The sequence below is a fragment of the Rissa tridactyla genome, chromosome Z (assembly GCF_028500815.1).
Source record: "Rissa tridactyla isolate bRisTri1 chromosome Z, bRisTri1.patW.cur.20221130, whole genome shotgun sequence".
NCBI classification, from domain to species: domain Eukaryota; kingdom Metazoa; phylum Chordata; class Aves; order Charadriiformes; family Laridae; genus Rissa; species Rissa tridactyla.
In genome coordinates this window covers 70828305-70972483 of record NC_071497.1, presented here as the reverse complement: position 1 = coordinate 70972483, position 144179 = coordinate 70828305, and the positions used below count along the sequence as shown (strand labels likewise).

The 144179-nt window shown below is 39.5% G+C and overlaps 4 protein-coding genes and 1 long non-coding RNA gene across 18 annotated transcripts; 2 read left to right on the top strand and 3 right to left on the bottom strand.

Annotated features, from left to right (window-relative positions):
- Positions 1 to 23352: 23352 nt before the first annotated feature.
- Positions 23353 to 41663, bottom strand: TMEM267 (transmembrane protein 267). Of its 6 annotated transcripts, XM_054185844.1 has the most exons (5): positions 41136 to 41381; positions 40641 to 40683; positions 38755 to 38902; positions 36947 to 37334; positions 23353 to 30939 (listed from the first exon to the last, which is right to left on the bottom strand). In XM_054185844.1, the coding sequence occupies exons 4-5, from the start codon at positions 37268 to 37270 to the stop codon at positions 30604 to 30606; spliced, it is 660 nt and encodes a 219-aa protein (XP_054041819.1). In that variant the 5' UTR covers positions 37271 to 37334; positions 38755 to 38902; positions 40641 to 40683; positions 41136 to 41381; the 3' UTR covers positions 23353 to 30603. The 6 variants fall into 6 exon arrangements, with proteins under 6 accessions (XP_054041819.1, XP_054041815.1, XP_054041820.1 ...); XM_054185840.1 differs by lacking the exons at positions 40641 to 40683; positions 41136 to 41381 and adding an exon at positions 41540 to 41663; XM_054185845.1 differs by lacking the exon at positions 40641 to 40683.
- A 36-nt stretch (positions 41664 to 41699) lies between these two features.
- LOC128902580 (uncharacterized) lies at positions 41700 to 52485 on the top strand. Its single transcript, XR_008463836.1, has 3 exons — positions 41700 to 41829; positions 50266 to 50374; positions 51706 to 52485. It is a non-coding gene; the product is annotated as an uncharacterized LOC128902580 (long non-coding RNA).
- Positions 41905 to 57292, bottom strand: CZH5orf34 (chromosome Z C5orf34 homolog). Of its 5 annotated transcripts, none has more exons than XM_054185831.1 (14): positions 56111 to 57292; positions 55784 to 55874; positions 54600 to 54743; positions 53667 to 53756; positions 49842 to 50488; positions 49180 to 49275; positions 47765 to 47888; positions 46849 to 46940; positions 46560 to 46629; positions 46083 to 46253; positions 44982 to 45070; positions 44146 to 44238; positions 43307 to 43347; positions 41905 to 42531 (listed from the first exon to the last, which is right to left on the bottom strand). In XM_054185831.1, the coding sequence occupies exons 2-14, from the start codon at positions 55844 to 55846 to the stop codon at positions 42338 to 42340; spliced, it is 1914 nt and encodes a 637-aa protein (XP_054041806.1). In that variant the 5' UTR covers positions 55847 to 55874; positions 56111 to 57292; the 3' UTR covers positions 41905 to 42337. The 5 variants fall into 5 exon arrangements, 4 of the variants coding, with proteins under 4 accessions (XP_054041806.1, XP_054041807.1, XP_054041805.1 ...); XM_054185832.1 differs by having other exon boundaries at positions 54600 to 54692; XM_054185834.1 differs by lacking the exons at positions 54600 to 54743; positions 55784 to 55874; positions 56111 to 57292 and adding exons at positions 42618 to 42667; positions 54116 to 54488 and having other exon boundaries at positions 42383 to 42515; positions 43290 to 43347.
- Positions 57293 to 57394: 102 nt separating this feature from the next.
- PAIP1 (poly(A) binding protein interacting protein 1) lies at positions 57395 to 85545 on the bottom strand. 5 transcript variants are annotated; one of them, XM_054185839.1, is made up of 13 exons: positions 85085 to 85468; positions 83914 to 84037; positions 81664 to 81715; positions 80318 to 80484; positions 73482 to 73670; positions 69841 to 69953; positions 67043 to 67154; positions 65655 to 65780; positions 63441 to 63547; positions 61871 to 61988; positions 61685 to 61739; positions 60980 to 61073; positions 57395 to 58825 (listed from the first exon to the last, which is right to left on the bottom strand). In XM_054185839.1, exons 4-13 carry the CDS (start codon positions 80411 to 80413, stop codon positions 58732 to 58734), a joined length of 1104 nt encoding a protein of 367 aa, XP_054041814.1. In that variant the 5' UTR covers positions 80414 to 80484; positions 81664 to 81715; positions 83914 to 84037; positions 85085 to 85468; the 3' UTR covers positions 57395 to 58731. The 5 variants fall into 5 exon arrangements, with proteins under 5 accessions (XP_054041814.1, XP_054041813.1, XP_054041812.1 ...); XM_054185838.1 differs by lacking the exons at positions 81664 to 81715; positions 85085 to 85468 and adding an exon at positions 85487 to 85545; XM_054185837.1 differs by lacking the exon at positions 81664 to 81715.
- Positions 85546 to 85598: 53 nt separating this feature from the next.
- Positions 85599 to 131841, top strand: NNT (nicotinamide nucleotide transhydrogenase). The gene is made up of 22 exons (XM_054185829.1): positions 85599 to 85706; positions 86728 to 86925; positions 93215 to 93444; positions 94596 to 94813; positions 96274 to 96361; positions 97076 to 97164; positions 98784 to 98971; positions 99684 to 99817; positions 101412 to 101603; positions 102739 to 102892; positions 103786 to 103947; positions 104747 to 104857; positions 105591 to 105736; positions 106788 to 106983; positions 107611 to 107844; positions 109728 to 109888; positions 110628 to 110807; positions 115136 to 115295; positions 116665 to 116746; positions 126005 to 126123; positions 127074 to 127189; positions 129610 to 131841. The coding sequence occupies exons 2-22, from the start codon at positions 86775 to 86777 to the stop codon at positions 129757 to 129759; spliced, it is 3261 nt and encodes a 1086-aa protein (XP_054041804.1). The 5' UTR covers positions 85599 to 85706; positions 86728 to 86774; the 3' UTR covers positions 129760 to 131841.
- Positions 131842 to 144179: the final 12338 nt, after the last annotated feature.

Sequence of the window (144179 nt, the reverse complement as noted above, 5' to 3'; positions counted from 1 at the left end):
TATTGCTGCCTGGGGTTATTTCTCCCCAGATGCAGTACTTTGCGTTTCCCTTTGTTGAACTTTACGAGATTCCTCTCTGCCCATTTCCACAGCCTATTGTGGTCTATCTGTAAGGCAGCAAAACCATGTAGTGAATCAGCCACTGCTCCCAGTTTTTTATCATCTGCAAACTTGCTGAGGATTCTGTCCTATCGTCCAGGTCATTAATGAAGATGTTGAACAGTATTGTCCCCCATGTTGACCCATGAGGTACACCACTGTTGACTTGCTTCCAATTGGACTTTGTGCCACCAATCACAACCCTCTGGACCTGGTCGTTTGGCCAGTTTTCAGTCCACCTCACTATTCACTCATCTAACCTGTACTTTGTCAGGTTGTCTATGATGATGTTATGGGAGACAGTATCAAAGGCTTTAATGAAGTCAAGGTAAACGACATTCACTGCTCTCCTTTTGACCACCAAACTAGTGGTCTCATTGTAGAAGACTATCAGGTTGGTCAAGCATGATTTCCCCTTCACAAAGCCATGCTGACTGCTCCTGATTACTATCTTGTCCTTCAGATCTTTGTAAACGCTTTTCAGGAAGTTTTTCTCTATCAATCACCTTCACAGGGATTGAGGTGAGGTTGACCAGCCTATAGTTCCCTGGATCTTCCTTCTTGCCCTTCTTGAAGATAGGAGTGATATTTGCTCTCTTCCAGCCTTTGCTTCTCTCCCAATCATGACTGTTCAAAGATAATTGACAGTGGCCTCACAATGACATCAGCCAGTCTCATCAGCACTAGTGGGTGGTGCATCCCATCTGTCTCTGTGTCCTTATGTAGGTTAATTTTTTTCCAAGTGCTCCCTAATCCCTAAAAACTGATAAGTCTTCAGTCCTCCAGACACTCCCTCTAGTATCAGAGACCTGGGATTCTTGAAGGCCACTTTGAATGGGAAAGACTAAGGCAAAGGTGGCGCTGAGCACCTGTGGAATAATTACTAAATTGGCCAAGAATACAAAACTACAGCATTGTTCACACATTAAGGAAAGTCATAAAATCAAGAGGCTTCTGAGGTAGAGAACAGCTGCAGCTAGCACACAAAGAATGCAACATCTGCAATTCCCTGTACAAGGTTGTTTGAGAAACTACATGAGGGATGGAATGGAACGCGATCCTTCCGTAGCCTTCCTTTGTGATAAATAGCAGATATGGCAACGAGATGGTACTACGGAACAGATAAGTGGCCTACACACTACCCGAGCCAACTTTTTGTCAAATGTTGATGAAATGCTGTCCTTTGTGCAAACTTCGCTCATTACAATGTACCAAAACACACCTCCATCCCGGAGGCTACCGGCCCCCAAGGTGCGACCACTCCTCCTTGAGTACACCAATCATAATAAAAGTATTAATGACTAAAGTAACTCAAACTCCACTTTGAAGATAAAAAAATAGTATAAAAATAGCCTGAGAGAGAGGGAATATTGGGGAAGACACCATCGCGAACAAGTCAGGAGAACTCCATCATTGACTTCTGGGACCAGCCGACGGGCTGAGCCCCTCTTCCCCCCCATAGGGACGCCTTTGGGTAAGACTTAGATTATACCAAGTGCTTTCTCGGGAAACTTAGAAATTTCTCTAGAGAATCTCTATCCTACATTTATAGGCAGGCTGTATTGTTTATAACTTTGTTGCGTGTTTTGTATACTTAACAGTACTTTTATTTGCACATGCTTTGCAGACAGCGTATTTATCACCAGCAATCCTAAGAACCTATATATCTGTTGTTTAAATAAACTGTACTTTTTAAGTAGCTAGTCATTTCGGTTTCTCACTGAACGTGACCAAAGACTCAAAAGTGGCCGTGCTGGTTCATGAGCACGACTAGACTGAAGGTGCAGTCCACTGTTAGTGGATCCAAATCGTGATAGTTTAGTACATATTAAACGCGACTGGACTGATAGTGCTGAATTAGGCATCACTCAGAATTTAAACCTAGCCGCACCTGGCCTCCCACCTCGGTGAGGAGTGTTAGAACGCAAGGGGGTTTGGCTCCTTTTCACACAACTGCACCTCGGCTTTATCCATGTCATTTGTCGCCAGGTGTCCTGCCCCGTTCAGCAGCGGGTTCACATACTCCCTCCTCTTTCTTTTTCTATTTAGGTACTTATGGGAAACCTTTCTTGTTGCATGTCACACCCCTGGCCAGATTCAACTCTAGCTCAGCCTTGGCTTTCCTAACCCCATTCCAGCATAAACAGACAGAAACTCTATACTCCACCTGGGTCACCTGCCCCTGCTTGCGCACCTTTGTTCCACACTTTGTTTTTATGTTTGAGTTCAGTTAGGAGCTCGGTGCTCACACATGCAGGCCTCCTGCCACTTTGCTTGGTTTTCTGTTTGTCAGGACAGACCTTTCCAGAGCTTGGAGGAGGTGACCCTTGAATATCACCCATATCTCCTCAACCCCTCTTCTCTCCAAGGTCATATTCCATGCAGTTCTTCCAGCAGGTCTCTGAAGAGGTTGTAAATCTGCTCTCTTGAAATCCAGGGCTGTGATCTTGCTTTTTGCCCTGCTCCCCTCTCCTGAACTCCACCATCTTATGGACTCTGCAGCTAATGCTGCTTCCGACTTTCATGTCTCTGACCAGTTCGTCCTTGTTTGCAAGTATCTGGTCCAGCTAAGCACTGTTCCTTGCTGGTTCCTTGATTACTTGTGCCAGAAGATGTCATCAATGCACTCGAGGAATCTTGTAGATTGCTTGAGCCCTGCTGTATTTTCCTTCCAGCAGATATCAGAGTGGTTAAAGTCCCCCATAAGGACCAGGGCCTGTGAACACGAGGCTTTTTTCAGCTGTTTGAAGAAGGCCTCATCTACTTCTCCTGGTCAGAAGGTCTATAGCAGACACCAACTACAATGTCACCCATGTTGGTCTGCTCACTAATCCTGACCCGTAAATTCTCAGTTGGCTCTTCATCCATCCCCAGGCAGAGATCCGTGCATTCCTGCCACTCTCTTGCATAAAGGGCAACTCCTTCTCCTCGCTTTCCAGCCTGTTCTTCCTAAAAGCCCATACCCTTCCACAGCCACGCGAGCCATACCACCACGTCTCTGGAATCCCAGTGAGGTCCTGTACCTGCAGAAAGACTTCTGATTCCTCCTGTTTGCTCCCCATGCTGCACGCATTAGTGGAAGGGCATTTCAGAGGGGTGTCAAGGGTTAGTTGTCTTTACAGCTTATGGGATGAGATACCTCTCAGCTGAGATCCTCTCAGCTTCTCCCACAAGACGGATGGGTGTTTTTGTTTAAAGAACAGTTTCCTCCACCTCTTCTTGTGCACAAGTACGTAAATAATAATAAAAAAAAAAGATTTAAGTGTTTTATTTGTGGAAGAAGATCACCAACATTAATGACACAGGAAGTATCAGGAGTATAATTTAAAAGCTCTGCCTTGTGAGGTTGAATCAGACCCATTATCTTTTGTCTTTGAAATTATTAATGCTGTTGCTGGGTTTTGTGTTTTCTTTTGCCCCAAGGGCTCCCACAGCTGAACGTGTCTCCACTAGGGAATGATCTCCTGCATATTTTTTCCTGCTTGCTAATACCATCTTGAAAATAAAAAGTCAATGAACCTTAAAAAGCAGATCCTAACTCAAGATATTTTGATGACAAACACTAGCATTTTTGTGCTTGATTTTCTTCTGCTCTAGCACAGAAATAGACCTTCTAAAAGGGATTGCCTCCATCAGCTCTAGAACAAGTGAAGCTATGTGGCTCAGGGATTTGTCTAGGATGGGAGGGTCTCAGGATCAAAGTGAGCACAGCAAGGACCCCTGTGTCCCAACCCATGGACTAATCTGGGAGAAGTGGGGAAAGAGTCTTCTTCCTATTTGTTTTGATTAATTTATTTTTTCCTAGCCTGTAAATCACGCTGTTTCTTAAGTAATCGTTTAGCCTTGGAGTGCATGAGTCAGGAAAAAAAGAAGCAGGAGACTCAATTTCAGTTCCTGTAAGCAGGAGGTGAGAAGTCTGTTGAAATATTTTCCTGTAAGCAAGAAGATTGTGTGCCTTGTTTCTTGCAAGAGTGCTCGCTGAGGGCTGGAGTAACAGATGCCAGCAAAGGTCCAGCCGTGAGCTTGGGCAGCGAGCAGTGCAGCAGGAGCCACCAAAGACCAGTCACGTCATCCACTGCAGCTTGCAGGGACTTCCGTACCGGCAGGGCTGACGACAGAGCCTGGAAATTCCCAGTGGGAAGGGAGGCTGAAAGAAAGCAGCTGGCTGAGCAGTTGCCTCCTCAGCAACCCAGAGACGAGGACTATAAATAATCACATGGTGCAGAAGGATTAATTATGTGTTGAATGCTACCTGTACTATTTCCCTGCTGTCCTTTGCTTTTCTCGCTTCAACAGCATACTGCTTCTGAAGCCAATCAATTGATGTTTGCAAATGGGCATTCAGCTCATAGAGCAACACTAAGTTTATTTTTTCCTGAGGGCTCAAGACAGTGTTGGTGACACTCAAGTATGAACGTTTGTTGTCGCCAGTCAGCTCCCGGCAGAAGGATTATGCAGGATAAAAACTCAAGGAAGGGTAATTATACCCTTATCCCTATCTGAGGTTGCCGTCTGTGCTTTTTGGAGAGGTCTAGTCCTGTGCTTCTTTGGGATCTAGTAAACTAAAATACTTGGCAAGGCCAGCGCTACCAGCCTCCCATGGAATGGCTGGATATTACAGAAGGTCTTACGGTGAGCCAGCTGTCTCCTGAACTCTTTCTCTCCTGGTTTCCCCACTGCCTGGCTACTATCTCTTGCCCTCATCCCACTTTATGTACTCAGAAACGTCACTTGCTTTGCTCTCCAGATCAGAAACCATCTGTATTGCACTTTATAGTGCAATATAGCGCACTATATAGCACTATGTGAGTAATTTGTACACTTTATAACTGAAAAATAAGAAACTAATATTGATGTACTTTTGTAGCTTTATAAGGAAAAATATATACAAACTCATATAAGGAAAATAAAGCAAAATTATTGATGTGTCCAGGTGGGGTTATGAGCATCTCACTGGCCACTCATGACAGACTGCCCTTTTGTAAGGAGCTTAGACAACAGGAATTGCATTTTTTAGAATCTTGTTTATAATTGCATGTTTAGATACCACATCTAACTAGAGTAGTGGTTTTAGAGTGAATTCAGTTACCTGATGCTCAGACAATCCTTGAATTGGAGCATTAAGCCACTGACACCTAATTCGTGCAGCTATACAAAAAGCTGTGCCTCTCAACGTGAGAACGTGCAACAGACTGCATGTGGAACTGGTGAATACACCAACAGAAAGCAGACTGAAATTTTTTATGAAATGTGAATGAGATGGTGCTTATGTTCTTCCTAAAGAGGCAAAAACTTGTCTTATGGAGACTGAGCGCCTGCTAGTAACTTTTTATTTGGGGTGTGTGCCTGGGGAGGCCGTCTTGCTTTCATGGGTTTGTAAGGTGTTTGCTTTGAGGAATACTCATCTGCACTGGGTTTTTTCTTTTTTGGCAAAAAAGAAGCCATCACTTTAAAATAATTTTTTGGTTTTGATTCTGTGCATCAAAATACAGCTACAATATGGAAAATAGAAATTAATTATCTTTGAATCACAGATGAATACATGGCATCACAGTCTTTTCGTCAGACAATATGAAAGTATCATTAGCAACTTTGTGTTCACAGAGGCACTTGTGACAACTGGTACCTTTTTACATGGGAGTCAGTTTTAAAAGTGTTTTTTTTTCCCCCCTGAGTGTGAAGAACAATCAGGGCAGTGAGCCGAGGAATTCCTGTGTTTCCCCAGTGCCTCAGGAGAGGGGATGCTGCTCTCTGGGAGCTTCAAGCCATCCTGCAGCTCCGTTGCCCAGTCCATTATTCACAGAATCACAGAATCACAGAATGGTTCAGGTTGGAAGGGACCTTAAAGATCATCTATTTCCAACCCCCCTGCCCTGGGCAGGGACACCTCCCACTAGACCAGGCTGCCCAAAGCCCCATCCACCCTGGCCTTGAACACCTCCAGGGATGGGGCATCCACAGCCTCCCTGGGCAACCTGTTGCACTGCCTCACCACCCTCACAGGAAAGAATTTCTTCCTGATATCCAATCTAAACCTACCCTCTTTCAATTTGAGGCCATTGCCCTGTGTCCTATCACTGCGCTCCCTGATAACGAGTCCCTTCCCATCTCCCTTGTAGGCCCCCTTTAGGTACTGGAAGGCCGCTATAAGGTCTCCCTGGAGCCTTCTCTTCTCCAGGCTGAACAACCCCAACTCTCTCAGCCTGTCCTCATAGCAGAGGTGCTCCACCCCTCTGATCATCTTCGTGGCCCTCCTCTGGACCCGTTCCAACAGGTCCATGTCCTTCTTGTGGTGAGGACTCCAGAGCTGGATGCAGTACTCCAGGTGGGGTCTCACCAGTTATTACTGTAACTCTGCCCTAATCCCACAAGCGGGAAGCAACCAGTAGGTAATAAGCAAAGGTAATGATTTCAGCCCAACCCCATACCGTATTTTTTTTGTGGTTTCAGCAATTAGATCATGTTTATTAGTAATCATTGGTCTAAACAGTGGTTAAAAGGAAAGAACTGTGGTTTTCCACAAGGATGTTGGCGCGGCCTTTTGTGTGCCATTTATGAGTCAAAGAGATTTTTTCAGTGCTGGCCGTTTCTTTTGTCCCTGTGGCTTAATGGCACAATCAGAAATCCACAGCTGCTTACCCCAAAATTATTTAGACCTGTTGTCTGACACTGAGCCTCTTCAACCAGGAAGCTAAAAGAGCTGCTGAGAGGACTGACAAACTCAGTGATGGGTCTTGAGACAGGTCCACTCAGGGATTGCTGTGTCGTTATTTCAGCAGGCGGTATTATCTGTTTTGGTATTTCTTCCCTGGAAACTCTCACCAGGGAAAGACCTATTGCTTTTTAAAGGTTTTGTTTGGGTGGCATCTAAATGCTTCAATCTTGCAGAAAAGTCCACTGGAGCAAGTTAAGTTAAGCAGGCAAGCAAGATATTAACTGGAAAAATACCTTCACTCACCCCACTTTCTCTCTCAAGGATGCCTAAAAAGGACCTCCTCAGGTGCATAAGCCTTGTGGAATACAATAGTGCTGATCTTTTCATTATACTGGATTTATTTAACATGCTATGTGTAACTTTACCAATTTCAAAAGAGGTGGAGAGATAATAAAGCCTTGCCTTCCTACTGAGAGTAAGCTGTTTAGCACATTTGAAAAAAACCCACTTGATTTTTTTCTTAAAAAAAGAAAAGTAAAAGAAAATCCCTGAAATTCTGAATTATTTTGAAACAGTGCTTGTTGTTCAAGGAATGTAGCACAAGAACTTGATTTAAACTGCCCAGAGTGGTTTGTTTCTTTGGAAGCTTGTCAAATCTTGGTGGCACAGTAGTCAGTCACTTTTCTTAGGGCTGAAAGTATCGAAAGTGGTTGGCAACTAGAGATTACTGTTTTCACCTGCATTCAGCTAGACCTGTTAGAAGATTTTTTTAGTAAAATATCGGTCCTAAATGGAAAAGATCCCCAAAGTCTGTGAGACTCAGTGAGTTTGAATTGATGTGATTGCAGTGCAGTGCCAGAGAATGAAACACAGCGAAAACAACGTCTCTGATGGAACAAGACCTCTGTGAGTACTGTTCATTATACCTGTCTTTACACTTCTGTTGATCAGTATCAAGTCTCTTTGACTGCCAAAAGTTTATTTTTCCATTTCCTGTCTTCTACCTGGCCAAACTCAGTCCACAGAAACTTTTCTCATCCTTTCTGCTTTGCTTATTTCTTCATCGTTCTCAAAATTGAGAGCCACATGTTAAACAGCTGAGGAAGGCCATGTCATGTAGGGTTCAGGCAAGAAATATTAAAAGCAGCTGTTGCTGCCTGCTCAGTTTCTGGGGCAACACAGAACATTTCCATCCTTCTTCAGTTTCGAGCTCATATTCTTAGATTTCCCTACTCATTTAGGGAAACTGCAGTGCCTGAAGAGCCCTCCTATGGCACAGAGTGGGAGTAGCCGGTGGCTGTTCTGCTGCTCTCTGGCTGCAGCTTTTAGGCAGGTAGGGCTGGTTTAATGTCCCAATATGGGTAGGGCACACCACTGGCAAGGAGAAACATAGCAGTCATTGGTTCAGCCAGGCTTTTCTGCAGAAAATTTAACACGGCAGGGAAGGTCTTTGCTTCACGAAGCGGGGCCAGATGGAAAAAAGAGAGGAGGTGAAGCCACATGGCAGTAGATGGTGAGTGATGGGGCCACTGCATTCCCCACCCCTGTCCTTGCTCTTAGCTATCTTGGTATCCTTCTGGCCTCTTTTGACTAACCACAATAGGAAAAGCTGGGGTCTAGGTGAGAACAGTGGGAAAGGCATTTTTGGTCCCTGTCTGCATTTCTCTCTGCTACAGACCCAACACAGCTGCCTTAGGCAGGCCTTCTGCAGCTCTCTTCCTGACAGGCTTCACTCTGGCAGGTAGTGTTTTGACTAGGACTTTGGTGGTCCTTCCTGAGTCCTGCTGACAGTAGAGAGGAGACTGTCGGTCCTGCCGGCAGAGCACTTAGTTGGCCTTCGTGAACTGGATGTGACCCATGGGCTGCTGAGTGAAAGGCCACGCTGTAAACGTTCTGCCGTGGAACCAAAAAACCAGAAAGAGAGTTCTTGCACTTACACAAACTAAAGGAGCCCAGCGAAGATGCATGTAGTTACTAAGCAGAAGGAGATCCCCCAACATACAGTGTGGTCTGAGGGACAGCTTCTCTTGCACAGCGAGATCCATAAACCTGAGGCACTTTCTGTCTCCATGCTGAAATGTGAGACCTGCTGCTAATGTGCCTCAAGTCCACCGTGAGCTGATGCAGCTCTGCACTGAATGCACAACTTTGGCACACCTGGGGCCATCAGCAGGAGGCGTTAGTGTTTCCTAATGGAATTCTTTTGTGGTTACAAAGTAGTCTTTGTATATCTGGGAAAAAAGCCCCTTGCGTTGATTAATCAGATTAATCTTGCTTAGTCAGAACATGACATCTACTGAAGTGTTCTGGTCTCAATACAGCCATTTCCACAGACAACTCTTAATCCAGTGTTGTTGGTTTATGAACACAGAATCCAGGCTCTGTCCTTGGAAGGAAATCTACTATCACATCACCTACACTTTATATTAGCTACTGTAAGGCAGCCCATTTAGTACTCATTTGCTCATGAAGCTGCCAGAAAATGTTCCTCTCATCTAAAACAAACTTGAGGCTATTTTAAGAGTTCAGTACCTCAAAGCAGGTCCTTTCAGATTAACCTAAAGCAAGTCAGTAGCTATTCTATTATGCAGAAGGCTCTGATCCTGGCTGGCAGGTGAAGAAAGCAGGATGCTAGAATCCCTGGCAAATGTAGCATAGCTGCACTCTGTAAAAACAAGGAGGTTGCTCAATAGCTGGAGATGAGAGGGGAACTCAAATGCTGAAAATTGCTCTGGTGCATCCTACTATTTTGACTGCATGGTAATACACACAGTTAAAGCATAATTCTGAGAAAGAGATAAATAAAAGATAGAAGGGATTCTAAACTATACGTGCTGAAGCGGTGGAAAGAACTGTAAACAAAGTAAAAATCTTAATATATAAATTGTACTATATAATTTTGTGGCCAAGAACAACTACAAATGAAGTTATGCCGTGATGCTTTTCCTGTTCTACTACGAGGACTACTGTATATATGGACATTTAGGGGTTCAACTAGATGACCTCTAAAGGTCCATTCCAACTCAAACTATTCTGTGATTCCATGATTTTCAAGGCTGGAAGGCTGACTGGAGATAGACAGATGGGTATGTCATATAGGTCATGATTTTCAAATGGCTCTGGACTACAATGGCTCTGGATTACAGAGCACCAAGGAAGCGCAGGCTAAAAATTGGCAAAAGAGCGTGTAATATTGACGTGGCCAAACAAACGCTAGTATCCAATGCCTTACCAGAAGGTAAAATTTCTGCTACTCCTAACAAAAACAAACCACATAATGTCTTGCAAAAGAAGCTGTCATGTGAACATATATCTGGTTTTTTTATGTAAAGCAATGAAATTTGATAAGAGGGAACCCATCTCCCACAGAGTCACCAAGTCACAGTGTCTCCACAAGTCACCTTCACTCTGACCAGACCAGCATTACTGGAATAACTTGACTAGGATAACTCCAGCTAACTCCTTTGGGAAGATCCAGACAGTCTTATTTAGCAGTTATTCTTACCCTGTAGCATTCAACACTTCTTTGTGTGTTGCTTTTACTGTATAGGAATTACCAAATTTCTCTCTTTATAACTTCAAGATAAAATATATGTAGTAGTTTCTGAAAGAGAACTTCTGCCTTCTCAAATTGAAATTCAAACCAACCACCTTTGAAATAAGTCCAACCTGCTGCATACTCTGTCCTGCTGCGCTGCCCACTTCCCTCCAGGCACTCTGTAAATCCCTGGCACTGACATGAGATGACGGAAGACTAGCAGTAAAATTGCAAAAACTTCTTTTGAAGAAGGGGAGAGAGAGGGGAATCCCTGTTACACTCTACAAAATAATCTTGATCTCATTTTCTGGCACTGCCTGGCAGAGCCCTGTTCCTGCCTGCGGATGGCTGTAATTTTGGCCACCAGATGGCTTTCCTGGCCTCTGTCAACAGCTACCAATTCACATCCACAAGCAAAGGAAACTTTTGCAAGTTTGCTAGCACCAGCCCAAATGTTCCTTGTCTATCTGTACCCTGACCTTGAAATAAATGGATGCATAATGGCCAGCCTAAGAAGCCTAACCCTAATTAGGGTAAACCCTAAATCTATTTTGGCTGAGGGTAGGGTGCGCCTGTACCCAGATAGACACATTCAGTTCTGCCCATTTTCATTGTGGGTTCTGCTGTTTGAATATAGTCTCTAAGCATGGAGCATGTTTGCATGAGGAAAGTTAAGGGGCTGAAGGTATTTCCCCTGTGCCAAATGGTTCAGTAGAAAAGAACATGTTCCAAGAGAACCTTTACTTTGACCTGTGCATGTACGTGCCAGTCCTATTGTGCAAGACCTTGCTGACTGGCCAGATCATAAATCTTATAGAAGAGCATTTGCAGAGCCTTCCCACACCAGCAGGTGCAGTGGCCATTTTAACAGGACAAAATTTTAAAGTATATTTTGTACGCGTGTTGACTAAATCCCCAAGGAACTCCACAATTCCTACTCGTACTGAAGCCAGTGGAACTTGAGAAAGGAACATCTCAAAAGCTGAAGTCCTCCAGAATTTGAGTCATCTTCTCTGTGAACATACTTTATTTTGCAGTAGAAAAGCACAAAGAAAAACTAAGAATTCAAGCACAGCACTAGGTAATCTGTTTTGAATTTTTTTAAATTTTGAAGAAAATGCAACAAGACAAAAGCAAGTGTTCTTAGATCTCCGGAATCCTCAAGACATGCCGCACTGAATGCGGAGCAAAGCTGCATGCTAAACCACCTCTCTGGAGAGTAAACCAGTTACATGAAGTTTGTCATTAAAAGTTTTTTTAAATCTTTGCCATCCAGGGCAATTTAACTTTAAAGGAAAAAGATCAAGTGATTCTCTAAACATATTCTGTCTTGAGAATCTTGGAAAGGAGGAAATTGCAGCCGAACTAGAGAGATCCCTTTAAACAAATATTGAAATTTTATTAGGTGTTTCCTCAGGAAATCACAGCTTTAAAGGTCTTATGCCTTCAGCAGTTAAAATCTCTCAACTACAATGTTCTTGGTAATGTTTGCCATGACAAATAACCCACTCGGCTTTTCCTTGCTTAAGCCATTTTACAGAACCAAGTCCCCGCGTTTGTTGTGGAAACACTGAGGAGGCGCTCAGGTGAAGCCCCGACTCCGCTGAAACAAATGCCAATTGTCCTGTGTAGTTTAAGACAGCCAGGTTTCACTTTTTAAACCTCCCCACGCTACAGCACAGACCTTTAAGCTCTCATCTGCGGTCCCGTGCAAAGGCTCAAGCGGACACAATTCCAGGTGGACACCCTTCGCCTCTTTTTTGCCTTTTAGGAGTTTTAAGTAGAGAAATAAAGTACAGATTTACTTACTCTCAGACGTTTGACTAACCGCGAGGGCTAGAATAGCCAAGACGGTGACTAAGCTCACATCCATCCCGGCGGGAGCAGTGGGAGCACAGCCAGCCGGCGGGCGGAGAGCTGCCGGCCGCGCCGGGCCCTCCCTCCGCTGCGGCCATCAACCGCGATGGAAGCCCCACCCTGAGCAGCGGCTCAACGTCGGCTCCCGCCTGTGTGGCACTATGGACCTCAGCGGGATTCCTCTTCTCACCTGCGGACGCGTGGCTAAGACTTTCGCCAGGTGGGAAAACAGGCTGCTTTTCACACAGTACCCCAAGACCCTGCGGCCTTACGGCCAGATCCCCCCAGCCCTCCTCGCTGATGAGGCTCTTCGACAACGGACATGCCGGGGCTGGAAGTGCTTCGGAAACAAACATTTGCAGGAATACCGCAGAAGAAAGAAATCTATTAGGTATCATCTCCATGCAAGCTAAACATGCAACATCGTGGGCCAAACCTGCTGTGGTGTAAACCAGCACAACCTCAGACTTGTGGAGACCCCACAAGACCCCAGCTTGGACCAGCTTTGCATTTGCCCTCTGTGTTTTCAGCCCGCAAAGACCCCGAGCAAGGGCCGCGTTACTCAGCACATCCTACTCCCTCACTCCCTTTTTGCCCGCTGGCAATGCAGCACCCGTGTCGTTCAGGAAAGACACTCTGCAATCTTTTGGGTGAAAGACAGCTGGAGGGAAACTGCAGCTGCTGCATCTCCCTCCGTTTTTAACCTGATTCTGTTTTCTGCAGACCATTTCAATAACTTCCCGTGATACCGGAGGAACACTCACTCCAAACAAACATGTAGCTTTCATCAGGGAAAAAGAAATAAAAGTTGTGTATTTGGAGACTGAGAATTTCTGTAATGCCTCTGTGAGTCTCACTGGAAAAGTACTTTTCTGATTCATGCAGGTGATGGGGAAAACTGTCTTTGGGGAAAATAACTCCTCAAATTGCCTGCTACACTTCACATACCTCACTGGTACCCACAACATTACTGTGCAGTCTCTGTCTGAATTGAACGCTATGGCTATATGGCTATCGAGCAGTTGCCATGTTTTGCCGGACCCCACCACTGCCACTGCAGTGCCAGCTGTCTGCTTTGACCTTTTCCAGGGGCGAACTAGAAAAATCAGTTTGGGAAGTGCCTAGACTGTTCAACCAAGCTTACCTTTGCTCTCACTTATTATAGCTGTTCTTACCATTCCTAAATTTCCAGAACACAAGATAGGAGAAATTGCTAACCTCAGGGACTTTAATCTACATTTACACTGTCCCAACACCAGTTTTGCAATTCCACCTAATAGTAATAAATTAATATAGTGCAATCGAACGTTCTGGCTATCACAGCTTTACTTCATATCTCTTGGTTTCTGCTTGACACTGTTATCTACCAGGGTAAGAGAACAGGGCAAATGCACAGTAGTACACTTTCAAACAAAAGTCTACTGTTAAGAAGAAAAAAAGTAGTAAATAATCATGTGTGCTGTTTAAAGTGTGATTTCAGGGAAGTAATCTGTGTTGAAACCAACCAGCTTATTTACTCTCACCATTTAATTACAGTGACAAAACAGTGTTATAAAAGCTAAAGCACCATGACCAAAGCTGAGACAGCTCACAACACCTTTATTAACATGAATTTAGATAAGGATAAGCCTATTAGCAGCATTAATGTCCTTCAAAGTATCACGAAGAGGAACGAGCTAGATGAAAAGAAATACAGTGAGAGAGGTGTTACCCAGGTAACACGTTAAAGAAACAGCTTCAGTCGGTATTAGATTTTGCATTCCAGTGTCTGCTCGACACTGTAAAACGGGGTGTTTTGTGTCCTGGCAGATAATTAACTAGTTTGTTCTGACAAACGCTTCGCATGGCATCTCTGGATACAGTTTTAAAGGCCTGATACAGATTATAGAAGTCTCACCACAGTAGGAGTATGGAGCACAGGGAGCTGCAGCAGTGACGGGGATGGGGGAAGAACCAAAGCACTGCACGTGTGGCTCCTGCAGTGACAAGTCCAAAGTGTTCCCGGGTGGTTGCTCAGACACACACTCAAAAACGCAGAGTAAATAGAGATATTTGCAGGTATTCCTTTCTCTGCTGCTGGCAACAAACTACAGCATACTGAATAAAACTTACTTCTTCAGTCACATTACTCAGTTTGAGCTCAAGTTTTACATATTGTGTTCCCTCAGAGTTCCCGGTGTCCTTTATAGATCCAAATAAAGTAAATGTCTACTTACTTCAATGGGAAAGTGCAGCAAGGAAACTATGATTATGTCAGACCCGGAACATGATTTCTGCTTTATGGAGGCTATATAATGTGTCAACAATTTAAAATGCTAAACCTATTAGAACAGGTCAAAATGTAAACTGAGGAAACAACTTTGTTTTATGAGACTAAGAAATTAAAAATAAAAATAAAGCTAGGGAACAATAGCAAATATTGTGCTATGGCTCTACACAAACCTGCAGGCAGCCATCCAGCTTACAATGGAGGAACAGGTTAGCCAGAAACTCTTTTCCCAGAACTGCACTGACATAGTTGACTGTGGCATTAGTTACAAGTTCAGCTAAAGGAAAGTGAAGAGTTTTATTGACGTATTGATTTGGAGTGCATCCAAAGCTCAAATGAAAGTGCTAACCTGCAGGCAGAAGGTGTTGCAAGTAAGAAGGCAGTCATTCTTCTATCCTGAGAAACAAAGCAAATCCTTGTTTTAATCCTTTTTGAAGTTATACCTTTTCTTTGTGAATGTCAGACTGCTGGAAAGGCTAAAACTGACAGCACTTTAAATCTGAACCTTTAATTTTTGAGCAGAGTTTAATGATTGTAACTTCTTCTACGTTAATATGGATTGTAATAGAATACCTTCATTTATATATACCTTTCTCCATTTACTCAAGCAGAGGCAAGAGTAAACTGTCCTTCTTTAACTCACTCCTTGCCTCAGACAATCTTCTTTTGCAACAGAAGTGCTGATTACTGAAGAAGACTAAAACCACTGACATAGTTTGTTAAAGCAGGATAATTCACATTAAAACAGCTTTGGATCATTGCTGTCTCCAGCAAGACTTAATTTGACAGAAGTTTCAACATACTGACAGATGCAATAGGCTCATCTGTTACTTCAGTACTTCCTATTACTCTGTAAATAACCATAATAATCAACTCACAATAATAAATTTATTTTTTTTCCTAGACTGGCTTAAATCATGAATAGACAGAGGACATAATTTACAATTATACTCTGGACTTGTCTCCAGTTGTTTGCATGGGTATCAAAACCCCAGCCTCTTCAGATGTCCCCTGTTCTACGCTGCATCAGCTGGCCCTGTGCCTGCTGCAAACCCCCAGACTTTAATATTCTCTGCATAACTCTCATTCAGCCTTGCCCATACCAGAAATTTATCTGTGGGTAGTTTCCTCGGGGGGGGGGGGGGGGGGGGCGGTGGGAGGGGGCGCAAAGAGTCCAGAAGAAGAATTTGAGCCATGAACATTTTAAATGGTTAATGCACTTGCCAAGCAGCGAGCCAGCCAGACTCAGTCCTCTACCCGAGAGGGGAGGGTACTTCTCAGGAAGGCTCCCCGACAGCCAGCTAGGGCCTCAGCGGGGTATTATTTTACATTCGTCACTACGTCTTATTGATACATCAAACAGAGAAGAAACTTGAGGAGGGACTGGAGCCCCCGTTTCCCTCCTGCTGGACGAATGTCCCCGGAAGCAGAGGATGCTCTCGTGCTCCGGCTGTGCTCGGCCACCCCAGGACTCTCGCGCTCTCTGCTCCGTGGAGCTGCAGCCCTCGCCGGAGGAGCCGAAAGGCTTGTCCCAGCCTGTGCTCTCCCCTGGCACTTTGGGCATGGACTTCCCACTCCCTCACCATTAAATTATCACAGAATAGGATGAAAGTTGAGTTCTTTGGAAGAATATAGGTTTTTGTCCTGAAGAAGAGGTTTTGGGCTTTACACACCAAGAAGACAAAGGCGCCAGCTCTGGCTGTAGTGCCAAAATTGCAGAGAAATGCCATTTCAATAAAATTTTCATTACAGAAACTTTGAATTCCAGATGAAGCAGCTGACTCCACACACACACACACAACCTAAGAGCCAGGCATTTTGCCTGAAGGTGCCTTTACTAGATTTTAGCTCTCACTGTGGTGGTAGCTGTCATCACCAGAGGAAACGGCAGAGAAAGCCCTTACGACTAGTGCACAGCAAAAGGGATCGTTCCTCACAGGGCAGCGCTTTGGAGGCCAAATCGCAAGAGGAGGAGAGGATGCTGCGGTGCAGGTGCTAACAGAGATGAGAAGCTGACTGGCATTCAAAAGAGAAGTGAAAATCTGTCTGAAATAAGAACTAAGAGGGAGGAAAATGGAGGCTGATGAAGTTCTGTGACTCCATTCCTCTTTGAAAGCACGAAACAGAGACTGGAGGGAAAATGGGCATGAAAATACTGCAGGCTAGAAAAGGAGAGGCTTATCCATAAATCCAGAGACTGAAGAAGTAAGGAATACCATTTGACAGAAAGCTTTGTTAGCCTCGTGTTGCAGATGTTGAACTGTTCTGGGAAGTCGCCCCCAGGATTCACCTCAAGACCTTTCTTCAAGACTGCCAAGGCGTACCTCATTGCTGGTGAAATGGAAAGCTTGCCTTCCAATGGCGTGTTCCCATCATTTGAGGTAGCCAAATTATAACCCTTTCTGTATCTCCAATATGACAATTAAAAGCTGACATACTGTTATGCAAGTTTAGAAAAAGGACCTAATTCATTGAGAAAGTGAGCCAAAGAAGAAACTGAAGACCCTTCCCTTCTCAATCTCTATTTTAAAAAAAATCAATCATAATTTAGAGGAGGACCGTAAGAGGTGTGCTGAGAGGATCTGCAGGTGCTGAAGAGAAAGAATGGCAGAAGTTTCCCATGGTTGGCTGGCTCAGGAGAAAACCTGATGCTGAGATACACAAGCAGGAAATAAGTACATTGGGATTTGTGTTTCTTAATAGAACAAAGACAGGTAATTCTGTACCCTTCCTTATTATTTATAAAGTAAAAATATTTTCTTGACCACATAGCTTAGTCATTCTCACAAACCAAGTGAAAAATGTGATGGTTACATTAGTTGTCCACGCAGACTCTTCCCAACTGCCTCCCAAAAGACTTCTCACGACAAAGCTGAGTGCTAATGACCAGGTTCCCCTAAGTTTTGGATGCTTTTTTTTGTCCTAAGGCTTTACTGACATTTTGAATGAGGAAGTGAGTCTGTTATTTTGATTCTAAAAGGCAAAAAGCAAAATGGGGGATGGACAGAAGGTCTACTCACAAACACACGATCAGGGAAAGCTCATTCCCTACAGAGGCAAGTGTACAGAGACTACACGGATCAGCGGCCTGGTTCAGCACGATGCTTTGTTTCTAACCTGCTTCTCCTGAGTTCTGAAATGCCTGAAGTTGGCTTTCAGGAGAACATGTATTCTGAGCATCTCTTCTATATCCCTTACTTTTAAAAAACAACATCAGGGGATAACAAAAAGTGACCAGTGCTCCATGGAAGCTCCTTAAATCAAGTTTAAAAAAAGTTTGATTCTGTTTTCTACCAACCTATGTTTCTTCTAACACAAATAAATACACAAATGTTCTGGTCTTACACTTTGGCTGAAATCATGTTTATGGTCACAAGAGACTTACGCAGGGAGAAGCGCAAACATAACCGCTGCACGAGGTCATACTAACACAAGGCTGTGTGGAGCACATGCAGCACATTACATCAATGCATGAGGATCAACAGCCTTGTGCCAATTTTACAGGGAACAAATGTGATTCTCCCTCGTTCCTGACCCAAATCCATTGACCGTTACAGTGGTTTGTGAAGTCATTATTAACCCTGAACTATGATCTCTTGCAGCCCTTGTTTATACCAGGAAATTAAATTTTGTCTTATAAAACATCATACCCACATGTTACATTTTTGTTATTTAGCTGGCACAGAGATTTTTATACAACTTCACGTGATCTCACGTCTGCCAGGTAACAGGTCGTGCCCTTTCAGCCCTGGGGCTATGGCGTACTCTTTAGTGCCACATACAGGGTTTTTCATTCACAGAGTTGAATTCACACTTTCTTTATGCCCAGCGTAGGTATGGAAGATGGGGAAGAGGAAAAAGAGCTTCAAGACTTCTTTTTAATGCTTCTTATGGCCTGGGCTAATAAATAAAGAGAGTGGCTGTAATGAAGAATCCTTCCTTTCTGAATGGGCCTCGTGGCCCACTGGCTGTGAAACAGGAGCGGTGTGTTTTCACCCTGGGTCCTTGCATAAATTTCCTACCAATGACCATCCTGTTCCACGAGCTGCCAGGTAGCTCGGCAGAAGTGGGGAAACTCACCACGTAAGGAGCGTTCATCCAAAACAGCTCTTTCCCACGCCTTTTTTATTTTTTTAGCTCCTTTTTCCCAGAAGGGCACAAAAGAACTTCATTATACAACTCCGTCAGGTGTTACGATGAAACATGGTAGGCAGGACTGCAGCTGGGTTAATTTCTACTGCCTCATTTGTAGAAAATCCGACACGCCCTGCTTCTGAAAAAGGCCATACTTTACCAACAACGGGAGGCATGCAGAGTAAATTTCTGGGCAGTGAAAAGATGCATGAATTGGATAAAGATCCGCCCCGTCCTCCTCCATCATGTCACTGTCTGTGCAAAATCTACTTAAGATTTTTTTTTTTTTTAAAGAGAATTTTAAAAAATAAAATGTGTGGAGCTATTTTTAGCAGCTCTCTTCTGGAATACCAGATACACGAGTTCCACAAGTCCAAGGGGTATGGGAAATACCAACATTTTGAAAAAATAAGTACTAATTTGCATTTATTCATTCTGATTTGCACTTCTAAAGTCGGTTACTTGAAACCAAACAAGATCAGAATCACTTCCTTGATTTTTATATTTTTATAGTTAAATGTTATCTACATGATATAACACAGATGGTTTATATTGTAAGACTACTTGGGCAGGGACTGTCTTACTGTTACACAACAGCTAATGAGTGACTGAAACCTTCCTGCATTACCCAGAACAAATACATTATTAATCAGAATGTTGTTAATAATATGTCTGCTGCTGCAGTTCTCACTCACTAATACCAGGAAGGGCTTTGGTTGCTGGATTTGGCCAGCTTTTCCTTTGAATTCCACAAGTAATGTGATCACCACATGTTCCTCATTTGTGATAAAGGTCACACTACGGAACTCGCACAGTGAACCAAGCTCACCTGTCGGCTAACAGATCAAGGCTGCACTGATGTAGCAGAGTAAAAATGATGCAGGAAAATATACAGGAATAAATTTGCACTCAAATCTCTTCCAGGTTGTATTAACCGCTTGAAGTTGGGTAAGTAAACATTCCCTTATGTTTCACCTCATCTACGTTCAGGTACCACCAACTGTATGCTGCCCGTTGAAGACGGGCCACCCTGTCTTCCCTGGATCCTTCAGGGATCCAGTCCGTGGGTTGCAATAAAAACCAAACAGGAACAAGAGACAAATCTTTGCCACAAGTGCTGACTGTCCTCCCCAGGGGTGGTTGTGTGCCCCACACAGGACATTATGCACACTCTCTCCCCGTAATCTCTCACTGCTTGTTTTTTAAATTATCCAGTGGTGTCCAGTCCATCAAATAAATACTTGAATGGAAAGAGTCCCGCACATTTGTATTTATTGACTAATTTGGGGCTGGGATGTGATTTACTTTGGCAAGTGAATTTGCTATCTTAGTTCCTCATGACTATTCCAAAGCCTGGCATTGGAAAGCTGTTTGCCATAGCCTGCTCTCTTTTTGTAGTTTTAAAACCCAAACTATTTCATCACTTTAGGTCAGCTGGCAGGAAGTGACTGACATACATCATTTAACCGTGAAATTCTGAGCTCGTAATTACTGAGTTTGAAATGAGCTCCTCTCTAGAGCAGTCTTTTCCTTGAAAAACTACATTTCATCCTAACATTCCCCAGTCAGCTCTACTTCCCCAGCTTTGAAGAATTTACCTTTGAACACACTTATCTGGCCCAGCTTTGCCACTTGTTCATATGAGACAATATTTTTTATTTTTTTTTCCTGTAAAATAATTAGGGACCTAATGAGATTGGGTAATGCTTATAAAGCATTGGAGATACATGTGAAATGTGCCACCAGGAGAGTCATGGAGATATGAATACTGGTGGGAAGAAAACAAGTGTCAGTTAAGAAGTTTTACTTTGATAAATTATGAAGGGATAAAACACTCGATAGCATTAAAATGTATTTTTTGCATGTCACAGAACACTTCTGTTCAACTGTTTTGATTTTGAAAGTCTAGCAGTTACTTCTTCCAGAAGGTTGGCAAACTGTTTTCTCCTGTATGTACCTCTGCAAGTTCGTTCTTTCTCCATGAAGTAGACTGTGCCATCATTCCTAAAGGTCAGCAAGTATGGGTTACTTTGATAGAAAGTAAGCAGAAATAGCAAATACCCTTTGTAAACATGACAGGAGAGTGTTTTCAAACAACATCTTCAACACAAAGTATTTGGCTACGTATTTTTTTTTTTAAGCCTGGATATAGTCTAAACTTAGAAAATTTTAGTAGAAGTTGTTCTCATTACACAGACAAAAGTCAATGTTTGTTACCTCTGTAGATGTAATTATGTCACTGTGCCAAATCAGGTGAATCTCAACTGAAAAATAGGCTTTTATCTCCATCAATAAAGTAACTCCTGCCAGGGAGACTGGAGTCATATCCTGGCATAAGGAGTATCACCAGCACCAGGGAAATAATGTGTTCTCTATCTTCAATCAATACTACTCCTTTTGAGATATGCTCCCCTCTGGTTGGTATCGCATACCATCAGCAACTCTGGAAAAGAGCATTTCGCTATAACCATGCAACTCACCTTCACCTGTGCACCTGAAACCTTTAATCTTCCGTGTAAGCTTAGAGTATATGTACACTATGTGGCAATGTGAACAAACTCACTAAAAGGTCAGTCCTTCTTCAAGCTAGGGAGGCAGAATAAACTGGATGAAGAAAAAAGCTAAAGCAAAGCAATTCTTGTCTTCAATGCTTTATTTTTCAATAGCCTGTTTTATGGTATCAGTTACTGCCTTCTGGGGAGATGCATCTACTGCCTGTTGTGTAGGCGGTGTGGGCAGATTCTGATGAAATGCTCAGTGCATGCTGGTCTGAAGAATTTTTCATCTTTTATTGAATACCTTTCGTAATCATGATAGAATCATAGAATAGTTAGAGTTGGAAGGGACCTTAAAGATCAGTAGTTCCAACCCCCCTGCCCTGGGCAGGGACACCTCCCACTAGACCAGGCTGCTCAAAGCCCCATCCAGCCTGGCCTTGAACACCTCCAGGGATGGGGCAGCCACAGCTTCCCTGGGCAGCCTGTTCCCGTGTCTCACCACCCACATAGTGAAACATTTCTTCCTAATATCTAATCTAAATCTACCCTCTTTCAATTTGAGGTCGTTACCCCGTGTCCTATCATTACATTCCCTGACAGGATCCCTCTCCATCCTTCCTGTAGGCCCCTTTTAGGTACTGGAAGGGGCTATAAGGTCTCCCTGGAGCCTTCTCTTCTCCAGGCTGAACAACCCCAACTCTCTCAGCCTGTCCTCATAGCAGAGGTGCTCCAGCCCTCTGATCACCTTCGTGGCCCTTAGGTGAATGTTTGTGAACATGTGCCAAAGGCAAAAAAGTTGTACTCAAGGTTTCCAAACCTTTGTATCTGTTCACTAAAAAGAGGGAAAACACTCACACTCTTGATGACTAAGAAAGCACTGCCTTTTTTGCAGAGCTAATCCAGGCAACAGAGAATCAGAGAAACGTGCCAACATTCATCCCTTTGAAATAGACAGCAAGAATATACTTTCTTGTAAATCAAGTCACAGCCAGGCTGGTTTTCTTATCTTATCTGAAACAAGTTTTCAAGAAATTTGATCATTCAACAAGACTTTCAGTGGCAGAAATTCATTGGGAAAAAAACTCTTTTTTTGAAACTCAGGATTTTCTTATAACAGAAGCAGGTTCTAACACCCCTGGAAACTGCTGAAGCATAGAGCCCCCCACACCACACACCCAAGCCATGGCTTCCCTTAACTAGCGCTGCAGCACTCCTTCTTTGTGCTGAGTGTGCAGATGGCAGCAGCAGGTACAATCTTGCTTGTCCTTGGTAGTGCTGGGGAGTAATGTGAGAGGTTCCTGACTTCCATAAATATTTACCATGACAATAACAGGTGATCAGCTTTTACATATTGCCATTAAGAGAGACTGACAGTACCTAGCACAAGCTCTACTGTAGGATACACAAGTAGAGCCTCTCCTAAGTCAGCTTTCAAGGGAGGAAGAGGTGCAATCTTTTAACAAATTTCACGTTCCTTGTCCAAGTCCCCATACACTTGGGATAGAGCAAATTATTTTTTTCAAAGAAACGTAAGCCAAAGCAGAGACTTAGCACTGAGAATTTCAGCCGTGATAAATATACTAACTGCAACTGTTAAATCTTTTCAAGGGAAACTCCTGGTTTTGGACAGATTGGGATTTTGAGAAAGAAAATCGTCTAATTTAACAATAAATGCTTGTTCTGCATTTTAAAATTTACAATACATTTAAAAAAAATGATCATCCCTCTGCTGAAATATGTCGGTCTACAAGTGATGTTAAGTGCCCCATGGGAACTGCCTTCAGTTGTTTCACTTTTTCACGTTCTGCTACATGTCACAGAATCTCCTGGATAAAACACTCCTTGAAGAGAGAGTTTCCTTCTCCAGCAATAGGAAATCATGGCGAATGACAGGAAGACAAGCCCAATCTACAATCCCGATTTCAGTCAGCAACCATCTAGTTAGTACAACCTGTGGTGACTGGAATGCAATTCAGTACACCAGAAGTGGACATGATTTTTAGGAAGAGATAAACCACGTTTTACGCACCACTGAACAGACTGACTAGCTACACCCTGAACACAAAGGGATCCTGTGATGGTTTGCTATGAGAGAGATGCCTGCCGTTCAGTCTGCTGAACCCAGCTGAGGTATATCTGGGTCAGGCACAGTGAAGCAGAAGCAGACTCTTCACCCAACTTGAGGTAAGTCAAGCACCAGGAGAGTGCCTGGAACACTGCTGGTGTCTCTGTAGACATATAAAATTACTAGAAAGACCACTTGGCCAACATTTATGTAGACATGTAAATGCAAGATGCATGATGCAAGATGCAACAGCATGTTCAATTGTTTTTATTCTGGGAAAAAAAAATTATAAATAAATTATGTGCACACATATTTATGGTATGAAGTTCTAAGTGCATTTGCTTTCCTTACTTATGTTTGACGTACAAGGCATACAGAACATTCACCCAAAAGATGCTAGCAAATCACTCAAACTTTCACATGAACAAAACATGTCTAGAAGGGAAGATCTATCTCTCCAGGGCCTAATGAAACAAAAATTAATTGTGCTAAAAGGTTTTGCTAGCTAGAGAATTGTGTATTAAAACTCCCCAAGCCCCAACCGTGCTTCCACAGCAAGACATACATTATATACAGTTAAAAGCACAAAAAGACATAGATTATATTGTTGAAAATATATTGATATAGCCTTATTACTTGAATCTTACAGAATTCATTTGGCCCAGAAAGACTTCAGATTTTTAGAGCACTCATCACAAAATTTGCTTCTAAATTGTTGGCAGTAATATATGACTATCAACAATTTAAGTTGAAATGTAAAAGTGAAACTAGCAGCATTATAACCTTGTAAATTCCTTATGCCACTGTTTGCTGCTATCTTTGGTTTCATTTCATCAGCATAGTTCCTGTACCAGAATTCACAGCTACCAGCTTCTTTGGCTTATCTGTAAAAATTGTGAAGGAGTGGACAGCAAATCAAGGAAACTACCTCACGCCAGTCCAGAAACTCTTACTCAATGTTACGCAATTTTTAAGGGTGAAAAATGACTACGATCAAACTAAGATTGAATTCCCTCGGCAAAATGAGGAAGGCGCCAGGGACATCAGTAACATTCCTCGGACAAAGCAATTTTTTATGTGGTGCCAACAGCACACAGTCTGACTTGGTAAATTAGCCCTGCAAGTTTCCATGTACAAATCCATTTTCACACAGATTGTTCACCCGTATTTACTAATACAAATGTTTTCAGTCAATTAGCTTTGGTTAAACAAATCTGTTTGTACAAACTGCCAAGAAATATACTTCACATTTCCATCAAAATGAATACAGTATAATTTCTTTTCTAGTTTCCAATATTCTGAAGGTTTCCTTAACTTTGCATTAAAAACATTTTTGCTAAGTAGTAGCATACCTGGGTTTCCTATTCATTGACACAAACACTCCTCCTTACCCCAGGAAAATTCAATACAAAATTAGGTTAAGCAAATGGGAAATGACTATATAAACACAGAAGTAATTTTTATATATATATCTCACACACTGATCTTTCCTTCTATGTTCATACATATATATATTTTTTTTTATATATATATATTTTACATATATATATATATACACACACACACACACAAGTACTATTATCTTTAATAGTGGGTTTATGTTATCATAGAATCACAGCATACCAGGTTGGAAGGAACCTCAAGGATCATCTGGTCCAACCTTTCTTGGCAAAAGCACGGTCTAGACGAGATTGCCCAGCAGCCTGTCCAGCTGAGTCTTAAAAGTGTCCAATGTTGGGGATTCCGCCACTTCCCTGGGGAGATTATTCCAATGGCCGATTGTTCTCATTGTGAAAAGTTTTCCTCTTGTGCCCAATCAGAATCTCCCCAGGAGTAACTAGTACCCATTACCTCTCATCTTCTCCATGTGACTCCTTGTAAAAAGGGAGTCTCCATCTTCTTTGTAGCCACCCTTTAAAGACTGGAACATGGTGATAAGGTCTCCCCTAAGCCTTCTTTTCTCAAGGCTGAATGAACCCAGCTTTCTCAGCCTTTCCTCATACAGCAGGCTTCCCTGTCCTGTCATCATCTTTGTGGCCCTTCTCTGGACCCTCTCCAGCCTGTCCACATCTTTTATAGTGAGGACCAAAACTGAACATGGTATTCCAGATATGGCACTGAGTGGGATAATGACTTCTTTATCTCTCCCGGTGATGCCCTTGTTGATGCAAGAAAACATCCTGTTGGCTTTCTTTGCCACTGCAGCACACTGTTTACTCATATAGAGCTTGTTGTCCACCGGGATCCCCAGGTCCCTTTCCACCCAGCCTGTGCTGCACTCCTGGATTATGTTTTCCCAGGTGCAAGACCTTACACGCTTGTCCTTGATGAACTTCATAAGGTTCTTCTTAGCCCACCCATCCAGCCTATCCAGGCCTTCCTGCAGGGTGAGTCTCCCTTCCAAAGTGTCCACTTCCCCACTCGTTTTGGTATCATCAACAGACTGCACCAGGGTACACTTGATCCCATCATCCAGATCACTTATGAAGATATTAAACAGCGTTGGGCTCAGTATCAATCCCCGGGGGAGCCCACTTGTGACAGGTCGCCAGCTTGGAAAGGAGCTGTTTACCACCCCCCTCTGGGTGCGGCCTGTCAGCCAGTTCCCCACCCGCTGCACAGACCACTTGTCTAGACCCTAACGCATCAGTTTCTCTAGGAGGAGGCTGTGGGGAAGCGTATCGAAAGGCTTGGAGAAATTCAGGTGAACCATGTCCACTGCTTGCCCCACATCAACCAAGCAGGTTGTTACTTTGTTGTAGAAGGTGGTCAGATTTGTCAAGCATGATTTGCCCTTGGTAAATCCGTGCTGGCTTTTCCCCAATCACATGCTTCATTTGACTTGTGATAGCTCCAGGAGGAGTTGTTCCATATTTTTCCCAAGGACTGATGTAAGGCAGATGAGCCTGTAGTCTCCTGGATCCTCCTCCAAGCCCTTCTTGTAGATGGGTGTGATACTAGCCTTCTTCCAGTCTTCTGGGACATCCCCCAACCTCCATGACTACTCAAAGACTATGGAGAGCGGCCTTGCAATGACATCAGCCAGCTTTCTTAACACCCTTGGGTGAATATTGTCAGGGCCTATAGATTTGTAGGGGTCCATCTCCTGTAATAGTTGACACACCAACTCTTCCTTCAGTGACGGCGGATCTGTGTTTGCATCAACCTGGATTGTTGCTCCCGAGGCCTGGGGCCCAACAGTGCTGGTTAAGACAGAGGTGAAGAAGGTGCCGAGAACCTCTGCCTTTTCAGCGTTATTGGTGACTAATTCACCTCTCCTGCTTAACAGCGGGTCAGTATTTTCCTTCTGTTTCAGCTTGTTGTTTACGTACCTGAAGAATGCTTTCTTGTAGTTTTTGACATCTCTGGCCAATTTCAATTTGAGCTGAGCTTTAGCTTTTCTGACTGCATCTCTGCACACCCAGCAGTGCCCTTGTACTTCTCAATGGGTGTTCATCTGCTTTTCCATCTCTGGTACACATCTCTCTTGGTTTTGAGCAGACTCAGAAGCTCGCAGTTAAGCCAAAGGGGGTCTCTTGCTCCACCTACTTCCCTCATCTTTAATGGGGATGAACTGTTCTTGTGCTTCCAGGAGAATGTTCTTTGAAAACTTCCATCACTCACTAACTCCTTTATCCTCCATGGGAGCTTCCCATGGAACCCCTGACAACTGAGCTCTGAGTTTTAAGTAACAGAAGACAGTTCTACAATACAGCATTCAAATTCATAATTCCGTGTAGAGGACATAAAATTTGGGGAACTGTAAGAAAGAACTGAAGGCACCAACTTATTATTTTGAGGAAAAGTGTTACTACTGGTTTTTTTGTAATGAATGCAAATGGTACTTTAACCTGACAGCTCTTACCTTGTTTCAATGCAAGGTCTGCCTGTAGCAGGGAAACAAAACGTAGCTCATGGACTCAAAATTATCAGGTGATCAAAGCCTGTACTGTGTAACGCAACAGAAAATTTCCCCTGCCCTGAATAAATTTGCATAGCTTTCAGAATTTAGACTGGCTCAATTACTTAAACAGAAATGTACTCTTCTGATGCATTTCACCATTTAGCTTCATACTGACAGTAGCTGATGGAATAAAAATATGTGTTTGAAATTTACTATGCACTAACACTTCCTTTAGACTGAATTGTAACTTCTTCCCTCTGTCTCTCTTTCTGGAACTTTATTTCCATTAGCAAAGGAAATGTTCTTCCGATAATAAGGTAATACCCATGGCCCAGCTGTTAAAATTATTTCAGTTTAATTCAAACTCACCAGCATTCTCCTTGTATCATGGCATCAATTATGAATAATTCACTTATTAAAGGCACATGATACAATATACTTGACTGCAGAAAAAAATGGTACCAGTAGTCACGTGAAAATACAGATTACATTTTAAACTAGAGTATAAACTGATAGGAAATGTGTTCACTCTTTTACGTTAAGGCCACTAGGGAATTAGGAGAAATCCTATCTTATTTCTAGAGGACGAGAGAGAAGAAACATTCTAACATTTTTCTTTCAACTTGGCAATTAGTAGTACCAGCTTTTTACGGCAGCAATGTATGAAAGCAGGAAAAAAAGCAGCACAGTTCTAAGAAAAAATTACATCAGAAAAAACCCATGCTTTCTTCAACTTTTTAAGTACAACTTGAAAATACACCGAAAAAGTTTAGATTAGCGAAGTAAATGAACAATTGGAACAACTAATAATTTAGTGATATGTATCATACATTGTGCACGAAATTATAAGCTTGAGTTTGTTAACAATTTTTTGTGTAATTCACATGCTTTTTGTACTTCACATTTACTCGTTATTGCAATGCACGCAGTAAAGCACAAATGCATTACGTTTTTAGTATCTTGGTTTATTTTTGCCGTGGTTTTGCTACACGTGGCAGGTATCAATGCATAGTTGGAAATACCAATATATTTGAAATATACATGAAATACTGGTAAGGAATTGTTAGGCAATTCATTTGTAATAGGCAGGTGTATCTCCTAGGTGACACGGGCTAAAACAAATATTTAACGTCTCCTTTGTTCTCTAATCTGGCTACCTACAAATTACAGCATTACATGCAACGTGTCAGTTTACCTTGAAAAGTTGTCAATGGCCTGAACTAAAGTTCCCTAAACGTCAGGAAGAGGCATGAGACTCTGCCATGTCTGTTTGGAGGGAGGGGGAAAGAAGTCATGTGTCACAAGTGCGTGCTACTTTCCTTAATGCATTTCTAAGTGGTGTTTACCTATTGCTGTGGTAGAACTGTTATATGAATATGACCAGAAAACCAGTATTTTGCAATACAGCAGAAAATTATTTTAAAAAAACCCCACAAATATCGCTGGAAATACAGAGAATGAAAATACGTGTTTTTAAACTGCTGAAGATGTACCCATTAACTGATCCTTAAGCATGGTTAGAACAGTACAGTACCAATCTTAAGGACTGTTGGTGGACATATAGCTACCAAAAATGCTACAGCTACAGTCTAAAAATGAGAAAGTGTAATTCTACACTTTGTTCCTATATACATTTCCCTTTGCAACAAATCTGGATAAAGCACAAAATTATACAAATATTATACCATGAATCAAGAACACAGAAAATTTTCTACATGGATTTAAGTGTTCACTTCTTGGACAAAATATATTCATTATTGGCACGTCATAGTTGACTGTTTAAAATACATGTTAGAAGTAAATGAACGAGCAACACTCCTCCTCTACTAAACCATCATGCCTTTGGATAAAAGACAGTTCCTGCTCTGAGAGCTCTACAGCAAGACCTTTCTGTTTCTGGGAAACTTTTACATACTGTAGAAGACAGAAATCGACAGTATGAGGACAATCCTGTAAGGACTATTCTGCTTTTCAGATCTTCTTTAAAAGAAAAAAACCTTTTATTTATTTTATAATAAAGGCTAAACAGGCCCATTGTATTGTCAGACAAGTGTCCATAAGCATTCATTCCTTTTGTGGGAGGGCACATTTTAAAAGGGTGAAATGCTTTCTATATTAGCTTAATGTGCGGCAGAGAGACTTTAGTACTTTGCATCCACAGAAGGTCTCTGGTACCCATTAAGGCAGCCATCCCAGTTAATATTTTCTGTAATTTTTTGTACTTCATACTAATATAAATTTACTAATGTAAATGTAGTATCAACACATCACCTAAGCTTTGCAATCTCTGATAAGTTTAAAGTTCTGCACATGCTACCTTATATATGCTCTTCCATAAAAATAATCCCTTTTGATAACTATTAATCACAAACTGGAATAATTGAGGCCCCATCTCCTTAATGGGCAATGGGGTTCAATGAATAGAAAATGAAAGAACCACAATTATTAACAGGTATTTCTCAGTTTGTACACTAAACTACAGAAGAGCTTAATTTTCACTTTGGGACTTCTGAGAAATTTCTGTAAATGGAAACTGTTGCTTTGAATAGTCGACAGTGCAAATTACTAGCTGAACCTGTAACATAGTAACATTTTTCCTTAAGGAACTTATTTATGAGAAAATTTCTATTTCTGTATAACAAGAACGCATTTTATTTATAATTATAAAGATGATCTTGCACTTCTTAATGAAAAATAGTGTTTATGAATATAGCAGTAAGGTCTTTAAGCAAACTCACATTTTTAGCAATTCCTGCATCTTCCCTAAAGCTTATGTTTTACTGTAATAAATAAGTTTGCCGTTACACAATCCTTAAATATTTACTAAAATTCCTTAGTTCCAAATTAAATAATATTCATAATTAGTATATTTTAAAAATTCAACAATTTGTCCAAGACACATAATACTGTAACCAAACTGTCTTCTCCTTTCTAACCACAAATCATAGCTAGTAATTATTTGCAAATTGAGTACCAAGCAACTACAGAGGAATAGAATTTAGTAGAAACACCATATGATAGCAATGTTCAAAGAGATGCGGTTGCATGTTTCTTTTAAAACAGCTGAATACAGGAGTCCATCAGGAAAACAAATAAATAAATTTAAAAGGCTAACTGATGTTTTTTAGAAGTGCCATACACTACTACATTCCCACTAATACTTAGGATTTATATAGTACTTTACATTTTTAAAGTGCTATACAAATCCTACCTAGAGGAAACGTATTATCTAAAGGCAGAATTCAAATCCAAAGTGAATGGTGATCAGATGAATGGCACCGTGACAGTAAGATGTAACGTAATTACTACAGAGAGAGACTAAGTACTTTATAAACCAGCTAGCTATGCATGAATTATAATGGAAGACCACAAATTTTACAAGGGGAATGTATAGGTATAAAATTATTACCATTCATTATACAGGCTTCTATGACCACAAGGAATTGACAAAGGAGCTGTAACTGGCTCCACAGGCTTAAAATGCCTAACTCGGAAGTCGTAGGAAACATAAGGAAACCACTTCAGTGATAAACAGACAGCATATTTCAAGTGCTAATACAAACATCCTTTAAAAGCCATCATTCTTATACATCAATGCGGATTCCATGTTTTATAGACATTAATTCTCTAGTGCCTGTTAAATACATAATAAATGAACATAGATGAGGTAAAGATGCTGTAATTGCCACATACAGCCAATATGGCAAAGGAGGAGTTTTTCCAAATGGGCAGATCCAGAGGCCATGACGAATCCCATCACGGACGTGATGAGAAGTCCAGGATATAAACAACATCCAGGGAAGAAAGCACCATGAATCCTTAAGCCTGAAAAGGTGCATAATAAACTTTAATGTCAGAGCGACAACAGGAATCACAGTAGAACAATGAAGAAGTGGTCTCTGTGGAAGAGTCAGAGCAGCCTGCAGAAAAGAAAAATATAATTGGCAATGGCTACAATCGTGATAAGAAATGTTTCATGGATGTTTACGGGTCTATTATCAAGCGGCTAAGTGGAAGTGCAAAGAAAAAACATACTGTTCCTTCCCACTGTAGTTGACCAAAATCAACAATGACTATTTAGATGTATGAGAGCTGTGTGCTGCCCTGTCTCTCTATTGTATGAAATGAATCACACATCCTACTAAGCACTACTGACAGCAAAACAGGGAGGGAGAGGGATGAGGCATGTTATTTGTCATATAGTCATGTGGCATACAGGAACTTGTATAGTCTGGCGCACTGATTACATGTATTTAATTTCAAGACAATTAAAAGTAAAGCAACCATGCCCGATGGAGCACTTAGCCCAATGGAGGTTAGATGCCAACAGCACCACAATGAGTAAGGAGAATCTGAATGTTAATTATGTATGCAATTTATCAGTATTAGTTCCAAGTTTTATCCAGTTTTGGGGAGGTGACGCTTAAATTTTTTTCATACAGGATTTCAGATGGCAGGGTTGTTCATACAGCAACCCTGAGCACTCAATTTTAGCAAGAAAAAACCCTATTTTCTAATTGCAATACATTCATTAGGCTTCTGAAACACTGTTGCCCAAGTTCTGAGAGAAGAATAGTCTGTTTTCTCTTCTACATTCTGTAACTAGAGGAACATATAGATCCTTGAGTTGCCAAGCGCAAGAGACAGACATGTATTTCTATTTGGCAACATAAACTCTTTCTCCTAACAGGCAAATTTCTTTGCCTTTAGAAATCACCAGATCTTAAAAAAAAATATAAATAGTACAAGCCTTTTCTGCCTTAAGCCCCCAGGTAAAATATGATCGTAGTTTGTGTAGATTTAGGGGAAAGTCTACCTGAGAGAGATCAGGCTGCTGTTGCAAACAGAATTTATTCACAACACAAATTCTCTTGGCTAAGTGTTCAATCAGGTGCAAGATCTTCTTGAAGTTCCTGCTCCACCAACCCCTCTCACATACTACAATGAGCAGCTGGAGACAGCAAAGAACAACTGCATGCAGGAGACCGCAAACAAACTTTTTGCTTTAATGCTCAAAGATACACCACAGAATTTAGGTAACTACATGGGCTCCCTCACTCGTATTTCATGATGCTTCTCAAGCCTGAAGTCCTTAGGTTTTGAGGCCAATCTATAAATTCAATGTTAAATTAATTGTGTGTTTGCAAAGCTTATTCTCTAATTCCAGAAATGCTCCTGTGCAGCCCAGGTTGGTCAGCAGTGACACATTAACCAGCTGTGCTACACATGTTTGCAGGTACTATCTTGTTTGCCACTGACTGCATCCTCTACACTTTTAGAAGTGGTGGGTTGTAAATAGCAAGCTAGTAATTTCTGCACTTCTGTTCTGCAGCGTGAGTTTTTGGGCTACAATCCTGGGGGACACTGGGAGCAGCCCATCATGCTGTTGTTTATCAGCAATGCTGGGTATGATGGCAGGCTGCAGTAACTTTCACCTTTAGAGGTAGTCAATGAGACAGATTCTTCAAACGCGGATTCTTACATTTTTCTACACTTGTGTGCATATAATACACAGTAAAAACTACACAGAATACAAAGAGCTACAAATTCGAAGTAGCATAGTCTTTGTAGACTTTATACTCGTTGCAAAAATAAAGTGAGCAAAAGGGCAGATCACATGCTACTTGGTACACAAGCATTTATCAGAGTAAACATATAAATACCACAGGTGACTATTTACCCTGAATACTCCAGAAAAATAGCGATGACGCTGTGAAAAACAGCCCAATAGCCAAATAATCCAAGCAGTGAGCTGTGTCAGCAGGAACAGGAGTAGATGACTGCACTAGTGTGAAGGTGGCAACTGGAGGTAAAAGGCAATACTGCCTTGTGCTGCATAGAAGGGTTACTTCAAAAAAGTAATTCGTCACCAGATTTAAGAGCGATGATGGAGAGTTTTATAGAGTAATATGAAAAATACTATTGTTATAAATTAGTAACAGTGGTGTGGTTAGTTAATTAGACTTAATTTATTAGTTAGTTCGTAATGTGTTGCATAAGCAGTAAACACTGTAGTGTCTTAAATCAGTTACTCTCAATCCTGCAATCTAAACAGGATGAACTAGAATAAATATGTAGTAAAAAAGAATCCCACAAAGTAATAAATTACATAGGCAATAGCCTGACATTACAACATGAAACTGAAAGGTGCATCACATTAAGCTGAGTAAAGAAAAATCACATATTAAAATCAGCTAGCCAGGCAACAACACAGCTGAGAAGTTTATGGGGATTACATTATATCACAAACTAAAAAGACTCTGATGGCATTGCAAGGAGACATAAAACCTGTAACAGATTTTTTTTCTTCTTAAAAGACTAAGTGTTGTATGCATGTGGCATTAAAAGGAATTAATCTAAGCTATTTGGCTCATATGAAGTCTCACCTGTAATACTATAGACAGTTTGGGACAGGACCCTTTAAAGATAATTTAGCAATCCAGAGGAGACATGAAAAATACAGAGAGGTTTAGAAAACAAATCCAGGCCCTTCAGATTTTGTTGCAATTTATTTAGTCAAGAAGAGACTTTTTGTCTCTTCTTGACTAAATAATGGTTTTGCAAGTTGTAAGAGTAATGCTGTTACTGCTGTGAGGGTCAAGAGACCTACACAGGATGTTGTTTATAGGTAAACATCTTTTATTAGCCTAGTTAATGTATGGAAGGGGAGGAGTCTGTAGGCAAATGACTATGAAGAAGCCTTTGGGGATCTTGCCTTCTCCTAGTAGTTTGGCTACTAAAGGACTATACTTCTACCTGAAACATCTTGTATTTCTGATTTGAAAAACATTTTTGTGGAGAGCACAGCAATCAGCTGTATTCTGCAGAGAGGCCTTCATGAATAAGAAAACAAGATCTAAGTGTTAACATCAATACTTTAGGCTGAGTATTAGAAAAACAATTGCTAGCTGCTTGGGAAGTGAAACAATACAGGAGAAAATTAACTCATGAAATTGCAATCATTCGCTTTGTTTGGGATACTACGGATAGGCCACACAGATGTTCTCCATCATGGAAAGTGTAAGCATATTCAACCTTGCCTCACTGAAGGCAGTGAAAAGACAGGTGACCTCTCAATTCTATGAAGCGATGCAATACTCAACTTTTTAAACAGACATTGTTGAAGAGCGTCATCTAGTGGTCATAATTAAGAAAAAATACTGGTAATCTCAAATGCAAGAAAAAGCAGCAGTAAAATTTTAGCGATACTTTATAATAACTAGCCATTCGTTACTTGCATTTACTGATTTTAAAATAAGAAAATACATGAGAATAATTACAAATTTAAATGCTATAGCAAAATGTTAATATTGTAAGACTCACTAAACAACCAAACTAATCTTCCTTTTCTTTATATAGTTTTATAATTTTACAGTATTTACATATGCAAAAAGTACAGAAAAAGGGAAAAGTAGGGACTACCTAAGGAGGAGCAACACCAGGCACCAGCACATGCTGGAGGGTGACGGGCTGTAGCACAGTTTTGAGGAAATTCAACTTGTTGAAGAATAAGTTGAAAATGAGCCATCAACATGACCTTGTGGCAAAGGTGGCCAGTGCTATCCTGGGCTGCATTCGGAGCGTTGCCAGCAGGTCGAGGGAGGTGATCCTTCTCTTTCTCCTCAGCACTAGTAAGGCCACCTCTAGAGTGCTGAGTCCAATTCTGGTCTCCCCACTATGAAAGACACATGCAACTACTCGAGATCGGGTCCAGAGAAGGGCCACTAAGATCATGAAGGGACTGGAACATCTTGCATATGAAGAAAGGACGGACTGTGCAGCCTGAAGAAGAGATGGCTCAAGGGAGTTCTCATCAAGGTGTACCAATATTTGAAGTGAGGGTGTAAAGAGAACAGAGCCAGGCTCTTTCCAGTGGTGCCCACTGACAGGGCAAGAGGCAACTGGCACAGACTGAAACACAGGAGGTTCCTTCTGAACGTAGGGAAACACATTTCCACTGTGACGATGACTGTGCATGGGAGCAGGTTGCCCAGAAAGGTTGTGGAGTCTACATCCATGGAGATATGAAAAAATTGTCAAGACACATGCAACTGGTTCCAGGTGAGCCTGCTTCAGCAGGCTTTGAGAAGATGACCTCCAGAAGGCCCTTCCAACTACAAACACCCTGTGATTCTGTAAAGATCCCCTCTTTGTCAAAGACAAATACAAGGGGGAAACTGACCAAATGCTCAAATAGGAAAACATCTTTTCTCTACAACAAATTGTGATATTGTATGTATACAAAAACTATTTTCCCATTGCAAGCCTGATTTTTACATCTCAACTATATGCATTTAGCTGTCTCCTACACATTTAAAAAAAATTGGTACATGATTTTGCATTGTTCTTCTTTAATGAAAGGATTACAAAGAACAGCAATTTTCCCTCCACCTCCTTCCTTCCTCTGCTTCCTAGGAGCTATTTCCTGTCATTATGAGCAAACTGGAGCAGGAGAAAGAAGGTGAAATGGTCAAACAACTTAAGTTACGCTCTGGTTGAATGGATAAAGATCAGTATCTTCCCCTTCTCCTGTCTAGGTCCATACATAGGTGAGGGTGTACATTTCTGGTGAGGGGAGAGTAAGTAGCATGTATGCATACATATGCTAGCAACACCAGCATAATCAAACCATGAGGGACTTCTGCTGCTGAGCAAAGCAAACCCTCGATAACACGCAGAGGGGCAGGGCTGTAGCTATGGGGACCAAGAGGTAGCTGAGAGCAAAAAGTGTCTGCTTGAGGTATGAGATCTAGAGGTCAGTGCTAAGAGAACAGTGGCCAGGGCTGGCACAGCCAGAGCTTACACAAAGTGCAAACTATTCAGACCATCTATCAGAACTCTGGTAGTGCCACAGTCGTGCCCCACGTTGGGTGCCAATAAATCTGTCATGGTTTGGCCGGATTGTCCAATCAGAATGACAGATGGCCCTCCCCACCCTCTCCAAAGAGATGAGAGGAAGAGATAAGGAGATTTACGAGTTTAGAAAAAGAAGTAAACTACTTTAATGAAAATAATAATAAATAAGGAAATAATAAATAAAATAGAATAATTTAAAAAAGTATACAATATATACAAAACTGTATCCAGCTCCCAGGATGACAATCACATCACCAGCAGGCACAGGGAAAGTCCCAGATTGAAGTCAGCGACAGACAGGAGTTGAATTCTGGATCTGGAGTCAGGAATACTCAGATCGGGATCAAAGGCAGACGAACAGACAGGATCCTCCTCAGACACTGGCCACTAAAGAAAGAGACTTGACCTTTGATCCCTCAGCTTTTGTACTGAGCGTGATGCAGATGGGATGGAATACCCTGCTGGTCAGTTTTGGGTCACCTGTCCTGTCTGCTCCTCCCTGCAGGTGGGACCCCTCTATGCTTTTCTGCTTCCGACCCTCTAACAGGGCAAATAACGAAGTTAGCTGACCTTGGTTGTTACAGCCTTTTTAAAGTTGACAGCTCATACATAGCTTGTTTGTGGGAGAAATATTTAGGGCTGGCTAAAACCAAATGTACTGCTCAGTAGGAGTGAATGAAATCAAACAGCAGCGGGATTATCTGTTTTCCAGATATTTCTACCCCATATTGTAAACAGAAGTGAAATAATCCACTTTATACACATAGCGCGCATGGCAGCACTTAACTGTTTAACAAAGCAACTTTGTGATACACATTGGATAGCATGTACAAGGGCTTTCAGAACTCTTTTTTCAGAGCCTTGTAAGGAGCAGAACTTAACAGTAGATGTAAAATATTTTTAGGGCTTTTAAAATCCTAACAGTTGCAATATACAATTCCCATATATCTGTTAAAAAGTTATCTAATAAAAGTATCATTGGAACTTTTTTTGTTTAGGATACGGTAGAAGAACAATAAAGTAAACAGTGATTAAGAAAGAAAATAAACTATCACTGATCTATTGACTTACCTTTAATGACAGGGACCCAGCAAGAAAGAAGTGGTCCACGTCAATGACGGAGGCGAGGAAGCCAGCCAGAGTGACCTCAGTGAAGTCACTTTTCTTCCTGAGTCCAATCACTATTGCCCAGGACCACATTCCTAGTACACCATGCACTGCATTATCAGAGAAGGCTCGGAGCCAGTCATTTTGCTGAATGAAGGAAAACTGCAGAAGTCTGTCTGCTACAAAGCAGAATATTCCCAAACCCAGACTAGAAATAACTGAAGCTGCGCTGAAAGTTTGGAGAAGAGCGTGGGCCTTGTCAGTCTCAGATGCCATGGCAAAAACCATGTCACAGCACACAAAATGTCATCAGGATGTACACTGTGCATTGTCCTTTGTATCGTCAGTTATTCTGTAAATGTCAGAGAACAGAAAGAAAATTATTAAAGACAAAAATCCATTAGCACAAAGCATTTGTTATCACAGCCACAACTAAGCATAAAAACCACAAACTCAATGCTTGCACTTAATATTCCTAGGGAATTTTTTATTTCAATTAAGTTAGTTTGTTGACTTGAACACTACAGCTCTGAATTAAAACACGTAACCCTGTTCTGATTAAAACAGGCACCTTTGTAACATGGAAAGCTCTAACTTCACTTTCTGAAATCTTAAATTTTACAAAATATTTTCAAACATGTCTGTTGTAATTTGAAAGTAAAGGCATTGTTATTAGCATTAATAATCACTTTAAACTCCTTAAAAACTACTTAGGTTCTGTAATTGTTGTGAAGCCCTCTCATACAAGGTGGTTTCTTGGGAATAATTAATGTCCTTAACTGCTTGACATCTCAAAAGAAATTCCAAAAATAGTTCAGGATCTTAAAGACACCACAACCCCACTCCCAAGAAGAAACTACAGGGTACTCAGATTTCTGTGATAACATTAAAAAGAACACTTTGGAAATAAAACTCCTCATATAAATTATGTATTCCCTAGCTTTGTTACGTTAAGCACACTGAGAAGCAGTCTTTGAAGGACAGTATCAATTCTAACTGTCCCAACTGTTATGCTCTTCTGTCTTTTTGGGCAGCCATGGAGACAGATCACAGTTCCAAAATCTACATCCTATCTAAAAATGGATTCTTCCTAAGAGGTTGCTATTTCTATGCAATTCATTAAATCCTGATAACCCTTCTTCATACAAGTCTATCAGGTAAATTTTTACTCTAAATGGGCTTTTTATGAGTGTACTAGACTTGAAAAATTAATACAATGTTGACACATAACAGTTTATGATTTTAAACACACTATTGATTATAAGCCCCAGAAAATATAAAATGTTTCTTCCAGATTATTTACATGCCTGTTTATTGTAGAACTATCCACAAGATACGACTACTGGCACTGATCTTTATAGAAAAAAAAAGCCCACTGAATCATTTATTTGAAAAATGTTAAAAAAAAGGAGAAGAAAGCATGAATAATACATGGAGTCTCCACGCGGATGAAAAAAAGTGGGTCACATTTATAGTCTGTTAACCACGACTGTGCCTCTTCTGAATGAGCATGTGGACATAAAGTATTTCCTGAAACACTGGAACTGCCACTTTCTGGTGGGTGACTTTACAAGATAAAGTACCTTTCTGAATAAATTCCATTTTAAGGAACAAACAGTGATCTCCTCACTAATCTTTCCTCTATATAACCATCATGTCAGACTAGATTTTATTTTAAATTACCATAAAAGCTGTGTAAGAATCCAATCTGTCAAGGGCTGATGTAGCAACATACCTTTAAAAAGCACACCAGTATTCAGAATCAAACTTACCCTGGCACTGGGAGAACATATTTTTTCCATTGCAGTTGCCTTATTCCAGTAGCAAACGTGGCCTATGCTTCACCGTTGAGGCTCTGTGCTTTCTGAATCCAGTCTGCCCAGTCCAGTGCAGGAAAGACCCAACACCGTTTGTTCCATCCTGAAGAAATCAAATCATGCAGCAATAAGCACCAATACTACACAAAGCTCTTCAAACTCTCCACAGAATCAATTTCAGCTAGGGCTTAGAAGCTCTGTTAAATAAAGCAGGAAAAAAAGACCATAAAACAAGGGAAGGGCACAAATAAAGATGGAACAAGATAATACAATAATAAAACTCAATGTCATAAAGTCAGAAAAGGGCACTTCCAGTCTTCTAGTGAACTGCATTCCAAAATGTACAGAGATCTATTTTAACAGATTATTCCTTGTACCTCTGTGCCTGAAAGATTCCCACATAACGAAAAAATTATGAGCCATATTCAGGGATCTTTTTTTAATTTCATCCCATCAATTAGCAACCTTGGAAGAGATAAACAGAGACCTATACATTCAAATAGCAACAGAGGTCCGCATCAGTTCTGTGGTAGGCTTACACTACTTTGCTATGGATATTATTAACACGGGCATAAAGTATACAGGAAAAGTAAAATCCAAAATTAGTACGATTTCAGAATTATGTATCATGAAATAAAGGTAACAATGCCAACTGGAAAACAAGAACAATCTGTGAATGAGTGTCTTTGAGCCAGAATGAAGAACACAAAGGAAAAACAGGGCTTCAGACTACCCTTAGTCACGAGCCACATTCATGGCATAACCATTCATTTTAAACAGTCTGCCTCTGCTGTCTTTTATAGACTAGAATGACTGCTGCCTGTGTAAAAACCAAGTCACATTCCCAGGTACAGCGGCCCAGGTATAAATATTCTGCAGATCAAGAGTGAAATCATACTAGAAAAAACAAAACTGTTCAACCAAAATAACCTCTGAAAATAACATTTTTAATATAAAACTAGAAACTGTGTTTTTTGTCTGAAAAATAATGGCTTTCAGATGGTTTACAAAGTACCACAATGAAGTGTCATAGGTTTTTCTATCCTACAAATCTCAGAAAGCATAGTTGTGGAGCTTACATTCTTGTTAAAACTGAACAGTGGGAAATAGATGTATAACACAAAAATGCTTAGAAACCTATGGGTGGCCAGCCCAGTTAACATACTGAAGCAAAGATTTAGGTTGGGTTTCCATAAAACGCATGCATGTGTGCAAGTGGTCAGCCCGGTTAACATACTGAAGGAAAGATTTAGGTTGGGTTTACATAAAACACATGCACACAACAGCTGACAGAGTAACACCACTTAAGAGTTGTTATATCTCATGACATTTTTATACGAGATGAAGCGTTCTGCACAATCTCCTCCTATACCCACAAAATGCAATTTTTGGTGATGTACTTAATTTAATACAAGGAAATTATAAAAATAATTTTAACAAATGCACAGTTACCATTATAAAGTACTGACACAAGAAGATATTTAGATCAAAGCTGTAAATATGCATTTGGGGAAACAGTTGACACTAAAAGGCCTTTCAACTCATGCTGTAAGAGCAAAACAAAAATTCAATGGCCAAAATTATAATTTAGAAATATTGCTCTCCAAAATTTGTGTCCCAATTTTGCAAGAAGTTATCGGGTACGTGAATACATATAGGAATTTAATGAACTAAATTAGTAGAATTATATACTTTATGCAAGAAGTCAAAAGATCACCATAGTCCCTTATAATTTTATAATCTCCTAAAGAAACATTTTATATTGGACGTTAATTTGTATGAGAAACTCTATGAAGTACGATTACCATTTAAGACAAAAGCTCAAATCTTCTATGTATTACCTCATGGAAAAGCAGATTCAAGCCTAACACAGTCTGTGAAGACCTGATAATGCAAATACTTTTTGGTCAGATAATTATAATCCATTATTGCGGCTGGAGAGTATAAGGAGGCTGAAGAGGAAAGAGGACAAAAGCACGCACGAAATCAGTAGGATTTCACCAAGATATCAAGGAACAAACTGAATGAAAGCCACAAGGAAATCAGACAAACAAACAAACCCCCCATAAAATCACAATTTAATTAAGACTGTTTACATCAGAGACCGTAAATTAAAGCGTTTAATGACCAAGACACCAAAATGCCGACCTTCTCGTTAATGAGTTCTTTGGAACTGAGGGTATCTACAAGGAAGAGCTGAAAGAAATATCCTAAAAATATTTAGTAAGTAGACACAGAACAGAGTACTATCCAGCGTAGGAAAAAAAAAAAATCATTTGTCACCTTAGACAAAAAAAAAAGAAGGAAAAAAACCCCGTGAGCAGTTTATGTATTACCCTCATTAACTACAACAGCATCCGGATCATAAACGGCTAATCCAATTTAAGATTAAAACACAAGCGGCATGTGCAGCTCCGGAGGGACGAAGGCAGGGCAGGCACGCGGCGGCGAAAACGTTAAAAAATATCACAGAGATGGCCAACAATTTTTATGCCTCGGGGGAAAGGGTCCGCTTCGCCTCAAGCAACCATCCGTCCCTTCCGTCATTAAGAAATAAAAACGTGGTCACCTTCGTGAGGAGAAACCCGGCCCGGGCGGCGGCGGGCGGCTTCCCGCCTCCGCGGGGTGAGGGGGGCTGCCGTTCGGCAGCCCCCCTCACCCCGCGGAGGCGGGAAGCCGCCCGCCGCCGCTGTCGTCTCTCCCGCTTCTCCCAAGCCTCCCAGCCGCCCTCCGCTCCCACCTGAAAAGCGGCCGCCACCGGTCGCCTCCTCCGCCCCATGAGGTGAAGCAAAGCAGCCCGCCCCCATCCCTCTTCGTCGCGGGGCTAGCGGGCATGCGTGGCCGCGGTGCAGTCTGGGAGCGACGCGCCTCCCCTCCCCTCAGCCGCGTCGCTCCTCCCCCCCCCGTGAGGGGAGCGGGGCTGCGTTGTGGAGGAGTTTGTTTTTTTTTTTTTTCTTTTAAGAAATAGATAAAAACGGGCTTTGCGTATTCACGACGGCATCGAGTAAAGCGCTGGAAGAGAAACCAACGGTAAGAGGCAAGTATTTTATCAGTAACGATGGGGCGTGACACCGGGTGACAGACCACACACCAGGAAGGGCTGAAGAGGCTTTAAATAACTATTTATTTACCACAAAACAGTAGAGTAGAAAGCGTTTGAGAAACTTTTACTTAGCGTAAGCTTCTGAATAAAAGCACGTTTTTACAGTTAAAACTGCCTATCCCCACCCTAGTCACTTGAGCAGTTGAAGCTGCGCAAGCCCCTATAAAATGAAACCGTTCCAACAAGACATTCCTGGAGTTAAAAGCGGCACTGACAGCTCAGCCCTGACGTACGTATTATTTCACCCGTTCTTTTTGCCCATCCCATAACACGCAACCGCAGCGTTAACAAGACTTTGGGCGGCCGCTGCGGTGTTAGAACGGCAGCTCATCCCTCTGCCGTCAGCCCGCCTTCCCCCGGCACCTCACAGCCGCCTCGGACACGCCGGGGACAGGGCAGCGGACACAGGTCTTCGCAGGCTGTATCCGCGAAGCTTCACTTCCCAGCAGCTGCAAGCAGAGACTCAATATCCTGAATTACTCTAGAAGTTTTTTCCAAAGCTTCCAAGACGCACCCTTCACCCATTTCTTCTGGATGTCTCCCGTTTTCTGTTTTTCTGACAGCAATGCCAGATGGATCGGTTTTTGCAGCAGGTGTCCTTTCCCGAACATTGCTATTATCCAATAAAACTAGTGTTATTTTGTTAAGAAAAAAATAATAATAAATCAAACTCTTCCTCCTAAGGAGAAAAATACTTTTCCACATCCGTACTCACCATTCTGCATTGCAAAGTCTCACATTTCATAGCATGGTAATTACATAAAGCTAAAAAAGAAAAAAGTATATTACTTAAAATGTCTACATTTATAGAAAATGGCTCCAAGACTTCAGTTTATCCAAATGTTACTTTAAAAAGGGAGCTATCTGATGTCACACTGCACAGTTAACAGCATGCACATTTCATACTAATAAAATCGAACACTGTCTTAAAGACAATTATAGAGTGGCTTTAAGCACATGCAGCGCAGCACAATTTTTTGAGCTGTCTGAACACAATGGAACAATTCTGAGCTAACTAATACAAACAGAAAGGTATTGTACTACAACAACAAGCCCAAAGGCAACTGCATCATCCCTCTTTCAGAAACAGATCAGTGGATGAGTGTTAACAAAACTAATGCAATACCCACTAAAGGGCTTTCTTTTTTGGTGAGTTTTTATTTCAGTTTTGCACTCTGCCGCTACTTTTGTTTCTGGTGCTGTGATGCAGGAGTTGGACAAGATAAAATGATAAATAAGAAAACAAATAATGGCTTAAAAAGGTAATTTTAAGAAGCGGGTAAGACACTAAAAGAAGGTGAGAACAGGACAGAGAGACTCTGATGATTTAAAATGCAGATCTGAATATGCAGATGAACAGCAGAATATAAAAGTGAAAAATCTTTACAGCTTTCAAAAGGATACAGGTAAATCTCTGTATTTTTTCAAGCTCAGCATCAGCAGACCTGTCCAAGAAAATAAAGATTATTAACTGATGTAGTATCATAAAACTTCTCAAATGTATTTTCTACCTCAGATTTTAATTTTTAATAGCTTCCAGCAATACTGAAAATTAGATGAGCAAAATCCAAGTGAAAAAAGTTTTATTTTTGTCTTTCATACCACTAGTCAATGCCTGCATGTCAATCACTTGTGTTTCCAAAAACCAGGGCTCTGCTCTAAGAATAGTCTCTTTGCTATATATAAATACAGATATAATTTTAATTTCATCAGCTACTGAATCTGCTGTAATTTGCATAACAAGTGCAAGTGTAATCGATTTCAATTAACACATTTTTAATGCTCTTATACGTTTGTATATGACGTCAGTAGACCTTTGGTCAGCTGCATAAATTGAAAAGGATAAATATATTAGCAAGAGATACAAGTGTCATTTAGCAGTTCAAAGTACTGTTTTGAACTGCTTGGTGTTCTGTTAAAAGACACCATTTGTAGTTTAGTTTCCCTTTTTCACCTTGCAAGATACTACCTCTGTAACATTAATCCTCCTTTGGCAAAGTCACCATAATTCTGATTTTTAAGTAAGGCAGGCAGAAGCGCAATGAAACAAACTTCACCTAGAACTCAACTTGCCACTTTAAAACACTGAAAGAAGAATACGCAAACACACAAAATAAAGGGACTTAACATTTTCATTTTTTAACCCTTAGGAAATACAGTCTACAGAATTCACAGTTTATAGTCTTTTGGAGTTTTATTTTCAACATTATTTGTAGTCATTTATTTAGGATAAAGATTAATACCAATTTTCTTCAGTTACAGGGTGTGCCTTATGTTCAGGAATCTCCTTCCTTTCATTAAAACCTTTGCACCATTCTATTGCTGTTCTGATGTACCTATTTTAACAGGAAAATTCACAAAAAAGTAATTATTTGTATGAGAAATACACTACTAATTCAAGCAAGAAACTGAAGACATTAAGCAATACACCTGGATCTGAAAGAAAAAGCCATGATTCAAAACCTAGCTTTTTCTCTAGGTTTCCTTGCCATTTTTTGATTCTCACTTTTTGTCTAGAATCTCCTTCATATTTAAATCTATTCAGTTAATAGAAAATTATAACAAAGATCTATGATTTGTAATGAATAGTGCACAAATGCTAATTCTTGTTTGTGAATATCTGCTTGCTAAAATGCAGCACAGTAAGCTGATGATGATTCCCATAATGAGGCTGTAATTAGAGCAAGCAGATTAGAGACAGCAATCTGCAGGCAGAGGTCAATAGCTGTAATAAAGCAAAAACTGGATAAAGTGCTACCCAGTTCTATGTACCAGCTCTATATAGGACAAAATTATTTTTTTTTCTTATCCACTGATGTAGGTGCCAAGTTGCAGCTCTAGTTATTTCTTTTTAAAAAGACATACTGTAACAATTATACTGGAATAACAGCACTGCAGTGGTCCTGAGTCATACACATCCCAAATCTTTGACAGATATAACCTGGGGCTTTTATCATTATGTGATTGGTTTGCGCCCCTCCCCCCCACTATATGTTCAGTAAATGCCATTTCTTCATATAAAAGGATTTTGCACAGAATTCTTTTATATTTAACTTTAAATTGTTTAAATTACTTATACCTTTCATAGATTCCAGGGTGACTTATTTGTATCAGCTGCTGTACCCCATCAGGGGTAGTTAACTTACACCAGCCTACATCTTCATTTACCTTACAAGAAAAAATAATTAAAAGAGTTAATTTTCTGCTGCAGTCTGAAGCAAAAAAAGGCAAGTACAATATGCCAATTTAAGAATTAAGCATCTATGAACATTCCATTTTGAACACTTAAAGGTTTGTGTTTTGCTAAGGACAGAATTTGATACGGTCTGCTACGATAAATGCGGGGGAGGAACAAACCCAACCAAAACACCTGGCAGGGCCCCAACGCTCGCTTTGTGCAATTCAAGAATGAATTATTTCTAGAAGTGTGTAGAAATGTTTCCAAACCTGTAGGATTTACAGTTCTTCCTCCTTTTATCATGAGTGAGTACACAGATTTGAGCTAGCTCACATCAGAAAGTTACACTGTATCTTCTGCACAGTGACTATCATCCTTACATTGTTTATAATAGAGATAACTTCAGACACTTTAAAGTCTTTTTTGTGTTTTGTCATCTTAGCGTAATAAGCAAAGGCACAGAAGCCAAGTCTCAGCAGTCAATCCTGAATCCCACACTCATGTAATTTTCGCTGTAGTGCCATTTTGCAAAAATCAACAACATCTTTTTACTTCTCTATTACGTAGATTTTAAAATGTATATGGAACACCACGTGCACAAGGTTACTTTTCCCAAGTAATTTTTCACTATCCATTTGCTCAATTATAGATAATCTGAAATAAAAAAACACCATGACTCCCTTCTTTGATCAATGTGAGTGACTTCTTAAATGGATAAAGCTTCATTTGCCTCTTTAGGCATCAGTTACGCACTGAAATATTTTTCCATCCCATTTCTGGTTAAAATACTGGCAATACATTAATGGTGGTGTTTGCAGATAGCTCCTGTTTTCACTTACAGTACTATACAAGCTCAAGCCACTGCAGTGAGTTATGAATGTCTCGACTTCAATTTATACTTTATAGGCATCAAACCTTCTGTTTAGTTTCCTCATTAGCTTACTAGTAACACTTTTTCATGAAGAGTTACAAGAATAGTCATTCCTTTAACTCGTGAGTTACCTGGATCTTACTACAGGAAGAGCTGTAATCCCAGACCATATTCAAGGTCACCCCATCCCAAAAAGCAGCATGGACTTTATAATCCGAGTACACAACAAGTCTTCCTATGCTGGGAATAACCTTTTCATACAGCAAAACCGGCAACGTTTCTCGTCCATCTGTCTCAGGTACCTAGAACCAAACAAATGCATAAAAACCTTGAGGAAAGGTCACTTACATCATTACAGATGTTTGCACCTCTCCCAGATTTTCAATTAACTTGTTTTTCCAGACCACAACCAGCTCGCTTTAGCCTGCAGCTGCTTTCTGGTTCACAAATATACCTTTACACAGCATACACGTATGGTTTCCAAGTACATACCTTCTGATCTTTGAGGATACACTCACCATTAGTCCTTCTAGATTAGGTCCTATTCCCTATACCCTGTAAAATCATCCTTATAACACTGAAAGATTTATAAATATTCAGCTACATACCATTTTCCAGCAGCAGAGGTAATAGTTATGAATTAATGATAGTTTAGTCTTGTAGCAGTACTGAAGTATTCTGAGGAGAAAACAAACAAACAAACAATTAAACATTTCGTACTTGCTGGGTCTTCTAAACAGTTGTGACCTTTGTTCTGTAAGTTTATAGACATCCTCAGTGCTAATATAAATTCCATTAATTTTTATACTTAATGTCATAGTAAGTATTTTCTGTAATTTTATCTACTGCCTTTTCAAAGTCAGTTTATGTAACAAAGATAAAGTAGAGTAAAGTTACTTCGTTGCCTGAGTAATAATGGAGGATACAGAGTACGGATTTCCCGGTACATCAGGAGGTAGGCTCTTTACCGAATACATCTTTTCTTCTCTCTGCAGTAGAGAGCAGAAAGGAGATGAGTTAGTTACAGGTACTGTAGCTCGAAAACAGTATTAAGAGCTTGCCAAGATATGAAGTTTCTGACCTCCCAGAAAGCAACTATAATCATATTTGAATTTTTCCCGGAAAACAGATAAATATGTCCTTAAAAAGTGAAAAAATGCAGTTGTATCCTTTAAGTCTACTTCTGTGGAAAGAAACAGTCACAGTTTCCATGCACTCAGTATGGACCAAAAAGTTCTACAAGTTAAAGACTAGGTTTGAAGGGTACAAAGTTGACCCCTAATTCTGCTTTAAAAATACAAGGCACTGCATAAACACTTGAGAGGATCTCTACTCTGGGGAAATTTAACAATAGACAGACGCAGAGACGCAAAAACATTTCTCCAGCACTGAACAGCCGGTCTGCGGCAAAGCCACAACAGAACCTGCATCTTCTAGGTTCTGTCTCTCATAGAGTAAAAGAGAAAACACTTCCAAGTACATAAAGATTAAATTCTAATCGATATATTAAGAATTAAACTTATCTTCTAAATTAGTGAGAAATGGTTATTGTAGAATCTCACTGCAGTACATACTACAGCTTCTGAAATAAATGTTACGAGTAAGATTTTTCTTACTGTGTCTATAATTTACAAAAATACATTCTGAAACAGAATGAATAATCTCATCTTTTGTACGACTGATTGCTTGATTCAGTCATTATACTAATTACCAAGGTAGGGATTTCACTATAGACTGCATAGCCAAATGCCTTAAAAATAAAAAACCTGCTAACTTGAAGGAATTTGGAACATATTTTAAATTAGTTTTGTACCTTTTTTGTTCCTTTTTGGATTGCATAATGTACAAAATAGTTTCCCAAAAATGCTCCCTCGGACTTGAAAAATGAGTCATCACCAGGATAAATTTCTGTGATGTTTGTTCTACCATGGATAAATCTAAGAGAAATAACAAGATTTTTAACAAGTATTTAAAATGTTGCATCACTAGACAAGCAAAACAGGTTAGTACACTTGAAGAAAGCACTAAGCAGAAACAAATTTTCAACCCAACTTTCACATGAAAAACTTCTGTTTCACAAAGAGCAGCGTGCCAATTATTTCTTTTAACACAGAAGGTTAGTATTACCAGTCTCCTCATTTGCATGTGTGCATGGGGGGTGGGAGTTAAACAAGTTAAGGAAAGCTTATTTGTTTTGAGGTTAGCATCTCACAAGAGCTGCTCATTCCACTGACTGAAAAAATATAGTGATTCTGAAGAGAAAAATCCAGTTTTCTTAGTGGACCTGCCCTAAATAACATAGAGAACTGTCAGACCAAACAATTCCTGAACAACCCAAAGGTCTTCATTTCCGCCGCAGCTCTGTGTTTTTCACTAAGATCAATGGTCTTTTACTTGTGATCATATGATACCTTGGAGCCTAAAATCCATTTAATGACCCAATTCTGCAATTCTGTGGTTAGATGCCTGGTAATGGGACTTAGAAGACTAAGTATGGCTAATCACCATACTTCCAAAGAAATGAGGTATAGTACTGAAGAGCTGCTAAACATTTTGTTCAGGTGAGATAAAAATTTAGGAATTTAGGAATTATACTGAGAAAAATGAAAAACACTGGGCAGAGAGATTAAAGCTTCAAAGACCAGCTAATCTTTTATCAAAGACTTTTAGATGCTGATAGCAACTGTAGCATTTCCAAAGTTTGTATAACAGATTTGAAAGGCCAATTTAAAAAAAAAAAAAATTCCTCTGCCCTTCCCCCCCCACCTTTTCAAAACATATGGACAAGGTGATTTGCCAGCAAAACCTACAGTTTAGCTGCCTGCAACATGCAAATTATGTAGGTCACCAAGACAAACATTTCTAAAGCATGAAATCTTCATCATCACAAGGAGCAATGTAATTTGCAAAGAAACCAAGCACCATAACTGTCAGTGAAGTCTGTGGGAGTTCCAGCTGTCCAGTAAACCTTTAAGAAATCAGATAATCAGATCACTTCTTTAGAAGCCTTAAACACGATTTCAGATTGTTTGTTTCAGACATACCCACTTTCAGACCTGGAAATATACAGTACTAGAAAAATCTGAAGTCTGATGAACGAACAGCAGAAATGAACAGACACTTATATGAAGACTGCGTGCAAGGGACGAAGTAAGACATTTCATCTTAAAGCTTAACTCCCATACAAAAGAAGTTTTCCAAAGATGAAACACATGATCTCCTACATACCTATAAAAAACACCCTGGCACCATACAATTTTAATTAGCTGAGGGCATGAATAGTTTCCGGTATCTTGATTCTGAAATAAGTCACAGAAAGTCCACCTGTATAAAATACAATAAAAGCTTCAGTAAGTCTGAAGGTCAAGTTGGTTTTTGTTGTGTGCTGTACCAAGAACAGATGCATGCACGACTATTTAAAAAGGCCACATATTTTCAGAGACCTCTGATACCTTAATTATCCACATTAGTTACCAAATTAATTTTCTCAAACCCGCAAAGGCTTTTTTGAATATTTTTAGTGGTGCTGACAGAGAACATAAGCCACTGGCCCACCTCAGAAGTATTATCTTCTCAAAAATGAAAACCAAAACCAACCAAAACCTGTGTTCTTTTTTCCGTATTCTCTTTTTCATTTACATATTATACAGCAGTTTGGAAAATAAAGCTTATTTTTCTCTGGACTAATTACTATATATTCATTACAGTAGGATGCAGAATGTTGGTTTCACAAATTTCATGTTTCAAAAAGTTACTAAAAAGAAAGAATAAAATGGTAATTTTTTTATTTTTAATAGCTAGAATTCAGCTATTTTGGTAAGGGTTGAAATTCCAAATTGCAAAATTGTAAAACATATGTTGACAACTATGAAGTGAACAGCTTAAACTACCTGTGTAAATGTGGGGCTCTGCAGCTGAGTGGCAAAGCTGTAGGTAAACGAGAAACTGTTTCATGTGTTCCTGGGTCTATTAAAACATCAGCTTCTATAGATGTACGGTTGTTCTTCTCACATGTCTTCCATTCAGTCTTACCAGTATGTAAGTTATAGCACATCAGTGCCAACGACAAGGGGTACTTCCATTCTTCTGGGTAGGAGGCAACAGACCAACGCTGTGTAACCCACGCGTATTCAGAAGAACAGTTTGTATAAAACACAGGGACTCCATCTCTGTCTTTCTGGTCCCTTGGTTTGGTTGGTTCTCTATATTTACCTTCAGAATAACCATGTTCATTCTTCTCACTCTCTATTCTTGTTTGTTTTGATGACATTTCTGCAATAGAATTTTTACTTGATTTTCCATGCTGATCTCCAGCTTGATAGTTGCTGTTCTTTTGAGAGGAGCCTACGGATGCCGCAGATGACTGGCTGACTTTGCATAAGAACTCCACCGTAAATTCTTGCTGCAATTCTGACAGGTAAAGGTGAGCATAACCATCTACTGACGAGATCTTCACACTGCCATTGTCTATACATCTTGTCAGATCAGCTGTAGCAGGGTCAGGCCATCTGATTTCTAAGATATCACTGAAAAGAACCTAATAAAAGAAAAAGGAGAGCAGCAAGATAAAAATGACCCGCTTCCCAGAAATTACGAAGGAGGATTTATATTTGTATGAATTCAGTCCCTCTGCAAGGTGATGTATGGCAAGAAACTTTACTCTGTATTTATTTGCATACATGAACTTAACAGGAAGCAAAATATCTAACCTTCATATCTGCTTCCTCCTGTTCTAACAGAGTTCTATCTAGCAATAATGTTTTAATTTAATATGCATTCATAAAGTAGTAAGGTACATGGCCAGCTGACCAGGCACAACTGCCCACAGACAGTAGATAGCTGTTTCCAACTGCTTCTTAAGAAACACTGAAAAGAAAGCCCAGATTATCTTGATCATATCAGTCAGTTATCAGTAGACTTCATGGAAAGCCCATGTTAGAATTGTGTACATTAAAAATCCATGTGCTCTGAAATCTTCTCTTTATTTATAAAATTTAAGTAAGCCTGTAAAATGGCGTGTAACATGCATTTAAGTGCTCTCACCAAAACGGAATGTTTTGCAGCTAGGTGAGTGAGTAATCTTACTTAATCCCACAGCACCACAGATTAAATTACACAGCTATTGCTAAAGTGTAGATAAAATATATTTCTGAAGAAGAATTTAAAATATAATAAATATTTTAGACTTTTACAATACAACATTTGGAAAGTCTTATCTTATTGCCATGATATTCAAGTACAGATTACTGCTTTAATTAGCACTTTTGTTCAAAACAAACAAAAAACATTTTCACAGCATATGCCCTTCCACCACTACAAAAATGAAGCATATGATTCTAAAAAAGTTACTCGAAACAAGCACTGCCTCTACCTCAAACCCCAGATTAAAGCTTTGCCCAAAGAGAATATATAGTTTATAAAACGCACTAATCACCTTCTGAAACTAGAAATGTTCTGTCAAGATTGAGAATGCCTTTCTAGCCATCTGCAGAAGTTTTGCCCTAAAATGAGGTATTTTCCTTTGTATTGTCCTTATACCCAATCCTCACACAGAAAACATCCTTAGTCTGTTTTCAATTGAAGACTCCAGGTAAAGCACCAGATTCCAAATAAACACAGAAATGCAAACCCTCTCAAATAAGGTGTGAAGAAAAAAAAAACTTAGCAAAGGAGTATTCACACTACTCATTGTTTGTTTCATCAGTTTAATCAGCTTTGTCTCATTTGACTGATCTTTAATCACCTATGTTTCAGTCCTGATCATACTTTGGCCCAGCACTGGAAAAGCCTGGAGTCCAATAAAAAGGAAACATGGCAGCACTAGTGTGTTAGTAAGGTGGGAAAGTCTGCTGAAGGTATTTGGGGCACTGAAGATGAAAATTTACCATAAAGAATTGCAAAAGGATCCTAAAAAAAATAACCAAGTTGTTACCTGAAATAAAAGTTCTCCAAACCAACAGTACTTTGGAGAGGAGATTGCTTTATTCGACATCGGGTGCTTGGGGGAAAACCCACAAATCTAGCACACTTTACTGGGGATATTTATACACAAAATATTCTCATAATCCCACCTACCTAATACATAACTCCACCTAGGCTCACATATTCATCAGGATGACCGAATGGTCTTCTTGCACAGGCGTATCAAGTTTTGCTGCGTTGGTAAAAACACTTCTGCGCACGCTTGAGTGTCTCGGTGGTCATTTGGGTAAGGAGACCCTTCCTCACACTATCCTTTTAAGGTAGTGAGTGATCTCAGGACAGTAAAAGTTTAGTGTAAGTTTGCCAGCTTCTTGAGGATGATAAGGATCTTCCTTGAAGTAGCCACTGCTCTGTCCTAATCAGTATAGGAGTACATACTTGACGCATAAAAGAACCTTGAAGTGATTAACTACTTCTTGTTATCCCATCCTTGGTGATTAGCTGCTTCTGTCTGACTCCTCATTATCACTAACAACGGTTCAGTGACTAACTATTTTCTTACACAGTAAGAAGTTTAGTAGGAAACAAACAACATTTTAGTTAGCATATGGTTATAAACAAAGCAGAGGCCTGTCTTTGGTAACAAACTGACCAGACAATAAGGCCACAGATAAAAATTCAGCAGAGATAAATGTAATGTGATATAAATGAGGAAAAGCAGTCCTAACTTTACATGTAAAAGGATAGGCTCTGAGCTGACTACCACCACCCAGGAATAAGATCTTGGCGTGATGACTGACAGTCCCATGAAAACATACTTTATGTTCAGCAGCAGCGTATCAAACGTTTGAAAATTCTAGGAAAGGAATAAGAACAAACAGAAGATGCTGCCACACCACTGAATACATTCATGGTTAACCTGCATTTTAAATACTATTTGCCGTTCTGAACAGGCCACACCACTAACAAGATCCCCCTTGTCAGGCTGTCTAGAGGTGCGGACGGAGTGGAGGGTCACCTACTAGCTCTGTGCTGCTGTACCTTGCAGTGAATGTCCAGTATCACTGTTAAGGACTGACTACTGTTAAGTATGTAGTGACACTGGCTGACAGTGTTTTCAGCAACTAAACATTAGCATGAAGTATCAGTCTAAAAGTTTTACAACTTACAACTTGCCAGATTTTATCAGTGGTTTTAAGACTCCCACCACAGTGTGCACACTCTTGGACGCATTCAGTGGGAACACCAGGGGCAATGCTGGTGAGGAGTGAAGCTCCTAGGAGGGTAAATGGGGGTCTCTGCATGGACCTTCAGTCTGACCTGGAGTAGCCATTCCCACAGAGCGACACTCTGCCCCAGTCCTCTCACGGGCCCCTGTAACAGACTCACACAGGCACTTCAGTGGGGAAACAATGGGATTCTGAACCCCACAGCAACTCGGAAAACACTGTCCTATTTCACCGAGTCTTCCCTGAAAGGTTTCGAGTGCAGAAGTGACAATACGTAAACCAGCTCATTCTATCTCACGTACAAAATCCTACATTTTAGTCTCACTAAGAGAAAATTAACTCTGTTCAGCTACAAAGGATATGCATAAATAGAGGACTAAGTAACAGCTGAAACTGTAATTTAAAATGGCCGTACCCTAACCAAATTGATAAATGCATGAGTAAAATGTAGACTGTAGATGTTCAAGGCCTGTACTTACACACACGCAGGCGAACTTATGAGTCCACTCTGTCAGACTCCTAGTGAAGTTTATTTTACAAAAGCACAACATGTGTAACTCTCACCTTTTTTCTTTCTGGAGGTATAACACGTGAAGGTAAGTAGGGGCGAGAACAAAACTTGTTCCGGAAATCTAGAGCTCGCAGAAGTTGTTCCTATTGAAGTGCAAAGAAAAACAAAACAAAGCAACACAACCCTGTTACGTCATGAGTTTTTCTATACAGTGATAAAATTTTAAGCGGATTTCATCCTCTCATTTTCTGTAGCAGAAACTAAGAACTCCCGTTTTACGGAGAGGAGCAAGTACCGCCCCTGCTGTGGCGCGGACGGAGGATTCCCGTGCGCTGCCGGGTCCCCCCGCAGCCGGCCGGTACGCGGCTCGGGGGGGTGGCGAGGGGTCCCTTCGTTCGCTCCCCGGTGGCGGCCAGGCACTCTGCACCAAGGCTGCTCCCCGCAGCCCCCACGGCAACACCGGCTTCCTCCCGGGGCCCGACATCGCCGACCCGCCGCCTACCCGGTAGGCGCTGACGGCGAAGGCGACCCGCTGTCGGCTGGTCTCCGCCGGCTGGAGGGGGTGGGCAGCGGCGGGCAGCGCCGCTCGGTGCAGGTACTCGCAGCCGCACGGGGAGAGCAGCAAGCGGGACCCTCCCGCGTAGCGCACCTCCACCGAGCCGTCCCCGAACAGCACCATCAGCCGCTCCGCCGCCATCGCCCCAGCGGCTGGGCAAGGCGGGAAGCCCCGGGCGGGGGCGGGCTCCCTTCCTCCCGCCCGCCCACGCATTTGCTTGGTGAATTGACCGTTCCTTCCTGCCGGCAGCGAACAGGCCGAAATCGTGACCTGATTTAGAGACGCATTTGGAAAAGGAGCTAGATGGAAACCGTGTTGTTCACCTTTTTTTTTTTTTTTTTTGGAAATAGGGATGTCTTTTTTGCTGCTGCTCCAGAAATGAAAATTATCAGCACAAAGGACTAGGCTATAGAAAAAAAAAAGTATTTACCTGTAACTGTGCTTCTTTTAAGAACACGTCGTTCGGCAGCCGCCCTGACACAAAGACAGGCCGCACGTTCTTTCCCTCCCTGCTGGAGCACCTCTGGAAAACAAGGAGGCTTAGGGGACAGGACTGGGAAGGCAGATTGCCGACCTACAACATATCCCAAAAACAAATTACGGATAAATAATTCTCTGCGGCTGTATCTTCATGCATTCATAGGGCAGGGAAATCTAACAGACATTCATGTTCTTAGAACAGGGCTGCAGAAGCCATAGCTGAATAGATTAAAAGATTAATTTCCCAAAGGCCAATTAAAAAATTATGCCTACTTTTTTTCAGAAGATATATATATGCACTCTCTGGATCGACAGTTTACAGTTAAATGACAATTTATTATTAACTCCTGCTTAAAGCACTAAGCAGGTGCAGTTCAAGATCCTTTGCTGTACAGGCCACACCAGATTGAATGGTCTCATCCAGCTGTAAGGATCATTCCTTACCCGCGGAGGTACCTCGGATCAGTATGCCATCACAGGAGAAGTGCACTCGGCACAACTTTCCGTTCTCTACAGCTGTTTCCTCAGCAAAGTGGAGAGTAGATCAACATCCAGGCTGGTAGCTGCAGACACAGCCACGCATCACAACAAATCTGGTTCTATTTGCAGTACCCTTTTTAACGAGTAATGTTCTGCATAGTACTTGCCTGAAGCAAGTTTCAAAGTATATATCTGGATTATGAATCCTTTATTACTTTTTATTATTTATGGACAATGCATTGTATTTTGCTGGCAACTTCACTGCCACGGTGGAGCCCTCAGCATAGGAACTGTGGGAGCAGGTCACATAGGCTGAAGCAGAGGTGGCAAGTGGGCAGTTCACAAACAGCACAGTACCTTCCCTGACTTTTAGCCAGAATGTCATTTTCTTTTCCTGTATCAACTGCCAGGATCCACAGGCATAAACTAGATGATTAGAGCTATAATTCAGTCGGAGCAAAGTTGCAAACTTGAGCTATTACTAATTGGATGAGTTCTGTATGGTAGGAAGGAAAGGCAGAACGCGGTAAGGAATTACTGTCCCAGAGAGAAGTAATGATATTTACAAACCAGACTGAGTGTCACTCAGTGCCATAATGTATTGTTCTATCTTAAAAAAAATAAAAAATCCCAGCTATGCATAATTTGTGATACCTGATGTAGTTGAGCCAGTCTTGTTTCTTTCTGTGGTGTTACAATTACACTTAAAACTAACATTCAAAAACCCATCGATCGTCTGATTTTCCTAAAAAAAAAAAGAAAATAGGCCAGTAGCAAAAAAGGAAATATTACTGAGAAAACGTTGACCTCATTGCAGAATATGTAACTCTCATTCAAAAGCAATGCACATGGAAAGCAGCACCGCTTGCAGCCCAGTTTCAAGTTACTTTAAGCAAAGCAAAAGCAAAGCAAGATTTTCAAATACTAAACATTTTTGTTAATCACAACTGATTTGTCAAGAGTGGCAAATATTGTGCATACTTTTTCTGATGCGTGAAGCTTGGTCATGTGCTTGAATTCAAATGTGATGTGAAGTAATGTTTCTTTTCAGAACCAGCGCTAAAGAAGTTCCCTTCACTTCCTCCCCCACGGTTTGCTTTCCATGCTTCTGTGCCTTCACTGGCCTACCATTATGCCACAAAGAAAATACATTTTTTTTAAAGGGTTGTTTATCTGCAGGGTACCATCCAGAAACCTGTAGACGAGAAAGACTTTTACGCGGCGCACTTGAAATTTGTAAATGCTAAAACCTGGGTGAAATAATCCTTAAACCTCTCAAGAATCCTCTTCATCATCCACAGAACTATGAGCAGTTAAAAGCGGGCAAACAAGCAGGAAATGGCAGTTATGACAGTGCGAAACCTGCTGCTTTCTTTTGCTCTCTCACATCTCATTCCAGCATCGCTAATTTGTGTTGGACTCCTCTGAGATTTAAGACAAGTAGGAAAGATTGCTAAGTGTTTAAGGCAGAGATTATCCTGTCTTCCATACTCAGGAGGACAGAGTTAAAACCATTTTTTCCTCACTGCAGTACAGGCTTAAAGCTCTTAAAAAGCTTCACACGCACAGAGACCACAAACTTCACTACTCCGAACAAAAGTTTCATTTTATGATTTTTTCAATGTTTCTGGTGGAGGATGAAGCTTATTTTGCTAACGTTGATCCGAATTGCTTCATATATACAATTCCTAGTTCCCAACATTTTTGTGCAGGATGACTTGGCATATTTCTTACCTACATGTAAGACACACTGTCTCCACAAGCTGACAGCATATACATCTCAAGTCTGACAGCTAATTTACAGAAAAAGAGACACACTACAAAAGATGCAGAAATGAAACATGTAAAGCAGCGTCCCTTGAAGGCACTATTACTTTACTGTAATGCACACATGAATGCTTGCTCCTTGGGACTTTAAGTTTTGAGTAAATATGTTTTCCACAAGACATCTGCCTGTAAAGTCAGCAGGATGTCAGACCTGTATTTGGATTAGAAGTTTTGTATGAAAAATATGTGTGTGTGAAAATAATATAATTTTTCACTTTTCTAGTTTCTGGATTTTAGTCTAGAGACTTTGAAATGGTAATATCGTTGTTATTACTGTATCACCCTTTGATAAATTTTATTTTTTCAATGACTATTAAGATGTAATACTTTCTGCAACTGTGTACTTTAAAGGAAAAAAAAGGAGTGTTTAGTGAAGGGTAGATAGAAGAAGGACCAAAAAAAATTTTTTTTTAAAAGCAAAACCACAAGGTAGTAAAATTATACCAAAGAAAACAAAGCTATTTAAATTTTATTTTCCAAAACTCCAACCTAAATAAGTATGTTAAATAAACATCCAGAAAACAGTCAGTGCTCACTCTATTAGCAGATGCACAAGTTATTTAACCAAACAAATAACAGTGAAATATTAACAGAATTATTTACATGCATATTTACAACATGTTCTTTACAGTAGCTAACGTCTGGGAAGTATTTCCATTTGTTTTTGGAAAGGGGTTCTACTCAGTCAACCAGTAACGGATAACAGGAAACAGTACAACTGAGTTTGGCAACAACAATGGAGTATCCCAGGAAAACTAATGTGATTATATGGTGTCAAAAACGACCAGTTGGCTTCAAAATGTTAACGTTTATGAAATACATGAATTTACTCCAACCACAAAATTAAATCAAACTATATAAAATTAGAAGAATGGAGGAAGTCACAAGAGTTGCTAGAAGGTTAGACATGTTAGATGTGTTAAAAAAAAACAAAACGTTGAGCACTGCACATAGTCTTGAGAAGCAAGGGTTAAAACATAAATATATTCATCTAGTCTCGAAGAACACAACAAATTAAAGGATAGTTGTTGCTTTAAAAGTTGAAAATAAGCATATCTGATCCAAAGATCTTGAAAGCACACGACTACCAAAAAACTGCTTGCTTTGTCACATGTTGACAAATAACATGTTTATTCCAGAAAAAAAAAGAAGCATCTAGACCTCACCTATATGGGTTTTGGAATCGGAAGAAAAAGGAAATAAACAAAACACCCCCCCCCAAAAAAAAAAAAAACCAACCCAAAAAAACCCCAACCCCACCACCTTCACAAACCACTTTTTTTGACTGTGGTCTACAGAAAAAAAATATCTGTATTTGGATCCTACCGCCCTTAAAAAAAAAAATAAATTAAATACCAGATATCTTGCATATAAGTAAAAGGATGAGTAAATCCCAATATATACTAAATCAAGCAAGCAAGCAATTAAATTTAGATCAAGTTATTCTTCCCCTTTCTCCCTCAAGGGAAATTTTATGGGACAGTTGCCCATTAAATTTTAATTCCCATTATGATAATTTCAAAATCATTTTTATTGCAGCCAAAACACTGTTCATTTACCTGTACATAAAATAAACTATGATATATACACAACATTTTAAGTTACAGGGCATAAGTTTACAATTTTTGGCAGATTGTGTTAAACAAAATGGAAATTGTATAACTTTAGTACTTGGAGAAACTCAAGTTCCTTATTTTGGTACAAATGTTTTGTATCCCCCTGTATTCTAACCTTATATGAACTGGCTTAATAAACTAACATTAATGTGTAACATCTCACTGTTCTCTCTTATGTTCTGATTCTAGACAGAATTTTTCATATGCTTCTTCAATTTCTGGATCCATCTCGTCATCAATGTCATCAAAATACCTTAAAAAAGAAAAAAATCACCAAAGATGTTAAGTTTATGTACAGATTTCCAGCAACATTTATGTAGATGTCAAGAATAAAATAGAACTTTATAAATAGCAGTTAACTATGACATTTTCTTAAATGGGATGAAGGGGAAAAAAACTAATGTGAAACAAATAAACAGAAACCTCAAAGCAGCATAGGTATGTACAAATAGCTACAGTGTTTGTCACCTCTTTAGATCATCTTATGCTGTCCACAGTTTAAAAGACATAAATAGTTCCTGAGATGACAGAAAATGCAATAATGCATTCCAAGCTTCCCAAAATTTAATAATGCATCTCTACTGATCTATTTGAAAAAAAAAAATCCCATAATTAGCATCATATTAGCCTAATTTTTAGTTGGTCAACATCCTGCTTCAAATACTGCACCAACGGTCTTGGTTGCACACTAGTCAAAGAATATATTTATATATAAAACCTGCATTCCTATTTGTCGATATATGAAAGAAAGCAATCTTAATTCACCTCGCTATTGCATCTGCATTATATTACCTTCATCATATGGTAACCAGTCTTTCGGAAAAGATCTGTCTTATTTAAGTTACAGAAAAGACTGGATCCCATTAAGGATATTAAGTATTGCACAGAGTGGAGACTACCATAAAGCTTCAAAGTAAAGCTGGGAAGTGGCAGGCATGACTTCAGCTTTCTTTCTCCCCACAGTTATTGAGAAGTAACTTGAGTGTTCCTTGTTTTCTCCAGGTTCATCTGGAGTGTTCATCGCTGCAAACTAGGACAACAGAGTTGTAGCTTGAACATGATAGTGTATATAATTCTGAACAGCCTTAAAAAAAAAACAGTCAGCAGCTACTGACTCAAAACGTGTGCATTAATTTCAGGGGCTTAGTTTATTGTCTTCTGTGCCTTAGTTCCAAATAAGGGAGTCAGCACCTCTCACCTGTACAGAGGCCATAAATGGTATGTTTCACATAAAAGCACACTAAGTGCCACAGAACCATGTATGGAAAGTACTTTTTCTTTAGCATTGCGCATTGAAGAAGCGGTCTACATGTTTATTTCATTTGTTCCTTCTTCCTTGTAGAAGTGTAGACTTGAGAAGGGACTCAACACAGGACCCTTCTCCCTGATGTCAGTCATGAGAAATAGCTGACAGAGGATCAGCATACGTTTGTCTAAGCTTTTCTTAAGCCTTCAACAAAGAAGGTTCCACAGTCACCTTGCATGAAGGTTGACTCAGTCTTCCACAAGTCACTCTTCGGATTTGCTATGTTTAACTGCTGTCTGTTTCCATCTTGCGTTTAATTTGTTCATCTAAGCATAGAGGTTCACATGGGTATTTTTTTCCCCCTCAGTATGAGCTTGTTGATTTCTGATTATATCTGTAATTTATCTTCCAAAATTCTTGCCACTCCCATCAGCTGGGTGCGATTTAGAAGCTTTCTAGTTTACTAACAACAATATTGATCCAGGCCAGCACTCTTTATCATACATAAGCACAACACTGAAAGTGTTCTTAGGTATCAAATCATGATCTGAACATTCTGCTTCAACCATGTGAGTACAAAGCTCAGAGCATTTATTTTAGATCATATTTCTTTTACTGCGTTCATGTTAAATTCTTATAAACCAGTGTAAGAAAGTCAGACTACGTTCCCATCTATTGCTTCCCCCTTTGCCATTAGGTTGCTTTTCTTGTTCTTTAGGACTTCTGAATAGCCATTTAGTTGAGGCAATACTACGTATCCTGAGGAGGGAAACTTAACAACCTCCTTCCTTTGAAAGACTCTGAAGGTTGTGTCATCATGTCTAGCTGGGATGCGTATGCGCATCAGTTGAATGAATTCAGGTTGCCTCACTACCAGCACCTGAAGATCAGTGTTCTGTTTTGCTTGCAAATTCATTTTTTTTAAATGCAGAAGAGAGTATGTTTGTATATGTGCATAAATACCTGAAATTTAATTACCTTACTTAGGTGGGTAAGTATAAAATTTGTTTCTAACTTTTGTGATTACAAACCAACTTACACCCATTGCGGAGCTAAATAATAATTATATTATTTAGTTTCATTTTTGTCAAGATTGGATTCCTAAGTCTGCAGTAAAAACAACCACTGTTAAAAAAAATTATCACTGAAAAGCAAACATACGGATCTCCAGATCCAGGTAGATCTGTTCCATTTTCTTCATAATCTGGAAACAAATCCTCTCTTTCAAGCAGCTCTTGGTATTTTTCTTGGTAATCTGGCAAAGTGAAAATGAGACTGAGCAATATGTAACACTAATTCTCTAAATTAACATACATCTATATAGTTTCAAAATAGCCTATTTAATGAAATCATAAATGGCATGAAACATACTATAGAAAAAACTCCTGCTACAGTGTTTTCTCCGGACATCAGTCAACCTCTAAGAATGATACCTGTCTTCCCAGAGAACTGTAAAGGCAGTCACAGATGTCTCTACTTCAAATGATGTCATGTCACATTGTGCTCACATTACAGAAAACAAAGAAACCAAGGAAGAAACAAACCCTTTTGCTACCAACAACGGACAAACAAAAGATGACTTGAAGATTTCTGGCCTCTTGGAGAGACCAAATGCTGAAGACCATGGCACAAATTCTGAACTATATGAACTCAAACACATATTCTCTATTTCAAACATTTACCTTCTTTTAATGCAGAATAAAGCAAGTGTTACACAAAGCTAGGAATTCAGACATAATTTTGTCTTTTAAGTTGTACAAGTTTCAGACGTTTGCAGAACATTTTATGTACTTCAACAGGACATAAACTGAATTACAACTTTCTGAAGAGGACTGAGAAGACAGGTATAGTAAGCTTGTGATGTACCTGGATCTGCTGCAGTGAAAGGAACACCATCAGAAGTGTAAAACGTTGGCTCGTTCTGAGAATAAAGTTATACAGAAAGTTATACGTGTTCAGAGAGACAGCTGCTTGTAGTTTTCAGCAATGTGATTGTCTATTAACCAAATTAATTCACTAAATTAATGAACTGAAGTGTCTGTTTGTTCTTACCATAAAATAGTTTGGGTCATTTTCAGGGGTAGCTTCAGTATGTGGAGAACTTCCATGAACTCTACCCCAGTTACTTGATCGCAGTTCTACTAGTTTAAGAAGCATATGTTTCACATCTCTGAAATAAAGAGAAGCACTACAAAGGTTAGAATGTTTTTTGCTAAGCAAGAAATGGGGCTCTGTTATCTTGCAAATACTAGATAAATTCCTTCCCCCCCCGCCACCGCAAAGGTCTAAAAAGGACAAAATTTGGTCCAGTGTGCAGATAATTTTGGGATAATTTTTCCCCTGCAAGTCTAGATGCTTTATGTGTCAATTATGAGACATTCACCCTTTCCAATTCCTCTGTGGTAAAGTATGAAGCCTATACGAAACAGAAATTACTATAGTTTTTATCAAGATGACAAACCTGCAGTACAAGTTGAGAAACAAATCCTTTTCTGAGAAAAGGATAGTACTGGGAAAAACAGAGGGATGATCTCCAAATTTATCTCCAGATAATTTGTGCTCCTAACTTTAGCCCTCTTAATCCCACTAAAATTTTGCAGTCAACAGTGAGAAGTAATGTCTCCAATACATTAGATACCACCACCCATTTAATCCCTAAAATAAGAGAAACTGCTTTCTTCTAAGCAAGGCCATGGAGAAAAGTTTCATTAAGGAATAAATAAATAAAAAAAATCTTCAGTTGTTTTCTCTATTAAAATAAGTTTGTGCTTCTGTGTCTTTGAAGTCTTGGCCTGCACTATCAATTTTCTCTGGTTCCTGAAGCAAAATTTTCCTCATCTTCCCTGTGGGCAGCTCAGTTACAAACCACAGATGCTATGAGCTACCTGCTGGCCTCCCTCCATATGGCAAAAGATCAGATCACAGCATCTGAACCCTCTAGAGCTTTTTAGTAAGTTTGCAAGAAGCTGAGGATGAAGTACAGCAGAATCAGATAACCTCATGCACGCTGCTGATTGCAAATTAGAAAGCAGAATACATTAGCCAACCACTTGTTTTTTTCCAGACTGCAGTAAGACCCAGCCAAAAAAAATATGCTGTCCAGAAAAAAAACCCACCAAAAACCACACCACAAAGGATACTCCATTTTGCCGTTACATTTATAGTGATTTTTATATATTTAATACTGTTACATATTTAATCTTGTTTGTGTATATTTAATACTGTTAAATTCAGATTTAAAAGTATAAACTATGAGATATTGCCACTATTGTCTCTTTATATAGATACTTGGACTTAGAATCTAAAGCACTTACGAAAGATTTCAAGATCTAAAAGGTTAAAAAAGTAAATCATTAGAGTGGAACATGCATCTCTGTTAAAAGATAAAACACAAAAATTAAAAAAAAACCCCAACAACCAAAACCCAAAGGACCCCCAAGCCGTCTTAATTGAAAAATATATTTATTTTTTTTTTTTTACATGGGAAGTCACCCAAATATCACCTTACTGTTCATAAAAAAAAAGTTTTTAAGATAATGTTTTGTACATGTTCATTACTCTTGAGGATTTTTAAGATGTTTATATAAAAAACAAAACATTGCACATAAATTTATCTTCTCACCTGCTACAGTTTGCGTCCAACACAACATTTTCAATTCTCTGTATCACTTCCTCCATATCATTCCTTCCTTTTTCTTTCCAGGCATCTTCTAAAACTGAGCCTGTCAACTGAAGACAAGGGACTAGTTGGTTTAATTTTTTTAAAGAAAATTACAAAACTTTAATAAGCTGTTAACAGAAGACATTCTGTAACAGTTCATAATGTTTAGATGCATAGTGTGACTACCTGAGGGCTGAAGCTCCCAATTGCCTACATCTGTTTGCTACATAGATTCATAGACCTTGTAAATAGTTCACTGTAGACTACAGATAGTGTGGTAGCTCTACGTCCAATGTTTATGTTACCTAGAAGGTCACAGCTACTTCTCCACTTTCAGTCCTGAAATATGATTTTGAAACAACTATTCAGTGACATTTGTCAGATCTTACTTTATTTAAAAAAGGAGACCTTATTTTTGCAGATGATGCCACCAGCTTACCTGAGAATAACAAATACTTTAATAAACTTTAGAAACACTTCAGTCGACTTAGCTAGTATCAGACATGCCAAAGAATTTCATTTGGGTATATATAAGAGAAGCAGCCAGGAATTATCTGACCCAGCCAGCCTGAATTTTAATACATAAAATCTGTGAGGCTGAAGCTGCTGCTGAGAGAACTTTAGCAGCGGACAGTCTGGAACTGCTGTGCATGAAAGCCTTTTATGTTAAGAATTGGTACCTTCATTGCTCAATAATTGCATAGTAGGAATTAAATCAGAAAAAATTAGTTTGCCACTATGATCACAGCTGATAGCAATTCCCGATCTACTCAGCATAAATATTACATGATCCAAAATGCTTGGAATGGCACCTCATGATACAAAGGAATAAAATGCAAAGATAAAAAGCAAGCATCTTAGCACTTGTTTGGTATTCTCAGTTTTCCACTGTGGTCCTACCTTGATCATAGATAATTAGATAGTAGCACCAAGAAGGTTTAATTAAAAATAAACATATAGCAAAGCAAACAATGAAATACCTCTCGCTATCACTATATTGAATGAAAAAGACAACAGGAGACACTTATTGCTTCAGTAGCGAAAGCAAGGTTTCCTGAGGTAACCCAATCTAGCTATAGATGTACTCCAACAAAAGCAGATACTATAAGACAACAGAAAACACTTGCATAAAAAAAAAAACCAACAGAAACTCTGTTCTGTAACACCTTTCAGATTTAGCAACGTGTCATAAAATAATTTAGATCACTGTCTTTTATTTTAGAATGGATGCTGTGAAGCCAAATAAATATTCCAAGAATATCCATACAAATAGTGAGACGACCTCCATCTTCTTTGGAGAACAATTATAAAAACCCGCACCAGCACTGGAAAACTTCCTGATTTGTGTACTGCCTTTTTGAAAGGTCCTTCAGCGGGCCTTGCCTCAGGGAAGCACTACCAACATAAGGAGTGACCGTAGGAGATAATGTGCTTGTTGAACCCAACCTCACACTTGCTATGAAGCAACCTGCTTAAACATCCAAACTTCAAATTAAGGGTTTAAATTGGAAGATGTAAAGCCTCTCTTCCCTATTCACCGTATCAAAAGAAGCTTCTAGAATTGGAAGTCAAGATAGAAGAGTCTGAAAAATAATGGAGTGGGAGGAAGGGGGAAGAATGAGGAAAACTAAGCCAACCAACCAACCAAGCACAAAAGAACAGAAACAAAACTCCAGAAAAATATGGTTTAGCTTTTAATTTTCATTCCTAAAATAAACTGTGTTTTCTCAACTATGGGCATAACCATGGCTAGAAAAGATAAATTTCTCCCTGCACAGAAGCTAACGATTTTTTAAAGAAAAAGTAAAACTTAAGAGCAAAGAGGTTTGTTTTCATCATGAAAGAGAAGTATATGTATTTCTACACTAGTAATGATGCAGACAATATAGTTTGAAATAACGGATATCAAGAACCTTTTGCTGCAAAAAGTGGTAGACCGTAACTGCACAGTGTCCTTCAGAGCAGAAAACATACCCAAAATACCACAATTCATTCCAGTTGATTACAGTTTTCTCCCATGCCAGAAGGAGAAAAAAGAAAAGTACAGCTTGCTCTGCTTATTATGTAATGCATAAGACCCTATAAACACTCCTCATTTGCAGTTTCTCCCACTGCTCCCACAGGTAGGAAGGTTAAAAAACTTGATTTTTTTTTTCTTTACAACTACTGTCTCACCTTCAGCAGTTTCACTGCACATATCAAATTACTGTCCACAGGATTAGAGAAAAGCGCATTTAGTAATTCCCGAAGGCCTTCTTGAAGAATTTCTGCTCGCGTTACCTGTCCCTTTGTTCCTTTAATCTGCAAAATAAATATAAAAAAATAATTAAAAGACTTAAGTTTTAGAAATTAATTTAGTTGCATTTTCTGTCTTAAATGCTGTATGATTTGGTTTGTGATCAACATAGTTGAGCTCTTTAGTTGGAAGAACATGACAAATACTGTAACTATTTTAGAACACAGACTTTGAGTAATATGCTTACAATTCTGACGTATACATAACAATGCATGACAAGCATTTTGCTAATAAATCGCAAATAAAAGCTACTAAATGCCTGGCAAGTGGTCCACAAAATATAAAATTCCCAGAACCCCATGCTCTTTCCCATACTACATTATGTATTCTCTACAGTTGTAGTGGCTTACTTCTAGAAGGCATTCTTTAGGTAGTTAAAAAATTATAGAAAATGCTTTAAAAATAAATGGTATACTGCACAGAACTGGGTAACTCCTCCTCATCCAAACCCTTTGCAAATCTTCCTTTTTACTTCTCGCAAGCAGAAAGCAGATTTCAAGGCCCACTTACGAACAAAAATGGAAGAGTCAGAGTATTATTTTCTTTCCGTATGCCAGTGGAACATTTTTATAGTATCTGCTTAAGTCAAACCATTGAAATAGTCCAGTCAACAATAGATTTTTAAAGTACACTACAACACTTAGTGAACTTACTGAACTCACAGGTATAAGAGTCAAAGAATTTTTATTTGTACATACACTTTTTCGTACATATCACAGATAGAAAAAAACCCTCTAAATACAAGATTTCATGCTTCATGCATAACCAAAGGACTCAACCCTCAGAAGAAAAATCTTTAAGGGTCTGCATTTTTGATTGCTCATTTTGAGGATTTCCACATCTTCCTCAAGGGCTTGATAGTAGCTCCTATTAGCGGCTGAATACTGAATTACATGGGTTATTGATGCTGATCTGCTTCTGCTAGGTTGTAACATTTCCTATGTTGGTTAAGTGTAGTCATCTGGGGGTTTTGCCAGTCAAAACAAAATACCAAAAGCTTCATTCCAAAGGTGGTTTATGGTTGATTATTTTTATGAATTCTTACACTTTTTTTTTTTGATCTTTATATACTTCTTTTCTAATGATCTTGTCCTTCCTTCTTTAACCGTTTCTTGGACATACATTATAATGAAACTGTTCTAAAGTTCTTTTACTTTATTGCCCTCTCCCTTTAGAAAAATACCTCAAATTACATTCTATTTCAGTGTTTACCTAAACACCACAAAAAATTAATGAAGAACCACCTAACATGCAACATTCTTCTTACCTCTAGGTTAAGGTAAAGCTCAGCTAAGAACAGTACAAAGGCATGAAATTGTTTTCGAGTAGTCTCATCTCCTTTGGTGGCTTCATCTCTGTTTTCATACTCTGTTCGACACCTGTAAAAATAAAAACAAAATTGTATCATCTGCAGATATTCCAACATATATAACATGCTACTTATTTAACTGAATGCTAAGAACTTATGAACTGCCTTAAAACTATTAAATGCTGAATGTTGGGAAGTATGATTTGTGACAGAAATGAGAGGACTTCACAAAGACATAGTGGATTTTTGTCCTTTGAGATGAATACATATGATCACATGATTATGTTTTCAAGCACTGAAATACCCGGGACAGCAAAATGAAACGGAGCAAATCACAATGTGTAAAAATTAAGAGACAGTTACACAGTTTATATATTAGAATATGGGTATAGGAAGTTTCACACAGACAGCCAGATGTCCATGGAAATAAAGTAGATATACTCTGAAAGACATTATGCCCCTTTCACGGTACTGCCCACATTGTCTTAGATGTCTTTACACTTATTCAATAAATTCTTTATTTCACCATTTTAAGTGACAGTGATGCATAATTCATGACACCAAGCTGCGTGATGAAGTTGATATTCCAGAGGGAAGGGATGCCATCCAGAGGGACCTGGACAGGCTTGAGAAGTGGGCCCATACTAACCTCATGAAGTGCAAGATCCTGCACCTGGGTTGAGGCAGTCTCAAACATGGATACAGGCTAGGGATGAAGGGGTTGTGAGCAGCCCTGAGGAGAAAGACTTGGAGGTACTGGTGGATGAAAAGCTGGAAATAAGCCAGCAACGTGTGCTCACAGCCCAGAAAGCCAACCGCATCCTGGGCTGCATGAAAAGAAGTGTGGCCAGCAGGTCGAGGGAGGTGATTCTGCCCCTCTACTCCACTCTTGTGAGACCCCACCTGGAGTACTGTGTCCAGCTCTGGGGCACCCAACATAAGAAAGACATAGATCTGTTAGGAGTGAGTCCAGAGGAGGGCCATGAAGATGATCAGAGGGTTGGAGCACCTCTGCTATGAGGACAGGCTGAGAGAGTTGGGGTTGTTCAGCCTGGAGAAGAGAAGGCTCCAGGGAGACATTACAGCAGCCTTCCAGTGCCTGAAGGGGGCCTACAGGAGAGATGGGGAGAGGGACTCTTGATCAGGGAGTCTAGTGATAGGATGAGGGATGAGAGTTTTAAATTGAAAGAGGGGAGATTTAGATTAGATATTACAAAGAAATTCTTTACGGTGAGGATGGTGAGACACTGGAAGAGGCTGCCCGGAGAAGCTGTGGATGCCCCATCCCTGGAGGTGTTCAAGGCTAGGCTGGATGGGGCTTGGAGCAGCCTGGTCTAGTGGGAGGTGTCCCTGCCCATGGCAGGGGGGTTGGCACTAGAAGTTCTTTAAGGTCTGTTCCAGCCCAAAGCATTCTATGAGTCTTTGTAGTTATATCTAAATTATAGAATCATATACAGAGGATAAAGATCACATGGCAGCAACATAGTTTTTCTAGTATTCAACAAAAATACACAAGTTCTCATAGACATTCAAAAACAGAATTAAAAAATAGTTGAGATAAGAGGAAGGTATTCTCAATCGTTATGTAATGGATTAAGAAACACCATTGAAACTGAAAAATCTAAGTTGCTGAAATAAAAATTTAAGGTAGAAACTTAAGCTGAGAAACAGAAGAGGAGCTCTCTGTGGTCATATTGTTAGGGTGTTTATCCTCCTCTGCCCCTACCCCATTCCATCCATATTAGCAATAGCAACTTTAAATTCATGGCCTCAGGGTACTAAAATGAATGTTATCTATTGGGTTGGCTTCAAAAACCAGGAACCAGGTAATCCAACATTAACAGCAATTTCCTTCATGTTCAAGTAAGAAACATAGTTAAAAAAACAGAAGGTGAAAATGATAATTTTGAAGGCAAAAAGGCTCATCTGCTTTGGGACAAGGTAAAAAAAAAATACATATATATTTTCAGCTTCTCCATAAGGTACCATTCCTGATAAAAGATCATCAGAATGTACTGCTGTTGAAAGTTTATCGTGCTTTTGCTCCTAAACAGAGGTGGACTAAGTGAAACTTAAAATAAGAAGCAAGCCCAAAGCTTAGAAATCCAGAAGTCCTTAAAGACAAAAAGGCTATTTTCTAAAAAATTATGAAGTATTCAAGTGTACTACTCATTAACATACCATGCACTGAGATTTAAAAGGAAATATATCCATTTAAAAAATGTTGCATTTTTGTCCACTGTGAACGCTAATCATTGTTAAACCTGTAAGCCCACAGAACTCTGTAATAACTGAAAATTGAAGAAATTTATCCTTCTGCATTTTACACAACTACTTCATAAAGTCAGTTAGCTGATCAATCAATAAACCTTATACAGAAACTCCAGACAGAAAAGTAATTAAAGAAAAATCGACAATAAAATAAGTCCTGGCAAGACTCCAAGGACAAGGACAGTACATGTATGTTCATTTAGGATACTTTTAGAGTGGACTAGCTTTCAAATTTGCCCTGTAATTTGGGATCAGTCTAAGATACTCAGTTCAAAAGAGCCTACAGAACTCTGAATGGAGTCCTATTTTCATATTTTAAAATATTAAAATATTTAAAAATATATGTATTCACTATCCATTTGCTCACTTTAAACTTCTATTTTAAATATATACCTCTTTGCGCACGACATTAAGAGTTACATACAAAATAGGAAGACATGTAACCTGAGAAAGTAACAGGCTTAAAATGACATGCTGATACTGACCTTTGAAGTAACAACTGTCGGAAGTTCCCAGTTTGTGGACTAATGGTTAGGTGGTGAGATAGATAGTTACACAACCGTGCTCCTATGTAGGAAAAATTTGGGACAGATGTGGCCTTCCAAAACAAAAGTAGAAAAATAAATTATTCACAACACTCATGATTAGGCGATCAGGATGTATCTTTAAAAGCTTTTTTGAAAATTGTTTAACAGTTAATTAGACAACTGAAGAGCAGAAGATTAATAATTACTCTTTGTCATGTTAATTTTTATATCTCATGAACACTTCGCTATATGCATTTCAGCACTTAAAAGTTCGTTACACTGTGATTTTGTGGCTTTAAGAAAACAGCCTCCATTATGCTGTGTACCCTCAACTCTACTTATCCATTGTGACCTACAACCAAAGAGTGTCTGAAAGTCACTTACAAATTGTTTATTAAAAAAAAAAAATCAAACTGTGGACTTTAAGACACTTTTTCAAGGACATGCACTCTCTTATGAAGCAGTAAGTACATTAAAATAAAATAAAAAAAGAGTCACCTTCATTCAGTCCAAGAGCTACTTATCCCAGAATCTATTTTTGGCAATAGTGAATGCCCAGGGAAGGAATACAAGAACATGGCAAGTAAAGATAAATACTTGTACATGCTCCAGCAATCTGCAGAATAGCAAACACCTGATTCAGAGGTTAAACCCACATCATTACAGTTAATAGCTCTTGATGGGTACTTTTTTCTAAAACAAGTCCTGTCACTGTTGAACATTTACACTTTTGTCATCTAAAACGAGGTGACAGCAATGGAATTTCACACGTAAGTTATACACTGAAAAATATTTTGCTTTAAACTTGATACTTCAGAATGTCAAGAGAAGGAAAAGAGTAACTGGGAATTGGGTAGTGTCTACATTAAACCTCTGAGAACTTAACGCAGAATATTCCCTTATTTTGCCAATTTATTACTGTTCACTTGTTTTGAACTCTCTTCTAACAACGCTTGAATTTGAGATTGTTTCTCAGATGCAGCTTCAGTGAAAAGAGGTTCTGGTGTGAATAACTTCATCATCTCTGCCAAAAAGAAAACAGGGATACTAAGAATTCACTAAACTTCTCCAGTAGCTTTATTATTTTTCAACGTTCCTTTTACATCTTGATCCTCCACCAGCACTATAGATGTCCTTGCACACTTCTGCTTCTAACATATTTGAAAAAAGCATCTTGCCATTAGGATGTCAATGTGTTATACCTAGTGACCTTCAACAGGCAGATAAAAATAGGCACTCAATATAACTGTACTATGTGCATGAAGTCGCTGGAAAAAACTAAAGTGTCTCTGGAAGACAGAACAAGTTTAAGTAATTACAGTAGTCAGATAGAATTTAGTTTCCAGTAAGAGACACGTGAAATAGCTAATGAGCTTTTTGGTGGTTTCATTAAATCAGTTGCTAGGACTAGAAGAGGTGCCCCCTTTTTTATGAGGCAAAACACATCACTTAAATTTCACTTCTTTTTCTTAACAAAAAAACCCCAACAAACCACCACACACACACAAATTCTTTAAACCTCATCTGTATTTTTTAAACATTACCATCCTAATTAGTTGGTCTGTATTTGTAGTTTGTAGTTGCATCACATACTCCAACAATTTAAGTTTTATGACCTGGCATAGCACACACAGACCAAAAAACCCCCACCTTACACGTTCTTAATAACCAATCATTACAATGCAATATCATCTTCCCTGAATTATTGTTGATGGTAATCTCAGTTTCTCTCTGACTCAAAAAAGTCACAACCTAAGTATGAAGGCTAATCTATCAATACATATCTTGAGAAGTTTCAGTTGCTGTAACAGGAACAATCCACTGTGTTAACTATACAACAGTCAAGATTCTTAAGCTATACAGTCAGAGCGTTCAACTTCTGGAGAACAACCAGCACTTCACTCTGTCCAGAGATACAAATGGATTAGGAAGAACAGGGGAAGGATAGAATTAATTCATACAGGCAGGCTAAGATACCTGACACACAGATGAAAGGAAGACTGTACAGGACTTGGGTTTCCTTCATTTTAATCTTTTGCTTGCAGAAACCTAGCATTTGTAAATCAGCTCAGTTGGGTTAAATTAACATCACTGAAGAAAATGCTTATAAGTACACTTCAGCAACTTTAATTATTTTGTGATAAGCCAGGAAACACAAACACTTGAGCCTTTGCTCAAGACAGAAGAATAATAAGCATAGTTGACTTACACTCAAACACTATCCTATCCTGACAAACAACAAAACTAAAATTGGAGGATGCTTTTGGATACTAGTACAGCTTTTTTGCACTATCTTTTATTTTTCATGTAATTTCAGACTGATAACACTCAATGCTTCTTAGTTGAGGAAGGCACAGCCAACCCTAACACTGAACTTGTTTCTAAGTAGGGGGAGAGAAGAAGAGGCAACATTAAAGACTTAACATTAAATGCAAGTCAATGTATTTAGCATATATGAAGTTTAAAATGGGATAAATTCCTCTTTTTTTCTTTCCAATAAAATTATATGGAATGCGTTAATCTTTTTTTAACTATCCTCCATGTGTTCAAATCAAGGATGGGAAAATGATGCTGCCAAATACAGCACAATTGTGTTTTAATTAATCTTAACGTGTAACTAAACTGTTCTGAGTTAAACGTGCATCAATTCCATATGATGATAAGAAACTTTAGACTCTAAAGTTCTGTACAATGACCAAACAGTCAGGCAGCTTCTACATACCCCAGATTAAAATATTGTGCAAGTAGCTCACTTAAAAGACAAGTAAGAATTTGCATTCTTCAATGTAGAATTTGACAGCAACCAACCCAGGAAAGTGAAAGACACCTAATGCAATAAATAGCAAGCACAAGCGTGACTTCATTCTCTGCAGCAAGCCCGAAAGACAGTAACAGCAGCTCATTTGCTAAGCAACACATACTAAGCTGTTCTTTCCAATGGCTCCCCCAATTAGTACAGAGTTCAGCTCAAGGTCTCTATCCTCATTTCCATGGCCATCAATGGGACCGGACCTAGTTACCATTAGACAAACTTTACTCTCCTCCAGTTATGCTGTTCTGAAATAGGTATATTCCAAATGAAGAAAAAAGCCTGTAAATAAAGGAGCATTTCCCAAAGGGTCATGTGTACAGTAGGTATAAATTTGATTAGGAATTAAACAGTAGGTATAAATTTGATAAGGAATTAAAATTATCTAAGTATTATGAAGAAATTTTTTTGCAGGATGGAATAAAAATGTATAACTCTGACATGGCTTAAGAGTTTCTTCAATACTATATAAATACAGCAATTCAAATATAACTCCCTTTAAATAAGCGCTGTAATTTCAGCTTTATTATGTGACCCAGGAGATCCAAATACACAACGAAGGAAACAGAGTAAATTGGGTGAATTTATCAACCATCCACTTGAGCTACCATTTCAATTTATTGAGCAAAATCTTTCCCTGTATGTTTCAGTCTAAAAAGAAAAAAAAAATCAAACTATTCAAATACTATGGAGATAACAATTACGTAACAAATAACACTGGTGTGCAAGTCTTGGACATCAGGTAACAGAGGCATAATATCCATGTTATAAGACAGAATACACAAGCTACCTGCTGATAGATGAGTTCAACAAGTTCTTGTAAAGCTTCATCTGCAGTGACACAGCCATTCAGTGTTTCGGCAAACTGCTCTATTTCAGTTTCAAAACAACCAGGTTGCTCGGTGAGGTGATTTAGGAAGTCTTGTACATATTCTGACAAAGTCAGATAGCCGTCATATCTATCTTCATAGGAAGAATCCTATAGCAGTGAAAGAATATACAAACTATTTAAAAGGAACCGAAAAGAATGTTATGATACTTACTACTATCTCCAGAAGTAACCATATAGCCCTTAGTCTTGAGTAGTCTCTACATACTTGATAGTGATCTTTAGTACAGAATACACTTCAACATTTTTATAGAGCATAAACCTCAATGTACCAGAAAGCTGCAATAGCCTTATCTTAAGAACTAGGTAACATGTTTTTATAGAGATTAGGGTCTTCCAGCAAAACACATCAAAACACAGATTAAAAAGAAAATCAAACAGCTTGCCAAATTGGGTGCAAGATTAACTAACAAACTAGTAAATAAGGATATCTGTTAAGAATAAAACTACCAAACTGAAGCTCAACACCCATTCATGATGCACACACAAACTGTGCTGCAGACACAGCAATTGCAGAAGGTAAAATAATTGAAAATTTGGAACAAAGTATTTTGGGCTTACATAGAGTGTACAGTGCTCCAAAATACACAGAAGGGGACGACACTACAGAAATACAATAAATACAGTGTAGTGTTCCCATGTAGACAGTATAGTCAGGAAAACTGCTCTTTTAAAGTCAGCAAATTTGCATCTCTTGGCAATGGATGAAAGCTTACAAGGCATGAAATGAAATTATTCAAGCAGCATTGCATTAATTTGCAGCTACTGATCTTAAAAACCAGGCAGTAAACACACCTGCTCCTAAAGAAAGGATAAGCTTGCACAACACCACTTTATTGATGTTTATGTTCCTGCTGATGGAACAGAAGGCTGCTAATTTTGTCCATTCAGAAAATGAATATACCTAGTAGTATCTGAAGTCAATACTGTTCTAGACGATTATAATGCTAGTACAGAAGGGGAATAGCAAAGGGAAGCAGCATACTTTGTGATGTCACTTCTAGTAACACAGTACAAATAATTCACTTTGTCACACTGCACAGAACTGTGAAATGCATCTCATAGATTTTGGGAAGTGCAACCAGGAGCGTGAAGAGGGACAGCTAAAGAAATGACTTATAATTCACGGAATGGTTTGGGCTGAAAGGGACCTTAAAGATCACCTAGTTCAAACCACCCTGACATGGGCAGGGACACCTCCCACTAGACTAGGTTGCTCAAAGCCCCATCCAGCCTAGCCTTCAACACTTCCAGGGGAGCATCCACAACTTCTCTGGGCAACCTCTTCCAGTGTCTCACCATCCTCACCGTAAAGAATTCTTCATAATATCTAATCTAAATCTCCCCTCTTTCAATTTAAAACTCTCACCCCTCATCCTATCACTAGACTCCCTGATCAAGAGTCCCTCTCCCCATCTCTCCTGTAGGCCCCCTTCAGGTACTGGAAGGCTGCTGTAATGTCTCCCTGGAGCCTTCTCTTCTCCAGGCTGAACAACCCCAACTCTCTCAGCCTGTCCTCATAGCAGAGGTGCTTCAGACCCCTGATCGGTTTTGGCTCTCCTCTGGACTCGCTCCAACAGGTCCACATCCTTCTTATGTTGGAGGCTCCAGAGCTGGACGCAGTACTCCAGGTGGGGTCCCACACGAGTGGAGTAGAGGGGCAGAATCACCTCCCTTAACCTGCTGGCCACACTTCTTTTCATGCAGCCCAGGATGTGGTTGGCTTTCTGGGTTGTGAGCGCACACTGTAGGCCCATATTCAGCTCTTCATCCAGCAACACACCCAAGGCCTTGACAGGGCTGCTCTCAATCCATTCTCCCTCCACCCTATATCCATGTTTGAGACTGCCTCGACCCAGGTGCAGGACCTTGCACTTGGCCTTGTTGAACTTCATGAAGTTCACACGGGCCCACCTCTCAAGCCTGTCCAGGTCCCTCTGGATGGCATCCCTTCCTTCTAGCGTGTTGACTGCACCACACAGCTTGGTGTTGTTGGCAAACTTGCTGACGGTGCATTCAATCCCCCTGTCCATGTCAACAACAAGGATGTTAAACGGCACTGGGACCAATACTGACCCCTGAGGAATACCACTTGTGACTGCTTGCCACTTGGACATGGAGCCGTTGACTGCAACTCATTTCAGTGTGACCATCCAGCCAATTTCTTATCCACCGAATGGTCAATCCAAAAAATCCATGTCTCTCCAATTTAGAGACAAGGATGTCACATGGGACAGTGTCAGATGCTTTGCACAAGTCCAGGCCTATGATGTCAGTTGCTCTTCCTTTATCCACCAATATTGTAATGCCATTGTAGAAGGCCACCAAATTTGTCAGACATGATTTGCCTTTAGTGAAGCCATGTTGGCTGTCACCGATCACTTCCCTATTTTCCATGTGCCTTAGCATAGATCCATGATCCTGAAGTGAGGTGAGACTGACTGGTCTGTAGTTCTCCACGTCTTCCTTTTTTCACTTTTTAAAAATGGTGGTTTTGTTTCCCCTTTTCCATTCAGGGGAACAATTAGCGATTCAAGACATAAGGGTAACATACAGCATAACAGAATTCTCACTTGATCTACTATTTAGTAAGGAAAAGGTTTACAATATATCTACTGTAATGAAAAGTTGAGCTAAAAATGATAGAACACTTTGTTTCCTTAGTGGACATAAATACACTGATAAGGTTTTAATTACATTATCTTTTGCCCCATCACCTCCCTTAATGAAGGGATGTTGACTTTCTGTCCTCTAAATACCTGTCTCTCCTCTATTGTTAAGCAATACAGATCTGGGAAAGATTTTTACCTAGATATGAACTGTGGAGAAAGACAGATACAGGTTGCTGAAAATCAAGTATTGACATTAATTTAATGACCTATGAAGAACGTGAGGAAAAAAGCAGATTTTCCAAATTTCTTTAAAGACTTATGTGATAAAGGTATACAACTTAAGCTAATGGGGGAACACATCAATATAACAAAAGAAAAACCAGAAAGATTTCCTATGATGTTTAATCAAGTAGAATATATGCCCAAAGAATACTACTGAAGACAAACTTACTTAATGTTGCCCATCAGAAATAGGAAAAAATACAGGTTTACAGGAATGGTGGCAAATTGTTACTATGCATATGGGCAAAGCCTTCAACAACCTGATCCAAGTTGGTTTGGCTTTGAGTTGGGGACTTGAGCACAGGAACTTCAGAGGTCCAGTTCAACCTAAAGTATTCTACAATTAACAGCTTGGAGCTTATAAAGCCAAAGAATAAAGACTAACAGGCCTGTGTGTAACTTGCTAAACATTCTATTTCTCTAAATGAAATCAACTTTTACTAGGCAATTTCAAATAGCCCAGTACAAGTTTTGTAGAATAAATTTAAACTATTTTGTTCCACAGAACTATGACATTATTGTGCAACAATTGCAGCTTAATCACATAACGCTGAACTAGCATCTCTCCTAACAACCTGTTTGAAAACTCTGCAGACAGGTTGCAGGGAATGCAATTGCTGTAGCTAGTGAAAAAAGCTGCTCTTTCTGACAGCCATCTCGTTGTTGTGAGATCCTCATTCAGCAGAGATGAAGGTATTTTCCACTTATGCTCACCTGATAAGAGTTCAATCTTGGAGGAGAATATCTTTGTTTTGGAAGGGGCCCCAATACCATTTGGTATACTGGTGTCCCTGTATTCATACTCCTCTTCCCATTTTGTAATTAAGAGGCTAAACACAGAGGCTGAACTCTGTACCACATTCATCTACCTGTAGTAAATATGCAACTCCAAAAGCAGTTTAGGTTTTAGTAACTATGCCAGGGAACAGAATAAATGGGAGAGAAAATTTAATAATTCAAAATTATAATAAAATTGTATCTTGGTGAATTAGTAACATGTGATACTCTACAAGCTAATTAAATTTAGCCCAGTAACTTCTAGACATAAATCATTTGCATTTCTCATTGGCAGATTTTAAGATTTAACAGAGCGGACAGCATAATATACTGTATCAACTGAAGGAAAACAAAGCAAATCTCTTGATTATTTTTAAACAGCTGCTGGGTAACAGGAGGCTATAAGCTTGCACATTCATTACAAATTTATGATTCAAAGCCATGAAAGTCAACTAGAAATTCTCAAATGATTTCTCAGTCAAGCCAACACTGTCTAATCCTTCTCCTTTATGTTTGGTAGCTATAGGATGGGATCCTGGATTATTCACAACAAGAGTCACCAATTTGAAGATTATAGATATGTCTCTCTTCTACTAAGAGTCAGTTCATGAGTTTAAAGGCATAACAATGAAAAGGCTAAACTGGTACTGAAACTCCTCTGATTTACGTAAAAATAAAACACAGAAAGTTTATAGAAAAGATCTATGAGCCAAATCTGCTCTTGGGCTCTGCTTTTGTACATGTGCTCATTAACACTTTCCTATACCTGACGAATATTCACAGTGTTTCCACTTGGGAACCTAGTCACTAATAATTTATTACTGATTTGATTTCTCTTCAGAATTCTTAGGAACAAGTTTTTTTCCCCCTTCGGATTATATGCACTCAGCAAGTTTACAATAAAATTATTGCAAATCTAGGTACAAACATTGTTGCATATACAAAATAACCATCCAGACAATTCCTTATCCACCGAGTGGTCCATCCAAAAAAATCCATGTCTCTCCAAGTTAGAGACAAGGATGTCATGCGGGACAGTATCAAACGCTTTGCATCATTCCACATAAATGATGTCTGTTGCTCTCCCCTTATCTACCAATGTTGTAACCCCATCATAGAAGGCCACCAAATTTGTCTGGCATGACTTGCCCTTGGTGAAGCCATGTTGGCTGTTGCCAGTCACCTCCTGACCATCTCACCTATCAAAACTGATAGTTTTGAGTGTCAGAACTAACTGGAAATTACCTAATACAATAATGAAAAGTTATCTGGACACATAGAGTAATTAAAATAATATATGATCAAACAAGAAATTAACACTTTATTTCTAAAACAACAAATGCTTAATAGCAAATCCACTGTGTAGTTTATAAGAGAAATGCAAGTTTTCAGATTTAAAAATTCCAAGGAACATTATAAATGAAAACTATAAAGTATTTAGGCAGAAAACCAGAAGTTTCTCAAAGCTTTGCTTTGATTAAAATTTTAAAACTCATGGTCAAAATCTGTGTAAGTGTGCTAAATTTCTTATTTCTATTGAAAGTGAGACCCGATTATGAAATTAATTCAGTCATTAAAGTAAAAAAAAACCAAAACAACAAACTTTGTAATAGTGGAGGACAAAAGTCTGAAACACTGCTATTCTGTGTCTTGTATATTCTGATTAGATTAAGGTCCCTGCAATATACTTCCAAATAAGAGTTCTAAGTTTTGCTATCATTTTAAGAGATATTTTTATTAATAGATGAGTCACATTCATAGCATATTCCTACAACATAGCAACCCAGGAACACCCACATGCTCGTGTGTTTTTGCAAAACAGCTGAAAAGCAACATTGCCGGCCTCAAAACTTTGTAATTATAAGTATGCATTATGTATGCCATTCCAAATGTCATTTTTGGGGTCTTGAAACAGAAATCCTTTATTTATAGAAAACATGTAACATGTACTGGCACAAAGTAGTTATTTTTCCCCTAGATTCTCCGTTCACTCAAGCATGTTCATGTTGGCATTCTATTAACAGTTGCATATTGGCTATGGGCTTGTATTATCCAGGATGGTAATTCTATTCAGTAAGCTGGCAAAGCTGGTAACATTAAGATAACATCAATTTTACTGGTGAGGAAAAAAATTCAAAACACTAAACCACCATATTCAGCATTGAAATCAAGTATTTTTCGTAAGTTACTAAAAACGTATTTGTTTCAGTATAATTGTTTTTTATCACTTGATTGTATTTGTAAAAGTAACAGTTCCCACCTGTTTTATATATAGTACCAGAGCTTGGCTGCTTGCATAACAAAAGGATATTCCAAGAATTCATATGGGTCTTCCCTGAAGTAGAATTACTAAAGCAGTAACATGGAAGACAATGGAGTAGAAAATAAGAAGTAACAACTTTCATTACATGATGCATCTACAATACTGATCTGAGATCACCCTAGTCTGTCTGCAAATATATTTCTTATTAAGTATGCGGATAGGTAACTGCTAGGAATGAGCCTAACCCTACATTTTTGCCCTTTGGTGATAGAATACCACTGAATGAATTGAAAGACACATGATGGTATACTAAGTTAAGCAGTCATGGCCAATCATACTCATTATTTGTAAATTTACGAAAGGTAAAGCCTGTGCTCAGAAAAGCTAAAGTTCAAGCTTTCTCCCACACTTGCTTCAAAAACCTTTGAAATCTGCATAAAAGTGCAGAAAAGCCTTTATTTCAAATGCAGTGTAGCTGTAACTACAACAGACGCAGTAGCCAAAAAGTCATCTTACTCTGATGTTGGGTGTAATCAATACTTGGTGTAACCAAATTCCTCATTGATTATCTGCAGCAAGCTTTAGCAAAACATCCCACGCTAAAGGCTCTCATGTACACCATAATATTCACACATTATCACATAATGTTCTGACTGTGACGGTGGAGGTTATCATCAGAATTTTTGGTATCTCTTCAGCAAATGCAGCATTCAAGTTATCTGATAAACAAGATCTCAAAAAACCATTATTAAATTGCATATAAGCGAAGTGGCATACCTTAAGAAGAGAAGATAAATACTCACCGTGAAGTTCTGATTGAAGTTCTGGTTGTATCCTGATGGATAAAACTCAGGTGCTTTAACAGACAGCTTTGACGTTACCACAGGAGGTTCAGCCATTTCTGGTCCAGAATCAGGAACTGAAACTTTGTCTTGTGATCCAGATGGAATTCCCGTCTGCTGCAGGTGTTCTGAAAAGGTTTTGTTAACTAGTATGTATTCACACAGAACACATCATTTTTTGGACTTCAAATATAATTTTACTATAAATATACTTTCAAATTTACTTCCAATATATTGTTTTTCTTAAATATAGATAAAGTTTTCACTTTAGCAAACTCTAGATGTCTTTCTGACAAAAAGTAAAAATAATGTTCACGTGAAGGTGATGAAAGAAAGGGGAGAGAAAAGAAATAGAGGAAAAAAAAAAAAAAAGAGTTCTCTCCTCTCCCATGAAAACTTGTTTTCTAAACGAGCTAACCTGGGAAACTAGTAAATCTGCTTATGGCATGCTTGCTCGTCTTGTGAGCTTTTCATAATTTCAGATACAAACACAAGACTCTAAACATGAATAAGTGGAAGACATCACTAATTATTAACAACACTAATTTTTAACATAATCCTCAAAGACACTTAGCCATCATTCTTCTCGTATACTATTTGCCCCAAAATCCAATGAAAGAGAGTTTTTAAAATGCCTATTTTCCACATTTTTCAAATGTAGATTAACTCCTAAATTTATTGAAAACAGAACCTAATACCTACCTGAAAAAGCTAACCAACAAACAATGCTTTGTGTTCGTGTTGTGTTATTTTCTGCCCAACCTTTAGGCTGGAGTTCTTCAATAAACGGAAGGCTAAAACCATCTGTGGTCAGATTAACAGATGGATAAAGCGCACACACTGACAGGAGGGCACAAAAAGGGGGAAACAGACAGAGAGATGTTGCAAGCAACTGCAATACAACATCACACCTTTACCTGGGCACCGGTCCATAACCCAGAAACACGACCGCTCTTCTGAGGAAAGCTGCAAGTGTCCCTACGCGGCTCACCTCCGTGCAGGTGCACGGGGTGCGCCCAGCGCTGGCCCTCAGGCCGCGGTGACCTGTCTGCCCCTAGCTGCGGGGGTGGGAAAAAGAACGCGTCCCGGTGGCCCGGCCGGAAGAAGGTGGTGGGGAAGCTCCATGTCTCGAGCTTCGGTGGGACGGCAGGGGTGAGGCGGGAGCGAGGGGGTGGGTCGGAGCGACAACCGAAGCAGGAGCAGTAGCGGTGCGGGCAAACGGGCGGAGCGCGGCAGGCTTCAGGGGGCGGCTCCCCGACACCTCCGACACCGGGGGCCTCCGGAGGGGGCGGGGAGGGCGCCCATACCTGTGATTCCGGTGCCCAGCGGCGCCGTCTTCGGAGGCCGCAATGGTTCCTGCTGCGGGAAGAGGCCGCCCGTTTGGTGCTGCTGCTCCTCGGACGAGCCTGAACTGTGGGAACCGCTGCTCCCGGGACGGGCCCCGCCGCTCCACTCCGGCGCGCCTATGCCGCTGAGGGGAGCGGCTCCTCCTCGGCCCCGGCCTCGGCCGGCACCCGGAGCTCGGTCGAAACTCTCCGACATGCTCAGGCCGGGGCGGCTCAAGCGCTCATGGGAGGTGGCCGGCGTGGGGGCAGGCCGGAGGCCGGGCGCAGGGCGGTCCCGCCTCGCCGCGGCCCGAGCCCTTCACTTTCAGTTTCACCCCCGCGCGCAGCGCCGCGATGGTAGCGGCCGGGCGCGGCTCACAGCGCCCCCTCGCGGCTTGGACGCGCCCGTCGCCATAGCGACCGGGGAGCGCGGCCCAGAGGCGGCCTTGGCCACGCCGGGCCCGGCCGGCTGGGCTACCGCGGAGCGGGGAGGGGGGAGCTCTGGCGCGGCTTCGGAGCCGTGTTGGCAACCTCACGTATTCAGAACCGATGAGTCGGCGCGCACACAACGGTGTGTGTGTGTCAGCAGCCGGCTGTGGGGGAGCAGGAGGTACGGCCTCCCCCAGAAACCGCGAAAGCTTGCAAACGGAATTTTAAAAAAAAGACAATACTCTTTGGCAGTTGTTTCCCATCAAGAACAAACTGAGCGAGGTGACCATTAACGGGACCAAGGCTGCAGCTGCACTTGGCACGAGACCCGCAGCTGCGGGTGCATCGCACCACGCTCTGCACAGACTGCTGTTCCCCCAAGAAAGGGGTGCCTGTGGAAAACCTGCAGGCTAAATTATAAACCTAAGCTAAAAAAGTTAAGCCTCCAATGTGACAACAGTATTGTACTGTTAGGGCTATTCAATATAAATGTAGAATAATGTACTTTCATTTATAATTTATCCATGATGTGATAACAAATGCTCTTCTGATTTCACCCTTAAAACCTTCCATGCCAACAGGAACTAACTGACGGAGACTGTCAGACTGTCCATGTAATGCATTTTCCTAGTATGATCGTACTAACTGCCAACAATGCAATTCACATGTCCATTCACAACTGAATTCACCTATTTTTGCTCAATTTCAGTCCAGAGCCTTGCTTTGCAAGCCCTCAATGACATCCTGCTTTCAGGACGAGGAAGGCGGCCAAGGTCTGGGGTGCCCAGCACACACCTCAGCCGGTCCTGCTGGGGACACATCTGTGTTTTGTCTGCCTGAGCAGCCCGGGCCGCCCTTGCCTCATCACCTGCTCCTGCCACAGCCAAAGTTAAAGGCTTGTGTGGTGCTGGGTCAAACTCTGTCCATCACTCACAAGGGGATGAAAAACATGCAAGTATGTAGGAAACATTATAAAAAAATTGGAATAGCACTGTCTTGTATTTAGAAAAAAATCCAATTGTATTGTAAAATGCTGCCTTTAGAAGTTATATTCTTATTTGGTTTATTATTGCATTTTACCATTTTTAGTTACTAATTGGGAAGCATAAAATATTTGTTTCTTCCCCATGAATTGGACTGATTTTTGGTGAGAGACAAAGTTGGCCAGACAGTAAATATGACACAGTTAAAATTAATTAGGCTCATGGGAAAAGTGTTCCTAGGCAACCCTTCCTGAAAGTGAAGGCTGGTAAACTAACAAATCTATACTCTGCCACTGAAATGAGAGCAAATGTAGGAGACTTTGATGTGTCTTCAAAAAGACTTCCCTTGTGTACACAATTACTAAAACTAGATTTAAGCAGTACTACCAATCCTTTAAAGATCACAAATTAGCTACTAAAATAACTATATTAAAAATATTCAGTGTTCTTGTGTTATTTCAGCTCCAGTTTTAAAGCCTACAGTGTGACCTCTGATAACATCTGTAGACTTTATCTTACCAGGAAGAGAATGAAAAGCTTACATTAATGTCAAAAAGGCAGTTGAGATTATCAATCACTGATCCCAGGACCCGGAGGCTTTAAGAAAATCATTGTTATATACTGGCATCACTTTTTAATATGCCAGTCTTTCAAGAGAGCAAAACTTACTCTTTAAGGTATACGCCTCTGAGGAGTTAAACACCTCAGGTTACCATTATTGAAGAGACAACTTCTCATCTTTGGTGATAAATGTGAATCCTTTTCATTTAGCAGATGTTCTATATTATCTCAACGTAATGAATGTTTGGCAACTACTTACTGTTTAGAGAGGAATGTGATCCCAGATCTATTTTTTTGTTACAGGTGCACTACTGAAGTTTGCATGAGAGCAGTTGTGTTTGGTTGGGAACCCAATTTCTCCACCCCAGTGCAGACACCTAAAACTAACAAAAAACAAACAAAAAAAGAATCTTTCAGGCAGCTAAATCCAAAATTACAATCCCCAAATACTACCTACAACGCCTTTAGACAATGTCTAAAAATCTGCTTAGAATGTTCTAACATGAGTAGCTGAAGTCCTGTCAATTACTTCAATCCTCTGCGACCAAACAGCAGAAAATCTGAGCTAGCTAAGCTAGTAAGATATATCCTAAGCACCCAATGCCTGGATTAAAACTTTCGCCAAATGCAGTTATAACCACTTATAAATAACCACTAGAGGAGTTACCTGCTTTGACCTAAGCACGTTACCTAATAGTATAAAACTTAATTCAAAAGCAATACTGCACACACCTGCAGTGCCTGGTGCTGAGAAACCAGACTGCAACTTTGCCAACTATTCAGAACACAAGAACTTTTTTTTTTTTTTTAATGCAGACAAAGTATTTCTAATTAGAAAAACCAAGAGGGCTGGTTCTAGCTTTTAACACTGAATGTATTATTAATAATTGGATTTACATTGATCATTATCATACTTATGAGGCATGTTGTTGCACTAGTCACTGAGACCAAAATATAAAGCACATAGCTTTAAGTCTAAACAGAACGTTTCTGACAAATTTATTTAAAAGCACGGTAGTCTGATGAATATCTAGTAGTACGGTATCCTATTAATTACTCTCAGAGACTGATGTTTTCAGTGCCTGACTTCTAGTCGTGATTCATTAGTTGTGAGACTGGAAGCTCTGTGACACCACCAGCAAGGTGTATTTTGCATGAAGAGTTACAGAAGTAAACAAATAAAAAAACCTAACTCATAAGTAGAAACTACAGATCACGTGAAATAAGACAATATAGACAGGCAGACCAGCAAACCGCCTGCTTAACAGCATGTTCTCTTTATCGATTCATACATTGTTCATACAGTTGCCAGTTCCTCTTTTTCTGTAATCCTCCCGTACTATATCTACCACTCCACGACCAACACGTACACCAGATCACTGCTTTATTACACATTTCAAGTAACAACGACAGAACAAAGAGGATACCACCTATACGCCGTGGCGCTTGCCTACGGGAAAACAACCACGTTTCGGGAAGTCCCTTCGCCAGTCGCCCGCTTCGACCTTCGCCTCCTCGCCCCGCTCACCGCCGCCCCGCCACGGCCGAGGGACGAAGGCGCCGGCTGCTGCCGCCAGCCGCCCAACACCCGGCAACTCCCTCAGCGGCTGCGGCGGCTTCAGCCCCGCCGCCGGTACCTCAGTTTCCCTCGGCAAAGCCCACAGCTGCCGCCCCGGGGCAGAGCGCAGGCCCGGCGATTAAGGCGCCCCGGTGGCGGGGGGGAGCCGCGGGGCCGCCCCTCAGCCGCGCGCTGCCGCCTGAGGCGCGGGCAGGGGTGCGAGCTGCTGGCGGCACGCAGGTGGCACGTAACGGCCCGCCGCTGCTGCTCCTACCTCCTCGTTCCCCGCACTCCTTCCGGGTTGGCCGGCAGGGACACCGCCTCCCCCGACACCGCCTTCCCCGGCACCGCCGCCCCCGGCACCGCCTCCCCCGACACCGCCTCCCCCGACACCACCTCCCCCGACACCTCCCCCGGGGCTGCCGGGCCGCCTCTCCCGCCTCGCCCCAAGGTCGGTCAGTGCCGCGGCGGGGCCGGCGCCGGCGGCACGGCTGGTGGGTGCGGGGGTCCCCGGTCTGCTGGGCTGGGCTGGGCCGGGCCGGGCCGGGCGGGGGTAGGCGAGGGGAAGGGAGGCGAGGCGAAGGAAGGGGAGGGGCGGTGGGGCCCCCTCCGCTTTCTCCCGGGGCGGGCGGGGGGCGGCCGTTGCTGAGGAGAAGGGTGCTGTGTCCCGCTCTGGGAGCGGCGGGAAAGAGCGGCGGGAAGGGCGGGCGGGAGGAAGGAAGAAAGGAAGGACGTGTGGAGAAGGCGAGTAGCGCGGGAAGGGGCTCCCCGGCGGGGAGCGGGGAGGTGGCGGCTGCGGGCCTCGTTACACTTCCCCCCCATACCCCGGGCGGGCGTGATGGCCGCCGGCCGTTGTGGCGGCTGAGGGCCCGGGCGGACGGAGGGCGAGCCGCCCGCCCAAGGTCAGCCAGTGGCCGTGGGCTATAAATAGCGGCGGGAGCGGAGCGGGACCGCTGCTGTGTGGGCCGGGCCGGCGGGGAGCGGTGGGCCGCCGCCGTGAGCGGCCAGGGGGCGTAACAGGACGGGGCGTCAGTGCCTGGCAGGATTTCGGGCGAAGAGCCCTTCCCTCCGCCGGCAGCCACCTGCCAACGACGACGGCCCGGCTGCCCTGCCCGGTCCGCGGCCCTCCCGCTCCCAGCGCCCGTGAGCCGCTGTCCCACTCGGGATGATTCCCTCGGGAGCTGGGGCTGGGGATTGAGTTTCTTGTCTGGTTCCTCGGCGCGCAGGAGACTCCCGTGTTGGAGTTGCTTGTTTAGAGCAATGGTGTAAAACCAAGGTGGCCTTGAGTCGTAGAAATACGATCTCTAGGTCAAGTTGTAATGTCAGGTTTGTCACTTTGGTTTGACAGCTGCCTTCGCTTGGAAAAAAGTTGATTTTGTTTTCCAGCTATAAAGAAAACGTGGGTAGAAATTATCACCTCATGACTTTTGGCAGTTGACTGGCCTTAAGCTGCCGAGTTTACATACCTTTTGTCTAGTATCATTAATACTTCTTCCTTTGTTTTTACATGTGCAGCAGGGATTCCATACGTGGCAAGGAGTCTGCTGTGAGGTCTGGGCAAAATGGCGAGCCTTCTGCGCATTGCTGTTAGTGGGTGCTCAACTCCTGTTTTTGGCAGTGTGTTACCACCTAAGGTGCATTCTGCAAAGATGCCGTGTTTGCGAATGTTTAGAACCCACCAAATGCTCAACTCTCAAGCAGCTGCAAAGCCAGGTAAACAGATTAAACTATTGTAAATAATGGTTTATTTTAAAACATGAAGATAGCTGGAATTTTCCTTTCAGATATGCATTAGTACAGAAATGAATTAAAAGAACACTCTTAAATCATGTCAGCAGCACACTTGAGTCAGTTGCAGTACAATTTTACACTGGTTTTAAAGGGTTTATGCAGAAGATATTTGTGTTTATTATGAATACTTTGAATCCAAATAATTTTTATGGGTAGAGGATTAGAGCTCCTGCTGATACTTACCTTGCTTGAAGGAAGTATTTAAACAAATGCTTTTTGTAGTTAAATGTCTGAGTTTCCCATGAGTTTTGGTAGTGCAACTTTTTGTGTGCGTGCAGGGGAAAATACAGCCCTCACAAAGAGAGTATCTGCAAGCATGACTGTATGTGGATGTAATTATCCCATCTTAAAAATCTTTTAACTTTGTTCAGGAAACTCTTACATTGTACCGCCTTGAAAAACTTTTGATCTGCATCTTCATGTGTAGGTTTTGTTGGTATATTTGCACTAATTAAATTCTAGTGCAGATAGTGGGCAGGTTCAGGTATTTTCAGGAAAAAAAAGGAGGGGGGATGGGGGCATCCTTGGTTCCAGTTTATGATGTGAACTTGGTGTATGAAAATCAGAGCTGACATTTTTTTGCTCTCTCCTATCTTGTGCATAGCCTGACAGCTAGAAGACTGGAGAATATATAAAACTGGTTTAGTGATATTTTTACCCGTTATCCTGCAGTGGGTCATGTCTCCCTGAAGGAATTTGGAGACCCTGCTTCAGTGCAGATCTAGGGTCTTCTCAGTCTGCGACAGATTAATGTTGAGAGTTAGACTGTTTGTACACGTGATGTTCTGTTCTTCCAAACAGACGCAGTAGGTAACTGCAGTAGATATTTTTGAGTATTAGAAAAGTAGTGGTGTTTGTGAACAGAAGCATCTGGTTGTGAAAAGAGAGGATATAAGATTACACTGTATAATTTTGGGAAGCCTTTGTTGCATGGAATTTCTGGCAATGCTAACAGTGGCTGGAGCATTTTGGGGTCCATTCAAACTGGTGATCCAATGTTTTGGAGCTTCTGAAGAAATGTGATGAGAGGAAGAGTTTCTTCACTCTGAGGGCTCCTGGGAGTCTGTACCGCATGGCTTTTTACCACAGTTGCACAGTGGAATCTGAATTTCTTTGCTCTGACTGACAGCCTAGGGATCTGAGGTTTGTCAGAACCGATCAGGTAATAGTTTCGCCATCTTATGAATTTGTGGTGCTCCAATTTTATTTTTTTTTTCATATTAAGTACCTGAATGAAAGAGACATCTGTCTGTCTTGGTATGGCAAGTTATGCCTTGGTTGGGAGTGTTAACCTGGGACGTAGAAAACCAGGTTCAAAGTTCTTTCTCAAATGTCCCAGGTAAGTGCCCTTGTTGTTGTTTGAGTATGGAAACAATCTTTTTATTTGACTTTGACCACAAATTTGATCATGAAACTGAAAGATCTCTTAAGTTTTACTGAAATCAGTATGCTCGTCTGTTTGTGTGTGTGCGTTTTATTGTTTATGAATTGCTTTTCAGAAATTTTTCCACAAGGACAGAGAATTCTGATTAGTGTCATGTGTTTAAGCATTCAGTGCTGTCCCTTCAGACCTGTCATGTGTAAGCTTGTATTTAAGAGTGAGTAGTATTCATGCAATGCAGTTATTTAACACTGAGAATTATAAGTTTGATAAGCCTTTTGGTTGATAATTAAGCTGTCCTTATAGTTCATTTTGGTAACAAGAGATTTTTCATTCAGGAGAGGACAAATCAAGGATAAACCAGCCATTGAATGACAAATTAGTAGTGGTACTGTTGCTTAGTATACTTTTTAAGTGCTCTTAAATTGAAATTTAACAGCATATAAAGTGACTACATTTTATTCTTACTTTTAGAAATTTTCTTTGGTTATAGTGACACTTGGTAAAGTCACTGTAATACTTACTAAGTTTTCTGAAAAGGCTAGTCTCACAGTAGTTCTTCTTAAGCCTGTAGTTATTACTTCTGTTCTTTCTGATTAGCTTTCATTTAGTCCAGGATATTTTATGTACGAGAATAACAGCTGCCTGAGGAGTGAAGACATTGTCAATTGAAAAGTAAACTTGGAGGATGGATACTTTTCTTATTGCTGTTTATTTTGGTGCTACTTTATTTGTTTCTTGGAAACATAGGAATTTTCATATAGGAGCAAACAAGGGTTCCTGTAACCGCTCTCAGATAGTCACTAGCAGCAGGTGCTTCAGAAACAGGTGAAAAACGTTCCCAAACCCTGGGAAAGGCACTTACAGGGTATCCGACCAACGTTTCCAATACACTTCCAGATTGATTTGTCCTACAGCTCTGACTTTTACCTGTCTCTATCTGGGGATTTTTAATGCCCTTTTTACTTTGATGCTTCTTTCATAAGATTTTATGTTTGTTTTCTAAATCTTTTAGACCTTTTAAACCTATAGCAGTTTATGGTCAATTAATTCTCTAGATAAACGGTACACTGTTTATAAACCATACATATTCTCATTTAATTTCCTTGGGTTTTTTGTATCTCCTTGCATGTGTAAGAAGGAGGATCAGGTGTTTAATCTTCTGTACCATTCTTTTTTTTTTTTTTCTGTTTCTTTTTGCCAACATCATATTGCTGTTCTTCGGAATATGTCCTCATCTTCAGAACAGGTGAGATGGTTTGTTTAAAGCTGATATTAGAGCTACATAGAAATTAGGCAGGTTACATACCCTGTTTTCCCATCCCAGAACATGTTTCATATAGTTAAAACTTCTCTTTTCTCTAAGTCAGTCTCTAATGTTTGTTGATACTATTTTGCTACAGCCTACTTCCTGATATCAGGTTAAGCAGATAAAAACCTGTATTTTTCTCTATTTCTCTACATACAATGTTCTGAGTTTTCTTGATAGTTTTAATTTAGGATCTTCTTTAAACATTCAGTTTGTAGATGGAAGTTAAATGGAGAAAATCATTTTTGTCGTTATTTTTAATTGTTTGATTTCTGAAGCTTGGAGGCTTATAAAGGCAACTTGGAAGCTTCACACTGTCATGCCATTTTAAACCCATGGCAAGGACAGCGGATGTGCTTTCTCAAAAATAAAACCTAAATCACGATCCTAAGTTTATAATTCTAGATTTCAACCTTTCAAAGCTATTAACTTCAATGAAGTTGCTGAGTTCAACAAACCAAGTCTGTGTTCATAATACAGCTTCCTTCAAATATAGTAGTTATCATACCCTATCCTGAAGTTTCAACATAGATCTTTGCTTTGCAGCTGTAAACATCTGCTCTGTTTTGGTGCTGAATGATGGGATAGCTCACATCAGGGTAGTCTGCTTGAAAAATGTGCTGTACCTGCTCTAGCTAAAGGCTGGCAAACCGACATCTTCGGTTCTGTCTTCATTTGCCTCTGTATTCACTGGTTGCTAGAAATATCGTAGTGGGACAGAGGAGAAAAGGAGGTGGGAAGCAAGTGAGACTTGTTGAATGTCCTCAAGCATTGGAGAAGGGCATAGTCCTCACTATTGGTCTCTGATCATTCTGCTTACTAAATGGGGTGCCAATACTTTCTATCTGAAAAAGTTTTACGTGTTTTTATTGCATGCAAAATGTAGCAATGTGGAAGAAAGAAATGAGGAAATATGTTTGGTGTGTAGTGACTATATATTCCTGTCCCATCCCTCCTAGCCGTTTACTCTTCTACTGTGGTACCCCACACAAAAGCCAATCAACAAAAAGAAATTGGAAGCATCAATTGTCATTTCAGCCTTAGGAGCAAAAAAAAAAAGTTAATTTCTTGCTTGAGGACTATATAATATATAAGCTTTAGTCAAGTGTTTGTGTGCCTTTAAATTTGCGCTCACTCTTCTGTTCCCTGCGTGCTGTAGTTATTCCCTTCTTCCTCTGCATTTGTGTGCTGCAAAAACTTCCAAAAGGAGAAAGGGAAGGCAGCACTCAGTTCTTATTTTCTCAGTACTTAAGAATTTTTTTGCCTTGTATCCTACAGCCACTTCCTTTCTGAAATTGTGATTGGTCTCTGTTATTTTAGCAAATTTCAGTCTTCTAGGTTTTATTTCTGCTCCTTAGAAGAGAGCTCATTTCTACTGAGTCAATTTAGTGAAAATCAGAAGCAGGACTTTATTGTGTAGTAACTACAAGAGCTGAGGAGAAAGTTCTCGTCAAATGACAAGGGTAATTTGTATGAGTGACAGCAACAGCTTTCGAGGGGTTAATGCTGCTATGCTGCTGTGATAGGGCTGCCCTGAGTTGCACGGTAATGTTTGGATGTGGTGTATGCTGATGAAGCAAATTTTTGCAAAGCATTGTTACCTTTATGGGTCAGTTGTTTTAGATGGGCATTCTCGTTCCTTTTGTGACTTTATGTTCCTTTAAAGCATTTTTTCTGAATTTTAATTTTTGTCTTGTAATCCAAAGAATTTTATATGTTCTCCAACATATAAAATATAAAAACACTTGTGTCTTCAAATTATTTGTTACCATTTTATTAGCTTATTTTAAAAGAGAAAGCTAAAAGTAACAAAAAATGTTAAAAAGAATTACAAGTAATGCATTTCTTTCTCTGGTGATCTTTCATTCTGTCTTCTTGTTGGATGTGGGTTTTTTTTTTTTTACAATGGAGTAGAAGACTGACAAGTACAGGTAGATATATAAGTATCAGTTCTTAGCAACTCTGTATTGTATTTTCAGAATGTTGTAAGTTGATAGTATCTTGAAACTTGTTGCTCTAAAACATTTTCAGATGTTCAACTTTAAGCATCTTATATTCCCAATTTTATTTCATAGATAGTTTTAGATTTAAAAATATCAAAATAATAATAATTCAGTTCCGTAAAGCTCTTATAGTGTATTATGTTTTTGGCTTTGTTTTGCTTGTTTCTGTCTTAAAAAAAAAAAAAAAGAAAAAAGTGAAAAAGAGGCCTTCCTAAAATGTGCAACACATTGTACAATTTTTGTTGCTCAATACACAGTATTGGTGGCCAAAATGAAAGCAGATTTGTAATTTAAAACAAGCCTTTCACCCCCCTGCTCCCCCCCGTGTTTTTTTTTTTTGTTGTTGTTGTTTGGTTTGGTTTTGTTTTTTTGTTGTTTGTTTTTTTTTGTGGACGTTTTGTTGGGGTTTTTTTGGGAGGGGAGTTGGTTTGGATTTTTTTGTGGCTTGATCTTTAATATGAGTGACTGCTTAGGCTGCTCAAGTTACATTTCATTAATATATATGTGGTGTAAGTATCTCATGTACAAACATCACAATCCAGGCTTAAATTTTGGATACACATCAGTGAAAGCTGATGCAGAACTGGGCCTGCATGCTCGACTGCATGCTGTAGTGTAATTGAAATGATGTGGTAGTTTCATGTATGATTATTCTGCTTGAGTCTGTGTATTTACAAACAGTGTATTTAAACTCTTGATTGGATGGGAGAAGTTTAACTCTCAGATATTAGACTAGAAGCCCACAAATTGTACGTGAACAAAGTTAGATACTTGTAATTTGAAACCTTAAGCTAAAACTGATAAATTGCAGCTTCAGCAGTTTCCTGGTGTTATTTAGTAAAGCTTTGAACAAGTTTAGACAAGGAGATAACATTGAAGAGAAGTATAATTGAACAAACTAGTAGATGAATATTCCATTATTCAACTACTCCTGAATTCACATTTTTCATTTCTGTAGCAACTCTTAGAGTACCTTATTGATGTAGTTGTGCCATTCAGTGTACTTTGTGGTATGTAAGTTGCATTCATTAATAGTGATCTGAGACAACTGGAGTTTGATAGACATTAAAACCATGCTCAGTTAAAATGCAGTTCAGCTGTTCAAGCTCATTTGTTTTTTTCCTCAAAAAAAGAGGGATTTCAATTCTTGTTACCCCAGGTAGAATTTTTTTTCACCAGAATACCATGTACTGTATAAATAAGAATGCCAGTTACATAATCAGAACTGTATAAATTGAGATGGGTATGAACTGCACTAAACACTTGTTACTGCTTGTGTGGCTCATTGTGCTGACCTGCTGATTCCCGAGAGAACAGGGATCTCTAGCAAGATGGTGTAATTTAAGTATATGCAAACTGCACTGCTAGAAAATATTATTATGCTTCCTCTTCCCTTAGGAGGGAGAATTGCTAAGTATGACATGTCTGCATGTGTCTATACAACACTGAAGAGTGCCATTAGTATCAATTCATTAATCTTTAGTGCAACTAATTCTGTCTTATCTGCCACTCTTACAGGAATTCCTTATAAACAGCTGACTGTAGGTGTCCCCAAGGAGATATTTGAGAATGAGAAGAGAGTGGCTCTATCACCGGCTGGAGTTCAAGCCTTGGTTAAACAAGGCTTCAATGTTGTGGTGGAATCTGGTGCTGGAGAAGCTTCCAAATTTTCTGATGACCATTACAGAGAAGTTGGAGCAAAGATCCAGGGGACCAAGGAAGTTCTGGCTTCTGATTTGATTGTCAAAGTAATTACTTTATTAATATATTTCCTATTACATTATTTTTGGAGAAACATATAGGTCAATGTTTTCTTATAGTCTGCTGGAAGTTCAATAAGTAAACTCTTTTAAATTAATATTTTCCATTCTAAGTTCTGATTCAATTTTAGTCTGTTTTGTTTTGTTTTTATATAGCTCAGGTGTGCACCTACAGTAATAAACTGGTAAATGTCAGCATTAAAAGACTGAGGATGATTTTTTACCAAATTTTTAACTGCCTTGGATGAGTTGTCTTTTCTAGAGCGAGGTAGACTACTTCTGGACTCTAATCAGATGAGATCCCTGCTCTAATACAACTTTCTCTCCCAAATTACTAACATACAACTCAAGTTGCTCTTTAGAGAGAGTTGTTTGGAATTTTGAAGATGCAAGTTTCTAGCTTTTCTCAATTAGACATCCAACAATTCCACAGCAGCAGTGTTTTCAAAAGTATTTGTAACTAAATGAGTTGTAGCTGATCTGGGAAGACTGCTAAAAGTGGAGTTGCTTGAGAGTTATTAGTTGTGCAGAGTCCCAAAGGAAAAAAGAAAAAGACCTTAAACTTGACGTTGAGGCTTCCTTTAACTGTTCTATTTGAAGTTACCTTGTCAGGACTGAACATGGAATTTCTGTGAGCTAGTTTGTAAACAACCCTTTTAAGTAGGTTTCTTTTTGAAGAAAAGCAAGAAACTCAAAAAAAGTTAATACAGATCAAGATGAATATCTGCTTGACTTCATGCTTGAAATTCTGTGTATGTAACAGTGCATTGCAACCAGTGATTCTTACCCTGTAGAGCTTAATTGGCACACCTGTTCAGTAATAATTTTGCTTAAAAATGACAGGTTTTGGGGCAGCTCTCTGTTATAAAAGCCAGTAACTGCTGGTTAGAAGCTATGAGATATTCCTGAATGTGTGTGCTGACTATTACTGCCCTGTCACCAGTCCGCCTAGAGCTAATTCTAATATGTGAACTGCAGTTAAGAAGTGCAGTTACTCAGTTCAGTTGTGTAAACAGGCTTTGTTTTTTTTCCTTCCTGTGTACTTTGTGGGTGGGAATGGACAGACTGCATGCTGGGAGAAAGGAACTTGAATGTTCTGATTTATTTCCTCTGATTAATTTGGAAAATTCTTTTTTCAGGTGAGGGCTCCTATATATAATTCAGCTCTAGGTGTGCATGAGGCAGATCTTTTTAAGACGGCGGCTACCCTGATTAGTTTTATCTACCCAGCACAAAATCCAGACCTCCTGAAAAAACTTGCAGAGAAAAAAACTACAGTCTTGGCAATGGATCAGGTTCCACGGGTCACCATTGCTCAGGGATATGATGCACTTAGCTCCATGGCCAACATCGCTGGGTATGAATCGTTCTTCTTTATTTCTTTTTTTTTTTTTTTTTCCTCCCCAGCTTGAGTAAGTATAGCTGGATTAAAAGCTATGTGCTTTGATACTAGGTATATCCAAAGCAGTTCTGCATCTCTGTTTTCATACAGCTTTTTCCAGCAGGATGACACTGTTAGAAGTTTCAAACAACTTAAGTTTCTTATGGTGGGCTTTGCAGCAGATCAGAATAAGGCTCTAAAAAAAATAAAGTTGAAGGCAGTTCTTCGAATTTCTGGACTGCTTTGTTGAGTGCCTTTTTGATTTGAATTAGATCAGAACAGTCTCAAAGATATCCTTAAGGCATCTTCAACACAGATTGTCCGTGATTGAGGTCTGATGTTGTTGGGAACTAACGCAACCAGCACTCAGTTGAGTGTAATTGCCGTGGCAGTTGTAAACGAAGCACAGACATCTTTGTGCTTTGTGACTGTTATTGTAGGTATTGGAGTGAATTAAAACATTGTCATCAAGCTGACTTCTGTTATTAGGTTCTTTATCACTTTCTATATTTTTTTTGACTTAGATGATATCTGTGAGGTGTAATAAGCCTTGGAGAAGGCTGTCAGATTTTGTGGACACCAGCAGTATACATCTGCATACACGTTTGGTTACTTCTCTGTATTTCCATTCTCTGATTTTATTAAAATACAGATATTTATAATGTATTTAAAGGTATAAAATCTACAAGCTGTATTCCAAATTAGAACTAATTTTATGGCATACAGACCTCCATATGTCTCTGCTAGAGATGGGAAAGAGAGTGGAACGGGACTGTTGAACCACAGCACTGTTAGTAAAAATGCAAGAAAATGTGCACTGTTGTTAAGAAAAGACATAATTACACATTAATCTGCATTTTCAGGTAGGTCTACTAATGTTAACTTGGGATCCAGCCACCCATTCTTGGATGGCTACAAAGCAGATGGGGCAAAAAAAGTAGCAAGGTTAAACTATTTGCCCTAAGCCATATAGCTCAGCAGAGTTAAGGTCAGAGTATCTTTTTTGAATGTGAGCTTGCTGTGTATGTGAGTTTACTGCAAAATCACTCTGGGTTTTACAATTGCTTGTTCATGTTTCCTTCCCTAACAAGCTTCAGGTTACAGCCTTTGAAGGTAGCTTCAAAGACCACAGAGTTAACTTTTGGCAGGTTACGCATTTATTGTTCAGCTAAAATTGTACTTGAGAGTGAATAGTTGTGGACATTCAGTATATTAGAGTCTTAAAAATTCTGTTTGAAAATGCATTCCATGATTTTTTTTAAAACAAAAAGGAAGAAATGAACAAAGACTATTAAACTTGTGCTCAATAGTAAAATATTAAACTTGCTTTATCCTACACGTGCTACTGTCACATATTCATCCTTTTGATTGCTGTCATGAATGGAATTGTACTGAGCCTGGGAAAATACTGATATGTGTTCGTCCTTAATTGACAGTTACAAGGCTGTGGTACTGGCAGCAAATCACTTTGGTCGATTTTTCACGGGTCAGATCACAGCTGCTGGTAAAGTTCCTCCAGCAAAGGTATGTGCAGTTAAACAGATATTGTGGCAAAAGAATATGCGACTTCCTCATCGCAGCTAACCACTGCTGAAACTGTGTTAAAAGACTTTTTTCCTGCCTTAGGGCTAATACTAGAGAGTAGGAATCCCTGTAGTTACTCCCATACCAATTTTTGTTCACTACCTGTAGTGCTGGTTTTGTTTTTTTTTTTTTTAATAATAGGATAATTTGAGCTTTATTTAAGTTTGCTTAGTTTTAAACATGAGACAAGCTAGATATGGATGGATTATTATTTTTTTTTTTTCAAATGGGGAAAGACAAGGAAACAGTTAAGAAAAGTCAGAGATGTTGGGATTTCTGGTGCATTGAGGGCTGTGATGGAAAGGATTGCTTGATTTGAATTGCAAGTGGATTGGGTTGAAGAAAAATGAAAGTACAATTAAGGAAAGGGGGGAAAAAAAAGAGGATAAATTAAATTACGGAGAAAACCTGTATTTACATAAACTGTTAGCTACAGATGAGTTGGCTCTCAGATAAGTAAAGTTAGGAGTTACAGCTTTTAAACTGTTAGATTTATGGGGCAGCTTTACCAAAGTCAGTTTGGGTTTTGTGTCCTAAGTTAACTTGTTTAAATGGCTGGTTAATGAGGTGTAGAAAGCAATGCAATGCTGCTGCTTCTCTAAGCAGTTCTAGTTTTAGTTTATGCTCCAAGCATTGATGATGGTGTCATTCTAGGTCTTGATCATCGGAGGAGGAGTTGCTGGTCTGGCTTCTGCAGGAGCAGCTAAATCGATGGGTGCAGTCGTTCGTGGATTTGATACTAGGTAGGTGTGTGAAGATGACAGTAGCAATCTGAAATTATTTTAAGATTAATTACTTTGCGGCTGTATTACAATGAAAGCACTTGTACTGCACTGAATCACAATTCCTTTCCTACTGTTTTTCTTCTGTCATTATTCCTCCATTTTTTTTATACCTCAAAACAACCAAACCATCCAAGGAGTCCTTCTCTATTAAATCACTCAGAACTATATGAACAAAAAAACATTTCTTTATGAAAATGAGAAAGTTAGGGCTTTTATCCAGAGTTTCATGTCTCTGTTCTTCTTGGAGACACAGGGAAAATAATCCTTATGCCCTCATTTATAGCTTGCTTTGACCCAGGTTCATAGCTGCATGCTCTCATTCACCTCTACTTTCTTCATCCCAGAGGGGCCACCTAGGACATCTTTGGAGAGACTCTTCTCTCAATGTGCTGAAAAAGAGAAAGAGATCAAGTTATTTTACTTACAAATCTCAAGATGAAAGAGCAGAAACTGCAGCTGAAGCTGCTTTAAATTCTTCTTTCCTTGGGTTTCTTCTTTATGTCAGGAAGGATTATTGTGCTCCACAGCTATTTGTTAGAACAGTAGACTGGGAAAATTACAGAGCATGTTTTTCTTCTTACAGCTACAAGGACTGCAAACTTGATTAATTTTTTTTCTACTAAATGGCCTTACATTGAATTTATATGAGCTTAATACTGTATTTGCATTAAAATTACTTATACTTGTTTGTTTTTATGCAGAGATGGCATCTAGTGCTACTTAGGTATATGTAATATGAGAGAATAAAAATGAATATATCTCCAGATTTATGATGTGCAATATGAAAAAACCTTTGCTCTGGTTTGTTAGAAAATCTGCATATCCCTTAAAACAAACTGGAAAGTGTTTATTTTCTTTAAAAGCATGATTAAAATCTGTCTAAAACTTTTCAGATTTGTTTAATTCTCTTCTTTCAGCATCATGTGTACTTTTATCTTGGTGTGCAAGGATGTTTGTGTTAAATCCTCTGCATGTCGTGAATGTTTACCTAACACTGCAGTTTAGTCTCATTTATTTACTGTGATACCACGTGATGTAAAATAAATAACAGATTTACAGGGTAACTGTAAAAAAACCAAAACCAACCAACCAACCACCACCTCTAGTTCCCCCTGCTCCCCTTCTTCCCCTCAGTTTTCCCTGTGAAAATAAGACTTGCTGGTATTTTCCATCTCGCAGATTAAAGTCAGGGTCATGAGTTGTGTATTTATCACCTATTTTAGGCATGTAAATTTGAGCTGTAGATTTACCTAGTCATGACAAGAGAAATGGGTGAGTAGAGTTAGTCAACAGTTAAGCTCCCAGCTTTGAGACTTTTCTTGGGGCAGCTCTGCTAACTATACAGGAAGCAGTAGGCTGCCTTTGTTCCTTATCCAAATATCTTCATTAGAGATGTAAAATTAGTGATGCAATTAACTTTTTTCACTGAATACAGAAAGTTGATGACTTTAGTTATGGTCTCCTTAATCCTAGAATAAATTATAGATCTCTTACCTGAAGAAGACTACTACTAAAAAAACATAAGAGTCATGGTGGGTTTTTAAAACAGTGGTTGTTCCCCGATTTTGTTTTCCTAGAGCTGCAGCTCTGGAACAGTTCAAGTCTCTTGGTGCTGAGCCTTTGGAAGTAGACATAAAGGAATCTGGAGAGGGGCAAGGTGGTTATGCTAAGGAAATGTCCAAAGAATTTATTGAGGCTGAAATGAAACTCTTTGCCAAACAGTGCCAAGATGTTGATATTATCATCACTACAGCACTTATTCCAGGTATGTTTTATGTACAAGATGCTAATTTTCATTCTTCTTGTAGAAGTTGGCATGTTTTGGAGCGGTGACTGCAGTGAAAACAGGTGTTCATGAATTATGTCTGTGTGAGCATGTATCTTTTCCCGTCCCTGATAAATGCCTGGTTTTAAAGTAGGTGCCTTTTTTTTACAACTTTTGTTCTCACAAATAGCAGTCTTTGACTCAATATCATCATGTTTTCTTATTAAATAAGGAGTAGAGAGTAATCAAGTATGCATATTTATTGCATCACTGCACTGAAATCCAGTGGAAACAGTACGATATTTTGTAATTCAAACGTAGTGAGGTAGAGGTTAGGTTTTAGTGCTCTATTGCACAACATCTGTTTTTTAATAACTTATGATGTGACATTTCTTTTTTTTTTTTTTTGGTTGTGACTTGAATTGTAAGATTGGATGTGATCTGTTTACTGAGGACAAAATTGGATTTGCCAGCGTCTTTGGTAGACTGCCCATGTACACCTTTTTTATATGCTTGGGAGCAAGATGTTCTAGCATCTCTTCTCTCTGCCTGTATAAACAAACCTTCTGTGTCATTTCATCCTAGGTACCAATTGCTTGAAAATTTTACTTAGAAAAATAAGGTTGAGAGAGAGAAAGGGAGAACTCATCTGCTGAGCTGTACAGATGAAAGGTTTATTTCATGTTTAATATAATATGCCTTGTCTTGTTAGGCAAAAAAGCTCCCATCTTGATTAAGAAAGATATGATTGAATCAATGAAGGAAGGTTCAGTTGTTGTGGATTTAGCTGCAGAAGCAGGAGGAAACATTGAGACTACAAAGCCTGGAGAAATGTATGTTCATAAGGTGAGCATTTTAGTCTGCAGATCTTTCTCAGTTTGCATGATTTCACATCGTGTTTTGTAAACTGTATGCTGAAAATGAATAGCTAATTTTGCTATTTGGGCTTGAGCAATCCTTTACATTTATATTTGGTCACTAGTCATCTATCTCTATGTATAACAATTTGAAGAATTTTAAAGAAACAAATACCTTTATATAGTGCTAATTTGGTTCTTAAGGTAAGGGTCAGATTCTGTCAGTGTTCACAATGCAAAGCCTCTGCCTTAGCTCAGTGTAATTTCAGCATCAGGAGGGTGTTGTCTTTGTATGTCTTTAGCTTTGCCAACATGACTCTGTTTGCCCTAACGTATCCAAACCACTTGTAACCCAAACTAGGAGTAGCATGAATTGCTTCATTAAACTAGGCAATTTTGCTTTGGACTGACCTAACTATTTTGGTTTTGCTCCAGTGTTCGTCGTCTTGGTTGAGAGCTCATTTTCTGCTTTTTGGGGTTTATTTTTGGTACTTTCGAGAAATACGCTAGCAGTTACAGAAATCTGCGTGATGAGATTTGAAGTAGCAGATTTCCAAGATTGTTATTTGGTAATGTAAGGACATAATGCTGTTAATATGCTGCTCTAGCAAAGCCGGTAGGACGTACTGCTGCCATGGCTGTCATTCATATCAGCAGGGCTGTGTGTGTATGTATCATGAGTCACGCATTCTATTTGGTTTTGTGGTTTTCTTTTGATGTCATCCCTTAAAACCTGAAATTAAGAGTGTGTAGAACAGAAGTAAGCAGATACTTGCATGAAGAGTTCATATGGAGCGCTTTTAGTCAGGGGAGTATTACCCCTGGATATAGTGTACTGGCACTGAGCTGCAGAAAAGAGCAGCAGTGCAGAACTATTAGCACTGTGCTGAAGCGTTGCATTAAGAAACCAGAGTTCCTAGAAGCATGCATAAGTCTTGGCTGTAAGTTGCGGGAGCAGTTTTTTAACACGAGTCTCCTTGAACGTGAAGAGTGTGTGCCAGCCTCAGCTACCCATACCTTCCAAGAGATCAAGAGTCTGATTGCCAGGTATACTCACATTTGTTCTTTAAACAGTGTGGATGTATTATGTTACATCTTTATGTAAATGTGAGCCTGGGTATATTACTTGCACAGCTAGCTAGCTCTGAGGAAGCTCCTTTCACTCCTCTGTCGTAGAGAAAGTTGCCTCCAGTGCATGCCCTCCAGAAGGACTGAGAAGATGCCAAGCGTTGGGCAGGATAATCTGTTACCTGGTTACTTTAAGATGCTAAGTTCTGAGAGAATGGTAGGATTTGGAGAGGACAAGCTCTTGCCTACACAAAGAGGAAGATGTATTGGTGCTTGTTCCTAAGTAGCATTTAAGGTGTTGGGTTTAGTCATGTTGAATTCTGTAACTGTTGTGAGTAATCCATCCCAAATTAGTAATATTGGAGCTGCAGGTAGCAGTTTTAGCTGGGGATTAAAAACTGAAATAAGTGAAACAGTTTGGATATATGTTTCCATATGTACTGGATGTACTGGAAGAAATGCTGCTTCTTCAGAGGCTGAATTAATCCTTGGTATTTTACTTTAATTTTTTTCAGGGTGTTACACACATTGGCTACACAGATCTGCCTAGTAGAATGGCTACTCAGGCCAGTACTCTGTATTCCAATAATATTATCAAACTCCTAAAGGCTATTAGTCCTGACAAAGAGAACTTCTACTTTGATCCAAAAGATGAATTTGATTATGGGACTCTGGATCATGTTGTTAGAGGAACTGTAGTAATGAAGGTAAGTCAGAAATATTCTCTTAATTTGTGAGTACCTAGTTCTGCATTTATCAATGTTGTCTTTTTAAAATGCATTCAAATATACTGCATGCCAATAGACTTCAGATGTGGCTCGATGGACAGTGTGGGCAACCGTGTTTATATTCAGCTGAATAGTCCTGTCCCTTTTTGTGAAGGGAGACCTCTTCGCTTTTGTCGTCTTGTCATAGTTAAACAAATACCTAATGTCTACTATTGAAAAATAGGAAAAAGATAAAATTTGCATGTTGTATTCATGTGATAAAAGCATAGTTATGTTTCAAACATGTTTTAAATTACTACAGGACCAGAAAAACATTCTTCCTTTTTTTTTTCTTTAATAAATACATGTTTTTCTTTATATAAGAGTAACTTCAGAAAAAACTGGTGTAACTAAAATATGCAGGATACTTTAAGCTCTATTAGGAAATAATAGAATTAACTTAGGGCCTGGCCAGTATGGGCTCTCCTCCTGCAACTATTAAGAAATAATAATTTGCAGTTCAGGTAACAAGTGTTAATTTCTGTTGATTTTTGCTGCGCAATATTGCTGACATTTTGTAATGCTTATGATATCTTCTCTGGAGGAGGCTTGTATTGACTTCATCTCTCCCAGACCACTAAAATGGTGTGTACAGCTCAGGTCTGACAGCTCCGTCACTAATGCCACCAGAGGCCTGAAGAACAGCAACAAATGTGAAACATCATGCTTGGTACCTAGCTAAGGTCTGTGCAGGCTCTGATTACAGTTCAGATCTGTAGCAGATTTTGCTCTTTCCAAGACCCCATTTTAGTTTGCATAAATGATTTCCATTTAAGAAACTTTACCCTTTATTTTGGTTCCTGCTTTCAAGCCTTGTGCTATGTTTCCACTGGATGCTCTTGGACACTGATAGTAAATCCAGTCTGAAAAATGCATAAACCAGTATGATTAATTTGTTGAGGCTGTACTGATCATCCATCCTTGCGAACTTCTGCTGATGCGGAAAAGGAGGATGTTCCTGTGGCATGGCTGTAGGATGTTAAGACTTATCTGAGTTGCAGGATTGAGAAGAGTAGGCTCCTCTAACTGTAAATTATCTGCCATGTTAGTGATAACTGTAAATATTTCTTGTCAGGATGGCAAGGTGATTTTCCCAGCACCTCCACCAAATAACATTCCTCAAGGACCCCCTGCGAAGCAGAAGACTGTAGCAGAGCTGGAAGCGGAAAAAGCAGCTACTATTACACCTTTTAGAAAAACTATGACTAGTGCATCTATATACACAGCAGGTAGGCAACTTCTGGAGTTGGAGAATCAGTGTAGAGTGCTCCTTATTTGGCTAATACTTTTAAGTGACTCCTCATCTCACTCATTCAGTTTAATAACTAGTCGGGAGAGCAGCTGATTGACTGGTGTATCCTAGTGCAAAATCAGTGTAGTGTAATAATTGCTTTTGAGATGGAAAATAAAATTTTAGAAATTTAACCAAGAGTATTACCATTTCAAACAGTGCTGATTCATGTTGTGTGGATGCATGTGTTTTTGGCTTTATTTAAGTATCAGTAAAATACTTAAAATTCTGAAGCACTCCTGCTAGGTATTGTGCCCGTACTGTGCAGCAGAATCAATTCAATGCCATTGTCTTCTTCAAACTTTAATGTATCGTATGAGACTTAAATGCCCACAATCTGCTGAAGTACTGAGAATGGGATGTTTGCCTTGGCAAATAAATATTGGCTCTTCTTGCCACTTGGTATTCTGTGTGCATTAGAACTTGTGCATGAGGCAATTAGTGTATTGAGTATTCTTATTTTTAACCTTTCTTCTTGATATGCATGCTTTGTCTTCCAAGTAGTATCTCAACTTGATTGTGACTCTTTTACATTTTTGTTACAGAAAAGAAGAGTGACAGAATTCAGTGTTGGTATAGAAACCTACCTATGCTGCTTCGTGTGCATGCATAACAAAGATGTGTATATTATGTTTTTATTTTCTATTGTAAAAGAAACACTAGTACTGAAAGAGTCTTGTAGTTGACAAAGATGATCCATCTCATCTTGAAAGAAGTGCATGCACGAAACTCCATTTTGCTTTTAGCTCAATACTGGACTCCAAGTACACAGTTTAAATGTAAGAAACCATTGAAAAGTTATAGAAAAGTTTTGCTGTGCTTTTCTTCTAGGCTTATCCAGCATGTTAGGACTGGGCATTGTAGCTCCTAATACGGCTTTCACGCAAATGGTGACAACATTTGGCCTAGCTGGAATAGTGGGCTACCATACAGTGTGGGGTGTCACTCCTGCTCTTCACTCTCCACTCATGTCAGTGACTAATGCTATCTCAGGTAAGTAACTGTCACACAACTGCTTATTTCCTATTTGAAGTATGCGCAGCTCCTTTTGCTCAAACTTTAGAGAGAAGTCTGCTGATACACCTTTTAAAATGCCAAAGAACCTAGTACTACTTTGCATGTCTGAGTGTACTTCCATAAATAGCAGGGACATCTGAAACATACTCTTTCTGACAGTATGTTTTCTAGAAAGAAGGGCAAATGTAATGCTGTGTATTTTTAATTTTTCACTCTAAACCTGTTTGTTTTAAAGTTTGTTTTACTTGGAGTGCTGCAGTCTCTCCTTTCACAGAACACATCTTTCCTTCCATCTCTCCAGAATGTTGCCCTGAAAATAACTTGTCTTTCATATTTTCTGCAGTCTTGTTTTTCCTCTCCTCAAACTATGTGTTTTGAGAGAGAGGAAAAAAAACATTCCTAAGTGACCCATAAGGTTCCTAAGTCTAGAAATATGTAAGATTTTATATACCTCTGTGTGTATATATGTGCCAGGTCATGAGACCTATCTACTTTGGCTATTAAAAGCAGAGGTTCTTTTATTGAACGAGTACTTGGAGGCTCACTCAGTGCTTGAGGCACTGTACTTCAAAACTATATTCATATACTATTTTTTTTTCTTTTGAAACATGTTTATGTTGCTGAAAAACACCATGGTAGCCTTTGTTTAAATAGTAATGTGTAGAGTGTGGGTCAAAATTTGTGTTGACCGGTAGCTGTTTGACTTCTGAAAGGAAACGTTCTATAGGTATAGAGCCTTTTAAGGTTCGGTAACACTTTTTTCCTTTTCAAATAGGGCTAACTGCAGTTGGTGGGCTGGTATTGATGGGAGGAAACTATCTCCCTGAAAACACTTCTCAAACTCTAGCAGTGCTTTCGGCCTTTATCTCTTCAGTCAATATTGCAGGTATGAATGTTACGCTTTCTTCTGAGGGTAACTTTAAAGCAATTGTGTAATTCTTTTTTTTCTGACAGCTCTTTAATTGTACAGATTCCAGAAATGCTGTTTTGGGAATTGGATCTGAGAGCATACATCAATAAAGAACACCCTCTCAAATGCACAATTTTCATAGTATTTATTATACCTGGTTTGCACACCTTGTGGTGTGACCTTTTTTTAGGGAAGCATTTAAATATGCGTTTTTCTTTTCCAGTGTCCTTTGGGTGATGATTATATAAAATATTTTTTTCTGTATATCCCAAAATGGTACTGCGTTTGTCTTTGTCTGCTTGCTTGAGCTTCAGAAGTCCCAGCTTTGAAAATAAAAAAGATAGGAAATTGAGCAATATGACTTATAAATACTGTTTTTTGCTAGACTAGACAGAGAAAGGGACACAGTCATACACTAAGCTGTATCTTGCAGTTGTTGTAGAGTATGGAGTTAGAACAAGTCCTCCAGGCTTTCCAGCTGTTCGTTTTATGAATTTCCTGTAAAGGTTAAAAAAGACAACAGGATCTCACCCTGATTACACCTTTGTTGCCTGGTGGTTTTCCAGATTACTAGCTTTTCAAAGGCTTTATTGGTGTCAGTTGCTAACTTTTTGTGGTAATATGATTTAATGAAGTACTTCTCTTATAGCTTGGCATATGCTTAGCTTCAGTTTTTATTTTTGTAAAATTGTTCCTTTTCTTTGGCCAGGTGGGTTTCTAGTTACACAGAGAATGCTGGATATGTTCAAGCGTCCCACAGATCCCCCTGAGTACAACTACTTGTACCTACTTCCTGGTGGTGTCTTTGTAGGAGGCTATGCAGCTGCTCTCAACGGTGGCTATAATATTGAACAGGTAAGAAGATAACTTTGTGGCTCTTACCCCACTGTTCAGAGCATGATACGCTTCTTCACTGCTTACACTGTTGAGGAATAAATAGCAAATTAGCCATGGTCTTGTAATCAGATACGTATTCCCACAAGGTCAGTCTGAAGTTGATTAACTTTAAGCTTGCAATCATACCCCAAGTGCTGAATCTGCAAGCTTTTAAAAGCTTTGTGTTTGGTTTTTTTGATTTTTTTTTTTTGGTTTTTTTTTTCCCTGTAGAGCAGCGGGTAGTTTGTTATTAATTGCACAGTTTTCCAAAATTACAGTTTAAATATTAGAGTAACTGCAGAAATCAGTCTTTGGTTTAAATGTTTCTGAAAAGTCAACTTTGCGTGACAATTGAAGTAAGTATGACATCTGGATAGGATGAGATTTTAGCACAGAGGGATGTACAGGGATTGTACCTATAGTACCTTTCGTGGTAAACTTTTTTGTTTGCATTTGATTAATAGTAAGAAAAATCAATCTGTATTGCCTTCTATGTTTGGAAAAAGTGAATCCGAACATACCTTTATGCCAGGAACTTGTAATATATTTGAGTTTTTTCAGTTACCTAGACACGTACAGCTCAGTTCATTTATTCATATAAGTTTTTTTTTTATACTTTTTGAATTTAGGTGTGCCATAAGAAAATTCCAAAACTATTCCTATAACAAACAGGACAGTTTAGCTTTGCGTTTGTGCTAAAGAAAAATTTGCTTCTGAACTGATCAGGAAAGTTGACTTGACTCAAGTTCAGTATTCACGGTGCAGATAAACCAAGGTCATAGTGCGGGGATAAAGTTTTAATAGATAACTGCATTTTAATTGTCCAAAATGACATCCTCTACAGGAGTTTCTCACAGTCAAGAGTTCTAACTTCGGTTAAAAACTGAAATTAATGTGTCTTAAAGAATGTGTCTTACACACATTCTGGAGAAATTAGCCCTTTAGTGTAATAATCAGAAAAATTCTTACAATGAGTATGCAATTTGTCTCTACTTCACATATGCGTATTGACATTTTTCTTTTTTTAAAGATGATGTATCTGGGCTCAGGCTTATGCTGTGTTGGTGCCCTGGCTGGTCTGTCCACACAAGGAACAGCTCGTCTTGGAAATGCTTTGGGTATGATTGGTGTTGCAGGAGGTTTAGCAGCAACTCTTGGAGGCCTTAAACCCTCACCTGAATTGTTGGCGCAGATGTCAGGTGCAATGGCACTTGGTGGTACCATAGGTATGTGTATGATACTATAAACTAACAATATATGCTGTGTACATGCATTTATGCAAGCTGCATATATATAAGGTACTGTATGGCTCACAGGTGAATTGACTGAATTACAGTTAAGGCTTGTGGATGCTATTTTGCAAATATGCAAACAAAGAATCATAAGTCCCAGAGCTTCTATTAATGCATCAAGACGTGGTAAAGAATGGGGAGACTGGTGGAAAAGCAGGAGTACATCATCTCTGTTAGGGAGACTGGGTATGGAGAAGTGAATGAACTTGCCCAACTCCATACTTCTGTTCAGTTTCTGACTGAATGCTGCCAAATTCTGTTTTTCACACTGGGCTTTCTTCACAGAAAATGTTGAATTTCTCATTATATAGTGAAGTTTCTAAGAACATGATACGCTTTAATCTTCTCCCTAATTTCTGTGATAGCCTCATTGCACAAAATACACATATGCAGCTTTCAGTTAAATGCTATAGCAATTTCTAGTGTAGAACAAATTTTTCCTTTGGAACAGGCATGCGTGTGCATATGTTCATTGCACAGTGAATTGTGATACATTAATTTCTAGCTGCGCAGGTTGGTTGTGTTTTGTAAGACTTCCCTTCTGTCTTCAACTCTCAATAGGTTTGACGATTGCTAAACGCATCCAGATTACAGATCTGCCTCAGCTAGTGGCTGCTTTTCATAGTCTGGTTGGTTTGGCTGCTGTGCTCACCTGTGTAGCAGAATACATGATTGAATATCCTCACTTCGCTACTGATCCAGCTGCAAACCTTACCAAGATTGTGGCGTACCTTGGCACATACATTGGTGGAGTGACTTTCAGTGGCTCTCTCGTTGCTTATGGAAAACTGCAAGGTGAGACCTTCCATTCAGAATTAAGAATTTGTTAAAGGCTTCTTTTTACCCCCAGGGTTTAGCTTGGCCTTTAGACTGGTGTAATTAGAAAGAAACCTCGTATTTTGCATCAGGTAAAAGTTTATGTATTTAATTGTTATGAATGTACTTTTTAATTCTATTTAATTTGTGTACAACTTTAGTTATGAAAGGTTTGTCTTCAGTGCTTGGACATACCACTGCTATTAATTACCAAGTCATGTAAGCTTCCCTCAGTTCATCTTGTCTGGAAGTAAGTGTTGCTTTATTGTTGTTAAAACACTACCTGACACTGTTTCTCTAGTTGATTTTTATTGAACTTTTTTGATCACAACTTTGTATTCCTGAGTAGACATTTTAATTGGAACCCAGGTGTTGCTGGAATCGGGGAGCACTGCTAATATTTGTGGGATTTTGTTATTAGCATTGCAGGCTTCATTTAGGTAGGTAGGTTGCAGTATCGGTTGAGACTGCCTCACTTTTAACCATTCGGTTCGCTCTCTCTTTACCTACTGTGCAAACTCCATGCTCCATACCTCTTACTGCTTCAGTAGATATGCATTCTAAATTAAATACTCACTAATTCCTGATTCTCATGCACCTGAAGGTTTCTTTATTGCATTTATTTTTGGTTTTGTAAGCACACAGTTTTTGAGAGATTGAGATTATACCTGTACTAAGAAGTTCCGTTTAAGAGCTTCCTATTACTAATCCTGTTATTAGGTTTGCAGTAGTTGTTTGGGAAACATCTGTTTGCTTTCTTCAGTGTTTATGAGACCAGCAATTGAAGGAGGAAGCATGACATGGATGGAAAGCTGTCTTCTCTAATAATCTTTTGAAGGATTTGTCAGTAGTATGTATTTCTGCTAAGTGGTTACTGATTTATTTCTTCTTGGTTATTTTTTTTGCTGTTCTCCATCTTCCCCCCTCCACCCCTTTTAGTGATTTGTACGCATGTCCCCAGTGAACTTCACTGTCTGTTTCAGCCCACTGTACTGTTTTTGCTTATCTCCCCCCCCTGCCCCCAGCCTTGCATTTTCTTATCAGCACAATAATAATAAGCTTGTATGTATTATTGAAGTAGAGGTAGGACTCCTAGTCCTGAGACTGGCAGTTCATTCTTTCCCTCGAATTTACCTAAATTTAAATGAGACACTCAGCAAGTAGCTACTTACACTGAAAGTAACAGATACACTTTTGTTATTTTTACTCTTTGCTGTGTTGTTTGCGGGGAAAAAAAAAGCCCATGGTGAAAATAAATATGTAGTTGTTTTTTTAAACTGAATCACACAAATACTGAACCCTCTTTCACGTCAAGTCTCTGCCAATGTGGGAAGCTGTGGGGAGTCTGTGTGACTCAGGATACTGGTGAAATTAAAGCATTTGAAAGCAGGTGTGTTTTATCTTTGGGGTTATCTGCATAGTCATATTTTTCTAAGCACACAGCTTTTGAGAGACAGAATAATACCTGTACTAAGAAGTTCAGCTAAAAGCTTCCTGTAACAGAGCTTCATACATGACATGCAAAGAATTGGGGACAGAATAAAAGTACGTTTTAAAAAAAAAAAAAAGACAAGACTTTTCAGGAGGAGAAGACATTTTTGTTATTGTTCTGAAGCACTTCAGTGAGATTAGGCAGTAAAACAAGAGTTTAAACAGGAGTATTTGAGAATCTAGACTAACTGTGAATGTCTTGCAGTACTGAGTCAGCACAAGGTCTCAGCTTCCACTAACTTATTTTATTTTCTGCCCCTCCCTTTTTCTTTTTTAATTTTTCTTTTGCTGAGGTATTCAGTCTTCTCTGAGGCAACAGGCAGGCTTTCCTGTATGTATGTATCAATCTCTGAATATGCATTTGATTGCAGGTATCCTGAATTCCGCACCCCTGCTCTTGCCTGGTCGACATGCGTTGAATGCAGGTTTGCTGGCTGCCAGCATTGGTGGGATGGTTCCGTACATGATTGATCCTAGTTACACTACGGGAATTACTTGCTTAGGTTCTGTGTCAGCTCTCTCAGCCATAATGGTGAGTTGGGGAATTGTAGGAGGTGAAAAAAATGAAACAAGCAGTTTGTTCTTCAGCTTTGCACGTTTCCTCTAAATGATTGTATTTTAGCACCCTGAGCCATGATTGTCACAGTACTTGAATGCTCCCTTGCAGTAGCAAGTAACAGCTGACTTTCCTAAACCTAGCTGTAAACCAGAACTGTTCAGAGAACAGGCACGTTATACATAACTAGTTTTTGCAGCTATGACTTCATGGAGCCTTTTATATGACAAACTGATATTTTAAAAACTTCTTTGAAAGTTTATTCTTAAAATACTTAAAAGAGCACTGGATCTACAGGTTGTGATCATAATTTAATAAGATTATCCCCATGTGTAACTCCCCCCCTATTCACTCACACCAGCTGTTGCAAAATTTACCCTGAATGTTACCATTCTGTAAACTGAGTCTTGCAAAGACTGCTCAGTGTGAATTCTTTAATGGTATGAACAGTTCCATGGAGCTGGTAGGATATTTTTGCAAGTAAAAATATGTGGCTAAGCACAGGATTAGGACAGTGGCGTACCTTTCTGTCCTCTCTCAGAAGGCAGATTTAATAAGTCCAATTCTCAGGCCATAACTTGACGTTTCCTACATTGAAAATAGTTGAATAGGTTATTAAGTAAAGATAATTATTTTTCAGTGCAGCAGGCAGACATTTTTCTGTATGATGTTCTTAGTTGTAGCTTGTACTGAAGTATTTTCTTTCCTATTCCAGGGTGTCACTTTAACAGCGGCTATTGGAGGTGCTGACATGCCTGTAGTTATTACTGTCCTGAACAGTTACTCTGGATGGGCTTTGTGTGCTGAGGGCTTCCTACTGAACAACAACTTGCTGACCATTGTTGGTGCACTCATTGGCTCCTCCGGGGCCATCCTCTCTTACATCATGTGTGTGGTAAGAAGTCAGCAGAAATTGTGCTTGTTTTCCAAGTAATGACAAACCTTATTCATCACGTTTGCTAGGAAGATAAGAATCGGAAGACCAAACCGCTAGGTGTTTAGTGACTAGAAAATTCACTTTGGTTTGGAGAGGTATGTCCTTCAAAACTGAGGACAGCCTTTGCATTGAGTTGGGCATTGAGGGTTTGAATGTGGTCTCAAATCAGTATGATTACTTGACCTCAACTGTGGAGTTTTTTGTTTTTTGGTTTTGTTTTGTTTTGTCATGTCACTCTGCAGTATTGTTAAGTTTAAGCTAAATTTAAAATTGTTAGCAGGAGATACTTTTAAGTAGTGAGTTCCTCTAAAAAAAAAAAAGGTTTGGTTTGATTCTCTAGTAATAGGAAGTTTGATTTTTGGAGTATTGGAAAGTGTGCTTTCTTCAGAGCAGCTACTTTGAAGTACCACAGGGTGGCAGCAGACTTGCATTAGTGTATTGCTGATGCTAACGTCTGTGTCAAAACAAACTTGAGCTTCAACGCTGCGTGGAAGTCATATTGCATTATTAGTAATGGTCTCCTTTTCTCTGGAACGTTTGTACAGAAGTCTGTTGTTTTCCTTTGTCTCTCTCTTTTTTTTTCTTTTTTTTTTTTTTCCTCAAAGACGGAGAGGTAATGACTTAAAGAAAACTGTTCACAGTACAACACCTGCCAACTGCCTGATTCTCTATTGTGTAATTCTGTTTCACTTGTGCTCTTGTGTTCTTGTCTGATAAATGTTGCTGTTCTCCTGTCCTGATGTTTTCCTATAGTCAGCCCTGGCTGTTGTCTGTTCCTTCATCTCTGCTGATATATAGTATTGGTACCAAGTTAGGAAGGTTCAGTATCATTAATTTTCATCTCTCTTGAGGAATAATTTCAGAAAAGCTTAAAAAAGTATTTTTGTGCAGCTTCATGGAGGTGAGTTCAAATGAACAATCCCAGGTATGAATTTTAAAGAATCATGTTCTTTCTTGAACATTTTGTAGCTCCTTATCAAAATGAAATCAGATAACGTGGCTCATGGGGCATCTTTTTTATATATATAAATATATATGTATATATATTTGTATATAGGCAACAATTTAGTCCATACCAGTAGAAAGAAGATGTGTATGGACAACACAGGGATGAAAAGTATGTTCTCTAAAGATCAGATTCTTGTAAGTCTTGATGAAAATATGATCTGTTGGGTACGTATTTACCAGTAGGCATAGTCACTCTATACGTTCGTTTTTCTTTTACTGTTCCTTTCCTTTTTTATTTCCTTTTTCATTGCTAGATCCTCTAGGCACTCACAGAGTTCTGAGTTGGGTGGGACTTTGAGCAGTGTGGTCTAGTGGAAGGTGTCCCTGCCCATGGAAAGGGGGTTGGAACTAGATGATCTTTAAGGTCCCTTACAACTCTGTTCTATGATTCTGTGATATTTGCATCTGTTGGTTGGAGGTATCTAGGTAAATAGCAAGCCTGGAGAAATAATCAGCAAAATAATTAGGCAGTGACAGAGTGCCTTTCCTCTATGTATTTCTCAAATTTCAGGAATTTAGTTTTTTGAGGTAGCATTCTAGAAATCTTGTGCTGCTTTACATAAGCTTAGACAATTAAAGTTGATTAGCCAGTAAAATTAAAATTATTTTGTATAGTTTCTGCACAATAAGCAGGATAACTTGTTTCTAGTGCAGCATTTTTTCTTTTGTGCTTTGCTTCCTTTAATGGAAATCATTACTTTTGGAAGCATTGTTATAATCAGGGGATTCAGTATCATTGTCTTGAAGCTGCATTTCAGGAGCAAACATGCTCAAGAGTTTGAATAAACTCTGCTTTAGGCTGTTGCAACCTGTGCTAATGAAGCAACAGCTCCCCCTCCCGCCCCCACAAAATATGACTTCCATCCAGAGCAGTATATTTATTGAAGCTTATCTAGTACAGATGAGGTGTTTGTAGAAACATCTTAATGGTTGAAACCTCCTTTTCACAACATTTCCAATTACTTTTTGTGATAAAACTGTAGCTTAATCACCCAAAGCCTATCCAGATAATCTCTTAAAGCTTGAGTTCATAAAATTGTCCAACATGTATTCAGATAACTACTTAGTTTTTATGCTCCTGTCTGCTTGGATTTCAACCCATCCCTGTTTTGTGCCTATTAGTAGGGTGAGTTAAGGACAAAGAATTTAACCTGAAAACAAAAAAGCAAAGGCCTGTACTGTTTACTCATCCTGTGAATTGTGGCTTCTTTTAAAATACTAACACCAAGTGTGTTCTTCAGATTGTATTACTGTGTCTTTCTGCCGTTTTTTTTGCAGAGTGAGTACTTGATGATTGCAACTGTAGTATTAGAATCAGTATGCTTACGGATGGGGAAGACCCTTCAGGTAGAAGAGGAACCATTACTTGGGGTGATGAAACAGAGCAAGAGAAAGGACAAATTGTGTTAATTTTATAAACTGTATGCCGGCCCATCACCTGTACTAGCTGTGCGGTTTCTGTCAGCAGAGTGGAAGGACTTGGAGTTGTCAGGGATCAAAGGTTTGGTTATCCCTGGGCTGTAAGCTTCTGGCCAGTATCAGCTGTGTACGCACAGCAGAGGGGGCTTTTTGCTAGTAATTGGGTTATCTATGAATGGTGAAGCCTCACTTTATTCATTATTCATTATGTGGTCTGTGGTGGTAAAGAAGGTGAAAGAGGCTTTAGAAGAATTTTCACATGGTCCCTGTGCTGAGTGGGTCTTAGCTGCATGGTTTAGTTGTTTCTTGATGAGGTCTTGGCTCATCTTGAAGCCTTCTGTATCATGCCCTTCTTTGCCAGACTTCCCTCCTCTTTTCTTGGCTGTTCGGTGCAGAACTAGGCAATGTGCTTCAGTCTCATGCTTGCTTTGTGTGGATTCTCAGACTTGTAGTAATATCTGAACTTTATTTTTTCCTTTGGCCTGGTCTTAGTTTTGTCTTTTGGTTTAGCTATGCATAGACAGTGCTTTACTGCTTGTAAGCTTAGCGTGCACAACATTTGAAGAGGGTATTCTGTGTCAGCTGTCTTACCTGACACTTAACTGCTGTAATAGACTAAGTAGTCTGTTTTCCTGTTCGAAAGTTTAATATTGGGATACATGGCAAAGGCAGTGTGTTCTTTGGTGGCATGAACTAGTGTCTACTGCAGACTGTAGAAAGATGCTGATTTCACTGCATTTGTGTACGCCTTCCTTACAGTATCTGAAACAGGGATGTTTTATCAGGATAAACAAAAGTTCTTCTAACACCTTCTCTGTGCTTGTTTGTTAGAGTTTCACAGAATGGCCTACCTTCTCAGGCTGCAGCAAAAAACCTGTGGAGTTACATGATTTGAAATATAAGTGGAAAACGGACACTTGGAAGGATACTTTTGTGTGGGTGTTTCCTCTCCCTTGTATCTGTGCCTTTCCATTATTTTTGGTTTCTGAGCTAGCATAGCAGATGTATGACACACATGTTTAATTAAAGAAGCAATTTATCCTGTTCCTTTCCTGCTTCTAAAGTTTTGTTTACTGCAGTTACAAGTTTTGCCTACTTCCAGATATTGCCAGATATTGCTTTGGGACCACACTCACAAGGAGACATGCCAGTGAGCATTTAGCCAGTGGCTTTTCCTGGCTATGTATCTACAGAGCTGAATTTTCAGGATGTGTTCTCTTAAAGCTCCTAGTTTAAGATCCCTTGTTCCCCTTTGGTGCTCATCCAGTAAGTTAATAGCCCCCTTCAGTTCATTACAATTTGTTTTGAGTTAGCATTTGGTTAGTTTTGTGTGGCTGCCTAGCTTTGTTGTGTTCTTTCCTGTCTGTGCTTCTGTACTACCACTAAGAGCTACGTGCTTTCCATGTAGTCGTATAGCAGTTCTGTGCTTACGTGTGTAATTGCTCAAGAATTTAAGAAAGTATCTTGCAAAAATTTTGTGTGTGTGTATGTATGTTAAAATATTTAAAAACTCTTTCATCAAATATGCATTCATTTATATCCCTCCCCTTGAAGAACAGAAAGAGACCAGTATTTGCTGTTCGTGTTGTTTTGTTCTTTTCTTGGGGTAATGCTGATGCTGTCTCATTGCATGTGTAATGTAATGTGTTAGAAGCTGATGTTTGGATATTGTTGTGTTGATCTAAGTCTCTTTTAAGGATCCTATTTTAAGAAGTTTTGAGTTGTAAGCAGGCAAAACCAGCAGATAAAGACTATTGTCAGGAAGGCTTTAATATTTTCAGAAGTTTTCTTTGTGGACATCTGCTCTCCTCTATTTTTGGATTTCATCTTTAACTAATCAAAAACCTCTTGTCTTTCAGGCTATGAACCGCTCCCTCGCAAATGTGATTTTAGGGGGCTATGGCACCACATCAACAGCTGGTGGGAAGCCCATGGAAATTACTGGAACCCACACAGAAATCAATGTGGACAATGCCATTGAAATGATAAAGGAAGCCAATAATATTATTATTACTCCAGGTAAGACACTCTTGACTTATACAGCAAGATGTTCACAGGATGTATTATTAAAAAAAACCACCACAAACAAATAAAAACAAAACCCCCAAACAAAACAAAAAAAATGGAGTGTGTCAAATATCGGCTGAGTCTGTGGGATCTGTTTTTGTTCCCAGGTTGGTCATCATTCCTCTATGTAGGCATGTATGCCACTTTATTTTTCCTTGTGTGTATCTCTTCAAACTTTGTTCTATTTATTTAGATTTTACATTCTTCAGGGCAAAGACTATCTTTTGTGAACTATGTTTACAGCTAATTTTGTGTGCGCCTATTGTGTGAGTTTCCAAGCACTACCACAGTACCAGCGGTACCAGTTACAAAATATCTGTCTTAATTTACTGAAAGAGAGGATTTTGTTTACACTTCTCATCTACTTGCTCAATTATGCATTGTTTTAAAAAGCAGAAAAACATCTGAAACTTAGTATACAATAAATATTGGAATTAAAGTAGAAAAAAACCCTGAAAACAAAACCCCTGAGTTGTCTGAAGCTATTATGTTGGCTGTAGGCTCATATGGTTCAATAGTGCGTTCCCCGTTAGGTGAGATCAGGTACATAGCAGCTCAAGACTCGTTTTCCTTCAACTGAATGGCATAGCTATTGTTTTAAGTTTATTTTAGTGTTAGAATGAGAAGTATACTGAAAAATAGTCATCTTTCATTTTGTTTCAACTTAAATGAAAACATCAGTTAGGTAGGGGTCTAATTGGGGAAGTTACCTTTGTTTCCAATAAAGCTTGCAAACATCTTCAAGGAGTTTGCCTCCGGCCCCTGTGGTCAAACCTTGAGGACACCATTAATAATTTATACTCTCAATTTTTTTCCATGGAATTATTGCTCTGATTAATTAATTCAGAGAGAAAGACCGAAAAGATTATTTGCTGCTAAAAGCTACGTTCAGCTACTAGATTTGCATTAGGCAAATCCAAAATTTTGTTGAGGGTAACAGTGGTGAAGTAACCTGATAGTAGCCTCTCTTATCAATTTTTTAATGCACCTGTCTGAAACATCCTTTTCTGACAGAGAAAGAAACATGTATTTTTGTGAAGCTGACATAAGTTATATGTGTAGTTTGACTGGTTAAATGACTGTGCTGTTAGTGGTCAGGAGAAGTTAGTCCCATGCTCTCTTTTGGTCAAGAGACCAAAAAGAAGAGATGAATTACAGCGGCCAGGCTGGGAATATATGAGTATCTGATGTATGCATGTGCATTTTGTTTGTTTGTTTATTTTTGAGAGCTTCTGTTTGTGTGAAAGGTACACTTACTGTCTGTAACTGTTCTGTCTGCACTGAAACAGAAAAATAGCTTAAAATTTGGAAATTCTTTCAGGTTATGGTTTGTGTGCAGCAAAAGCTCAGTACCCCATAGCTGATCTGGTGAAGATGTTGAGAGAACAAGGGAAAAATGTCAGGTAGGTATTTTCCTTGATGAAAACTATTACAGTTTGGGTTTGTAGTGTGTGTGGTTTTTTTGTCGTCCCCCCCCCCCCCCGCCCTTCTATTACAGTCCCTTAGAAGTCTTTGTTTTGGTTTAATTTTTCTTTCAGCAGTCTCTGTCAGAAATACTACCTGGAGAAATGCTCTACTCTTACTAACGTATAGCTGAATGTCTAGATATTTCATTCTTTAGTGTAAAAGATCCCTTACTCCCTTACATGCTTCTTAAATTTGGGTTTTGGAAGTTGTCCCAGCCATTGCAGAATAATTTTTTGTTGGTTTGGTTTTATTTTGTTTGGTGTCACACTGAAGTTCAATTAAAAAGAATGGCTTTAAAACTTAGTAGTTCTTATTGTAGCCACCAAATCTTACTTCTTTGAAAGGTAAGTTAGCTCCTTTAGATACATATGCTCTGCTTTTGGATATCATAGCATCTTTCTACAAAACAAGCAGTGAAGTTTTTTGTAAAATAAAATTTTAATGGGGCTTTTCGTATTGTGTTCAAGGGAACAGTTAGCAGCCTTTTCTAAGGGTGGAGGTTGAACAGCTCTGTTGAACAGCAACCACTTTGTGGAAATACCTTACTGTGAAGAGCAGCCACAACAGCTGACTTCAGTGCAGGGAGGATAGTTTTTCTTTATGCTTATAGTCAGTGGGAGAGAACAAGGGCCTAACTTCAGTGCTTTGAATTGCCTTCTAGAGAAACCTCCATTAAGGGGGATTGTTTACTAGGCTAAAATAGCTTTAATATTTTATTTTTTTTAAGTCCTAATTTCCAGTGGAAATGGACCCCTCTGATTGGGGAATAGTTAAAGGGGTGTGATGGGCATAGCTGAGGCTCCTAGACTGGAAATGACCTGCAGCATGGAGAAGTGTTTGTGGGGTTAGCCTGATACAAAGTGGAAGAGTAGATCAGGTAGCAGCCTCTGCACCAAGAACGTGGGACTCAGGAGCTCCTGTTTTTGGACTGATGTGCTGCATACTGTACCTCTGTTAAAAGTAGATCTTCTGTCTGTTACATTCCTTGAAGTCCTCCTAAGTCAATCCATGTGATCTTATGTTAACAGGAGGACTTTAGCTTCCACAGGATATACTGCCTCTTTTATCTTTGCCTCTTCCAAGTAGTAGGGGTGTAGTATCTTCTCTCACACCATACTTCAAAGGTTTCTACAGTCTTATTTGTTTGGAAAGTAGGCAGTAGCAGAAGTCTGAGGAAGTAAACTGCTGTTACTGTTTTAATGTAACCTGAATCTTCGCGGAATTGCAGGTTAGCTAAAGTTAAAGAGATCTCTGGAGATTGTCTAGTTCAGCCATCCCCCTTGCTCAAACCAGAGTCAACTGGAGCAGGTTGCTTAGGATCTTGTCCAGTTGGGTTTTGAATATCTGGTCTCCAGAGATGGAGACTTGACAGCCTCTCTGAGCAGTCTGTTCCAATGTTCAGTCACCCTTAGAGTAGAGCAGGTTTTTCCTGTATTTCAGTTTGGGACCGTTGCCTCTTGTGTGCTCACTGGATGCCACTGAGAAGAATCTGGCTCTGTCTTCTTTACTCCCATCCATCAGTATTTATTCATAGTGGTATAGAGCCTTTTCTTCTGCAGGCTGAAGAATCCCAGCTCTCAGCCTCTCCTCTTGTGACAGATACTCCAATCTGTTAAGGAACTTAGACCTATTCTTCCTGGGTTCCCGTAAGTTTCTGCAATTACAAGCAAGACTGTTATTAGAGTTCTTTGAGACTTGCGTGGAAGGATTATTGGAGTGCGTGCAGCCAGTCTCATGGATTTATTCTGCTGGAGTGCTGCTCCAAAGAGCATTCTTAGGTGCCAGTATTGGCCTGAAGTCCTTCCTTCTTCAATTTTTCATAGACCTAAAAATATTGAAAGTACTGGCAAGCTAACATCATGCCTGCCTTGCTGATTGTTTCAGAAACTAATTGTGGTAACTTGATATTTTAAATTTAGTCAAGGCTCGGTTTTCATTTGAAACAAGATATTTGGACAGATGCTGGCTAGCCAGACTCATTCCCTGATTTCCTTGTGTTTATTTCAAGTAGATGGGAACTTTACTTTGGAATCAGTATTCTAGCAATTAGTGTTTTTTGGGTTTGTTTTTCTTCCACTATTTTTCCAAGCTTATTGAAAAGTTGCATGTAAGTTTTTGCAGTGTTTTACAGCATGTATTGTGATGGATAACACCAGGGCTGGTGTAGGGTTTAGCAGCAATTACTTACTAGTATTTACTCAGAATGTTGCAATTTTGCATATAAAATTGCTTCATTAAATGTATTTATTCATGCGTAAATGAGAAATGAGGGTATGTGCTGGTCTGTCTGCTTCCTGGAGTAGTTCTCTTCACACCTTATACTTAGCAGAAACTCTGTGTGTGTCCAAATTGCATTAAAAATTTTGAAGACCCCTTAGTTGTGCAACAAAAGAGCCTTTCTTGGCTAATGCGATGACAGTGTCGCGTGCTTTTGGCTTTCCTTTCAGCGCTTCTGGGGAGCCAGCTTTATTTTTTATCAGCCTTGGTGAAATAAAAAATTATTGGTTTTGCCTTTTATGTTGGCTTTGCAGGGGAGAAATGTGAATGAATCCTTGAAATAACTGGCTTGTATTTGAAATGAGTCAATTTCAGGAAGGGATCGCTGCAGTGGTTACCTAGTATTTTAATGAAATAAATCTGTATTTACAGTTTGTGGTAATTCAGGCCTTTCATCACTTTGCGGAGCTCCCACGGTGTTCATTGAGTGCAGCTGCTGTCCCTCTGGTTTCAGTAGGCCTGGAGTGCCTCGGGACCCTAGTATGCTCACCATCCAGATGTAGTGACACTCTCACACATCCGCTGTGGAGGGGTGCCAGCATGGACATACGATTGTCATAAATTTGTAATGCCCATACTGTGCCAAGAAAAATTGCGTCTGTCATATGGCCTTTCTTTGCTCCATGGTTCACGATTGATCCAGAGGAGCTGCTGTTTTCATTTACTTTGCCTATAGCCATAACATTCTTAGTGAAGAGCGCAGATTATATAACGAGATGCATAACCTTTGACTAGGGTTTAAATTTGGAAATACGGAAGAGTTTGGAAACTTCAGACTGTTTTAGTTATTAAATTGCATAGCTAACATCATCGCTTAGTTGAGATGGTCTTGCAGCAGATCACATCTTTAATGCGTTATTAGGATCACATAGAGGGCTGGATATTGCTGAGCCTTCATTATAGCTTTCCCTTGCTATGAAGGGGTAAAACAACAAAACTTTTCATAGGCTAAATCCTGTAGTCCCCAGAAGCCATTGGCCTTGGAGAGGAAATGCTCGTTCTACAATTGGTGTCGTATTTGTGCAAAGTTACAACCGAGTAAATTGTTGAAAGTTCTCGTCTTACTGAAGTTCTTCGACCACATGCTGTGTTGTTTGAAGGCCCCTAGTTGTGAAATTCTGATTTCTTCTATACAATTTAGTTATATTCTACAGTAATTCTGTGTATAGATATATAATTATTCTATAGAATTATACTACAGTTAAACTGTATACATTCTCATACATGCATAGGTAATTGATGCTGTCTATGTCCATATCAAGTTAACTGTCTTAGCTTTTGCCATAGTATGACTTCCCTAAGACTTTTTCTGTCCACGTGTTTTGCTTTCCTGCATAGTAAGAAATTTTTGATGAGGAAAAAGTATTGCAAAGTAAAAGGACCCTTAAAATTGTGCTTTGTGTAGGCTTTCTAAACCTAACTTATAATTAAACATGGTGGTTTTCTGGTAACTCTCGTAGTTGAGAGAAATGCTGATTACTTCTTTAACAGTGTTTCAAATCAGTTGATAATACATTAGTGTTTTGGTTTGGTTTTTTTTTTTTTTAACATAATTTTTATAGGTGGGTATCTCTAAGGACTTGGATTTCTGTCTTTTGATGCTGGAGAATCTTAATTATTTTTGGGCACATGGAAACATGGGTTTCTTACATTTTTGAAAATGTGATAGCATGAGTTTAATGTTGGATCTACACTTTTGGATATTTATTGTTACCTCTATGTCTGGGCTCTAGTCAAATGTGTTTAGGGTTTTGTGTTTATCTTTTTTTTTTTTTTTTTTTTTCCTCTCTCTTGTTCTCATTGCTTGTGAGTAACACAACATGTGGATGGGTACCACCTACGCATTTATCTACGACTTAATAAATAAAACTGATTAACTTGAATTATTTAATTACTTCAATTTACAATCATCATTCTTGGTTGCTCTATGAGAAAATATAGAAAAATTTTAAAGGATGAGCTGTTAAGGTGCTGTCCCAACAGTCTTAGCATGCCGCATAGCTCAGGTGCGGATAAGATGGAGGTGGAAATTACTGTCACTGCTGAATGGCAGCATAAGAGCAACGTACATTGATGCAAGTTTCTAGGAAGCTGAAGTATGCTTACTAGGAACACACTAAGTGTGTACATGTGTGTCAGTTCTCAATTTGTTTCTTATAGTCAAATTAACTGTCTGCCTTCTGAATCATTAATGCTGCAGATGTGGTAGCTCAAGTGCCGTATCAGTGTAGCTACAGTGAGCTAGCAAACCTTGCTGTACCTGATCCACTTCTGGAAGGATGCAGCTGTAGCTGTATGCTCCTGGGTGTGTATTGTAGGGATGCCGTTAGTTCCCTGTAGGTCATCTCAGCTCTGGGTGACCTTACTAGGTCAGTTCATGATGCTTTGTGGAGGCAGGCTTTTCTGTCTTCCCTGCAGTTGTGAGGGTTATTGTGTTGAGCTAAGGCCCATGCCATGCATTTAGATCTTGCCCCTGCTGTGATAAACCATAGTGCCTGGAAATAGTACCAACCCTCACATAAGTATGCTTAATTTAACTAATTTAATTCAGTTAAATTTAAACTGACCTGACCCCAGCAGAGCTGCTGAGCTTAGTCCATGCTGAAGTACTGTTTCTGGGGAGGTGGTGTTGCCTCAAGCATGACACCAGGCCTAAGCTAGCTATGTGCTTTGATGCTAGTAATCTACCTAGTCATCTGTAACGTGTGAGGGGAGCATTATACTGTGATACTTGCAGGTCCTGCTACACTGCAACTGTTGTTATATGGCAGGATTAAAGCCGTGGAATATCTGAGTGGTGCACTTCTCAGTTCATCTAGGGATGTTTTGGTGTTGTGGTTTTTTTCTTCCTCTTACCTTGAATAACAGATTGTCTGTACTGGAAACAGAGGTGGAGAAGTGTCAAAACACGAATAAAGTGAATGGATTGGGGGGAAGAAGAGGTGAGGCAAAACCCTGGGGCAAATTGTTCTCTGTATATACAGCATCTGAAGTGTTGAGTAAGCTAAATTAAGCACCAGCCAGATGTTACTTACTTACATCACTCTGTCCAGCTTTGGCATAATGACAGGAATCCTATCTTTATGTGGATGAAGTGATCTTGAAACACTTCTGCGTTGGGTTAGGTAGGTGCTAGCTCTTTCAGTATTGATTAAAAGAATATTATCTATCCAGTTGTAATAAAGACAGATGCTGACTTTATGAACTGTATTAAAAGTAACTTCAATTCTGAGATTTTTCAGTAATTTTTCATGCAGTAGTTGTCTTTTCATGCTACTAAAATAAACATCATATTACTTTAAGTAACTTCCCCCCCTTCCCTCCCTGAATTTAAGTGCTTTTTATGCTGAAAATGCTATCTTAATTTTAAAACAAAATGTTGCACTCCTTGTATTACAAGAAAAGGTTAAAATATTAACTAATTTTTGATTATGCTGTATTGTCTTTTTAAAGCTAAAAATTATCCAAAAGAGGCTGATTAAAAGGCCGAATGTCCTTGCCTGATACTCATGCTGTTAAGGTGTGAAGTCTTAGTAACAAGGAGGTGTATGCTCACTTCAGTGTATCTGACAGTTGGAGGTGATAAGCAAGCCCCGTGTTACGTGGTCAGAGTAAAGAGAAAAAATTCCTGGTGGATTCTGCATTTCAGTGAGCTACCAGGATAATGTTTCAAGTCAGACACAGCATGATTGTGAGCCTCTGTTAAGGGTAAAGTATATGCAGACTGAAAACTTAATGTCATGTAAACAGAAAGTCAAAAAGAGCGTGAGATTTCTGCTTGATTTAAAAACAAACCAACCAACACGAGGGAGTTCCTTCGTAACTGATATTAAAAGCATATCAAAGAAACTTATCAATTTTTCACTTTAAAACATTTCTACCATAAAACTTGTCTCTCTCTTAAAATCATTCGTGTTTTGAATTTTTGAATATGAATGAGGTTCATATTTTGAACAGCTGGGAGAGCATATGTGACAAAAATGTTTCTGCTGTAATGCACATAGCTTTGAAGAACTGGTGCTGTTTTGAGTCAGGAGAAGATACATAGCTCTTACTAGGCGTGCTGGGAGCCGTCAAGGATTTTAGCTATCTTTTATATGCTTACCTGAATTCTGCTTTCAATTGGACAGGCTAATTTCACTCCAGATATATGTAGATCGTATCTTGTGAAATAGTGAAAACCTTAGAGGCAAGTATTTTTAATGATTTTTTTTTTTGACACACTTGCACATCCAGTTTCAAGAGGTACTGGCAGGCTACTGTCATATTTGGTTAACAGGCTCTTAGAAGCAGACTTCTGGGAGTCACTTCAATATTTGTCCAAAAAGCTTTTGTATGAGCAACTTTCTCAAACTTTGTGAATACGCAGTATGTGGTTTCAAGCAGTCTGTCAGAAGTCTCTAACTACTGATGGTTGATGCCATAACTCTTCCTGAACGAAGATGATTTGTCCCTTTCTTTTCTTCTTTCTTTGCTTCTTGCCAGGAATAGTGAAGTCAAAGGTGAAATTCATTCCCTTGGCAGCTTAAGTTCTGGCTTTCCAGCGCTTGAATAAGATTGTGTATGTATATAGTATTTAATAGAAACCTCACGACTATTTTGTTTTGTGTATTGCCAAAACAGCTTTGGTCAGAAAGGCGCTCAAATAATTTTATTAGAAACAAAAGAGAATTTTGTTGGAAAATCTATTTTCACTGCCAGAGGAGTGATGGGTTTTCTCAAGTGTACTTCAGAATAAGAGTTCTCCTACTGTACTGCAAGTGATAGAATTTGGTATACTTTAGGACTAGCTGCGGTACTACACATGGCTTATATTACTGAGTGATGTGAAACGTAAGCTGTTAATATTTTGTCCTGTATATTTGCTCTCCTTTTTTTTAATTCTAGGTATTATACTTTGCAACAGAATCCCAAATGTTTACTAGCTGAATAAATCTATTCTCCTTGTTTCTTTAAACGAATTCCATTTAAAGCTAGCTTTTATCCTGCTGTTTGACCAAGAGCTTAAAAATGTCTTGTATCTAGTATTACATGGATTAATCATACGTCCTTAATTTTGTTTCTGGAGTTCCAATTGTCTCATCTTTGTGTTGTCTTAATGTTGTCTTGCTGATGGAGTGCTCAGTTGCCCTTTTAAGGATGTATTTGTACAAATGTTAAATTCATAAGTGGCCTGTGTTGATTGGACTGTGACTTGTGGACCATCACTGATGTGTTATCCACTTGCGTTGCAGTGGAGTTGAAAATAGAAATCTGTGACAATCCCTCTGTCATGGCAAGTTGATTTATCAGTCGTTCCATCCTTTCTGAAGAATTCTGAAGTCCTTTTATTGCAGTCCTGACTCACTTGGATTTCTGCTCAGAAATTTACGTTCAGAAATCCAATAATTTAGTTTTCTCTTGGTATTTTCTGTCCCTTCCAAAGTGCATGTAGGTTTCCTTATTAAACGCTTAACTTCAGCTCTATAACCATTCATCTGAGGCATTTCTGGTGTGCTTGAGTCAGCATTACATTTGGCGATAGCTCCAGAGCTGGAGAGACATAAAATGCACTGGACAGTAGATGTTGATCCGACTAGTTTATTCAGGGCCAGCAGATGAGCAGAAGAGTACAATCTGCTTCTAACCAAAATATGTCTTTGGGGATCGCAGCTAAACCAGTTTTAACATCTCCATTCTGAATTTTGTCAGGTTTGTACTCTTAGAGAACTGTATGCATGCCTTAACACCCCCCCATCACCACCCTGTGTGACTGTCTGAATTTTTAGTAACTTATAAGCAGTGTGTTTTCTCTGAGTTGGTTTTGAGCTATTCTGAAAACATTTCTTAAATTGTTTTGCTTGAACTGGCATAGGTTCTTAGCTCTCTGCCTTCTCACTCCCCACCTTTTCTATTTTTTTTTTTCCCCTCTGGAAATCAGTCATGAGAAGAAAGTGGCATGTTAACCTAATTCAAAAAAGCAGTGTCTTCTGCTTCAAGTAGAGTCCCTACTAATTTTTCTATTGGAGTGCTAGACTATGATTAATGATGCACACTCTAGAGATACCCGAGTCAATAAGGTCATTTGCCAAGGGCGTTTCTAGGTCTCAGAGTGGTTTTGCTTCCAGAAGGCTGCACAGTCTTTGGCCTTTTCATGAAAAGTATTATGTTGTGGCCAGTTCACTTACTCTGTGCATTCATTTTTCAATGATATAAGGGACCTGCAAAGCATATTAATGCGGGTGGTGGTTTTGCAGCAAAAAGGCTTATTCATAAAAAAACAAAGGTATTTGTCACGAGTTTTTAAATATGATACTGCTTGGAAGGTGGATGTGAATGCTTGCTGTGTGTAATATCGCTCAGGCTGATGATTGTACCCAGACAAAATGTTAAAATAGTCCCATTACTTTCAAAAGTAATTTAAGAAAACTTGTTGATATAAACTCTTGCTGGGTGGAAAATTGGTCCATCTTGCAGTGATGTGTTCCCAGGCATTTCTGGGCACAAGTTCCTTCTGTGTTGTCACTAGAAGTGTCCAGCAGGCTCTCCAAAGCCACTGTGCAGATGCAACAACTTTCTGAATGAGTCGTCTTAAAAACGTACTCCTACTCCTAGCTATTTTAGTTTTACTGGGAAATGAGCATGTTCTTTTGCATACCTGTAGTGTCAGTCATACTTTTAACTTTGCAGAAAAGGAACAGCTGCTCTCCAGGTGAAGAGTCAAACCTACAGTCCCTGTTCCCTTTCCCACCCACTCAGTTCCCTGCAGCACTGGAAAAGTAATTACAATATCGTTAAGGTTTAGCCATTTCTTTTTATTAATTCATATGTGTGCTTATACTTAACTTCTCTGCCTTGTAGGTCACAGGTGGCAATTTTACTGTATAAAACAGAGTGGTCAGTACTTATTAATGGGGTTGGACTTTCTTTCCTGTTAGGTTTGGTATTCACCCCGTGGCTGGCCGTATGCCTGGTCAGCTGAACGTACTCCTAGCTGAAGCTGGTGTTCCCTATGATATTGTACTGGAAATGGATGAGATCAATGAAGACTTCCCAGGTTAGTATGTGAGCTATAAGTTTCCAGTAGATTGGATTTGATCTTGTCAATTTTCATTTGTTTCTGTTTTTACATTGCCCAAGGATTTTAAAAATAGAAAATCTGATTCAGGCCGTTCGGTTTACCTTTGTGCCTCATTGTCGTACCATTGTAGAGGAAAAGAGGTCTTTCTCTTGCAATTTGAGTGCTCTCCCAGCTGATGGCAGGTGAGCACAGAGGAATACAAGAAATAGCCTGACTCAGAAGCAGAAAACTGAGAAGCAAAGAGTACAGATAGGTAAATCAAAGGGAAATATTGAATGCAGGAGTACAGAAAAAAGTAGATATTGAAGGGAGGTTAAATAGGCTTGTGAAACTTGTTTCCTCCAGAACCAAGTGAGCAGTCTGGGGTTTTTTTAATTGCTTGAAGCTGTGAAATAAATGACAAATGCGTTGTCTTTTTTATCACTGTTACTGTTCCATACAGGAAAACTACTGTTACTTTTTTAGGTCAAGTGTTGTGGATGACTTGATCCTGTTATGTCTTGCAAACTGGTATAGCATTGTACAAACAACTTCTTCCTTTCTTATATCTTTATTTAAAAATCAGAAAGTTGACGGTAAAAGGTTTTTTGAAAGAATATTCAAAGGAAAAGCCAGGCACAAAGAGATTTGAAGGTGATGATGCTATGTGTGTATGAAACTACATTTAAATATCGTAGATTTAACTTTTGAGTGGTGGACTCATCTAATGAGTCCCTTGGAATGGGATTGTGGATGCTTGCAGTTTACTTTAGGTAGTTGGTAGCATTGCCTGGTAAGTTTGTAAAATATTTGTGAATGAAATCCCCATAAATGTTTGTAGAGTGCTTACGATAAGGGGTGGTTCTGCCTCTAAAGATCGGATTTAACATAAAAATTAAAATTTTAGATATTTTTTCACCAGTTTTATTTTCTTTGTCTTGCTGCAGATACTGACTTGGTCCTTGTAATTGGTGCAAATGATACAGTTAATTCAGCAGCTCAGGAAGATCCGAACTCTATCATTGCTGGAATGCCTGTTCTTGAGGTCTGGAAGTCCAAACAGGTGAGATTAACAGAGTTGCATTAGCACCTACCTTAGGTAACATGCTTTTAAAAACATGGTTTATAGGATAAGCTAACGAGGTTCTCCTACCATTCTGATTTCCATGAGAAGCTTTTCTGCAAGGTGTCAAACAAAACAGTATTTTGGAAGTGTAATGCACTGTTCATAATTTTATAATAATCAGCAAGTGCTGTAGTGAGACTAATGATCATTGTAGTAGGAAAGACCAATGAAAATACTTCTACTAAAAAATGTGATTAGAATAAATGATTTTCTGCTCACATCTGCAGACCTGAAGCATTTCTATACACATATCTGCTTGTTTAAGTTTATAGGTGGTTTGACTGACAACTTTAATATTGAGGTGAAAATACAAGAATGAATAATATGCTTAAATAAAAAAAAAACAACCAAGCAATGACTGGCTGGGTAGAGTAGAGAGCTTAGTCTGTCCAGATTGAACTGACGGTTTAGTTACCTCACTAGTGTTGCTCTTTGAAAGCAGCATCGTCTGATGTAAACTACATATGCGTGAGTTGCCTTGATGTGAAATCTTTGATCTCTGGTTCTGAATCTAGTCATAGCCCATTCTTCTGTGGGTTAACCATTCAAGTACTTGGAATTGTAGGCATATACATTTATCAGTGTTTTGTGTGTAGCTATGTGTTGCAATTTGAGAAATAAATGTGTACATGGTTAAAGTTGGTAAAGCTTCACAGTTTCTCTGTGAAGGTGCCATGCTTAAGTAATTTGACATTTAATAGCTAAAACTGTCTGAAATTTATTTTAGGATTATTTTATTTTTAAATCCCATGTATAAAATTACACAGACTAATAGTACGTAAAAGTAGTAATGTGAACACTCATCTGAATTGCAGTGCTGTTAGGCAACTGCGTTCTTAAAATAGCTCAAAAATAAAATAGCCTCAGAAACCTTGTCACGGTTTCATCTGGGACAGAGTTGATTTTCTTAGTAGCAGCTGGTGTAGTGCTGTGTTCTGGGTTTGGGTTGAGAATGGTGTTGATGGCAAACCGGTGGTTTTGGTTGCTAAGCAGTCAAGGCCTTTTCTGCTCCTCACATTGCCTTGCCAGCCAGCAGGCTGGGAGCGCGCAAAAAAGTTGGGAGGAGGCACGGCTGGGACAGCTGACCCCAGCTGACCAAAGGGCTATTCCATGCCATATGACATCATGCTCAGTATATAAAGCTGGGTGAAAAGAAGGAAGGGGGGACATTCCAAGTTAACAGCATTTGTATTCCCAAGTAACCATTAGGTGTGATGGAGCCCTGCTTTCCTGGAGATGGCTGAACACCTGCCTGCTGATGGGAAGCAACGAGTGAATTCCTTGTTTTGCTTTGCTTGTGTGCAGGGTTTTTGCTTTACTTATTAAACTGTCTTTATCTCAACGCATGAGTTTTCTCACTCTTCTGATTCTCTCCCCCATCCCACTGGGGGAGAGTGAGTGAGCAGCTGCGTGGTCGTAGTTGCTGTCTGGGGTTAAACTGTGACAGTCCTTTTTGGTGTCAAATGTGTGGAGCCGAAAAGGACTGTCGTGGTTTAACTCCAGCCAGCAACTAGGACCACATAGTAACTCACTCGCTCGCCTTTCCCCCCAAGAAGGTTAGGGAGAAGAGGGAGAAAAGGAGGGCAAAGGGGGGAAAAAAACACTTGGGGGTTGAGATGAAGACAGATTAATAGAACAATAACAGAAAAGGAAACTAACCACAATAATAATAATAAAGGCAAAGGAATATACAAGACAAAAGTCATCCTCACTGCCCAGTGAATTGGTTGCCCAGCCTGACCTGAGCAGTGATCACAGATTCCCACCACCCCACCAACGCCCATTTATATGCTGAGCATGATGTCTATGGTACGGAATACTGCTATTGCCCATTCTGTCTGTGCTCCTTCTCAGCTTCTGTGGGAAGCTGGAAAAAGTCCTTGAATACTATAAACATCACCTAGCAACAACTAAAACAGCATGCATTATTGACATTCCTTTCATACCAAATCTGAAATATAGCAGCCACTAAAAAGAAAATTAACTCTATCCGAGCTGAAACCAGGCCAACCTTCTATGTTGTAATCATCAGTGCCCATCTTGCTTTGGCTTATTACATGGAATAAAGTAAAAGCTTATGCATGTGTGGCAGCTGCAGTCTCTTCATCTGATATCTAATATTGTGTTTAACAATTAAATGTTTCTGAAACTGGTCTGGCTATCAATTTGTCGGCTATATTAAAATTTGAAATACAGTTTTGAAGCAGTAAGCTATTTCGGCCCTATTTCGACCCTATTTCGGCCAGGGATCTCTCTTCCTCTCCCTTAGTTTGTGGAGGTTGTTTTTTTGTTGTCTTTGTTTGAGGGGGAATGGTGGTTGGTCTTTGCTCTTTCAAACATGAATTCTTTATGTGCAGGTCATTGTAATGAAGAGATCTTTGGGAGTTGGTTATGCAGCAGTGGACAATCCAATCTTCTACAAACCCAATACTGCCATGTTGTTGGGAGATGCTAAGAAGACTTGTGATGCCCTACAGGCCAAAGTCAGGGAGTCGTATCAAAGCTAAATACTGATTTATATTCCATTGATGATTGTGACTACAGTCATGTAAAACAAGAGTTAGAAGAATCTCTTACTTAATGCAGCCAACATTTCGGGAAGACTGCATTGACTCCTAGGAGATGTAGTTCACTCGGGGAATGTAGGCTTTTATGAGAGGGTGGGCACATTAGCCCTTCAAACTAAATCTCCCATGAGGCAATGCATTAAAAAATGAAAACATGCTTTTTAAGGTTAAGATTGAGCTGTTAGAAGCAGGGACTAATGACTCATGGTCACCTTTAAGTAGTTATTGGCTTCTTCCTCCTAACTGTCTGTACTTCTGTCATGGAAATTCACTAAAAAAATACTGTGCCAAAGTTGCATTCTGTGTTATCAAAACTGTTCTTTGGCCAGTACGGAGAAAATAACTATTTATTTCATCAAAACTTAAATCAAAATTACAAACAGGTGCAAATAGATGCTTACATGATTTGAGATTCTAAACATAATATTCTGTTAAATCTCTATAGAAAATTGAACTGTTTCTTTTGTGGATTCTGTGGATGCTGTGAATCAAGAACATTTTAGGAAAGTCCTTTAAAATACAGTTCCACTTTTTTGTAGTGCCCACTTATATTACGTAAAACAAAACACAGGATTTCAGGGACCTACCAAGTGATCTTCAAGCCTGACAAGGAAATGTACACCTACTTGTACTTCTTAATTGTTTTAAGCAGCTGCTAAATTCTCCATCTTTTCCAGTTGTTGCCTTTTTAAGTGAGGAAAGATGTGGTCGCGTTCTGCACTGGCAAAACATCTGGATACCTGATCTGTTAGCAGAATTTGGACCATAGTGTTTCAGTTTTTGTTCACTTAAACTTTTAACTGTATTTGCTACTTTAAAATTTAGTGATGTTTTCTTAATTAACGTTTTTATGATGCTGGAAAAGGCACTTCTGAACATTTTTAAGATTGCTGGAGTTTATTAGAATTTTTCTAAATAAATAAGCTATTGTTTGGACAGCACAGAAACATACCAAACTTAAAATCCAGTGTTTTGATTATTTGATTTCTTCCTAATCTAATTGAAAGCACTGTTAAATTCCCATAATAAGTTCAGCAAAGAATTAAATTAAATTATGACATAGATTGCTGTTTTGTTTTTATTATGTTAAGTGTTCTTGAGTGGAACTCAAATATTTGCTTAATAAAGTGAGTTTTATCATGTTTCCATGCTGATGTAGCAATTGTCTGTGGTGACAAAAGCTAATTAGAAATAGCTGTACTTGTGTTAAAGCATTCATATTGGGGATAAGAAACTATTATGAAGTAAGCCTTGAACTTAATCCATCTTGATTAATAGAACAAACATTCTTTATTACACCATGTATAGAGACCTCATAAAATATAGTATTTCTACTTAGCTACCTCTGTTTTTATGTGAACATCAGTTAAAACGCAGACTTTGAACAGGTAATGCATTAAGAAATGTAACGATGTATGAAAGAAGCTACCCTTTTTACAAATCTCTTTTATATAATTGAAATAAAAATTATCATGTAAGCATTAATATGTTGTACACTGCAGGAAAAGACTTGTAATTAAATTTTAATTTAAAACATTGCGGCAGCTATATTTGAATGTATTATGTATGGCCTCTTGATTTCATTGCATTCAGCTTTTCTTTTAGGCCTGCAAAAATAGGAGGGAAATGGGAGAAGGCAAAAGACAAGGAAATAATCCTCTCTCTCCCTCCCTCCTAACTAAGCAAGAAAGGGGATTTGAAGGGATTTAACATCCTAAAATATTAACTTTTGCTTTGTCAAAGTTGAAGTATCTAACTGCGGTATGCAACATGTCTCTGCTTATAAGTAGCTAATGTCAGACTTAGCTTTTCTTAAAAAAAAAAACCAAAAAAATAACAAAACAAACCCCAGAACAAGGGGGAACGCTTCTTTTTTTTTCCCCCCTCTTTGTATTTGGAAAAAACCCCATACTGTTATGTTGAATCAGAGGTACCAGTGTTATCTTTAAAACTATGCTTTACCATGGAACACCCGGTAATTGTTGAAGTGCTAATAAAAAGTCACTTATTTTTCTTTATCGATTACTGTCTCTTTTCTCTTCTGTTGTGTTTCCTGAGTAGGTAAGTAGTCTGAGATTCTGTCTGGGAGTTAGAAGATCAAAATACCACTAAGGGTATTGAGATTGAAGAATATAATGAAAAGGAATCAGTGAAAGATGCATATTTCTTTTCTTTTTTTAATTTGAATGGTTCTTTAAAATACTCATTCTAGGTATGACTGATGTCACCTGTCTGTAGCAACTTCACTATGAGCTTTTCTAGTAAATTAGGAGGGCTGGACAACTTCTGAGAACAGTTGATCCCAATATGTGTTGCCTTTTTGACTTAAACAAAACAAAACAAAAATGTAAGAACTAACTTGGCTGAGTACTTCATTTTCCATTGGCTGAGGTGTGACATGAATCCTATCCCTTTGAGCCTGATACTGTATAAATTTGCTTCAGTTCTTAGTAACTTAGTTCTACAAGATTGTCAAGTTGATTGTTGTGATGATTTCAGTTTCTGCCTTCAAAGTGAATGATGAATAATGTTAGCCATCTGATAATCTGTTCAATTATATCATTGCGCAAGTCTGACACGTAGCTTTCATGTTTTTCTCAAGCTTTGGTCAAGCTGAGACTTGAGTTCTCTTTCAGAGGCTGCAGCCTGGCATTGATTTATGGGGTAACCTCTCTTCCCTCTTGATTGAGCAGCCTACCTGGGAAGCATATACCTACAGTGTATAGATTTATAGTCTGACAAATGGTAAAGCCATAGCCTTCGTCCTTTTGTGGATCTGACTGCTAGTTTGAAGGTTTTACTCTGTCTACCCAGCTCCAGCTACTTATTATCACCCAAGACGTATTTACTCTAGCCTGCCTCATTATCACCCAAGAGGTATTTACTCTAGCCTCCCTCAAGCAGGCTATGAAAATCTGTTCTGATAAGATCATGGCAAAGTAGTGCAGCAAGAACAAAAGGAGAGGATGGAGGACACAATAATCTCTGTTCAGCTGGTGGGCCTTTTTCACTTTGCAGTATGTGTCCATGGCCATGAGACACCTTGGATCTTTGTTTTTAATACAAGTTGTTGCACTACTAAAGTTACAGAGGAATTTAGTTTGGAAGGATCTTCTAGAGATAATTTGGTCCAGACCCTTGGTGCAAAGAGATCTAATTTGATCAGATTCTTCCAGGCTGTCACTTGGAACATCTCCTGGCTGGAGATTGCACAGCTTCTCTATTCCCCTGTTCCAGTGTTCGAGTCTTTCCATTGTGAACAATTTTTTTAAAACACCTAATTGGAATTTTCTTTGCAATTTATGTGCATCACCTAGCCTAATCTTGTTACTGTACAGACAGACTAGAGTCTATTTTCACCATTGTCTGGTGGAAAACAACAGGAGGATTCTGCCCTTGTCCTTCTAAGGCTGACAAACCCAGTTCTTTCTGTTTCTCTGTGTATGTCATGCGTGAATGATGGCTCCCAGTTTGGCTCACTTCAGGTTGTCAATAGTTTCTTGTACTGGACACACTAATCCAGGCGCAATCTCACAAGTACGAAGTGCCGGGAAGTCAGCACTTCTCTTACCTGCTGGCTTTATGCTTACTGATGCAGCCCAATGTACAGTTGGCCTTTGCTGCAAGGTTGTGCTGCTGTTCTGTGTTCCATGCTGGTCTCATGGGACCATCTTGTTTTCTGCAGAGCTGGTTTCTGGCTAGTCAGCCCCAACTCTTTACTGTTTTACGGGGTTTTTCCATCCTGAGTAATGGACTTTGCATTTGCCTTGGAACTTGATGAGATTCCTGTCAACCTGTTTCTTAGTCTGCTGAGGTCCCTCTGGCAGCCGTACCCTCTGCTATAAAGTTTGTTCCTGCAGTTTGCTAAAATCTGTAAGTGTTTTGTGAGTGCTTTCCTTCCCATTGCCCAGGTCAGTAATAAAGATACTGAGCCCCTCATGAATGCTACTGGTACTTTACCGCTAGCTGGACTTCATACTGTGATCACAACCATTTGAGTCTGGTGCACCAGATAGATAGGTTTTCCGTGTAGCAGTGCAGACTATGACACTAATGTGCCTGGATGCTGTGCGAAACCTTGTCAAAGGCCACGTTAAAAATCAAGGTATGCAACGTCCATTGGTCTTCCTGTGTCCACAGGGTCAGCCGTCTCACCGTACAAGGCGGGCAGGTTGGTCAGGCATGATTTGCCTGTGGTAAAATCGTGCTGCCTGTTCCTCATCACCACCTCTTTCATGAAGTTCCCAGGGGAGCTGGCTGTGTAATCTGCCCAGTGTCATGATTAGGCTGCCTGGCCTGTTGTTTCCTTGTCCTTCCCTTTGCCCTTCTTGAGCCAGCTATTAATTATTCAGATCAAAAATTAAATTGTAACTCTGTAACAGCTGCTGTTTCTAGGAAATACAGTGTTTACGTTCTGTCCTGAGAATTCCGAAGTTCTGCTTTGTGCTTGTAAATTGGCTTTGTAACTTTTTAAGTAGGGGAATTTCACTGATTAGGAAATGATGAATGTGCAGTTACGTGATCTATTAATCTGTCAGTCTGTTTCTCAAACTCTTGCTTTAGTCTGGAATTTTACAAACCATATCATAATCTAATGAGTCATACGTATCCTGCCATGTTGGTTCCTTGTAGCAAGCATGTAATCCTGGTCCATTCAAATAGGGAAACTGGGGACTGAACCTACTTTTTAATTTTAGTTTGAATAAAAAGCTGGCTTTTGCAGTGAATCACAGTTTTGGTTTTTTTTCCACTTGCTAAATTTTGGTTTCCGTTGCAGAGCAGCCTTGGAGCACACAGACCTGGATGCTTTTGAAACTAAGCTAGAAGGTGTGTTAGAGCTGTGGATGAGCATTCAGTTTGTAGGACCAGCACAGTAAACATCCTCAAACGCATAGGAGTGGATTTCATATCCTCAGCACTGAGTGCCTTGTTTGCCATGTTTGATTCTGTTGTGCCAAAATAATTGCTAAAGTAGACCTCTAGATTTCCAGAGCATAAGCGAGAATGAGATGGTATAATTTACTTTCTTCCATTCTAAGGTTTAATTATTTGTAATAAGTTAAACTAAAAAAAAAACAAAAAACAACACCCCAAAACAAAAAAAGCTTTTTGCTCCACTAGCACATGAATGCTTTTGTGTAAGCTTTCAAATTCTTCAGGAAAACTTTACAGGAAGGCATTCGAATACTAGGGCATTCGGGTACTCTGTTCTGTACCTAAGCAGTGCAGTTCAAATACTCACTTCATCAGACTTGCAATGAGTATTGTTCCAATGATATCATGAATGAGGGATTGTTGTTTAAAAAAAAATAAATAAAAAAATCAAAAAATTACAAATGGTAATGACTTCAATTAGTTAGAGCAACTACTCCGTAGCTGCCCAGAGAATATATTATATTAACTGTGTTAGACTAAAGCGATACATGGTTCTTCCATGTACTTCCAATTAAGGGACTAATTTATAGCCCTTATTCTATCATTGTTGTCATCATAATGACATAAGGAAATAAATTTTTCTCCAGTTGCAAAGATAATGAGAAATGTTAGCCAATGAGAAGAGAATGAATGGGAAAAAAATGTTAGAGGAAATGTAACTATTCTGTTTTCTCTATTTCACTTTTGCCTGGAGGCAGATTTTCCCTGAGAATGAAGGAGATCATATTCTTCAATTGAATGTACGCGTAGTTAGTTTGTGTTGTTCCTTTAATGACAGTTGATCAGTTTTATTTTTCCCCATAGGCTCCAAGACAGCATGTGGCCCTGTACATCACTCTAAAACCTGGCACTCCACAGTCCAGTCTTCTGCACAGCAGAGATAATTATAAATTAATACTCAGTGTCACTAACCTGTTAGAAAAATGGCTCTCTGAGTTCTAAGTTCACACTTCTTGACGCTTTTTTGAACTCTGTAGGTTGTACTTCTGCAAAGCAGTTTCAGTTAGACAAGGATGTCGAAAATAACTATTAAATATTATTTACCAACTACAGCTGTCTTTGAAATATTATGTGAAGAAGAGGTATAAAATATGTCTGCTACATGTTTTGAAAATAGGGTCAAAGTGGGTCACAGAAGACAGGGAAGAAATTTTATGTCAGCGAAGTGGTCACACTACGAAGATCAGACCTTTACCTCAAGTGTAAGTATACCTTTGAAAATAAGGTTATACATGATGCAGTTCTGCCTAGATGTGCTGAATATGACATTTACTAACAGTGTGATGTTTTGCAATTAGGTGTGAGACCAGGAAAAGGCCCTGTGTGGCTCTTGACCTTCTTTTCCTGTCCCTTCTTGAGAAAACCCATAAAACTGGTTATTATCCAAACCTTCCCTATTAAAGGAAGGAAGCAACAAAGGAACTGGAGGACAAAAGGGCTGAGGGGTCTTTGCACTCAGTAAGAAGCGTCTTCTGAAAGAAGATTGTGGTTGAACTCTAGCACAGCATGAAATTAAGTTATTCTATTACATGGTCAGTCTAACCCACAATTTAAAAAATCGCTAGCAGAATGGAAACTAACAGCTAGTGAACATAAAAAGCTCAAGCAGATGTTAGAGCTGTCTCAAGCAGTAATAACTAGCAGTTGCCCATTCTCCCTATTAAAATATTACAGATGTGGATAGGGAAAAACCATTTGGTTTTCTGATTTTACATTCTCAGAAGCTCATTGTTGTCATAGGCCATGGTACAATGAACTTAAGTTTTTAAGTGTTTTATGGTGGATTTGTTAATGTGCAGACACAACACAGGAACTTGCCTCTTCTCTAATTTATAGGCACATCCACAATCCTTATTTTTCATCAGCATTCAGTCCCCAAATGCATCCATTGAATGTTACTGTAGTGAACCATATAATATGAGGTGGTCTAATTATATTTGAATTTTAAAACCAGAGAAGAAGTGTAATCAATATAGTGCAATGTCCTAAGTATTGCTATAATTTTCATGTTACATTCCTGATGTGACATTAACTTCTTTTTTTAAACTTCCAGAGGTACCATAAACCACACTTTCTACCTGGTCAATTTGATCTGTGAACAGTGTTAATATTACCCACGGAGCTGCTGAATTTTGTCTGTAAACCTCAGAACCCTGTGGGTTTTTTTCCACAGGGCTATGAAGCAAGAGGTATCTTTTGCCTTTTTACCTACTTGTTCCTTCCTTTTTTGGTTTATGTGAAATCATTATGGCATTGGTATTTAAATGGAAACTCTTGCTGAGGGATCTAATTTCTGTTGTCCTCTGAAGGAGGTCACTTGTGCATATTTTATGAAGTTAATTTTACAGGAAACCATGCAGTAGTCCCGCGTTACTGTCCTGTATCTATAACTCTGTTGCAAGCTAGATAAGAGGCAGCTTCCCATCTCTGCTGTAGACTGACCATTGCGGTTGGTTCTAAAATGTTATTCTGCCACTCTTAACATTTATTTTCAAATACAAACCTGCTCATTTTTCTTTACTGTGAGGGTGGTGAGGCACTGGACCGGGTTGCCCAGGGAAGCTGTGGATGCCCCATCCCTGAAGGTGTTCAAGGCCAGGCTGGATGGGGCTTTGAGCAGCCTGGTCTAGTGGGAGGTGTCCCTGCCCAGGGCAGGGGGGTTGGAACTAGATGGTCTTTAAGGTCCCTTCCAGCCCAAAACATTCTATCATTCATTTGCTCTTTAACATAGCTGTAAATCTCTTGAGTTCATTAGAGATCTGACTAGCATGGATACGGTCTGAATGGGAGATGATATGAATGACAAACTTCCAGTTTAGTTTGGAAACATACCCTAGTGTATTACCTTGGGATTAGCATAGTCGTCATGTTAGGGACATGTCGCGATTCCTCAGATTTATTAAAAAGTTTTTTATTAAGGTTCAGAAAAACAATGTTGGGATGCAGCTGAGGTGACAGTGAAGATCAAAATACAGCTTGAAGAACTCAGCGTAACAAATGGCGTAACATAGGAGGTAAAAAGACTTGCATTGGTTGTCCTGCAGATGTGCTGGGTTGGTCTCCCTGATGAATTGCCGTGGACCCCTCTGGGTAAGAAGGAGGCATCTGAAGTTTTATGTCCTTTGTTGATGACATGACAAATGAGAAAATTTTCAAGAGGGAGTGAGTTTCACTTTTGTTAACAATCAATTCTCTTTCATTCTATTCAGGGACCAGCTCTGTGGCTTTGGGCTGAATAGTTAAATCTCAGTGTTTGGATGGGTGTGATATCCTTCCATCTCAGAAAATGTACAATGACTTACAAAGAGCAACCATTTTTTAAATAAAATAAGTAGTAGTCTTAGCAACACATTGTTTCTGTGCATGCATTCTTCTCAAAATAATTGTCTTTAAAATTGCCAGCTCTTTAAAAGAAGAAAGCTGGATCTTTTACCAGCCAGAACCTGGAATACCTAGTCTCCAGACTTCTCCCGTGTTGCTCTAGTGTTTGTTGGGTGGTATTCTACCATTAGTTTTCAATAGGCCCGTATCAAAGCCTTCCGTGAGTAAAACAACTTCTCACTGCAAATAGCTCTAAAAGCATTCTAGCCTACCCATCTCTTTAATTCAGAAATAAGTTCTAGTATTTGGAAGATATATCTTTGAGAAGGTGTTTTGTTAGAATTGTTCCCACAAGCAATGCTTTTTGTTCTCAAAAAAACATGCTGGTGAGGTGCAAAAGTCAGCATTTGAGATTTAATTTTCAACCGGTATCTTTTTTATTTTATCTTCAAAATATACTGATTTGACCCTCAGCCAGACTTACCTAATAATATATTAGGTTAGGACAGGGAAGTAGCTCAGGTTTTGATCAGTTTGACATTAAGTTTACCATACCTGAAGACTTATGTTCTTTGCAGGAAATACCGAAGCATTCTGCCAGAGTTTAAATTCATTAATATTTTTCCATTTCCAAACAGAGGTAGTATCAACTCCCTTTTGTATATTTAGCTCCAAAAATTGCTTCCCTCATGGCTTTTACTTTTAAGGATCGTTGTAATTGGTTTGGAATTACTCTGATGAACTTGCAATATAACTTTTATTGGGCTCATTTTGTGGGTGAAAATTGGTTTTGGTTATTTTCTTAATTGTCTGTATTTTGTGTTGGAGGAGTTTAATAGGAATGGAAAAGTGGAAAGGAATTACTATAATTTTCAAGCATTAAATTGTGTAGAATACAAGGATAATAGGAAGGAAACAGACAAATAGGAGCTGGGTGTCTAAAGCAGCTTTGTTTGGTTTTTTTTTTTTTTTTTGGTGAAAATTTTACATTTTGTAGATTAAAGTTTCATCAAAATAAAGACACAAGAAGATACTTTATCCAACCTGCATCTGATACTGTATCCACAAAGTTTAGTGCCCCTGATAGGAATTATTTATTATTTGTGTCAGTAATCACAAGCTGTCAAAATAGAGGCACATAAGAAATGTAAATGTTGAGATTTTTATCTTTGAAATACGAAATTCATGCTTTCTGATTAAAGTATAGGTAAAACAAAACATTATTGCCTTACTGGATTGTATTTCTTGTGTAGAAAATACTTTTTTGGGGGCCCAAAATAAGGGGTGGTTGAAAAGAAAGCCCCTTAAAGAACAGTATGATTCAGATCTTTGTGTCCCAGGGAAGGTTTGATACTCTGAGGAGTCCCAGTTTGTCTCGTGAGTGCCCTGTGACAGTAATACCTCTACTTTACAAGAGGCGTTAGGATCTTTATCACCCCAAGCACTATGAAAGTGTTCAGAATGTGGATTATGAGTTGCCACAAAATAAGCACATCTTTAAAAGCTAGTGTTTTGCCATCATTTATTAAAATCCTGTAGGAATAAATGCTGTTGAGGTCCAAATATCGGGGGTAAAGCTCTGTTTGTATATATGTTGGTATATGTAGATGTGAGTTGTCAAAATGTAGGTTTCGGCTTATGTCTATCTCTACAAACACATTTTGCTTGAACATCTAAGACTGTTATGTACGCTGCTGCCTCCTTGCACATTTAGATTTTTTTGAAAGCCTGTTCTAAAAATGTCCAAGTTAGCTCTCTTTGGCTTGTGTTCCCATTACCAATGAGAAATAATCCTTGTGCAGAATATGTAATGACATGACATATCTTCTGAAAAAGACCTTCCCTTCTTGGGAAGTTGGTTGTTGCCATTGCTTTGTGGGCTGTTGTTGTCACAACAGACTAAAAATGAAAAGGAGAGTTGACATCTTTCTTTAGGCAACTGATGTAATTGGGAAAAGAATAGACACATTTTTCAGACCTTGTTTTCTTCTTCTAGTCAGAAATGGCCTTGTACTCAGCTTGAAGGGTGTGTTAACCTGAAAGCTTGTCTGGTTCTTTTCCCAGCTGTATTGTTTGGTCTTACATTATTTCTTCTTACAAAACTTGTTTTCTGCGGTGTGTCAGGCAAACCTGTACCTTCTAATATTTCTTACTGCTATGGGATCTAAAATTATTAAATATTAATGTGTTAGGCCAAGCTCAAGATCCTGCACCTGTGTGGGGGCAATCCCAAGCACAAGTACAGGTTGGGCAGAGAATGGATTGAGAGCAGCCCTAAGGAGAAGGACTTGGGGGTGCTGGTGGATGAGAAGCTCAACACGAGCAGGCAATGTGCGCTTGCAGCCCAGAAAGCCAATTGTATCCTGGGCTGCATCAAAAGAAGCGTGGCCAGCAGGTCGAGGGAGGTGATTCTGCCCCTCTACTCTGCTCTGGGGAGACCCCACCTGGAGTACTGCGTCCAGCTCTGGAGTCCTCAGCAGAAGAAGGACATGGACCTGTTGGAACGAGTCCAGAGGAGGGCCACGAAGATGATCAGGGGGCTGGAGCACCCCTCCTATGAGGAGAGGCTGAGGGAGTTGGGGTTGTTCAGCCTGGAGAAGAGAAGGCTCCAGGGAGACCGTATAGCAGCCTTTCAGTACCTAAAGGGGGCCTACAGGAGAGATGGGGAGGGACTCGTTATCAGGGAGTGTAGCGATAGAGCAAGGAGTAACAGTTTTAAACTGAAACAGGGTAGATACAGATTAGATACCAGGAAGAAATTCTTCATGGTGAGGATGGTGAGACACTGGAACAGGTTGCCCGGAGAAGCTGTGGATGGCCCATCCCTGGAGGTGTTCAAGGCCAGGCTGGATGGGGCTTGGAGCAGCCTGGTCTAGTGGGAGGTGTCCCTGCCCATGGCATGGGGTTGGAACTAGGTGATCTTTAAGGTCCCTTCCAACCCAAACCATTCTATGATTCTGTCTGGTGCGCTTTTCTGGCATTCTTAAATGGCTTCGCACATGTTTCTCTAGCAGCAAAGTTTGTTAACCTTCTCATTTTACATCCTACAATTTAAAATGGAATGCAGATGTTACACACCAAAAAAAAAAATGAAGGATTTACTGTAAGTAAGCTACAGCAAATGAGGGAAGTTACACCTGCATGGTGAATAGGTAGAGGATATTTCAAGGTAGAAAAAAAAGGGCAAAGTTCTTTAAATTCTATATTATGTTTTCTATCATTTGATGTCTTTCAGACCAGAGTACTTGATTTGGCTATTTTATCAAATACTCCTTTAAAATTAACTAAAATACTTCAGTCTGTTACAGAATTACATAGTTTATAGCATTCTCTTATTATTTAACTGGTTTCCAGTCTGTATCATGCTCATCGATGACAGAATTAGGTAAAATAAAATGAATGCCTGCTATCCCAGAGCTGTTTAGCAATCACGCAACATATTCATCTAGCAGCTTTCATGACACAAATAGTCAGTGGCTGCCTTTTGATGGGACCTGAGCTTTTTTTCTGTGCTCTGTCCTTTTTCAGTGAGTTCAGGTATCAGTGGCAAGAACAGCAGCAAGGTCTGAGTTCCCAGCGCTGTGATTGGGCCTTATGCTTGAGACTGTCTTAGGAGATCTCCCATTTTCTTGGGATCCAGAGTGCCCAGGTTCCCTGGTGTATAATTGTGCCCATGTGATGTTATTGTGAGAGACATACAGTTAAAACATTAACGAGATGGTTTCCTTGGTCTTTAGGTAACATTATCTGTCCTAAGCCTGTTAGTATGGAAATGCTTGATTTCTGAGCTCATAAAAATGAGGCTGAATGTAGTTTATAAGTATGAAAGTACCTTTGGATATCAGATATTTGTAACAATATTACCCAGGGAACGTCTGATGCTGCTCTGGTGTTCCTTTCGCAGTCCCAGCAGAGTCTTGCTGCGATTTTTGAGAAACAATTTCTAAATACACCTAGTCAATTTGTCTGTTAATATGTGCTTTTTGGGAGTATTCTATGTAGCACTTTTTTTATTATATATCACAGACAGGTAGCAAATTTTGTTGGAGTACCTTTAGGAAATCAGTTTTCATTTTGCTTTTTTGAGGCTGCAACGTAAATGGCTTTGCAGTTAAATGCTACTACAAACCCAAACATCAAAATCCTCATTTCAGTGTCATCTGGGCTTCCCGTCTATGTCACTAATCCTTGTGTCATTCTCCCATGTGGTTTTTCTTTTTTAAGCGAGAGTCCTGGAGGAGTTCTCCTCAGACAGAAAAGCTGGTTAACTTGCAATGGGCACTTGGAGTAAAGAGGGACCAGAAGGGAGGAAGAAAGACATGGATGCTGGAACACCTGGCTTGAGAGTTGAATAGTAATTGACTGTACCAGCCACTGGATGTCACTTGTTCCACATAAATATATGTAAGAAGTTAATAGTCTGGTATCAGAGAAAATGGTTTGCATGTCTGTGCTGAACATGGAAATGGTGCCTAGGTGAGCATTTTTCTTCCTCTGCCTTGTGCTTTTTCATGTGACAATCAAGAGATGTAAATTTTAAGTTACTTGTTATCTCGGAGTGCAAGATGCCTGTAGCTGTCTTTTGCCTATGTTACTCTATAACATTTCTTAAGTGGCGTTTAGTTCTTGGCTTTTCCTATGATGTGTAACCATGAGACAGCCATCAAGAAGGTCCTATTTCTGCCCCTACCATGATGACCTGCGTCCCCTCTGTAGCATTAACATTGACTTGCACCATGAGTTTGAGTCAACAGGAATGTGATTTTCACAACAGTGCTTTTGATCTGTGCATTTGTAGGCTTGTCTTAAAGACGAAAATGTGGGTGTAGAGAAAGATACATCAAAGGCAGAAAAAGGAAAGATGCATCAAAAAAAAATACCCCAAACCCAAACAGAAAGGAACAAAACCCAAGAAGTAGTATTCTCTTTTTGAGGTTGTGACCATTCACTGCAGAATATCTAGCTAAGGAAATTAACATCTTGAAAAAAATGTGTGGGCAACGTCAACACCAATCAAATTCTGTCCTTCTGTGTATTTACATATGTAGTTACACTTGATCTGGTCATGTGTTGTGCAAGCAAAATTGTGCCTATGCTTTTCACTTATGAGTCAATGCACGTAGAGGTAACCCTCAGCCAGGGCACGTTGTCCCATCACTTCTGTTCTGTTCCTGGCTAAATTTTCATCTTTCTAGTAAGTATGTAAAATAATAAAATACAAATAATGTTTTAAATTTATTAACAAAATATAATATAAAAGTATGTAAAATAAATAGAAAATATATAAAATGCATAATGTAAGCAATATATGTATCAAATATCCCACAATTAATGAGATAATATCATTGCCATCTTTACAATATTAATAATACAGACTTTCTGTAGTGTCAGAATGTTCTTTTCTACTGAAACACTTCCTGTCAACTCTTAAAATTCTACTGGTATTTAGAATGTGAATGATATCTTGTCCTTAGTGAAGCGAGGTCTACTTCTTCCAATGATTTCAGGTTAAGCAGGTTTTTCCCATGTATACTGAGTTGTTCTGAAGTGCTGTGGCATTCTTGCAAAAGAAGCCCAACCCCAAACAAACAGAACTGTCCCCTGTCATCTGGGAAACAACACTTAAAAACCCATCCAGTAAAAAATCGTTCTGATTTTTATTTCTAATCAAAACTTTTTGCTCAAAATGAAAATACATATTGTTGTATCTTACAAAACTCTGTGCATTTGACTTTGATCCAATCTGAAAAACAGCAATTATTGTTAACAATTTTCTCCTACTTGTCATTCCCCTGAAAATTATGGCACAAACACTTAAGTGACAGTGTCTTTGCAGGGTACATCAATACATTTTTAATGTTTGTATTTGTAAATTTTTATTATGTTTCACCTATGTATGGCAATTTGCTATCTTAAAGGTTTATTTAGTGCTCTGGAAAACTTCTTAGTTTTTACAGTAATATCTCGTTAGTGTGTTTAAAATGGAAATAGTCTTTTTTTCCCTTCTAGTTGTGTTTTCATCATCTGAAGTCATATGCTATTAAAACTCAGGTAAGGGTCACTGCATGGTAGAGTATCAGGAGGCTGCTGGTTACCAACTCTAC

Coding starts and splice junctions, on each gene's coding strand:
- TMEM267 (XM_054185840.1), bottom strand. CDS start 37,270: ATGGTTTTTGCCATGGCATCTGAGACTGACAAGGCCCACGCTCTTCTC. Junction 30,940..36,946: donor CTGGGTCCCTGTCATTAAAG/GTAAGTCAATAG, acceptor TCTTTTCTGCAG/GCTGCTCTGACTCTTCCACA.
- CZH5orf34 (XM_054185830.1), bottom strand. CDS start 54,382: ATGCGTGGGCGGGCGGGAGGAAGGGAGCCCGCCCCCGCCCGGGGCTTC. Junction 46,254..46,559: donor ACCTCTGCTGCTGGAAAATG/GTATGTAGCTGA, acceptor GTTTGGTTCTAG/GTACCTGAGACAGATGGACG. Junction 43,348..44,145: donor CCTGTAACTGAAGAAAATTG/GTATTAATCTTT, acceptor TTTCTTGGACAG/GTCTGCTGATGCTGAGCTTG.
- PAIP1 (XM_054185835.1), bottom strand. CDS start 81,898: ATGTCGGAGAGTTTCGACCGAGCTCCGGGTGCCGGCCGAGGCCGGGGC. Junction 65,781..67,042: donor AGCTTTACCTTAACCTAGAG/GTAAGAAGAATG, acceptor TTTATTTTGCAG/ATTAAAGGAACAAAGGGACA. Junction 61,989..63,440: donor TTGGACGCAAACTGTAGCAG/GTGAGAAGATAA, acceptor TCTTTATTTCAG/AGATGTGAAACATATGCTTC.
- NNT (XM_054185829.1), top strand. CDS start 86,775: ATGGCGAGCCTTCTGCGCATTGCTGTTAGTGGGTGCTCAACTCCTGTT. Junction 96,362..97,075: donor GTAAAGTTCCTCCAGCAAAG/GTATGTGCAGTT, acceptor GTGTCATTCTAG/GTCTTGATCATCGGAGGAGG. Junction 104,858..105,590: donor CTCTTCAGTCAATATTGCAG/GTATGAATGTTA, acceptor TTCTTTGGCCAG/GTGGGTTTCTAGTTACACAG.